Below are 142,368 nucleotides of genomic sequence, written 5' to 3' on the forward strand. Positions count from 1 at the left end.
CTGCAGAGGGGACAGTTTCAGTTTTTGGTGGGTTTTTTTGTTTTTTTGTTTTTTTGTTTTTTTTTTGTGGAGCGTGAGAACAGCTCTCATCTCAGGATCCTGAATTGTCCCTAATATCCAATTAACAGTTCACCATTCATTAGGATGCTTGATTTAATCAAGTTTTTTAATGAAATAATATAATGTTAGCCAGCATAAGCAACAACTTTTGAAATTTGACTCTTTAATCACCCCAATACAGGAGAAAAAATTAAAGTGTAAGGATGAGAAAGGCTGGAAAATGTTCCTCTCCACATGCACTCACATCCTGTGCCCAATCCTGCCTTCACTTCTCAGGCACCATCAAGACATGCAGCAGGCAACCCAGTGATCCAAACAAACAAACCACAAAGCATCTTATCTCTCCAGCAAACCTTGAAACGAGAGATAAACTAGATGTATGTGCAGCAGTTTTCACAGCAAGGACATTTGTGTGTTTGCCTGACACTGACCTTTCTCCTTGCCAGAAACTCAGAGCACAGCAAGCGACAGGTCAATGCCACCAGATGGAAGAAAGGAGAGAACAGAGAGGGGAGAAGTCAGGTCTGAGATCATCACACCCAACCCTGCAGGGAGGCAAGCAGCAGTTTTCTCATGAAAACAGAAGTAGCCATGCTAGGGTGGGATGGAACCACATCCTAAACTGGGTTCAGATATCCCGTACTAAGGCATTTGTAACAGGGAGAAAAAAAGCCTGTTGGTATCAGGGTTTTTTTGGCGATTGTTGGTGTTTTTCATTGTTTGTTTGTTTGTTTTTATTCCCTTACTTCTTCCTTCCAATTCTATCTAGCAGCATGCCTAGAAGTAAATCCAGCATTTCCAGAGCAAAACTTCTCAACTTCTCTCATTTAGTCCAGGAAACAAATAGAAAGCTGTTCAAATAACTACTTATCCATGGAAAGAGAAAAAAAAAGAGGAGATTTAAAAATCCCCACTTTGAAAAAAAAAAAAAAAGCCCTTCAAAATGTTGCTTTCTTTGGAAGTCAGCACACTGAATGCTGGAATGCTTGGAATGACAGGCACAGCTGAAGTGAATCTTTAACTCTGTTTCATAGAAATTTGGTAAAAGTCAAGTTTCCACCAGCAAACACACATGCACATGCCTCTTCTTGCTCACCAGCAGATCACACTGCCATCAGTACAGAGGCTGTGCTGACATGTCTAGTAACACCTTAGCACACACTAGAAAGGAAGAGATTTTCTAGCCTGAAATACATTACCCAGTTTCCTCTGCACCACACAGGGGACAATTTTCTTTCCTCCCAGTCTAGGGACCCTCACAAAAAATTTCCAAAATATCTGTGAGATGCAATTATCCCCCTCATCCCTGATTGTTGCAAAAGTAGTAAACAGATTGATATCAGCACAGCACTGGTCCAACAAGACTTCATGCAATAGTGTTGCAGCCCTCCAGAGCCAAAAGCAGAATCCAGGAAGCCTGAGCATATCTCCATCTCCTCCAACCACAGTTGATTTCAGGGCTTCCAAATACATAGACAAGGTTGGCACCAGGCAGACTTGCACTTGTTCCTTTGGGTAGACACACTGTGCAAACCAGAAGAGTTCTTCTGTTAACTTTATAGCTTCCAGGAGACTGCAGTTGGGCAGCATAACATTACAAATCTGCTGCCTCTCTGAAAGCAGATTAAGATGGTGATCTAATCTTGTAGTTATTAATATACATAGGTATGCAGTTCTGGGTTTGAGAGAGCAACTTCACTACCATTGAACGAATATCTGATAAATTAAGGGAGGAATAAGTCCATCCTGAGAGGGAGTGGAAGGAAGAATCAGCAGAGGCAACCTTTTCTGCAGCTGAGTTTCCACAAGGACAGAAGGGGGAATGGATAGAAATTATACACACAGCAGAAACTACCCAGTCCCTGCCCATGAGTGAGCTGCAAGGTGTACAGATGCCAACCAGGTCAGCACATTGTCACCTGCTTTCTCCAGTGAAAAACTGATACTTGATAAAATTCAGATTCCTAACAGTGGAGCTCACAAAGTAAAGTCCAGACAGAAGAAAGGAACTGAGCAAACAGCTCAATGAGTCATGACAAAGTTGAAGTCCAGCATTCTGTCTCAGTACAGAATTGGCTCCATTATTGTTTGGAGGTTTGTGAGAAGGGCAGGTGGTCTGGCCACATGAAGGTAGTGCAAAAAGTCTGAACTGATTTCCATGAAACGAGCCACCAGACAGCCACAACTCCGTTCTACCTTGGAAGAAACACATCACCCTCTGTGCTGTGTTCTATAAGCAAATAAAACAAATTCTTCTGCTTTCTCCAAGCCCACAGGACCAGGCAAAGAGGGCTGCCCCAAAACCGATGCTCTGAACTCAAACCTACAGAGTGCTTACATGTGAAAGTACCTACAAAGTGAGCTCAAGTCTCTGAAAGCACTGACTAGTAGGGGCCAAAGGGTTGGGGGGAAGGTTTTAAACATGCCTCAATCTCTATATCTGTCAAACAAGACTACCATTTTCTTGCTCTGGCCTTTCTTTAGATGTTCAGCAACCTTAGAATTGCTAAAAACAAATAAATCAAGGGACAAATTTTCACCAGTGGAAGCAAGAGGGCAACAGTGCTATCATCAGAGATGAGTTAACGCTGCAACAGGGAAGAAAAATGAATTTTTAACAGAGTTCCTTGACAACAGCCACCTCTGGCAGTGCAGCTGCTGCCTGGCTAGGTGAAGGCCACTACAAGTTACAGTGCCTGGGCAAGGCTTTTATTTGCAGCTACAGTTGCTTCTCCTTTAGTCAGTCAAGGATGCTTCAGAGATGAATGGGAGGGCACTATGTCTGCATGTGGAGCATAGACAAGCTTCTCTGTAACCTTCCAAGTCAAGAGCAGGATATTCCCCATTCCCTTGATCCTCCCTCTTGATTGTCCCTCTTGATCGGAGAGCAACCCTGGCTTGTATTTCCTGAAAAGAGCACAATCAGAAGGAATAACAGTGACAGGGATTTGTAATTTTCCAACTAACTCTGCTCACTAGAAAGCTGTAAGAGTGGTATTAACTTACACAGAGGAAACACCTTCTCAAAAGATGCTCCTGGAAGGAACTCCCAAAACTCCTTTATTCAGACTCACCTTATTCTTTCCTTTCTCCTCCTCATTCTGTTCTGTTCTCTGTAACAGCTTCAACTTGCTATTTGAGAATATAAATCCTAAAATTACTAGTAGCTTTGAGGAAGCTGTCACACTGAACCAGATGTGCATCCAAGCATTGCTTTGTAGCAGCAATCTGCATCATCGCCCACAAACTGCAGACATGCAAGACAAAAGCTAGCCTTAGCCTAACTGAATATGCACTGCAGCCCAGATCCTTTTCTTAGAGATGAGCTGATTGTCCTGCAAGGAAAAGTTTGACATCACACATGGAGTCAACTTGCATGTGGCTATGCAGCAGTTCTGTGTTGACATCAGTCACAGATGAATTACACTGTTCTCTGCCAGTTGCCACATGTTCTGATTATAGGGTGGTATAAGTTAATTACACTGCATGCTCAGGACTGAGTTATACATAGCTGAGAAGCTGCACTCAGCAGAATAGTTACACTGAATGGCACGGAGAAAACTAGTTGTACCTGTTGTTCTGTGCTTCCTCAATAGGACATATTCTGTCTCCATGATTTTCAAGCAGTTGCCACACAACTGTATATGCTTAACATATTGCATTATTGAGCATTGCAAGATGTTGGAACACAGCTAATAGATGCACCTTCTCAATGAAGAGCCACTACAGCAAGATTCATGAAGTCTGAAGCTTCCCAGGTCAGCAGACATGAGAAACATGGGAATAAATTCAGTTTAGTATCTCAGCCTGTCTAAAGATAGATTAGGAGGATCACAGAATCACAGAGCATCTCTGAAGTGACCACAGGGATCGCTGAGTCCAAGCTGAGGCTCCACCCAAAATTCCAAACCTGAATCTGAGAGCAGTGTCTAAATGCACTTTGAGCTCTGGCAGCTTGGGGCCATGAACTCTGCCTTGGGGAGCCTGTTCCATGCCTGAATGCCCTCAGGTAAAGACCCTTTCCTAATACCCAACCCTAGTGCAGCTTCACACTATTTTGGAGTCTCTAGATCCTCCAGAAACATAAGCGTAAGTGAGAAAGTACTGCCAACCTAGCAGCAAGTGCAGTAAATGATAGAAACCCATTTGTGAGAGCTGCATTTACAGATCAGCATGCTTTCTCTTGAAGAATGCACTACAGCAGTGTTCAAGTAGACATTACAGTTCATCCTGTCTTGTGTTCAGGTTTATTTGAATCCTGGAAAGAATGAGGAAGTCTGTCCTACAAAAACTGTATCCATGCCAAAGCCAATAGATTTCAGAAGTTTCCATTGCTCCACACTACACATTTTGTTTCAGACAAGTTCAAGTTTCTCCTACAATAGCAAACCTGAGTCCCAACAGGTTTTTATTAGATCTCTTGCCTTATTTTTACAGTGCAGCAAGCAGGAGACAGAGGTTATGCAAAGACCCTCTTAACAACCACATGAAAAGCAGACACAAACTAAGATCAAACAGTTCATCAGCAGAAAGTTGGCACTGGGCCCTGCCTGGCAAACTTAGGAAACAGAAACAGAAAGAAAGCCAGAGCAAAGTAGCTGTGAAACAAATGAGGTTGAAATCAATGGTAAAGGGCCAGACTCAGACAAACGCAAGTTTGAGACATGCAGCAATGCTAAGGCTGGCTACCCTCTTACAAACTCACCTGTTGCTATATTCCTGGAGGGCCTGGGCACAGCCCTACACAGCAGGTATTCCACTGGCAAATTCCTGAAACAGTTTTCCCTCTTCCTCTTGTTGGGGAAGTTTACAAGTTAAACGTGATACAAATTTACCCTCCATTAAATTAAAACTTACACTCAGGCTGACCTTCTATGGACTGCGTGTCAGACCTCTAACAAGGAAGCACATTGCTAGACTCAAAGCAAACTTCAAGCAATCATCCAGACACCATCTGCTGAATTTCTCTAAACTTTATTGGCACTGTAGGAAGAACAGGGTATGGATTTTAACAACTCCTACAAACAGGAAAAAAAATGCCTTAATATCAAAGGTCTCTTTGCAGGTAACCACATGGATCCATGAATTACTCCATAACCCTAAGAAAATGTGTTTTATTATAATCCAGTAAAAAGGCTGGTCAAAATAATAATAATTTACAGCGACAACAACAACAAAAAAAAAAAAAAGAGAGAGAGATAAATCAAGCCAGGCAAACATTTGATAAGGTATTTCTTCTTCCCTCCCTCCACCCCCATGAGGAGTAGTTATCCATTTGAATTGGGACATGGAAAGGAAGAAAAACAAATCTGAAAAATAAAAATTAAAAAACATGCCTACAAATTTCACTGTAATACTGAAAGCTTCTTACATTAGTTCTCTTGCAAAATATCATTTCTTTATAATACAGTATACATTTCCAAGGGAAGGGGACCATAAACACATCCTCCATCCCACGACTAATATTTTCTAATTGTGCATAGCTAGAAGTATTGAAATCAAATATCATTAGATACCACTGGAATATAATACTGCTTAAGAAGAAGGCATAGCTGAAACAACTACAAAGAGTGAGGTCAGGTCACTGGTACAGACCGTTCTATTCCTATATTGGACCAAGTGAAGCTAGAATGATTTAAGAAAAACAAAACCAAACCCTATAAACAAGATATGCCAGCATTGTAACACGAGTTCAGCAATGTTGTGTGACATCAGAGCAGAAAGGTTCACTGTTTTATTATCTGAACACACATTTCAGGCACTATATATCAGATTGCTAGGAAACTGTTTTAATGTAATAAGGGTTTTATTTCCCTGCAAATGCACCAATAGTTGCCATGGACAGAGCAGAAGTGCTGAGAACCAGCTTTAAAGCACCAGAAGAGAAGTGTAATGGTTGTCTGCTCCACCAGTAATGAGACTCACATAGAGTCAGTGCCAATAACCCTTCAGTACAGAAATATGCAAATCAGTTCTGACAAGTTTAACTACAATCTTTCATTTGTGATTTTCAAAGCACTGGAGTATGTGTTTTTGGTCAGCCAAAAGCTTCCTGTGTTCTCATGTTCTGTCCAGGAGGGTAAAGGGGGCTCCTACATGACTAATCAGGATGTTCAGAAGTAGCACACTAAACTTCTAACCATGGTTTGGTTGATTGGTGTTTCCGTGGATTTACTCACAGACATGTATTGCTTCCAAAAAAATACAACACTGGTGAGGTTGTTTCTAGCAGTCCAAAGAGTTGCTGAGGAAATACTGCAGTTTATTAACACTGATGTAGACATTTCTTTTTTGGCACACTCCTCCTTTGCTTATAATAATAGGAGCTGAAAATACTTCAGCATTCAGATGTGAATCATCACGAGCAGCAATATCATACAGATAAAGAGGGCATCCACAAAACTAAGAAAGATTTAGAATCACATTAGGCAAGAAAATAAATCATAGGGTAGCCCCATGACTTTCTATAGGAACAAGCTGTACCAAGGAGGGCAAAGCAAATGAAGACACAATTTTGAGGGAATCCATCATTAAGAGGCCTCTTCTAAGGGTCTACATTTCCTTCTACGAAGGATCAAGGCTAAATCCAATTCAACCCTGAGCATACATGGCTGGTTCCCTCCCCAGAAGTGACAAGGACGACTCTGGGTAGCCTCAGCACGAGAGGAACAGATAGAAGGTGATTACAACAATTAACACAGGACGAGTCTTCCCACAGCCACCACTGCCCTGCTTCTAAGAGACAGAGCCCTCTGAACTAGAAACTACAAAGAGGCAAAGCATCCTTCTGGAGAAAAACACACACACACACACACACACACACACACACACACTCGAGCCAGGAACCGGCAAAATGCTAGTGAAGATTAAGGCAACAATTGGACAAATCTCACGACCCTCTCCCTACAAATGCTGCTGAAAGCTGCAGTTTTGTTTCTACATGACCCAGATACAAAATAGTTTTGGTCCTTGGCTGTTCTTTACTTTTTATGAATGTATCTATTTTAAACAAAGACATCTGAGCTAAAGTAGATCTATACAGTCATAAGGCACCAGTGACTACATGCTAAAAAGGCCTCATGGAAAAAACTGAAGTCACCCCACCTGACTAGAAATGTACTGGTTCAGCAAAAGAAATACAGTCATGGGAGTTTTCAGTTGTTTACATTTCTGCTTAGCCCTTTCCATTTTCAGTGGTGACCTCAAGATGAAAGGCAGTGTTCTTTAGCTATCTCTGCCTCACTAGTTACATTCAAGTCAGACAAAATAACAGCAAACAAAGCCATTTAAGCCATTTATCCAGAGGAAAACGTATTCTGGAAAGCCTGGAAGTCAAGGCTCCAGTACACCCCACATCAGTGAAAATATTTCAAAGGCCTCCTTGTGATTAGGAAATTTCATGTTTCATCTTTAAACAATAAAAGGTAACACCAGCAGGAATGCCATAGATTCTGTTTGGTCTGCTTACATTTAAAGGTCAAAAGCTTTGGTCTTTTTGAAAGTAAGTCCACATTCTACCTCCAACCCTTCTTCCCAAACTCCAGGTTTTCTATCTCAACTACATGATTCAGACCCTTAATGATATCAGAAATTTAGATGCTGGCCTCAAAGCTTAATACTGAAGCTTGTGCAAGTTAGTAGGAAGGCACAATGTCAAACTGTTAGCACTTTATATAGTTCAGTGAAAGTATCTGCTGGCCTCCCTACTCAATAAGAGAGGACAGCTACACAGCCATTTCAGTAAGCAAAACAAACTAAATGCAGTACGACTTTACCCAAAGTCACAGAATTTCAGATTTGCCCTAATACAAGTTAGCTTTCCCAAGCTACCCCAGAAATATGCAAATGTCTTCTGCTGCCGAACTCCAGCATTTACCAAAAACTCTATAAATAAGACCATGGTCGCTCTTCTGTAGTGGTTCCAGCACAGCACGATTATGAGTGAGTGATGGGAGAGTATGAGAAAGAAGGGAGAAGGGACTGCAGAGCGGCAAGTACAGGGGAGAGTTTACATGGACTCAAACTCATCAATGCGCTGCTTGGTGTTGCCCTGCCGAATCTGACGGAGGGTCTTGTACTTGTCTCGGCCCAGCCTCATGTTTTCAGCGTGGATCATATCATTGGCCGTCTTCTTGGTTTCATCCCGAGCGTTTGCCAACTCTGAGGAAAGAGCCTAGTGAAGGGAACAAAGACAGCAATGGGTTAGCCAAGCCAGAACCTCAGTGCCAGGCAGGGAAGTTCCTTGTTAATCCTCCTACACAGGAAACAGATAAGCTCAACTGTATACCGGCCTGGGCAACCTGCTCCAGCTGAGCCTTCTTGAGCAGAATAGTGAGACTAGATGATCTCAAGAGATCCTTTCCAACCTAAACAATTGTGTGAAAGGTGCAAATATTTTTCCTCTATATTTGAAAATAGTAAACTGCAGGTGCTTCCACCTTACTTATCTTCATCTAGCACAGTAAGAAAGACTATCACTAATTTACTTCAGAGGAAGGAGAAAGTCCAGCGGAGAAATACCTAAAGACTTCAAGATTGCCTTGCAGAAATGAGCAACTACCAGCCTTCTACCACAGAAGAAACGTGTTGTGAACAGAGGACACCCCTGTCACCCTACCTGTGCATGACCAACACAGAATGATGCAAAACAAGCCAAGTCTGTTCCAAGCCATGCATCTAGCACACATTAAAAAGAACACAAAAAAACAAACTACCACCACTTTCTGAGCATCAATACCAGAAGAGTGGAATTCCTTATGAGAAGGAGGTGCAAGATTTCTACCCCCTTCCCTTCCCCCCCCCCCTCGTGCTGAGCTGTAGCAGGCTACTGTCAGCGTTTCACAGTGCAGCCCATTCAGACAGAACAGAACAGTTACAGCCAGTTGTAGGAGAAGAATTCAACCAGGCCCTCCAATTCATTTCAGCTGGACTCTGAACAGCTGTCAGGTAGCTGGCAAGACTCACACAAGCATACTCTATCTCACAGATGCTGCCTCTTGGCATTGCTTGAAAAGACTTCGCTATTTCCAGTGAAATAGAAATGAACTAGAGACAAGTTCCGCCCCTTCTCCTAATGGTAAGCAGCAATCCAATGAAGTCATGATCACCTTCTCCCTCACTCACCATTCACAGCTCCCTTCTTTTTTTCCTTCCTTTTTAAGGAATACCCGTAAAACCTCACAGTCACAACGACAAAAAGAATAGAAGCAATGCCCATGCACACACACTCGGCTGCAAACTTTTACCTTCAAGTGTTTCTGCACTCGTTCGTTTTTCTCTGCTTCAGTGGTACGCTGCTCCTCGCTGCGGTCCTTGATGGTGGCCTCTGATCGAAGCTCAGCACTGGCTTCCGCTGCATTTTCATCCTGCTCATCATCATGCTCATTCTCAGAGTGCATTGGCTCAGTGACATGAGGAGTGCTCATGGCAGTCTTCAGCTCCTCTTTGGTCTTTTCTAGGTCCTCCTGCACCATTTGTGCCTGCAATAAGACAGACCACACTTAGTCTGTGCAACTCAGATCTAACTTCTTGCAGAAGCACACAGAAACAGTACTTAAGAGCCCTACATCTCTTGCACACTGAAGTGGTGTGTTCCAAAACTACTCAGCCACAATCACTCGCAACATTTTCCGCTGGCTTACACATCAGAGATTTAAGGAATGGTTATAACTCGTGGAAAATGACCTATAGGCCTAATCAAACTAGTCCAAGCTAGAGTTAGAATGTAGCACTCATCTTACAAGAAAAACAAAACAAAAAAACCCATGAAGCTGCATATTTGCAACGGCCTCAGCTTGCAGACACCTTGTCTAGTGGCAGTATTCTAGTGTAGTAGTTCAGGTCACAAAACAAAATGAAGATTAACTCCACAGAAATTAATGCAGCTACTTCAGATTCTGCTTTACCTTCTGCTGCCACTCCTGAGCCTCACTCTCTTTCTTCTGCCTGGCCAATTCCAGCTGCGTGATCCTAGCTGTGAGTTCTGCCATTTCAGCAGCCTGCAAAGGAAAGACTTTTAGTGGGAACAAAAGAGAAGTACTTGCTAAATGAAGTGCTAGTCCAAGTTCTGAATAAAAACAATCTCTATCTTTCTTGTAAGGAGGATACTTCAGTCCCACTGATACCTAAATGATGCAAGGGGAAAAAAGGAGAGGGTTTTTGTTGAGGGTTTTTTCCCCCTCCAAACACAGCTACAGTACTCACATCTTTGAACCCAAGCCAAGAAAAGCAATTAATGAGTTCTACATGCTGTTCTCAGCATCAGATACTGTTGCAAGCAAAAAAAAAAAAAAACAGCCTCGATCTACTGCACAAATAGATACAAACACGCATATTTAAATATTAATTCATCTTCTTTAATGTCTACCCTTAGGAACTAAAATATACTTCACTATATTCATAGCTTAATTTGTTCTATGACCTTAGAAAGACCCCCACAGTGTCACTGTTTGCCCCATCCGATTTTCAGCTGACCCACTCACCAGTTGTTCCTGGGTCTTTTGTTGATCATGGGATGCTTTCAGCAGGGCTTCCTTTGCCTCTTCTGCTTCTCTACGTTCTTTAGCCAGTTTTTCTGCTTCCTCCTGAGCTCGCTTTCTTTCCTGTTCCAGCTCCATGGCTCTGCGGGTCTGTTCTTCCAGTTCTGAAGGAATAGCAGAGTACATTTGAAGAGAAATAAAGCAAAAAATGTAATAGGAGGGTGCCCTTATCCCTACCTCCTGAATGAAACCTTTCCTTTAGAAAGAATGGAAAGACTCAAGCAACTACGTCCTTTCCTCCTCTTTACATTGCAAATAGAGATTGGAGATGAAGAGCTAGACTTGTAGCAAGCCAGCAAATTACTTGCCTGACTGATCTGTGGGAAGTACCCACCTCAAAATGACATCCTTAAAGACAGAAAAGCATGCTGCATTTTAATTGGGCACTGCATAGTAATGCTAGCCAAGCAACTAGATTGTAAAAGCCAGGATACTGGCTGATATGACCCTTGCTACTCTTTCTGACTCTTTCCTCTACCGATGTGCTAAGACAAAGCTTCCAGCTGGCATATGGACAAGTGAAAGACACTCTAGCTGCCAGAGAGACAGCTTGGCTGCCACCCATCTCTTTAATACAAGCCATACTTCAGAGTATCTGCATCTGCAGATTTGCATTCAGCTTTAGAAGGCTAAAGTAGGGCCTTAACACATTGGCCAGCACACAATACTAGAATCTGAATGGATTGGAGATGCTCCTAGCTTTACTATTTGAATCCTTCTCATTCAGACTACCCAGACTGTGCATGTAATGGAATACTGGAGTATTTCATATTACCTTGCTGGGCTTTCTTGGTTTGCTCCTCAATTTGCTTGAGTTTTTCCATCAGCTCCTCCTTCTCACGTTCAATCTTCTCCTTCTCTTTTTCTGCCAATTCCCTCTTCTTCTTCTCGTTCTCCAGCAGGGCTCTGGTAATGGAGAAAGTCATAATGCAATTTATAATTTACAGCTGTAGTTTGTAGTGCTTCCTAGTGAAACTACAAGCACACAGGAGAAATGCACTAGATTACTCAGCTGATGATCTTTACTCCATATGTGCTCCTTTTAAAGTGAAGTGAAGAAACAAAAAGTTTGCTCTGCTGGCATTCACCTTAGTGGAATTTCATAATAGTAATGCTACTAACAGAAGATCCTTATATCAAGATCCAGATTAGTCCTTTCAAATAGATGGGCACACATTTAATTCCAAGAAAGTGGTGGTGAACCACACCTGTGATGAGAGCCACTTCCATCATCTCATTAGATAAACTGAAGCAGAAAGAAGTCTGCCCTGTTCTTGGCTCAAGCAGGTTAACAAGCATGCTGCCAGCACTTCTATCTAGCACGTGATGCTACTGTGGAGCGACCAGCCAAGTCCGGGTTACTCAGAACCTTGCACAAACCTCTCCATCTGTTTCTGATGCTTCTCTTCCCGAGCCTGTGCTTTCATCTGCTGCACCTCAATGGTATCTGGTTTACGTCTGCGCATGTAGAGCTCATGGTTTCCCATACAAAGTGCCAAGATTCGTTTGTTAATCCGTAACCGAGGGGCGTAGAATACGAAGTCCTTGGGACAAGAAAAGGCAGCATTAAAATTGTTCCTTCAGCATAGTAAACCCTCTATGTATGCAATACACACCAAAACTCAACTTTCTAATACTGCTAGCCAACATTTCTGATCAGTGTCTAATTCACTGCTGGTAGTAGTCAGACCTCCATCTTTCAGAAGTGAATTTCAAGATGATAAATTGACACAGGGCAGAATTGTCTAACTTCCTGTTACAGTCTCCTTGGTATCATCGTAAAGCATTCTTAGTACACAGAGTACGTAGCAGCCTGGCTCTATTGTTTCATTAGAAATACAATCATGGGTTAGTTTACTAGGAACACTGAGGCTGTGCCTTCCTCCACTTTTATTATGAATTAGTTCTTTAAATCTGGTCATCCACATCACGTGTAAGTTTTTCTCTTATGCCACAGAGTGACAGAGTGTTAAAAATTATGTCCTAAAAAAAAAATAACTTAATTCTGTTAAAACAAGAACAGCAGCAGGAAAACGCTTCCACGCAGCCAAAAAACAAAAATGAGCAGAAGAACAGAAGGTATCAGCTGACACAGGATATTAACAGGCCTTAAAGAGTAAATTAAATAATGTTCATTAAAAAAAATGTGAGGAAAAGATGTTCCCAGTGCATTCTACAAAATGATGTGAAGCTTCAGCTTCAAATAAAGTAAAACATGGTGAAAGATGATTCCATGCTACTAAAGTCAATGGGAGCATACAACAGTTAGCACAGGTGCTTCAGATCCCTAATCGTATCAGAGAATTAGAATGGTTGTAGGAGAATCAGAAACCCTAAGCAAAAAGCCTCTCTCTTGCTGACTTTGGATAGCATAAGGTTACAGTGAACAAATGCCTCTCTTCCCAGCCAGAACCAGTTTCCATCTATCCTCTTATTGCTGTTCAATACATTCTTGGCATAATGACCCCAACAGGTAGTAGAGAACTACTTAAGCAACTGCTGATGTTACTGATAAAAGTATTATTTACAACTAGAAAGTAAAGTCACAGACAACTGATCATTCATTTTACACGATCCAATAGCAATGAGACAAGAGGGAATGGCTTTAAACTAAAAGAGGGAAGATTTGGTTTAGATGCTAGATGGAAATTCTTTTACTCAAAGGCTGGTTAAGCCCTGACACAGACTGTCCAGAAAAGTGTAGGTGCTTCATCCCTGGAGGCCAGGCTGGATGGGACCTGGGCAGCCAGATCTGATGGAAGGGCAACCTTGACCACAGTAGCAGGGGTGGAATTGGATGATCTTTTAGGACCATCCCAAACCAAGCCATTCCACAATTAATCTAAGAAGAGACTGAAAGTTCAAAAGCTTTAATATGGCTGTTGCTTCTTACTGGTGCTTTCTTGTCAATAGGCTTGATTACAAACTTCTTGTCATTGAAAGAAATATTTCTGATCTCACTCCAAGGGAATCCAATTTTTGGTGTTAGCCTGCAGAAACAGAAAACAGAGGAGATAAAAGTCCCAAGTCATTTCAAGTTCCTGAACTACAACATAAAGCTCAAAATTCTGAAAAACCTGCTCTTGTGATATTTCAGTACTCTCAGGTTGACTGGAATAAGCAAGTAGAATTGGCCAGATAAATGAACTAGGGAGCAGTTTTCAATCCTGTTTGATTAAAAGGAGAACAGCTGAAGAATGCTCTTTCCACATCAGGAAGACAAAGGATACAGGTAAAACTAGCTTGGTAAGATTTAAGTGTTTCATGGGTTTTGCTCCTAAGCAGCACATTTTATGATGCACTCCAGCAAAAATACAACCAAGAATGACACATCAGCAGCAGAGTTCAGTATGAGAACAAAATATCAGAGCAGATTAACAGATTACTTTTAACTACCTTTACACTGGAAAGGAGATGAAGTCAGTGATGAGGAGAGTGGATTTATTACCTGTCATTCTGCTCATAAATGTTGAGTCCAAGAGCATCTACGCCTAGCCAGAGTTCAGAGCCCTTTTTGTTTTTAATGCTGAAGTAGTTCACACCATACATTTCCAAATCCTGTGCAATTTTTAGGTACTCCAAGACAGCATCTTCTCTGTATCATGCAAAAAGAAAGCAGATATTCTTTCTCTAGTCAATAAACCATTTGATCAAGAAGGTGCTGACTATCTACACAGATAGAGCAGCAATAGACTAGCCAAAGATTGCAAGAATCATCCTTGAAGATAAGAGTGAACAATTTCCAAAAGTTCAGCTTTGTTTTTACTAACTAATGTCAGCCAGTTACATGGACTAGCAAGGTCAGAGGCACATTGGCCTCGTTACTCTCAATAGAATAACCTGATGAATGCTAACTCATGCTGGAGCAAGCTACAGATTATTGTGTGACTTCATATATGCTAGTGTATAATATATCACTATCTTAAATACACCAGTTTCACATGCATCAGTTACCTAATCATTCCTCGATGTTCTTCATGCCACACCTGGATCCTCTCCTCCCACTGGTCCTTGTTAAGCTTGTGTTGCTCCAGAACTCTAGAAAGAATACATTGGATTTTTGAGACCAGCTACTGCATTTATGCACACGCCACCACATGAGTCCAGAACAACACTTCATTAAATACTCCATGGACATCATAGCTCCCAGAACAAAAAACATTTTCAGAAATATGGATTTCTAAGGCTAGGCAGAGACACATCAGTAGAGTATTCGAGGCTTCTGACAAACAACAAGCTGTATTCAGCTATGTTTCTTATACCATTACATTATCAGGCTTTTTTGGAGCTTCTCCAACTACTTCCAATTACAGTTTCCTCAGCAGCAATAGGATCTTTAAGAGAGGCACAAGGCTGTATTTTATTATGAATTCCCTGGTTAAGACTCCAAAAAAAATCCAAACTTTTCAGCACAGAGATATTCTAAAAGTGAACAAATTCTCATACCTTTGTGGAAGCAGTTTGTCACTAGCAAGGTAACCAGACTTGTGCACTTCTTTATTGAAGTCTCCATACTTGGACTGGACAGCATAGGAAGCCAGCAGGACAGCTGTTTCTGGAGGACAGTAAATGTCATCATTCAGAATTGCCTCCTTCACTTGGAGGAAGAATAGGCGCTGTGTGATGTCCTGGATCAGTTCTTCTGCCACATCTTCTGGGTAGAACTTGGCTCGGAATTTGAAAAGAAGAGGGCTTTCCTTGCGTACATCCTGTGCTGTTACCTGGAGCAACAGAGTTATCAGATTTTATAGCTAACAGTCAAATGAAAGTGAGCAGGGTTAATGGTCAGGAAGAGAAGACAAGCATGCATTAGAAAAAAAACCCTTTGCAACACAAATATGGATGGGCAAGCTGCTCACACGAGCACCACATTAACAGTTACAGGGGCGGTTAACAGATCTTGCAGACTGGGGAAGATTGACTGTATGATGGGAATAGGGATGTGTGACCCGGGAAGAATACGAGGGTGCTGTCCAGACATGCATAGATGAAATCAGGAAAGTCAGGCCACAGACGGAATTGACCTTGGCAAAGGATGTGGAAAAATAATAAAAGAGTCTACAGGTACCCTGGTGAGAAGACAGTGGTCAAGGAGAGTGATAAATGAGAAGGAAGAAATTGCAACAGTTATGAGAAGGCTGAGGTACTCAACAAGTTCTTGGCCTCAATCTTCACAGAATCACAGGGGTTGGAAGGGACCTCAAGAAATCAGAGTCCAATCCCCCTCCCAGCACTGAAGCAAGTTCCCTACAACAGGTCACACAGGTAGGCACCCAGACAGGTCTTGAATATCTCCATAGAAAGAGGCTCCACAGCTTGTCTGGGAAACCTGCTCCAGTGCTCCATCGTCCCTATCGTAAAGTTCTCCTGCATGTTTGTATGAAACTCCCTGTGTCTTCACAGGCTTCCCACATCTCTCACGCCCTTGAAGCTCTAGGTGAGAGTTGGAGGAGTAAAATTCCTCCTGCTGTAGCATAACAGCAAGTTTGAGACTGTCTGATGAGACTAATGTGTACAGGTCTATGGGGCCCAACACCACACATCCCAGGATCCCGATGGAACTGTACATAAAGGCTGAAGGCTGATCATAAGGAAGGAATGCCATCCAAAGTGAGCTGGTCAAGCTTGAAAAGTAGGACCGTGTAAACCTAATGAGGTTCAACAAGGTCGGGTGCACAAAGTCACACTTGCACTGCGACAATCCCATTTATGTGTACAGACTGGGAGAAGAACTTATTGAGAACAGCCCCACGGAGAAGGACTTGGGGCTTCTGGTGGACAAAAAGCTTGACACAAGCCAAGAGTGGGTATTTGCAGCCCAAACGCCAGTGGTATCCTGAGCTGCACCAAAAAGGGCAGGGGCATCAGGGTTAGAGAGAGGATTCGCCCTCTCAGCTCTGTCCTCTTAAGGCCCCGTGTGGAATACTGTGTCCAGGCCCGGGGCCCCCAGCACAATAAAGACATGGAGCTGCTGGAGAAGGTTCAGAAGAGGGCGACAGAGATTATCAGAGGACTGAAGCATTTCTCTTAAGAGGAAAGGTTGAAGATAAGCTTGTTCACCTGAAGAAGAGAAAGCTTTGGAGAGACCTCACTGCAGCCTTCTAGTACTTAAAGGGAGCTTATAAAAAAATCATTCTCGCTCCTGTTTATGTGGTTCAATAGGACAAGGGGAAATGGTTTTAAAATAAAAGATGAGAGATTTATATTATACTAGGAGGTTTTGTTTTAGTTTTTTTTTTTGGTGGTGGTGGTTTGTTCTTTTTTTTTTTTTTTTTTTACTCAGGTTATGGTGAGGCAGTCACTGCCTATAAGAGTTATGGTGCCCCATCCCTGGAGGTGACTGGGGCCAGACTGCATGGGGCCTGGCCAGCATGATCTCGTGAGTGGCAATCTTGTGTTGGAACTAGAGGATTTTTAAGGTCCCTTCTATGCATTTCTATGACTCTAACAATCGAAGGAAGGTGGTATCAAGTCACTAATCTTGCTTCATGTCTGTAGAGAAGCAAGATCCCTGATAGAAGCACAGTCTGCTCCTGTCCTCCAAGAGAAAGGAACCCCAGACAAATGAGTGGTTGAAGCAAACATACCTTTTTATTTAATTTGAGCCACGTTGAGAATCCCTTTGTATCTTGATACTGGAGTCCAAAGAACCAGACTTCTCTTAGACCAATTGTCTTGACAACCTGCAATAAAGATGATTAGCAAGAGCCATAGCCAGACAGGCTGATCTCACTGGTAGCAGAAAACATGTCAGAGGTAAATTCAGATGAGCACAGAGACAAGCAGTGCCCTAGCATTCTGCCATCCCTGACACTGTGCTCATACATAGATGACAGAGCATGAGGAATCCCATGTGGGAAACACATGCATCTCGCTCCCTCATATCCTTAAGATTCACTGTTACTTTAAATCAGATAATATATTTATTAGCCATTTACTAACCAACTTTTATAGCCAAAATACAATGCAATTGATTCATCAGGTGTAGCAGGTAAGAACCTCCACAGGAAATATCTACACTGGTATAGCAGCTCTCTCCTTAGTCATGTCTCTAGCTGGCCACAAGTATTACATTAATAAGAGTTAAGACAGCTTTATGAACATACCATAACAAAAAAAAAAAACACATCATGGTGAAGGGCAAGACTACTGCAATATAACACTGGTAGAAAGGAGAGAGAAGTTTCTCTATAAAGCAAGTTCACCAGCACAAAGCCACTACTTTGTGCTCTGGCAAGTCTGAGACACACCTACTATAGGGTTCATTCAGTCTAAAAACTGAAACTCCTTCACATTCTTCCTGGACACCCTGGAGTTGATCTTATGCTTGCAAACAGGGCAACTGTCTTAACCTCTACTACTAGACAAAGGAGGAGAAAGGACAAAACACTTATCTTTAGGTCTAACACTGTACCTGAAGAACTGCTTTTCAACACTACCCACTCCTGTGCTTGCTTGCAGCTTTCCTCCTGCAGAGGCTAAAGGATTTGACAAATAGTTGAGGTAGATTTAATCCTGCTTTGTCCCATGTTTTACATGATGTCTCTCTAATTCTCTAATTTCTTTTAAAGTTACTTCTTTGCTGATTCCTAAAGATGTGCTCTATTCTCTTTTATGTGGAGTCCAGTTTGTTGAGCCACAAAATTAAGGACACGGGTCCCTGCAAACATATTACTAATTCAGTTATTTAGGACTTCAATCAGACATTTCTGTTAGCTTTACAGAAGTAGCATCATTGCAAAATAAATAAATTAATTAAAATAAATAAAAATCAGAGAGCTTTCAGCAGCTGCATGCTATTAGAAACACACACAAAACCTACACAAGGCCACATAGACTATACACATGATTCTTCAAGCCCATGAAATTATTCAGCCTGTCTTTGCCCGGATATGGAGAACTGGCCTAAATAATCTAAATAACACATTAAACAATGAATGTAGGTCTGATAAGCCTTCACTTGCACATGTCACATAGTGGGATGCATCCAGCTAAGGAGGCTTTCAGAGAAGCATTAGATTTTGCTGTATATATAGAAAACTTTTGGTAGGAAGAGAGGAAGAAAGGCTGTCCTAGAGCCTAAGAAAAGCTTTGTTCTCTGCAATATTAACATTTGAATGGAATGGAGGCTCACCCCCACTGCTGTGTCTGCTTGCCTCACTTTCATTTGTCTGCAGCTTAAGCCTGGGAATTCAATAAGCTGAACTGCCAGCAAGGAACTGAATGGCATCACACTGAGGCCTCGCACAAAAGGACTTTTATTCCACAGCAGAAGTCTGCACAGCAATTGCATTGACAACAATGGTCTGGACGAGGAGAGGGGGAGACAGCATAGCACACACACAAGAACTTCACAGCCCCAGTCGGCTACTAAATCAAACTAAGATGCATTGCAATTCCTACTCTAGAAATTACATGAAATGTAAAGCAAGGTACATGGTGGCTTGTTAGTCTGAGCATGGATCTGTACCATTCAGCCTTCATCCTGAAAGTAAAGGTAGATGATGGTAGCCTCCATCAAGTGACAATCCTTTCCACCTCCGCTTCAACAGGATATTTGGTTCAACCTTGATAGCAAAACTATCATGAACTAAAGTTTTCTACAGGAAAACTCCACTTTTTTCAGGCCTGCATGGCTTTCTCAGCTCCCCCCTCTACAAGTACCAGTCTCCTTCCCAGCTATTGTTCTTGTCATTCAGAGCCGTCCCACAGTAGAAGGGGGGCCGCAAGTAGACCTCATAAACGTAGATTTTAGCGTGAGAATGACTGTTGAAGATCGCTGTAGTTCTCAGCCTAGGAAAATAGGAGAAGAGGAGGCTGAGGGGAGACCTTACAGCTCTCTACCTAAAAGTAGAAAGTACCTGAAAGGAGGCAGTGTCAAGGTGGGGGTCGGCCTCTTGTCTCACATAATTTGCAACAGGACTAGAGAGAATGTCCTCAAGTTGCACCAGGATATTAGGAAAAATTTCTTCTCTAAAAGAGTGGTCAGGCACAGGATCAGGCTGTCCAGGGAGGTGGTTGAGTTACCACCTCTGGAGGTGATCAAGAAACATTTAAATGTTGTTCTAAGAGACATGGTTTAGTAGTGAAATATCAGTGGAAGGTAGACATTTGGACTAGATGATTTTGAAGGAAATACATTACACATGCAAACAAGTGGTTGGGAAGGAATGCCATTCAGAGGGACCTCGAGAGGCTAGAAAGGTGGGCTTGGGTGAACCTGATGAGGTTCAGCACAGCAAAGTGCAGAGTTTTGCACTTGGGCCAGAGGAATCCCAGGCATCCATACAGACTGGAAGGAGCAGGCCTTGAGAGCAGCCCTGTGGAGAAGGACCTGGGGGGTCTTGATAGATGAAAAACTTAACATGAGCCAGCAGTGTGCCCTCGCAGCTCGGAAGGCAAATGGTATCCTGGGCTCCATCAGCAGAGGGGTGGCCAGCAGGGACAGGGAGGTGACTGTTTCCCTCTACTCTGCTCTTGTGAGGCCCCATCTGGAATACTGCGTCCAAGTGTGGAGCCCCCAGTACAAAAAAGACAGGGAGCTGCTGGAGAGGGTCCAGAGGAAAGCCACAGAGATGATCAGGGGACTGGAGCACCTCCCCTATGAAGACAGGCTGAGGGAGCTGGGCTTGTTCAGCATGGAGAAAAGAAGGCTGCAGGGTGACCTCATTGCAGCATTTCCATACCCAAAGGGAGCCTACAGAGGGGAGGGGAATCAACTCTTTGAAAGGGTAGATAACTGCAGGACGAGGGGAAATGGTTTTAAGTTGAGGGAGGGGAGATTTAGGTTGGACATCAGGGGGAAGTTCTTTACAGAGAGAGTACTGAGGTGCTGGAACAGGCTGCCCAGAAAGGCTGTGGATGCCCCAACCATCCCTGAAAGTATTCACGGCCAGGTTGATGGGGCCCTGGGCAGCCTGGTCTAGTATTAACTGGTCTAGTATTAAATGGGAAGGTTGGTGGATCTGCATGTGGCAGGGGGGTTGGAGCTTCATCATCCTTGAGGTCCCTTCCAACCCTGGCCATTCTGCAGTTCTGTGAAGTGCAGATCCAGCATGAAAGCAATATCTACACAAAGACAAAATCAAAGTATTCAAGCAAAAAAGACATTTCAAGTTCCTGCTTCAAAGGACAAAGCATCACAAAGCATCCACAACACTGCATGTCTTGAACATAGCCTGTTGTCCTTTCCAAAGATGAAACGGCCATGAGACGCATGTCAAGTATTTTTGAGAGAAATCTGCTTGCTGGACTAGCTCTGACCTGGCTAATCTGCCACATCTGCAGTTTAATATGCCATAGTTTTTCTATTCAATTAAGTAAAAAAGGCATTTTGCAGATAAATGTCATTTAGTTATCCTGCTTTCACTGCCACTGAAAACCTCTGTGCCACTGCACAAGTGTCCTTCTTTGATTAGGCCATGGATTAGACAATTCAAAAGATATCTATCAGGCCCAGGCATTGTTTGGTTTTATTTCCTGCAATGATCATTACTGGGGAAGCCTTCTCTCAATTACTTTTCAAAATTGAATACAGCATTGGCTCAGCTAGTATTCAGGCTCATTATGTCCAAAATGAAGCATGAGTAGAGAAGAGTAGAAATAAGAGTTCACAAAAGGAAAAAGAAAAAAAAAAGAGAACAAATACCCCTTCTTAGTTCAATTGCAGAACCAGGTTTCTCAGAGTTCAGCACTGTTACATATTCATCTCAGAGGCACTCCCTCCACCTCTTAAAGAGAGATAATACTTCTAAAGTATAAGCTGGCCTTACCAGAACTTTAGATAACATAATCCAAGCAACTCTCTGAAATCTAGGCTAGGCCAAGAGAATGATGCTGTGTGCACTACTGACTCTCTCTTAATAATATGCAAAAAAAAACCCAGCAAATCTGAGAAGGGAAGAGAGCAATGGCATTTTGACCATGATTAACTACAATGCTTCAAGTCACTTACCCTCTAAAGAAGTAAATGGAGCCATTGACATTACGGTTTGCTTCAGGTACTGAACTCATACCTAGGAAAGTGTCTCAGGAAGGCCAACAACTTGCTGTCACAATCTGAAGTAATAGGAAGTTTTTCAAGTGTCACATTCCTCCTTGAGCTGTACTTGAATTCACAGCTCTTAACTGGACAGTTTTGCCTTCAACAAGATGGTGTTTCTACTTACTCTAAAGGCTTATTCTGGCATGACATGCTGAGGTCACTATCTCTTGGATTCTATGATGTTTAAAAGCTAGTAATGAACAGTTTAAAGTTTGTGGTCAACTATAGGCTCAGAGAACACAAAGCAAGTCATTGAGAAGAAAAGCTGTAGTCAGAGAAGTAGAGTTCATTGTAGGATGGAAAAAGAAGCACTGACTAAACAGTTTAGAAACCACTACTCAATTGTTTAAAAAAAAAGAAAACTGATGTGAGGCCTATCAAGTGGGTAGAGATGCCACCCATCTATTGTACTAACCACTCAATAGGTCTAGTACTGCATAAAGCAAAGATGCCTCTACAAGAAGCTAGAAGAAATAAGAGGCTTTCAAGGGGGGAAAAGAACAAGACCTAAAGAATCCAAGGTCAAAAGTATCAGAAAAAAAGCATTTGAGAAGCTGCCGTGTGCAGCTGATTGGGTACATGGAAGAAGGGAGTATGCTTTCATATTACAGATGTGCTCAGAATAGTTGAATTTAATGACTACAGCCAGAGACCATATTCATCCTTCACAGAGCCACTGGCTTTTCTAGTGAGTTGGTAAGCACTGCAGTTCAGCAACTGACACTAAGAGGCACATAAGCAGAGTTGCTAAAGGCAAGCTTGTATAGTCCTCCTGCCTCAGCTAACAGAGTTTTGTCAGCATAAGCTATTTAATGCTACAACTATACAAACATTGGGAACAGGATGATATAGGTAGATCTCTAGTGCAAATCATGATGTTACTATCCTATATATCAATTTATAAGGATTTTTCTGCTCCAAGGTATCTGATTAGAGAAACTAATAGTACATAAGTTTACTTTGGAATTCAGCCAAGCATGAAAGAGTGAGACAGGAGCATCCCTACTTCAAGTCCATTCACCTATTATTAGTGCAGAATGTTCTCTCTAGATTCAAACTGCTCTTCCTCATGAAGATATCATCTAACTTTCAAAAAGTCCTTTTAATCCTAATTCAGAGTAGGTCATCACTACATTGGGATAGATATATTTATTCTACCTTTAGAGACAGCAGGTGGAACAAAATGCTACCTAAATGCTGCTGAACAAAGCCAGCAGTGTGCACTGAGACAGCTGTGTAGCTAAAAACCTTGATAAAACTTCTCAGTTCTGAATTAGGCAAGAAGCAAACAACTCACTCAAAACGAAAGGGCACTCTGGGGCAAAAACATTCAGGATATCTAAAAATTTTTCTGTGAAAGAGTTGAAGCCAGATTTCACACCAGGGGGTCAATGTACTGCAGCAGCAAAAACATAAGGTTGCTTTGTAGAGAAACTCTCTCTACCCTCAAAAAAGCCCTGATGATGGCAGACACTTTTTCACATTCAGCATCATGCACAAAACCTAGATTAGCAATTTCATGAGCACATCATAGCCTAAAGGAGCTAGGAAATTAACACTCACTTTGTTCTTGTAGATCCTAGCATGAGACCAAAGACCACCTCAGGATAGAAATTGAGATAGAGTGAACAGATATTAGTCAGACAGCAATCATTGCTTAGATCCCATTAGTAGCATCAGCAGGGAAAACAGTCCTGGACTAGCCCTTTAGAGGAACTAATCTACATAAAATAGCTCAGCCATTTTGAACTTACCAGATACATGCCAGATGAAAGTATAAAAAAAATTATGAAGAGGACAAGCCAGAATTGGATAAGCTATAAGACTGCACTTCTCCTGAATTCTCTTAAGAGCGAACAAGTATTTGTTTTAAAGAGCAATGAAGGGAGACAATGGGGGTAAAGCAGAGCTCTGAATTAAAGATTAACTAAGTGAAGACGAGAACAATGTTTAACAAAGGAAAGGAAGGCATATGCAACAGTAAGAAGCCTACAGTTACAGCATACAAGCACTTGCTCCCTTATCTCAGCATTTTCAGCCTTGATGTGCAAGTCTGGCTGTGGACAAATTCTCTCTTCCGCACATGCAGCTGTTCACAAAGGAGTGAAATCAATTACTAAGAGATGAAAAGTTCCCATGCAAGAAAAATGATCACAAGCCTCACAAACACGGACAAGCTGTTGAAGTCCAAGTTTTACACCACAATTTCATTTTGTACTAAATGTCCAGTGAGGCAAAAGCTACAGATGGTCTAGAGCAGACTGAAAAATTTATGCACAGACTTAAAGCACTACTAACTTCAGCAGTAACACTTCTTAGTACCTGGCACTTTATTTAGACAATGCCAAAAACTAGATGTTGAAAAATAATTACAGGAAGCATCCAACTGAAGAACTCAAAAAAAATCAGTTCATCTCTTGATGAATTTAGGTTTCATGAACTAACTGGTGGAGTTCCACATCACACACATGCATTCTCGATGGAATCCAGAACTCAACTCCATCTATCAAAAGAACTGTGAGAGTCTCGAGATCATACAGGGCTCAATATACTGGAGCTACTACACAGTATCATGCAAACAGCTGAGCAACTATACTGCAGCACAGAACTTTTTTGAAAGCCTTTTTTCCCTATCCCATCATAAAAGGGCACTCTTTGCTAAGCCATATAATCTCACTCTACTCCGTTCCAGGGCTGGGCTATAGAATACAATATACTATTCAGCTTTGAATCATTCAAGAGAGTATGAGGGAAAGTAGCAGTTTGTGGTTAAACATTTAAAAAAAAACCAACAGACTCCCTGGCCCCACATGAAATGCTGACCCCTATGGGTGGGTCTACTCTTCAGTTTCTCTGTTTATTAAGACAGGCTCACGGTAGAGCTGGCCCCAGAATGCCTAGTACTATCAAGCCATGGCCATACCTGACAAATCTGGTCTGACAGTTCCTTCATCTGGTCATGAATGTGAGATTCATTTTACTTTCCTTCAAGCCATAAACTTATTGCTCAGATTCTTCTCTGATTAGGAAACCCTTGATTTTTTCCTCAGTGTCCTCACAAAGCCTTGACTGTCTACAGGAAGAGACTACATCACTTGCTAGCAGCACAGATGCTTTGAGTGGCTAGACAGTTGCCTAGATATGCCCTTCAGGATTACAGCAGGAACACAGAGTGAAGCCTATCAAAGTTTCAGCTACAGTTAATAGTCTGTCTTCAGCTGTTCCAAATTTGGGACGCATGTCTCCCTTCTTCTGTTTGTACCAAAGTAGAAAGAAGGTTGCCCAGCCAGTGAATGCAGAAGGCGGCTAAAGCACCTAGATGAAGGCTCAATATAACACAGCACATTACTTCTCTTAGTATCGCCCTCAAGCTGTGTTGAGAGCATAGAATATCACTTTGCATGTGCAGTGTTGCAACAATGTTTGAAACCTCAGCTAAGACCCTCCTGTTCAAGATCAGTTTTTCCTTGAAATCAATCACACGATGTTTGCAAGTAAGCCAAGCAACAGTAGCTTACCAGCTGCCCTGTAAAACTGATCTCATGAGTTGTGGCTGCAGATATCTACTGCTATCCAACTCAAATTATGAACTACAGTACCAATACAGTTTAGTGAAAGTAAGAATAGCTCCTAACATATTCTAAAAAAAAAAATAAAAATAAAAATAGAAGTAGTTTTGAAAAAGCGTGTCATTTCATATTTTTCTGAGTTCTCTTAAAGTTGCTATACACACTGTCATTTAGTACTTGAAGCCGTTTAGAAGCTGTTATCAGAATCACAACATCAGCATCAACTTCAGATCTTCTGCAGCTCCATTGCTTACCTGATCAAAGAGTTGTTTCCCTGTAGTGTTGGGCTGGATGGCAAATTCCAGCTCAGCATCCATGGTGGTAACACGCACACTGATCTGGAAAACAGAAGAGACATCATTATAATACATGCACTGACACCACACAATAATGAAAAACATCATCTGCCTCCATCCAGAGACCCATTCCCAGGCTTCCAAGAACTCTTTGCCGGCAATTAGGAAGTCACCTGCCTAGACAGCCCAGTGTTCCCAGCACCCACCACTTCAGCTTGCTCACAGAGCATAGCTTTCAAACGTCCTAGCGTTCATTCTGCCTGATCCAACTTGCATTCAAATCTACATACTGATAACATATGAGAGGGCCATTTACAGCTTATGAGACTGTATTTCTCAGTGTAGAAAATCCTGGAATTGTTCAACAAAGCAAAGATGCCTCAGACCTTGGAACATCCGAAGGATAAATATCAAGAAAGTCCCTGCAAGCAAAAACAACCTCAACCTGCTGCAGAAGAGTAGTAGGCACAGAACAATATTGTTTCAGTCTCCATGGATATCTGGGGAGATTATAAGGCACAATCCCTGATATTGTTCAAGGACTGTGAGTACAAAGCAAACAAGTTAGAATAACATGCGAAGGCAAGAAGAAGGCACGCTGAACTAAGACACTATTACGAGCAGGCACTTCACAAACCAGTAGAATGTTCCCTACATAGTTGCATTCTACCACCTGGTTCTTTCAGGGAGGTTAAAGATCTAGAAACAATGAATAAATGTTTTAGGTGCATCTTACTATGCAGTCAAATTTCTTAAAAACACCTTAAGCAAAAAAGAAATGAGATAATGAATTGTCTTTCAGAAGAAATATATGATGCACTCTAGTGACAAGTGTCTCACCATATTAAATGAAACTGGCAAGGAAACCGCAGCAAGTCTATAATTTCATTTTACAGAAGCAAGAATATACTCGTTTATCTTTCACCAACCAGTTCTCAGGGAACAAGTTAAGAGATATGCAGCAGAAGATTCTTATCTCAAATATTTGAATAAAACATAGTTGATTCCATTTACAACTTCACATTATCAGACTATTTTGTAGATTCTTAGATATAGGAATACTCCCTCCTGGACACACAGATGACTTAACTAACTTCTAACCAGGCCAAATAAAGTCTTCAAGTATACTGAGATTTCTGAAAGCTTATTTCTACTTGCATGTTTATACTCCAAAAAAGAAAAACATACAGAAGCTGCAAAGATTTTAAGAACAAAAACTGTTTTAACACTTCTCCATTAGAGCAAAGGTTGAAAGTGTGAAGGTACATAGACAAGATTCACAGTGCACGAAACCCCAGTGTACAGGCACTACTCTTGCAGTTCTCTTCCCTGCCAACAGCAATTTACTGTATATATCACTAAATCCTCATTTATTTGCTCTCCAGTGTAATCCACCTTCTTAGCCTACCCTACCTACTTCTCAGGGGTTGGAAAGGTATGCTGTGAGCAGCTTTAGCAAGAGCAGCTCAAACTGCCATTTATACTGTAGGTTAACAATGTGACACTAGAGACTAAAAAGATAGAGTGAGCACAGAAATGTTTGATATGCTCGCTAGGACTGAGAGCCCCAAACCAGTTTTGCTACTTGTACTTAGAAGCAGTTTCTTGTACCAGAGGAATGTCAGCTTCTGCATCTGCCTTCCTTAGGATATATACCAGCAAGATGAAAGATATCTATAAACTATGTCTAAAAGGCAGTGGGTAAAACAAGTCATTAAGCAACAGATTGTTGTTTGTTTGCTTTAAAGCCCCTCCTGTTCACCTAATCCACTTATATACCCGCTATCATGAAAGCAATATATAGGATTTCAGCTCTCCTTTTAATGGATAAAAATGCAGTAGCTACCCTTGGCTGACAACACCTGCATAAGTGATTAAATGCAGAAGTATCTGAGCACAGTGGAAGTACCAGAAATCAGAAACATTTATGTCAGTTCTTTGCAACCTGTGCCTGAATTACTTTTAAGCTCTGCTCTATAAGTTTTAAAATAAAGCTACTTCAGTAAGTATCCTCCTCACAGAATTGCCCAGTGAGGTTGCTAATGCCCCCTCCCTGGAAGCACTCCAGCATCCCAGCTGGATGGAACTGTGAGCAATATGGTCTAGCAGGAGGTGTCCCTGCCTATAGCAGGGGGTTGGAGCTAGATGATTAAAGGTCCCTTCCAACCCAAACCATTCTATGATTCTGTGAATTTCATAAACCATTGTTATTTGTAAGACTCACATCTCTGTTAGCACAGTAAAATAAGGTCCCATGGTACAATCAGCAAAATTCCTTCACTGACATTCAGTTAAACATACTTGATGAGTTGTCACCCTTCAATTAGTACATTAAGTAATAAGAAATGGCCTTTTTTCCTAATAGTAGCTCTCCATGCTCAAGAGTAGCAATCAAGGTTTAGGAGAAGTCTTAAACAGGGTATATGCATTTGCAATTTCAGTATACACTTTTTTAGAATATAGCATGAGCAAAGATACCACAGGAAACAGATACGTGTTTTACAGAACCGCACCCCGGTAATTCTAGCTTCCCTGATCTGCTCAAAGTTTTAACAAATAGCATACTGCTCTTAAGGACTGAATGGGGGAAAGCATGTCCTGGGTTGTAACACCACCTCAAAAAAATCCAAAGTTGCTCTTATACTTTCTTCCCCCCCCTCCCCCCAACCCGCATGTGCTTCCAAGCTGTATTTTTAAGCCAGCTGTTGTGAACTGGAAAAACAAAGTGAAGTTTCCACCGTTACAGGCAGTGGGAGGTACTGTTCTCCATTCCCAGTTAACAGATAAGAAGCCTGACAGTACTTCAGAGCAGACACAGCTTCACCGGGGTGTTTTGCTTCTGCTCAGTACTGCTATAGAAACAGATCTGTTCTTAAAGCATGGAGAGAAAAGGAAAAAAAAAAAAAAAAAAAGGAAAAAAGCACCAAGGAGGGAGCTTTGTTCTAAAAGATGCCCCAGGACAATCCAACTCCTGGTCACTTCACCTTACTGGGTTCTGACTGCAGCTCAGACAGAAACCACCAGAAACTGCCTACCTTATCTAAACACTACCTACCTGGCAAGTAAATGCCAGGCACTGCACGATCACCTTCATTCTCCTCATTCATTCAAAATATTCAAAATCTTTAGTTAAACCTCTCTGCTAAGGCATGCACAGCTGAGTACTGTTTAACACAGAAGTAAGACAAGAGGTACACAAAATACTTTATCAGAGGAATGAATAATCTGTCCCAGCATAATTTAGACTTTCATGCTTGCTTTGTCCCTTGAATTACTCCACCAGAGTACTTTTAAACCATTAATGTAATTTAGCATCAATGCTTATTCTAAGCAAGAAAAGACTCAGGATTCATTAGTATTAAGATTTGTATTTCTAAACCATCTAATGAGGTTTTCTGAGATTAAATAACCTAGCACCTACAAAGCAGTACACATTGGTCTGTCTTCCTGTCAACAAATAATTGTAACATATATACAACAGATTTGTTCCCAATAAGAATAAAAGCCTGCCTTCCAAATAACTGTGTAGGAATGGTGTAGTGCTATGCCTGAATTAAGGCACTGCACAGTCCTTTTCCTCTACAGGCATTCAATCTTAGCCCCATAACAAGACAAGTTTTGCCTGAAAAACTTGATTGCTTTTCCCAGGCAGAACATATCAAAACTACTAAACTAGAATACTCTAGAAGACAGCCAATCAGACATGGAGACCGTAATAAGAGTCCAATTCCTCACCAACACCTTCATTTGAAGATAGTCTGCAAACAGAATAAAACATTCCTTCTGAGTGTAACTGACTTGGACTGCTGAGCATACACAGTTCTAGCTCTGTCATACTGGGCAAGCAAGGTACATCCTTCTGCAACACTAGCAACAGGAGAAAATACAGTGAGAAAAAGACATTACCTGCCACTGATTACAAAGTCCAGTGACAGCAATCACCCACATTCCTTTATACAAAAAGGATTTTGTAAATTTCATAAACCGTTATTAATTGTAGGAGTCATGCCTCTGTTAGCACAGTAAAAAAAAAGGTCCCGTGGTACAATCAGCAGAATTCCTTCATTGTCATTGCTCTGCATGTGTTTTTAGAGAACTTGTTTTCAACAGCAGCAGATTTACCAAAAATGCTATCCTAAAACAGTAAGTTACATTGAAATTATATTTAAAGCAACTAATTGCATTTCCATTGTTTATAATGCGTTACATTTATAATTACTGTACCTGAGTGTCTCCAATCCTCAAAATTCTGCGTAGATCTTAAACTAGTAGAATTTTTACCCAGGTAGATGGCCTTTAAGTTAGCTTCTTTTGACTTTCCATTACCATTCAATAGAGTATTTTGCATACTAACAGCTAACAATACTGTATAAAAAGCTTCTAGAAAAGGCCATCTTGCACATTACAAGAAAATTCATCACATTTCAAAAGAAGCACAGAGCACACACATTTCAAAAGGCAACTAACCTAAAAAGTACTCACGAAAAAAAAGCCAAAATTTAACTGATTCATTTCATAATGGCTACAGGAAAGAGCTAGAAACCTAGCAACTCTTCCTCTTCTCTATTTGAAGACTTGCATCGTTTTACCGGTCAAAGCACAACTATAGATTGCCACTACAATCTATCTGCATCTATTTCCAATGTCTTTTCAGAAAGATTGCCCATATACCTTCAAATCTCACTTTTTGCTCCACTCAGATTCCCAGTAAGTTCCACTAGCAGGAAAGATCAGTGCTCTTCTGCAAGTCCGTAAGTGAGCCCAGCTATAATAACCTGCTGCAACTACATGCTAAGATGACAGTTTGTTTCTGTATATGAAAGATTCCTGGTTACCAAATTGGAGAAAAATGGATTTGATGACTGGACCACTCACTGAAGAAGGAATTGGCTGAGTGGTCACACTCAGAGAGTTATGGTCAACAGCTCAAAATCCAAGTGGACATCAGTGAAGGGTGGTATTCCTCAGGAATGGGTGCCGGGACCAGAGCTATTTAACATCTGTGTAGGCAACACGGACAGTGGGATTGAGTGCATCCTCAGCAAGCTTGCAGACTACACCAAGCTGAGCAATGCAGCTTAGATGCTAGAGGGAAGGGATGCCATACAGAGGGACCTGGACAGGCTTGAGAGGTGGGCACATGCCAACCACATGAAATTCAACAAGGCCAAGTGCAAGGTGCTGCACCCAGGTCAGGAAAATCCCAAGAACAGATACAGGTTGGGTGGAAAATACCTCGTGAGCAGTCCTGAGGAGAAGGATTTGGGTGTGTCAGTTGATGAAAGACTCGATATGAGCTGGCAATATGCGCTTGCAGCCTAGAAGGCCAACCATATCCTGGGTTGTATTGAGAGAAGTGTGACTGGCAGGTCAAGAGAATAGATTCCTCCCTTCTACTCCACTCTCATGAGACTGCACTTGGACTACTGCCTTGAGTTCTCCAGCCCCCAAAATAACACAGTATCGGCCTCTACAAAGCCCAGATCCTGAGTTAAATCTTCTTTTCTCCCTGCAATTTCCTGAATGTGAGGCTGTTACACACTGCTGGTTTGCAGGCCACAATCTTTGCATTTCAATGTCTTCCAGGTTTAAGACACCAAGAGGATAATTTCTGGGTAAAACTGCAAAACTATAATTAGGGAGAAGTCATACTTTATTATTTGACTGTTATGAAAAAGATGTAAGTTTATTTTAAAAAAGAAATCCCAGGCCAATTCTTAACCATTAATGTATAGTGCAGGCTTTCTGCACTTCAGAGCATCTTTTCAGCCAGCAGTTACAGTAGGTAAAGGTACTCAATTAGCAATCTGCACTGGTGGCACCAGTTATGACTGGAAAACAATTGTGTACGTAAGTATAATTAGAGTTGAGCCACACTCCCACAAAATACGCAAGTGTTTTTGAGACTACAAACGCTTCCCATGGCTTGTATACTCCACTCCCTGCTACACAGATGAGCTAACATGGGCCCTGCCACCTTATGTGCCTATTGGCCCAGTGCCCTGCTGGAAGGACAGGAGTCATGCAGCAATCCCCAGAGCACACTGAAGCACCTTGCTTTGCCTTGAAAAAGGATCACAGCTAATGCCCCCCACCTGAAGCAACAGCAATACTCACAGACATCTGGCTCTTTTCCGAGTCCCAGCACGCTTCTGAAGGCAAACCTGGGTCCTTTGTGTTAGGGTGGAAGCTGGACTCAGGTCATATGAAAGTGCTTGCAATTTCTAAAGGGATTACATTTAATTAAACCAGCCCCCTTCCAGCCGTCTTAAAGGGCCTTTTCATAACCTTAAGCTCATCAGGAGCAGAACTCCAGCAGAGAGCAGACACACCCCAGGCACCAGCTCTGTCCCTGCCAGGCTGCAATCCCTAGGAAAAGCATTAATCCCAGATGGCTCCCAGAGCTTTGCTGCTCTCCAGCGCTCCTCTCCGTTCAACTGCTGCTCGTTTGACTGGATCCACCAGGAGTCTCACAAGGCTAAGGAAGCCATTCCATAATAAAAATAGCCAGTATTGAGGCAGGGATTGTGGCTGCTGCAGCTCCCCTTCACTACATAGCCCTGTTCTCCCACAAGCGCAGGTGCTAGCAAGCCAGACCAGGGAAATTTGACAGTTAAATCTAAATAGATTTGCACTGAAACAGTCTTGTTCCATCTCTCCCTGTGAAGAAGCATAGCAATAAGTCAGCTCAGAACAAAAGGACCTTATTCACATCTCAGCGAAGCCTCATTACAACTGCAACCCTCTGGAGTTCCTCTTAGTCTCCAGTGAGGCAGGATGGACACTGCAGGCAGCAAGCTGCAGCTTTCACACAGGTTCTGAACCAAGTTACTGAGAACAGCAAGACTAAAAAGACGCCACAGGAAGAGAGCTGCAGTGACAGCAGTCAAGATTGAGAAAGTTCACAGCTTTCAAGAGTATGCTTGCAGAAACTGAACTGAGAAAGGGTGGAGGAGGCAGAGCCCAAGCTGGAGGAAACCAGACATCCCCTGACACAAGTATGCATCTGACATTTTACCTCACTTCTGTAGAGACTCCAAGAGAGCGATACCAGTGCAGAAAACACACTGCCTTTAACCGCCAGCAAAATGCAACTCTGTGGAATTGGTTTAGTACCACTAACAGGACAGAGAGGGAGAGCTGGTTAGAGCATACCGACCTCTAAAACAATACCTATGCTACTGGTTACCCACTCTTCTAGTGCTTGGAGACTAACATAGAAGTCTTTTAGAAGCCCTCTGTCCCATGCAGAGCTTGGAAGAGTAGAAAACTTTTGCTTTATCTGACAAAGGGGTTCAAAGTAAACATATTTTGGGGCCACTCTACCAGCATTTCCTATACATATATTCTCACATGATTTATAGAAAGCAGCATATCCATTAGATGAAAGAACCAATCTCTGTTCTTGAAATGGATAGAGGAAACCAACTGAGGTTGCACTAAAAATCTGGTACATAATGTAACACTAAAGTAGGCAGATTCAAAAAGGAAACTAAATTATTTACCCTAACATAAACCCTGTCATACTGTAGTGTCAGAGCCCTAAATATGTTTGTTTGATTGTTACCACAAAAGACTATTGTTTGAACCCACGATTTAAAAGGCAAGTAATTTAACCACATGAACACAAAAGTAGGATTTAGCAAAGTTTGTTCCCCCCCAAAAAAAGCTTGCAGTCAGGCTTTGCAACTCTACATAATTTACACTTTAATGACAGTATTTACTGTACGTTTAATTTCTTACTTGTCTATTTTGCAAAAACACTTTTTAAGCCCAATTATTAATAAGAATAGTGAAAACTGCATTACTCCTGACAAGAGTGCTGCCCCTTTTATTTCATCTGCCCTTTCAGCAGATTTAGATACCTATCACAATCAGAAGCAATACAGCACGTTGGCAGACATCTCCTCAAGACTTCTCTTGCCCTATTGTGGAATTTTCTAGCTGAAGAGCAAAGCCTCTATGCTTACTGATCTAGCAAGTGTTCCTCTAAATTACACATTCCTGAAAACACTTGTTAGCCATAGTTTAAAAACTCTTATGTTCCCATTACCATAAGTTTCAATGAGCTGTACAGCAGAACTGAGAGCTACAGGATAAAAAAATAAAATAAAAAGCGCCTGAGTTATGTGAAGAGGCATATCAGTGAATGACTCACACTCCTGGCTCTCAGCAGAACAGCCTCTTATTGGAGAAAGTCTGTCTTTGACACAGGACAGTACTGCAGTGCAGCAAGCAAGAGCAACTAGTTCCTGTAACTACCCTCAACAGCAGAGCTACAAGGACTGCAGACTGGCACAAATTTTTGAATCTTTTATCTACCAGTGCATATCTGCGCTAGGGTCACAGCCAAGATATTCCGCCTTTCAATTCCTCTTTCTCACAGGGGATCTCCTCACAGCTCTTCCATTTTCTCCACTATGAGTGGAAGTTGGATACTTCACATCCCAGAGACAATAAAATTCTTTCATACAGTCAAAAATAAACTGGAATGCAGCCGTGAAAAGAACTGCCTCTTTAAAAACACCTTTTGCAATTGAAAAGGTGATGCCTACAGAGCAGAGCAACACAGCAGTACTTTGTTGCTTTTCTGGTTCTTGAGATAAGGTGTGACAAGATAGCTTTTTGCTGAAGCCTCCCTTTACAACTGATCGATACTCCAAGGGGCCTGATTACAGGATAAGACAGTTGAACCTGAGGGGATCCTCAGGACAAGCCCTCAGACAAGAGATTTGGTACTCATTAAGTCAGGGTGTCTACTTCAGGTGTCTTCATATACGCCAAAGCCTCTTTTTCCCAAGTAGCCAACCAAACTTAGAACCTCAAAGGATATCCTGTTTAAAAATTCAGATCTCCCTCAAACCACATCGACAGATCTCACAAAAGAGCTGCAGAAAAGCCTATTCCCTGTTCAAAAGGGCTGACTTTTACATTGCCCGCACTTTAGAGGCTGTCTTCACCCACCCACTCTGCCTCAACTTCTCTGTTTTCTCATAATCAGTGTTTCAAAGGTCTGAGCTTTTTTCAACAGTGCTAGCAAGCACACTCTATAACACAAAGTCATAGAAAACCAGAGCTTTATCAGTGCCTCTTAACGGGATGGGGAATATAGAATTTTAAAATTCTGGGGGCATTGTTTACCTGGTTTAATTAATGATCAGGTTTAGGCTCCCAGACAACTTTTACTCCTGTAGAAGTTCTTTTTCCTAAGACTACTACCAAGTGAGTCATTCAAAATTTAAAAAAAAAAAAAAAAAAGAGAGGGAATTCCCCTACACAGCTCATCCTCTGAAGTCCTCAGTAACATATTTCCCAGTTAAAGTTACTTGAATATAATTCCTTCCTTTACAGCCAAGCAGAGAGCAACCAGGTACATCCTACCAGTGGTATTTCAACACAATGGCTGCTAAGAGCCTAGCAACACTGTCTGAAGCACAAACAAACTCCAGAGGAGCTGCAAGACAAGAGTCTTAAGACAGCAAAAGATGCCATGGTTGAGTCCTCAAATTTACAATTAAGTCCAGATGTTTGTAGGTCATACAACCATTACATACTCACAACTTTGTGAATATGCATTGGGTCAGTTCCTCTATTTTTGCCATTTCCTTTCTCATAAATAGATTCCTTATACACCTCCCTTTGCTTTCCTGTAACTGTTCCAAGACCCAGTATTGCCACTTGCTGTTCCTTTAGGGCTAGTTTGAAGCCAGCCCCTAGAAAACTATTTTTGTACCTGTAATTTGGGCTATCTAGAGGAAAACACTCTTTATTATATTAGTCAAAATCCAGAAGAGATTAAGAAAAAGCAATGATGGGAAAAAAAAAAAACCACCTTTCTCCCCTTCTACAGTTCCTTCTATAGAGGGAAAACAAAGCAAAATTTAGCCATACGAGTCATTTGACCACTACACTACCAGCAAACTTTCTTTTTTGTTTGCTGTTTTTTCTTATTTTTCCTTTTTTCTTTTTTTAATTTGTTTTGTACATGCTGGAAGGTGCCACTCTCTTGAGAAACAATGTATGCCTATTATGGCCTTTCCACCCTAATAGTGGGGTTGGCAGCTGTGTTTCACATGTCTGAGCTTAACCACATTGCTCATTAATGCTCTTCAACTTAACGGCACTCAGCAGAGCAGTGGGCATGTTTGAAATGCCTGTAGCAGTGGGTGTGACATTTCTCACAGCTACTGAGCACACTTCTCAGGCAGTCCCAATTACAGGTTACAAACAAGTGTTTTGGTCCAGCCATCACCACCCTTCCCATTAAAATCAATGTTATGACCCTGGTTGCTACTGTAGTAATTGAACACATAAAACAATTCCAACACGCCACCATCACTGGAAGCATATCGGATTTTCTGAGTAGACTGCCAGACAGCAGCTTTTTGCCCCTTGAACTTGCATTAGTCTAGTCCTTTCCTCCCAAGCTTCATTTCAAAGGCGGGAGATTTCCCAGTACCATTTAGCAGCTAAAATAAATAGTTCAACATGTTAAGAAGACATACGTGGTAGCCAAGATGCATTTTCAAACAATCAATAGGCTTTACAAACCTAACATCCAGTAAGCACCTGCCAAAATTACAACCAGCAATTTTGTTGGCAGGAGCTCAAAACAAGATCAAGACAGGATGCTAACAAACATGACCCACACAGGCACACCACATGTATGTTAAGTACCTAAAGTTTCATAGGCTAATAGACTAAACAACTAATTCCCTGTGTAAAGGTCTTCAAATTCACCTTCAGTTAGGAGCAGTCTTAGCAGTAACTTGAAATGTAGGGCAATAAGACAGACACACTGAGAAGCTGCACTTATCATTCAAGAGAATTCCCACTGGCTAGATGCACAAAGATCACTTCTGTAACTGAGCTCTTACTTCTGCAGGAGGATTCTCGTGTTTGGAAGAACAAGTTAGAAATGTGCTCAGCTGTTTCAGATGCTTCCCTGTTCTTCAACCAAAAGACATGCAGCACTTAGGCTTGCTGATAATAAGCAAGAAGAGCAGCCACATGCAGCAGCTGCCTTTTCCAGACTTTCAAAGCAGTGCTTGGGTGTGGCACATTGCGCTCTTGGCCAGCTCACAGAGCTCAGAGTATCTTGAACAATAGCCAGACTTCTAGGAGTTAGAACACAGCCTTATTGTGGGATTCGACTGCCCAGACTATGAGCCATCCCGCCAAATTTAACTGCAGGCAGAGTCAAATGTGAGGTAAGGCTGTTTCATCATCCTGTGATTTTCAGTTATATCATTTTCAGTGAGCTAGAAAAATCCTGCAATTTCCTTTCAGTACAGGATCTCATGCAGGCTGGCTGCTTCTATGCTTATTTAGGTCACAGTTCTCTAAAATGAAGGATTTCCCTGAAAGAGCTCAGTTCTATAGTACTTTTTAAGTGTAAATTTCCCCACCCACATTTGCTTCCCTCTCCAACCTATTTTAGGTTTCAAATAGCTCTGTTGGGACTGTACATCGCTTATAAAAGACCAGCTTGTGATTGCTGAAGTACCTTCTGTTATTTTAAGCTCTGTGTAGTTCAAGCACTTGAGCTTTCCTAATATAGAGAGTAGCTACAACAGCAGAATACACAGAACCCTGTGTCCCAAAAGGCTCCCACACGGGTGGGCGTAGAGCTGCTGGCAGCAGCCTGGAGAGAGCAGTGCCAGCACACGCAGGGTGTGGTCACACCACCACTGCAAGCCGTCCGAAAGGCCTGTCACCATAACGCAGCCTCTCACTGCCTCCTTTGGAGCAGTATTAGTATCCGGTAACTTTTTGGTAAAGCCTGGTTGTCACTACAGAGAACTGCAAGTGCTACAACTTAAAGAAAAGAACAAAGCTTCAGACTCTCAGTGAACAGCTACTGAAACAAACTATTCTCAGCTTTCTACAGGGCTGCATATCCTGAAACAGTACTGCAAGCATTGCTAAGAAGCACCTATGAAATGCATCATCACTATCTGCACCTCAGGGCTCTGACAGCTTAACATATCTTGTGGCCAAGGATTAGCTTTCTATGGGAAACCATTTTTAGACTACTGCTGGACACAGACACCTTGTACAGCTTAACTGCACCAGCGCACTGAACAGACAAGCTAGGTATATTCAGTAACTTTTAAATAGAATATGTATTTCTTAGGGCGGGAGGAGGGGAGAAAAAGAAAAAGGGGGTTGCTTTTGATAGGGTTTTTTGTTGTTGTTATACTCAAATAGTTCTTCTCCTGTCTCCATTCCTCCACACTCCTGAAGGTAACCTTAAGAACTTCCAGGCATCTATTTAACACTTTGCAAATTCAAGTACTTCCCAATCTGTGTGTGAAGAAGTCAAGAACTATTGCCTCACCACAACCAACACAAGACTCTGAATAATTCAATCCAACTTAGAAAGTGATTTGGCCTTGAAATCAGCCTTCCTCTGAGTATGAAATGGGACCAGATGACCTCTAGAGATCTTTCTCAGCTTAAATTTTGATAACTCTGCAAGACCACAAAAGCTGCTGGAGAGCTAGCTACCCTATACTAATCAGTTAGAACAACAAGTTCTGAATTTTAATAGAGAAAAATATATAACCAGAACCATCCTACCCATCAAGCAGCCAGCCTGAAAGGACATACAGTATATTGAGGAAATATACATGGATCACTATTTTAATCATTATTCCAGAGTAGAATATTTAAAGGATAAAAAAATTCTATCTTATTCTTAAAGGTATTATGAATAAAAAGAGACTAAGAGGGCTAGCAGAGTTGCTGAGAGTTCTAACACTTCACCCTAAAATTTGTCTGTCAGGTCAGTTTTTACAGTGCAACAAAGTAGAGGACTAATACTCAAGAGTGAATTTCAGTATAGCTCAAAAGCTACACTGTGCTTTCTGTGTTACAGAAAAAGAAGTATATTTATTAAATGGTGTGACTAAATGATTGATTGCACTTTTCCACTACTTAGTCACTTCCCCACCTTAACTGTGTAATCCAGAGAAAAAGAAAGTTGAAAGTCATAAGGGCTTAGTAACGGGAAAAGGACAAGCCAGTGATAAACAGACAAGAATGGCTCATGCCTGCAGGAAGACATTCTTTTTGCCTAAAAAAAGAATATCTGGAGAACACAGGAAAGCACACAGCAGCAGAAGCATAGTTCTCCACTACCTGCATGTGAGCTTGTCTAACACTGATTTAATCTCAAAAAAAAAAAAAAAAGCGTTGTATTATTCACACTCCAGTACACTGCTGAAGTTAGCATCCTCTTTTTCTTTCATTCTTCCTTTTTGGGGCACCTCTCTTTTTTGCCCGTAGCTTTTAGTCAACCAACCATGGCCAGCGGTAAGAAAGAACCATGTACAGTGAAAAAAAAACAACAACTCCTTTTCTATACCTGGGAGTGATCATGTTTGGGACGAGAACAGAAAATTATTCCTCCATGCTTCATCTGAGTATTGAGAATATGTTCCTCAGGACAGCTGCAGCTTCAGAGGCATCAAAACTTAATAGAGGTTCAGAAAGTTAATATACATAGGCCAGGAATTTCTGACGGCCTCACTACTCCATTGGAGGACCACACACTCGCAGAAGCAAAGCTAACCTTTCAGAGATGCACAGGAGGGAAGCAGCACTAGATCGCCTGGCCACGTGTCCACATTTAATACAGCTATAATTGCCTCTTGCAAACATAAGGCCCAAACCTCTGCATTTTCAGGTTCTCAACCTCCAAACAGCTGCAGTTGACTCTGTGTCTTTATAATCACTAAGGTGATTTTGTTACTACCTCACTGCCAAGTATTTACTGCACCACCTATTTACAGTAAGTGCCAACAGTTAGCTACTGTAGTCAGAAGGGAGGGTACAACGCCAACAACTTCTAGAAAACTTACATGTGTTTCTCCAGTTCAAGAGCATTCAAGTTGTCACAGAGGTTAACTAAAAATTAGTTTTCCATGAATCTAGAGACTTCAGCCTGCTCTAGAAATTTCTGATAGGATAAAAACAAATTCCTTCGATGCAGCAATATTGGCTGCACTATGCAAATCCCTGCTGTTCTCAAACACTGCCATGAAAAAGAAAGCAATTAACTAGCTGCTCTTCTTTTAAAACAGTTAAATGTCCCCCATTATTCCTAGGCAGAGAAGGATTTCCTCTTTTCCATCATTGTGTCTGCAACAGCAGGGACACTCCTCACAGAGGATGTAGATTTCCACTATCATCACATCCAGAGGGCAGACAAACAAGACACCTGGGGGAGGGGGTCCAGGAGTTAGCACTGAGATCTCGAAATTCTTTTAGAAGCACTCCACTGTAATCCTTAGAATAATGCCTGAGCACAGACAGCAAATTTATTGGGCAAATTCAGGGAAGCCTTCTTGCGACACAGGAGGAAAGAAAAAAAAAAAAGAAGAAGAAGAAAAAGAAAGTCAGCCAAATAAGGCTGTTTGAGCTGCACCAAGCCAGGAAAGAGTGCAGGAGATGACGTAGTTAGAGGAAGCTTTTAGTCAGTTTCCTTTAAAACTGGGAGCAGGGCCAGAGCTACCTCTGCCAGACAAGTTTCCCTGAGAGGTGTCAGTTGATCAGAAAGGATGCAGAGATCCCAGCAACTCAAGGATCTCCCCACAACCCAGTTTCACAAAAAGACAGAAGGTATTTGAAAAGTTTGCCAACTGTCTTTCATGAAGCTACCTAGAGACGTCAACACAAGCTCCGCACAAAGAGGAATTCACTTCAGACCAGATATCACAGCCACTATGCATAAAACAACAGAAGTGAGTTTCCTCTAGAGGCAACAATGACATTTCCTGTCAAAAAAAGGAGTCCATATTAAGACATCTTATAAAGTAGCTGCATGAGAAAAGCAAGAATTGCAATTAACAATCAGGGTTAATTAATCAGATGAGGCAGTTGCCCCAAGGAAAGTGCTGCAACCCCTTGCAGGTCCAAAAAAAGTACTCCTTGTAAATGAGATAGAGTGATATGCAAGAAGCAAGTAATGACCAGTCCCCTGATACTAAGCACTATTTCCCCTGTAGGATTCTTACAGAAGTAGCAAATCTAAAGCTTTCCTGGGGCTTTTATTATATGCACCTTACCAGCCTACTTCTTGCTCAAGAAACAAACTAGAAAGCGAAGAATTAAAAATCAAATCAACTAATATTTAATCCTATTGAACCTCTGATATGATATGCACTCAACCCTAATAATATGCCATTTAGTTTTACGAACTAGGTCACAATTACCAGTTTAGATCAGGCACTCGGGATAAGCCTTCCTTGCTACAGTTTAAAACCGCTGTAACGGATGTTTTCTGCAGTGCATTGACAGTTGGAGGTAGGGCTTTCCATAAGAAAGGGAAGTAAAATGTTAGCATTATGTATAAACAAAGTGAGCACAAAGGTTATTGAAAATACCTGCTTAACTTCAGCATAGGAGGCTCAGAAGTACAAACTGAAGCCTCTGCTCACTATCATCAGCACCAACTGGTTCATCTGCCCAAGAAGCAAAAACCTTGCTACTTCTGCCAAATCCAGGAACATAATGCAAGGTAGGGTATAACCATCCTATGACAGATATAAATCTATAGCTCTGGTAGTTAACCTGGTCCCACAGCACGCTCAGCATGTTTTAGCTATTGTTACTTCCTAAGTACAAACTCATCTGAAATCCACCAACAGGGCAAAATCAGCTTTTATACAAAGCAAGGCCTTTGAGAGCTCTGAGTCACACCTTTTCAGTTCAATTCAATGCACGTGGGTGCTAGAAGAAAGATACAATGGATTGGTTTGCCCAACTAGTTAGCACCAATATCAGACCAAAGCCCAACTTTGATCAGCAGTGCCAAACTTTTTTGAGTTATACTGAAGGATGGAAATAGGGAGATACGACATCACAGGATCAACCCTTGGTAGGCAGAAGGCATCTGGAATGCTTTCAGTGTTCTGTTACAGCACAGTAGGATTCCAACCCAGGGCACCAAAAGTAAGTGCCCATCCATTTCCAGTTATTGTTCCTACCATTGTCTACCCTCTGCCTCCAGCTTTTAAGACCCCTAGAAAAGTCCACAAGAAAAAAAAAATAATCCAATGCTACAAATGTAGCACTCTGCTTACAGCTGCCACTTGGTTGCAGAGTTCAGTAGCAAGCTACCGCACCTCAAGAAACGACCCAGCAGGATCTCCTGACACTTGCTACGCAGTCCCACAACAACCTTTCTCCTAACCAGACCTACTCCAATCCTAAAGGCATCTGTAGTCCAACTGAAGCCCATCAATATCAGCTACAGGCAGGGTCCTTCGTGCATCTTTTGGCAACTGTTATGCTGAATTTTAGAAAATATTAAGGGAAAAGGCAGCAGCAAATAAGATTTGCTTTTAAATCTGAACTATCATAGTAAACTTGAGACCTGCAAATCTCACTGCTCTTTTGTTCTGAGGACTTCATGCTTGTCCAAGCTGATTTTCTCTGCAATAACAGTTTGAAACATAGAAGACTTATGTTCTGTATGTACAAAGAAACAGTTCTGCAAATACAGAAAGGGGAGTCCAAACTCTACAATCCCCACTTTGAATCTGTTAGCTCTGATTGTATCAATTTATCTATGTTACCTAAAAGAGAACCGCTCAGTTCCCAGTGATAGGACAGTCACAAGAGTTGAATACACACTTCACACAAGGTAGATGCTCACACTCTCAAGTTCTCAGTGACAAAGTCATTCACATAGCCACTAAGCCAGTACATTCATGGACAAAATAGCTAAAAATACATTGAAATACATGTGACTGGCACAAAAGAGTTCTTCCCTTCCATTATTTCTTCGCAGCTAAATGTTTCTTGCAGTATTAAAGTTAAAGCAATTAACTATGGGGCTTGGACCAGCTGTCAATGTGACAACTCATTCATTTTTATCAAGATTTGGAACCTAGTGTGACATTCAGCTCTATCAACCCTGAAATGGCTCAAGACCAGAGTACAAGACAGTGAACATGAGATCAGAGCCAATCACAGCCAACTGACTTCTCACAACCAGCAGAGTTTGAAACTGACAATAGTTTGCAAGAGGCATTTTACCAACCAACCACTTCCACCCCTTTGCAATACAAAGCGTAGGGGGAATTGTACGTCCTCTTTTACAAGTGCTTCAGCTGTTTACATCCTGCACATCTTTCAGAAAAAAGTATATATAAATGGAGCTGGCTGCTTAACTATAAGAGCACTCAAGATAAAACAATGAAGCCTTCCTGGGAAGTGTGTGGCAGGATTAGTAAGCAGATCTGTGATGCATTTTCTACACAGTCTACAACAATCAAACCCCATCTTGACTGCAGACATTACACTACACAGCGGCAAATCATGTGCCACTAGTTCGAAGGTTACCTGATTTAATCTTGGACTCCTATTAATAGTGTACTAAAGCATAGTGCCCCTGTGAACGAATCTCGTGTAACAAGCAATTTCTAGCTAGATATGTTAACATTTAGCCTGACTTACCAGAAAGCAGGGCCTCAGAACTCAGCAGGTTTTGCTGCTCAAGCCACAAAGCAGCCACAGCATGTTCTGTATGCTTGGTGAGATGAATGATAAGAGCTACCAAACACTTTAGACACAAATGTTTTTCCTGCCCAGCCAGAACTGTTCCCTGGAACATTTCCTCCATCTGTCTTCTTCACAATGGATTTATTTTTGTGATGAAGCCTACATATAGCTACATCTAGCTGCTCGAGTTTCACCCACATTTGACCTCAATTAAGGAAAGTTACTTTGTTTTATTGTTTTGTTAATTAAGTAGTTATTAACAAATCTTAAGCTAGCATGTTAGTGGTCATGTTTCTTTCACATGAAGAACTGATTACACAGTTATGCCAGTGTTTCCTGTTCCTGTAAACCACAGCACAAGAAATGATGTTTAAAGTATTATTTCAGTTGGGTCTGCAATTGCAGCAGATGGGGCAGGAAACCGAAGCGACTGCTCTAGCAGGAGGCCTGCAGCTTTCTCTCTCAACAAGCACAAACATGTGAACCACTTTCTGCAACGTATAACAAAGTATCTAAACTTCTTTATCTATTCCAGCTCTGACTGTTCTGTCAGAACTAGAAAGCAGCAGATAGCGAACGTGAATCCAGCCTGGGGTGTGTCTCCAGATTGAAAGGAGGCTGTAAGCACCTTGTAATGCAGTGTCAAAACACTTGGATTCATCCTATCAGCAAGGAACCCTGCCTCATAAGCCTTTCCATGACATATTCGGGATTTGTGGTCTGATTCATGATAGAAGAAGTCACTCCACAACTGCAAACCCTCATCAGGCTAAAAAGCCTGAATTGCACTTTACACAGAAGTCCCTTAACCTGAGCTAGTTCTGTTGATCGTACTAAATTTTTTGCCTTTTTTAGGAAGTAACTCTTCACTAATCATTACTATTGTTTGAAGAAAGGCCTTCCAAAACCTTTAGGAAGTGCAGTCTTCTCAATCTTTAAGGGTTGAATTTGATATCCTTTAAGACTCCAACGTTTAAAATTAAAAGCAAAAATAAGCAAACAAACAAACAGGAAAATGCTAAAACACAGTAATCCAGCTCGTCTCAGGGATCTGGCATGCAGGCATTTAATACAGCAAGAAAAGCAGAAGTCAGTTAAATATGTAATTAATATCTATTTTAAAATGATAACATTAAGCTACTTTAAAAAAAAAAAAAATCAGGGTGGATTCTGTTTCAACTTCCCCTTATAGAGGGGTGTGGTTATTTTGTTTGGTTCCCCCCCCTCCCCCCTTCTCTCGATGTAAGAGATACGGTCTTTCAGTTTAAGCACACAAGTCCCTAGGCCGTTTCAGAACATTCTGAGTGAGGAAACATCCAGAGCCTTCCAGTCTGATCCTTCCTGTTTTATCAACCAAGGGTAGGGACCAATTCTTTCTGCGGACAGGATAAATTAAATAAAGGAGAGAAAAAAAAAAAAAAAAAAAAAAAAAAAAAGCTCCTTATTAGTCACTGAACTCCTGCTGTAACAGAGTCAAGTACGGACTTGAACAGACTTTCTGAAGTATCAAGATCTCTCCAGCCAAGAAATACTTGGAGTCAAGCTGGGGCAAACCTCCCCTAGCAACCTAAACTGACTAATTACAAGTTGTGAAAACCCCGAACTTCTCTTCCGCACAAAGCACATGAGAGGTAGCCATAGGTTTAATTAATTCCTCATCGGGCTCTCCAAAGATTCACTCAACGCGCTCCCAACACAGAAGACGCCGGCAAAGCAGAGCAGAGCAAAACGGCGCCTCGTTATTCAGACATTTTACAGAGGAGGACAAGCGGCATCCGGGCGGAGCTGCCTCGCTCGCCGCCGGTCAGTTGGCCGCCCCCCGCCCGGCCCGGCCCCTCCAGGCGCGGGATGCTGCGGCGGGACAGGAAGCGACCGGCGAGGAGCGCGGCACAAGATGGAGGGGCGGGCGGATCCCTCCCCACCCGCCGCATCTCCGCCGCCGGGCCCGCGCCGCGACCCCGAGAAACCCTTCCTCCCGCCCCGGGTCACGGCCGATCGGTGGCCGCCGCCTCCGCCGGTACCTCCAGGACCCAGCCGCCAGGAACGGGGCGAGCCCGGCCACGAAGAGCTCCCGACGCCCGACGGGGCGGGCAGCCGAGGCTCCGCCATCCCAACCCCGCCGTGCCCCGGAGGAAACTCGGGGCCGGACAGCCGGGTGACGCTCCCGGAGCGGCTGCGGGGCACTCACGGTTTTCGGCATTTTCCCGGCGTTCTGGGCACGGCGGGCCGCTCGTCCTGCGCTGCTGGGGCTCTCCGCGCTGCTTCTAACGGGATTCTCTCGCCCGCCCGTCCCGGCGCAAACCCCACCCCGCCGGCGGCCGCCTTCTTTTGGGGCTGTACGGGGGCGCGGCCCGCCCCGTTAGCAGGGCGCGGCGCTTTCCTGCCTCGCGGAAGGCGGGGCCGGGAGACGCCGCCGGCACTGCAGCAGGCCTCGCCCCGCCGGAGGGACCCTCTGCGAGGCGGCCTCGGAAGGGGAGCGGCTGTTGGTGGCGGCGGCCGAGGCCCACCGGGGCAAAAGCTGAGGAGTGAGTGGTCCGTCGTTCCCGAAATCACGTGCCCGAGAAACCGGGAAAGCCCGGGTTCTGAAGTTCATTTGCGTCTCTGATGTCACTGGGACTTCTGGTCCTTATTGAAAGCATTATTTTAAACATTACCCGCGTGTTCTGGGTAATTGCACTTTTCAGAATAAGAGGTCGGCAGTGGTGTGCGATGGATCCTTTTTTATTTAGTCTGAGTCATGCAGACTGGGTGCAGCTCAGAGGTGCTGTGGTAAGCTGATGGTCTTTTGACTCATGAGCACATTCACTGAGCGTGCTGTCATGTACAGTTCTCATAGCTGCCTGTTTCACTATAAAGCACTCCACCAGCTTCAGGTATTTGAAAAGGATAACCAAAGGGGCTGTGGCTTCCAGTAGTTTGGCAGACACACCACTCCTCAGAGACCATCACCATAATGACATGGTATAAATGAACTGTCAAATCCATGAATGAAAATAGTCTGAGGACCACTCCAAAGTTTCCTGTGGTATCTCTGGGAGGGAGCCACTGATGGACAGAATCAAGTTCCAGCATTTTCACAGAGTTTTAAAGAAGGCATTTCATCTCATTTGGGACTTCGAACATAACTGTAAAAAAAAAAAAAAAAAAAAAAGTAATTTTTAAAGTTATCAACTTGTGTCTACAAGAAGAAATTTAAACATTCTCAAGAAATGTAATGATTAATTTTTAAGGAAATTTTTAAGGAAAAAAGTCACTGGTTTCCTAAGGGTCTATTTTACACAGTTGCCTTAGTTGCCTTTTTCCTTTTCTGACTCATTTTTACTCAGACTTTTTCATGACAATGTTCCACTTTTTTTTTTCTTCCCTCCTTCCCCTCCCCACCCCCCGCCCCCCCAGCGGAAAATGATACTGACAGAAGAGCTCCAGAATAACAAAAGGACTTACTTGTGATTTTAACAAATCATAGGGGGCATGCATGATGCCAGGTTTGAATTTTGAATCCAGGATTAAGAGGTTTCCCACTGATTCAAAGTTGCCCTATGAAGACTTCTTTGTTATTAAGCTGACAATATATATGATGGGAAAAGTTGTGTTCCATTTCTGTTGGAACTTCTATTCCTAGGTTCCTTCATAAGACTGAGGTTACTCTCTGGAGGATTTAGTCATTCTTTTTCATAGAGATAATAGAATGCAGATGATAAAAGTCTAGCTATTTTCTTGCTATATTTAAGGAGTTACAGTTTAGCATTCAAGGAACTGATATTTTCATCATAGTGCTTAGGACAGCAGCCATGATGCAAAGGAAGTCCCTTGCTAGTGAAACAATTGGATCCAAAGTAATCATATTTGCACTCATGGTGTGCTGGACATTGCCTGTGTACATAGAAAGTCACTAACTATATGTCAAGCAGTCTGTAAGCAGTCTGAATGGGTGAGACAAAGCAAAAGAAAGTCTTCAGCATGACAGACACTTCTTTCTTACCTCACACCACTTCTCTTGTCCTTCTCTACTGCTAGTAGCAATAGCTAAAACAAAACACTATTCACGCCATTTTGAAAGACAATGGTTCCTTGTGACAGGCAGGAGTCTCCAAGCTTTACTTTCTGTCCTACTTCTTTCTGTCCTCTTCCCTTAGAATGAAACTTCTGAAATGCCTGTGCTGCAGGATGCTCCAGCTACAATATATTCAGAAATCCCTGCTGTGGATGTGCTGCACCAAGATCTGACCTCCATCACAGACCTTTCCTTTGCCAGCTGCTGAGAAAGGATTGCAGTATCAAGTAGTCCATTTGCTAAGCTATCTTTAAAGGCCTAGCCATGTGTGAAAACAAACCAATCCATGGATTCCTTGAGAGCTACAGACAAGAGTTATCTTTCCTACCCAACTGAAGGATGAGATTTTAAGGGGTAAAAGAGTCGGCTGTCAAAAGCTCCTCCTCAGAGGAGTCTGTATAGATAAGTAACATTGCCCAGGGCCTCAAAAATGCCATTATTTCCAGCCCACTCAGGGCCTAGATAATATTTAAGTATTTCAGAATTCTAAGCATTCTTCTGGGAGAAGACCTGGTATTTCTCGGGGGATTTATTATCTTGGTTTTCTTCAGATCATATATTCTTTTAGATAGAAAAAGCACATCAGTGATGTGGTCTGGGGAAAAAAAAAAAAAGAAAGAAAGAAAGAAAAAAGAAATATTTAGCATGAGCTCTTTCTTCAATATACTGGGTAACTTAAAACTTTCCCATAGCTTTGAAAGAATCATAGACTTTGGGTTGGAAGGGGCCTTTAAGATCATCTAGTTCCAACCCCATGCTATAGGCAGGGACATCTCCCACTAGACCAGATTGCTCAAAGCCCCGTCCAGTCTGGCCTTGAATGCTTCCAGGGACGGGGTACTCACAAACTCACTGAGGGCAACTGTCCAGCCAATTCCTTGTTCTTATATGATTGGTCCAGCCATCAAATCCATTTTTCACCAGTTTTGCAAGCAGGATATCATGAAGGACAGTGTCAAATGTCAAGTCCAGGTAGATCACAGAATCACAGAATTACCAGGGTTGAAAAAAACCTTCAAGATCATTCAGTCCAACCATCTACCTATCACCAATAGATGATGTCAGTTTCTCTTCCCTTATACACTGATACTGTAATTCCATCATAACAGGCCACCAAGTTTGTCGGGCATGACTTGCCCTTAGTGAAGCCATTTTGGTTACCACCAATCACCTCTTTATTTTCCATGTGCCATGGTAGGGCCTTCAGGAGGATCTGCTCCATGATCTTGCCAGGCACAGAGGTGAGGCCTGTAGTTCCCTGGATCTTCTTTTTTTCCCTTCTTGAAAATAGGGTTATGTTTCCCCTCATCCTATCAGTGGGAACTTCACCAGACCACCGTGATCTTTGTTATGTTGTTTGCTTTCTACACTTTAAAAATTTTTCAGCAATGGGAAGAACAAGAGGGAATCTAACAGATATTCTGGGACCTGACTCCAAATATTTGCAGCTCAAGTAATAGATAACACAGCTAGCAAGGACGAAACAGTGAGTGGGCATAAATTTTGCCAGTTTGGGTGAAAGGCAGTGTAAAAATGCTCAGAAGGCTAGGTAGGATTGGAACAATGTGAGCTTTAGAGACTGACACTGCCACCTTCTCAGTGCAAGAGGATGAGTAAAAGTACCCCTGGCCCATTTAATCTCAAACTAATCAAGAGAGATTATTCATATGGATGATGGAGGAATTAACTCATACTTTCTGAACAGGACAATTCAAAACTTTGTATGTATAAAACATAGAAAATCTTTTATCTAATAGAGCTCAGCCCAGTAAGTGCTTATATGCGACACTGGCAAACTTTGTTGCAGAAAGGGAGATCATAGAATCATAGAATCACAAGGTTGGAAATGACCTATAAGATCATCTAGTCCAACCGTCTTCACACTACCACTGCTACCACAAGCTACTAAACCAGATCTCCCAGCTCCTCATCCAGACGCCTCTTGAACACTGCCAGGGACGGCGACTCCACCACCTCCCTGGGCAGCCATTCCAGTGCCTGACCACTTTCTGAGGAAAAAAGTTCTTCCTTAAGTCTAACCTAAACCTCCTCTGGTACAACCTGCAGCCATTTCCCTGGGTCCTGTTTGTTGCCTGGGAGAAGAGGTGAAAACCCCTCTTCACCACAACCTCCCTTCAGGAAGTTGTAGAGTGCGATGAGGTCTCCCCTGAGCCTCCTCTTCTCCAGACTGAACAATCCCAGCTCCCTCAGCCACTCCTCATAAGATTTGTGCTCCAGACCCCTCACCAGTTTTGTTGCCCTTCTCTGGACACGCTCCAGGGCCTCAATGTCTTTCCTGTAGTGGGGGGCCCAAAACTGAACAAGCACTCGAGGTGCAGCCTCACCAGAGCTGAGTACAGAGGATGATCACCTCCCTGCTCCTGCTGGCCACACTATTTCTAATGCAGGCCAGGATGGTGCTAGCCCTTTTGGCCACCTGGGCACACTGCTGGCTCATGTTCAGCTGAGCATCAACCAACACCCCCAGGTCCCTTTCCTCTTCACAGTCATCCAGCTACTCGTCCCCAAGCCTATAGCGCTGCATGGGGTTGTTGTGGCCAAAGTGCAGGACCCAGCACTTGGCCTTGTTGAACCTCATCCTATTCACCTCAGCCCAGCGATCCAGCTTATCTAAATCCCTCTGAAGGACCTCCCTACCCTCAGGCAGATCCACACCACCTCCCAGCTTGGTGTCATCTGCAAACTTACTGAGGGTACACTCAATCCCCTCATTTAGGTCATCAATAAAGATTTTAAACAAGACAGGCCCCAGTACCGACCCCTGGGGGGACACCACTTGAAACAGGTCGCTGGCTGGACTTCACTCCATTAACCACTACCAGTTGGGCACGGCCCTCTAGCCAGATGAGTTGGATTCTTAAGAATCACAGAATCGTAGGAGTTGGGAGGGACCTCCAGAGATCATCAAGTCCAACTAAGCTAAGATCTTCAGCTGTGCCCCAGAGCAGCAGGCTCTTCGGGAGTTTTTGTTGGTTTTTTTTCTCTCTCTCTCCTGCTGAGCTCCCTTCTCAGGCATTTGGTATGGGGCTGAGTTAATGGTACTAGTGTGATGACCGTGTAGGACTCCTGCCTTTCTGACTAAGAAATTCCAAAACTACAGTTAAGGACACTAGGCAAGTCCTTTCATGCTCTGGACAGCCTGGTCTGGTGGTTGGTGACCCTGCCTGTGCCAAGGGGGGTTGAAACTAGATGATGTTTGAGGTCCTTTTCAAGCCAGGCTATTCTGTGATTCTATGCCTCTCAGAGAGCCCGAGAGCCCTCAGAGGCTGAGTGCTGGGCTGCAGTTGGCTCTTATACAGGTGACCACTGGATAGGAGTCTATCAGGAATGCATTTACACATTGAGGGTTTCTGAACATTTCGTAATGTAATAATCAGGAGTAAATGTATACAGACGCAGTTCAAGAGAATGAAAAAGGGCCAAGAAGGACTGCCATTACTGAACAGGAACCAGGGAGAAGCCAGTTCTGAGTGGATTATTCAAGTCAGTACATTCTGGCTGTTTAAAACAAAATCATGCCTGAGAGCACGTGGATCACCAGCACCCACAATGAAATATCACAGCTAAACTCTAGCTGCAAAGAGAGCCTGATCATAACAGGAAACAGTGGAGGCAGGACCGTGGTGCTGTGATACATTGGGTAGGGCGTGGTGATTGCTAATATTCAACCACAAAGGCTTTTAGTCCATGCACAACCATGGAGAACAGCCGGGGCTTTTTCTATTTAGTTCACGGGATGACAAAGGAGGAGGTCTATGGTCAGGAGGGAAGGAGGCTTTGAAAGGTATATTAATCTCATGCAGAATCAGCAGAATTATACCAGGGCTGAATTTGAGATAAATGAAGTGAGAGCAAGTTATTGTGGCAATTCTCGCCTAGTTTATTAGAAATATCAGAGTTCTGTGCACAAGTGTCAGTAGTTTGCCTGCCCTGGTTCATACTGAGTATGACAGAGACTGATGGTCTTCGTTGATCTTTCATAAGATGCACAACAATTCCTGTGACAAGAAGTCAGTGACATTTATAGTTCTAATTAATTAATCTCTTATCATCCAGGGAAGCTGTCACAGATACTTCTTCCCTCTTTACCCCACTATTCTGCTGATCTATAAAGTCATTTCTTAAAAAACAGAAGGCAATTGATTTATTTCAAAGTTGTCATAATCAGTCGAGGAATCTCAAAGAGGCAGTATTTATTGAAATATTTCATTCTCCCCCTCCACACACATCATACCTCTCCTTCATTCCCCATGCTTTATTTTCTGGGCAATCATTCAAAGAATATCCTTGCACTGCTGATTTTGTACTCCTCAGAGCTCACAACAGAAGTTCAGCCCTCCAAAACTCTACTGATTGCCTCCACATCGGGATCAACTCTTCACTAAGTGGTTATCAATTTCTTATTTTTTGCAAGGGCTTGAGGAAATCCTGTATCCACTTCCATTTTAGTGACAGGTGAAACAATAAGCTGTCATTTTTATTGGTTACAAGGGCTTTAAACTTGGATTTAGAGAAACCTGTGGGAAGACAAGTATTTCACTTTTTTTTTGTAAATTCTTTTTCTTGCCTATCCTCTTCTTACAGAGATACACACAGACGTGTTTTCCTATATGGAGTAATTTATGAGATTAAACTGGATCTAGCTTGAGCACCAGCCAGGAACCTGATATGCAGAGATTAACAATCAATTCATCCAATATCTTCCCCATAAGAGGCTCCTGGAGGAGCTAAAATACATCTGAGTACAAATGCACGTTTGATGTTGATGCAGGGAAGAAAAGATGAATTAATTCAGCATGGTTCTGATTGTCACTTCCACTGTCTTCACATCAGAGCAGTTATTAAAAGTTACTTGCAATTGACTCTGAATCACAGAGACTGTTAATAATCCTTTAGTTAGAAAAGCAAGTATATTGAGATGGCAGTAAAATGGGCCCTATCTTGAGGTTGATATCTATTCCAAAAAAACATTATGAAGGAAGAGTTAATTTAAACTATTCATTCATATTTCTCTTCCACGTTCTCATTCATATTCTTCCCCTCTTCTCCCTCCCCCCCCCCCCCCCCCACACACACAAAATCACATAAGCTGATTCATTAAAGATGTCAGCACCCATGGAAAAATCTTCAAAAAGCATATGAAGAATCTCTGACCACTCAGTAATTCTTCGTTGTTGTAGAAAATAAAGAAGGAAAGAATGTGTGGAAGAGGAAATGAAGAGCTTGTTTTATGGGAGTACAAAGCATTGAACAGGAAAGAGAGCTCTGCAGGGACAGCAATAAGTCTCATCTCTTCAGAAGTCCTGTGGCTGCCATCTACACGGGATCTGCCTACGCTGTTCAAAGATGACAGGTTTCTTTTTCATATAAAAATGACCAATTTGCTTCTCTCTGAGCAAAGTAAAAGTACCTAAGACACTACAAATTCACAAACCCCATCCTAAGGAAAATCAGATTGTTGAAACACTGTCCTTTTTGTTTTCTGTTTTTTTTTTTTTAAAGGGACAGAGACTGGAAGATAGCTTTCTTCAGTCCTGTAAGCTGCACCAGTGGCTGACTGGGTGGTTTTTCATTCTTTATTAGCCCAGCTATAAAATTAATGTAATAATCACAGAATTGTAGGGGTTGGAAGGGACCTCCAGAGATCATTGAGTCCAACCCCCCTGCCAAAGCAGGTTCCCTACACCAGGTTGCACAACTAGGTGTCCAGGCGGGTCTTGAATACCTCCAGAGAAGGAGACTCCACCACCTCCCTGGGCAGCCTGTTCCAGTGTTCCATCACCTCACCTAAAGAAGTTCTTGCGCACATTTGTGCAGAACTTCCTATGTTCCAGTTTCTGACTGTTTCCCCTTGTCCTGTCTCCACAATAATATTGGCTCTCTTAGAGGTACAGATAAAATTTCCATGTTCAGGTTTCAGGCAACAGTGCAGATGCTGTATTTTGTGTTAATTATTTGTTAGTAAACATTTATACACAGTGTCTGAACTCCTAATTGAAAAATAATTGTTTCCCGATTTTTTATTTTATTTTTGAGACTGTCAGCACAAAGAGTGCATCCAGCCTGGCCTTGAGCATCTCCAGGAATGGGACACCCACACTTCTCTGGACAGCCTATGTCAGGGCCTCACTGCCCTCTGTGCAAAGAATTTCCTCCTCACATCTAGCTTAAGACTCCCCACTTTAGGTCTATAACCATTTCCTCTTGTTCTATCACTATAAGATCATGTTGAAATACCACCAACTGAAATTTGCATAATAGACGTAGATAATCAAGGAATCTAACTCTCCTCATCTTAGTATCATCATGCACAGCAAAAGATTTAAGTTTCTTCACTTGAAAAAAGTTTCTTTACTCATGTTGCATAGTTGCCAAGAACAGCTGGAAAGTTAGTCAGATACCTACCCGATCCACTTGCACTGCAGATGCACAAATACTGCTGCACGGTTAGATATGAACTTCTCAATATTACAGCATATCCATTTGTGCACTCTGTTCTTTATAGGAAGTGGTGGTTCAGCCTGCTAACCTGAGAATTTCCCTGCTTACACGAGAGATTCAAACTGAGAGTGAGAGAATAATAGACCTTGACATTGGTCTTGACTAAGGGTATCGGTAATCTCAGGGGCAGCAGGACACAACCCCAATCCTATGCGAGCATGTGCATGCAGGAGTGAGCAAGCTGGAGAGCAGTGCTAGAGGAGGAGAGCTTTTGTCACCAACTCAGCAAAAGCTGCATTTTACCAAAGTCTGGGGCTCTCAAGAACACTTAAAAGCAGCCCTTGGTCTCTTGTGCAGTTCTCCTTGCCCACTTTTCCCCTTTAGGTCCAGTTGAGACAGCAGAACATAAGACCTCTTACACACAGTCTGCTTCAGGATCCTGTTTCATGAACTTGTGACTCCAGGAAGCCGCTCACTGCCTTCTTCAATGCACAGGAAGGCCCAAGCAAGTGACTTTTAATGTTCCCAGCCTAAGACCATCTCCTCTTTGCAGTCACATAATGCTATGATGTGATGGAAAGTACAGCAATAATAGCAGGGTAGCAAAATCCTAGACTGCAGCAAATGAAAAAAAGCCCAAATGCAGCAGCTGTGAATGCAGACACAAAGGAAGAAAACTTTACTTACCTTTGGAAGGCCTCAGGTATGCAGGGATCTCCAGCAGGATACCCTCACCTCCACTGCCAGCCCTTAAGTGAGGTCTGCATTTGCATGCACCTGAGCTCCCACCAGGTGCTCAATCACTGTTTCAAGACACAACTTAGCACCTCCTCTACAACTCACAGACCATTTAATAGGGCCATGTGGGAAAGGGAACACAGTTATTCCGCCAGTCATCTATCACAAGTAGGAGTTATCTGTCCTGAAGCAGTAGCCAGTAAATAAGCTATGTGTCAACCCTCAGGCAGCCCTGCCTCTGATGTTGTCAGTTTGGGTTGTAGTGCATTCAGCTGCGGGCCAGTACAGGCTGTAACTGAGCTGGATTAAGAAGTTTCCACCCCTCCTGTCATTTCTACAGATAATTCTCATGGGAATCACCAGTTACTCAGCCACTAGACTGTATTAGCAAGCTGCATCTACACTAACTTTTTAGTTCAGATCAGGAGTTGGTTTTTGAAGTGGATTTCCTGTTCACTGCACTTCATTTCCTGTCGTGCTGTAGCCTCATAATTGGTGGACTAAATTCTGTTTGGATGAAAATAGGCCAGAAGATGTGCTCCAAGAATATACCTAATGAGCTCCAGCAATAATTTGGTTAACAAGAATAGAGCATCTCCACTATAGGCTCCCTCTGAAACACATTTTATGTCAATGTTAGATATTTAACAGCAGCTGTTTTGTTTTCCAGATCTGCCTCTATTACACCACACTACTTAATGTAAACACACTTACCTGTCAAAGTAATCCAGGCTTGCCTGTGTGTCTATTGAACCTTTTTAAGCATTTTTACTAGGAAAGATTTTAAACTATGTCAGAGCTGGTAGAACTAAACTGGGGAGCAAGGAGAAATGCAGATTTACTGTGGGGACAGTAAAGCCAAAAGCAGTCTCCAATGCAGACAGAATCGTGACCTCAGCCTCAGGAAACCCAGAGCACATCTGGGGGCCAGGCTGGCCAACGCTACACAGATCATCAAACTGTAGTTCTGGAGTTAGCTCTTAAACTTTCCTCCCCTCTGCAAAATGCCATGGCCTCATCCATGGACTCAGTCTTCACTGACGGAAGTCAAACTCATCCTTGAATGTGTGTGCTTCCCCAGAGATCTTAACCACAAGTTAGCACTCACACACAGAATTGCTGGCATTGCTGCTTATAAATCTAACTTCTCCCTACTATTCCAGGGCTCTTCATCGGCTCCATGATCCCGTTCACACAGAGCAGAGCAGGAGAGAACTCTCAGTTTCCACATAAGCATTAAGTCAGTACTCCCCATTGTACTGAAACTTCATCAAAAGTGATGCACTTCAGTCTTAGCAACAAAGAGGAGAGAGAAAATTGGCTCATGTTTCCAGCTAGTGACATATAATATGGAAGATGATCTCAGCACTGTTACAGACAAATCACCCTTTACCACTTCTTTCCGTGGCATCATTCATTTTTTCCTGAGATTTAGATCTATTTTTGGAGGTTATAAAAATACACAGGGAGTTGCCAGTCATTTTTATTCCAGTACAGGAACATTATATACAGAAGATACTTTTTTTTTCCAGGTGAGAACCAAACCCTGACAGAAGACAATGTTGTCTAGATAAGTATTACAGCTGCTTCTGTGCGAGGATGTGGAGCAGCCTCAAAACAAATAATTAATTGTAAAAAAAAAATCTAGAGCACCATTGTGCAGGAGATGCCTGGGGCTGGAGTATAATCTGAAGTGCTCATGATACTTCTTCCACCCAGCTCCCTTCAGTGAAGGGAGCTCTCCCCCACCTTGTTAACACTACAAGGTGTGATCTGAAGTCAGGATTACGTGACCGTGAGAGGCAGACACCCCCGGGCAATACCAATCCCCCCCACCACTCTGTACACAGGACTTTTTTATTCACATCTGAACACAATGGTATACCACACAGCACACAGAGCCTCTGTTTAACTCAGACTTGGCAGATAGCATAATTTGCATTTCCTAGGTTTTTACAAAGTACTCCCTTGCCATTCTATCTCTGTTCTTAAAATGCAGAGTGTTACTGTAGGTCACTAAAAACAGGGATAGGTGGCTAAATAGATTGATAGATATGTAGATAACAGATGGATAAATAGATGCATACGTGCATCAATGCATACATACATATATACAGTGTTCTTAGAAATTTTGTCCTAAAAGTGACTGCTATTCAGCAATAGACACAGAGAAGCAAGTACTCCACCCCAGTAATGCCTGTTCTGTTTCAAGAGGATTCTTCTATCTTCATAGGGACGACAAGCTGATATTTTCAGAACAGCCATAAAGTTTTTCCTTTGTCTCACTATTTTCTCTCACTCAACTAATTTCTGGTTTTTAAATTTCTTGTCCTGTTTCGCTTGTTTTTAAGAAAATTCCCTGAGTTAAAACTTCAAAAAAGCCCTCAACATCAAAACCAGCCTTTCAAGCCTAAACATATTTTGAGACAATCTCCAAGCCTCGGTGATTTCTCCCTTCACGAACAGAAACATCCATACTCAGCAATCCTGGGGGCAGGGAGGATTTGTTCACTCCTGCAGATGTTTCTGTTCACTGCAGGGGAGTTGATGACCCTTAAGGGTTTCTTCCAACCCAACTGATTATATGAAGTTCGTACAGTGCTTTGAAAATACAGAAGTCTTCTATACCATTCTATTTTAAAAACCATACAGCCATCAGCATGCCAAAGTCCCTCTCAGTGAACGATTCCTTCTCAGCTAATTATTAAGTAGAAAAGATGGATCCTCAAGAGCACAGAAAATATCAGAAGTCCTCACTGAAGCCAGCAAGTTAGATGGTCTTCTGACACTCCCAGGGCTGAGACACAACATACCAAACTTTTGTTTGTGAATGGATCTTTGGGATTTCTGTGCTGAGAGAGAAGCAACAGGGCACGGGTCAAGCTGTATCTTCCCTGAATCACAGCACAAGGCTTCACTAACCTGTCAGCAAGCCTCCCTGGACTCACAGTGCTCCATCTTTTCAAGAGGGATTGTGCGGATAAACAGCATGCAGCAATTTCTTACAGCACCAATTACCAGCCGTATGAGTGGAGCCTCGTAGTTTAGGGTGCTAAAGTCTGTCTCTGCAGGGAAAAGCAAATTGCCTCGCACAGAACTCTAAGACTACCACAGAACCATATTTTAGTACTCCAAGTCATACTCTGACATTATGTGTTTCATAATCCATGAGGTTTGGCTTCTTAATCATTTTGTCATTTACTCATTGGCTTTTTCATCTCCCTATGAGATGTGAATCAACATTACAGAGATAAAAAGACATCTGGTTAAGATTTTTGCATTTGATAAAAGCAGCAAAAAAAAAAAAGTAACTTACCTCCGACTCTCCAAGTCATTACTCAGAAGTTTTCCATTGTGTTCTCTAGGAGTTGAGTAATGACACAGCAGTAATGTGTTGTGTTGATCCTCCTCCACTGTGACATCTTTCTGCCTTCTGCTTGAGTTGATACACAAAAAGCTAGGAAACATGATAGGTCTTTTTTTGCTTTTGGCAGCTGTAATGATAGGGTTTCCCTCATCTCACACCCATACTGCATGTTTCCTCAGGATTCACACCAGCAAGGTTAAAACTGCACAGCAGAGCCATTTTTCCCTTGTTTGTTTATGAAAAGAAAAAAAAAAAACAATAAGGAGAGCAGCAAACACAACCTATTAGCCTTTTATTTGTCTACTGGCATCCACAGAATCACAATTGGAAGGGACCTCAAGAGATCTATTCCAACATCCTCTGCTAAAGCAGTTCGTATTTGCTGTAGATTATTCCTCAAGGAGAGCTGCTGACAACACCAGCATAAGCACAGTGGGAGAAAACAACAGAGGATTAGCCATGCACCCAGATGAGATTTACAGAGTTGCCTGCTTTGATTGCTAATGCATGGAAGAACTGTGTATTACAGAAGTAAATAACCTCCTTTTACCTCCATACCTGCAGGAAGCTTTCTTGTTTCCTCTTGTAGAATCATGAGAAGGGAAAACAGGATTACAAAGGGCTTCAAGATGTCAGCCAGCATTAACACATCTCTATTTTGTGAGCACCCAGTGGGCTGCAGAACATTAGATATGTAGACATTGCTTCACAAAAGACCAGACAAAATACAAGTAATAAATGAAGATTCACATTTGAGCCAAAATGGTACTTTGCTTTTGACAGGAAAAAAGATGTGGCAGCATAGCAGGGAAGGATAAAGGATTCTCTAATCCTCAGATGAAAAGAATTGAGAAAAAACTAAATCAAATCAATTTCTCCACACAGAACAGAATTAGATTGCAGTGAATACACAACATGAAGAGCAGCATTGTATAAGCAAGTCATTCTAGTGCTGTGGGAAGAGGGGATACACTGACATGGCATGATCTTTTTCTTGCATGAGAAGGGATCAATATCCTAGAAATACACAACATGGCATCTTAGATGAATATTCACACCAGAGACTTATCAGCTATCCATAAATACCAAACTGAAAAATTTGTCATCAGGTACTCATCCCTGCTGCTGGCTGCTCTGCTATTTGGCAGGCAACATCTTTTTACACATCTCAGCAAAAATCCCAAAGCCAGAATAATTGCACACTAGATCTGGTAAATTTAGTGCTCAGAAGCAGCTCCTCTCCTTACCTCCACTGCCAAAAACACACGATAACTTCCACCCTCAGATGAGATACAGAATAGTAGAAATAAATTCAGGGCCTTAAAACTCCCAAGCCATCCCAACGAAATACAAGTAATTTGCTTTCCTGGTACCTTACTTCAAGGTTCCTAGATCTTGATTTCAGTGGATGCAGAGTTCTGCCACAGCTGTGCATAAACTTAAATTCCCAGCACTGCAAATGGGCGGCACTGGCAACGAAGAGTAAACTACTTAATGAGTGATAATCATCTTATATAAATAGCTTTGAAAGGGACTCAGCATGGCAAAGAACTGAATGGCTTGGTCCTCCTACCCAAAAATAGCAGAAATGGGACAACTCCCTTCTGTATTCCAGTAAATCCAAGGTAGAGTAATAATAGCAAAATTTACACGTGGCTGTTACATTTGTCCAGTAAACTGCAAGACCATTCTGTTTATTTTAATGTCAAATCCCAAGCATGTTTTATTCATTAGACTTTTATCATTTTTCTCTTGACTAACTTTCTTCAGACTTTTAAAATCTACTTTGTGGTAAAACAAATCTAATTTGCTGACAGTGTTTAGATGTATGGGATTAGTATAAAATCGTATGAAGAGAACAAGTTCTGTTTTAAAAGGTAGTATTTCATTCAATATCAGTGCCTCAGTTTGTCTACATATCAAGTGAAAATAGTAATTTCCCCTGTTTTGGGAATAAAATGTTTTCCTGTATTCATGTTTGCAAAGCATTTGGAAGATGTGATGGTATGAATCCAAATGATTACAGTTACAGTACCATACTTCTGAAGTTTATTACCCTGATTATGAAGAGAAAAACCGCAGATATCCAACTGAGGTCTGCCCAAATGGTTGGCCACAAGCTGAAGGGTGCGGTGTGTATTCGGCCAACTTCTATCCCTCACAGAAAAGCTATGAGAACCCATTTCTGTGAACCTGAATCTATTCTTGCTTAGAGTGGTACAGACAAAACAGTGAATCAGGATTAACTGTAACTGAGACACAAATCTGACCGATTGAGTCAAATTCCAGGACAGTTCATGTATCCGGGCTCAGAATAGCTCGGCTCTTCATTTTCCAGACAAATGTCTTCTGATGTAGTACACAGGAAAGGAGGAAGAACATTTCACTGGCAGTCTCTGCTATGTTTGGGACTAGCCACACTTTTCAGAATTATCAATTTAATTCCATATTGGACCGTTCTATATTATCTACAGCTTTTTGACTTAATTACTCTGTTCGCAGAGTGGAAGTAGAAGCAAGTACCATAAGAAGTGGATGTCTGGAACAAATAGCTGGCATGATTAGGGGAGAGCTTACCTCTGCTTGTCCTCTGCTAAGAGCATTTCTTACATTTCCGCTCTACTTTAAAGCAAGCCCAGTTCCAGGCATCAATGCATCATGAGGCATAAAAGGTTCCTCTTTAGGAAAAGTAAAAGCAGTTTTTCCTGTTTGTGAAATCCCCAAGTCGTCAAGAACAAGAAAACTTTCAAAACTCTATCTTTGCTGCTCACAGAGCTTCACTGCCTTATAGGGTCTGAATCTCCTGGAATCACTCTGGGGGCGGGCTGGGAATGCTGACTTTTCCTCCTTCTGGGTGATTCTGGGAGGTCTGCAAGTGATGTCATGGTACATTTTAGGCTACAAAAACAGGAAATCATCAAGTGTTTATACTGGCAAACTGGGCTGTGATGTGATTTTCCTCTTGTTTCCCCCTCCCTGCTTCACCCTTACCATTGACTTCCTTGGTATATCTGCTTCCTCTGATTAAAATACTACAAGGTGACAACACTGAAGGAGGAAAAAGGCAAGCGGGGGGAGATATAAAGGCATATTTTGAAGGAATGTCTCTCCCAGTATCACTCACAAATAGCGTATCCTCAGCCCCCACTCCCTGCTGCACACATGGTGTGTTAGTACAGCTGCCCAGGCAGAAATCAGAAACTTAGCCTGATGAGGCACTAGGATATACTCCTCCAGGCTGCAGATATGAAGAATCACCTCTCCTCTCCCCAGCAGATGTGAATCACAGAACAGATCTCAGAAAAGCTTAGCTTCTGAATTTCTCTGGCTGCAGAAACTGTGCCACACAGACAGGATTGAAAGTATATTGAACAGGCTGATGGACTCCAAGGAAAAGGAGGCCACGCTTCCAGGTTTGGGTCAGAGGAAGGATGCAACTTACCTATGCCCAGAGTCCATTCCACAGTGTGACACCCACACTGAGTCTCAGTAAAAGGTCCTTGGGAGTGCTTGGTTTGGGCAGAATTTACATTATTGCTTGGACCAGGGATGTACAGCACAAATCTTAGATATTCTGTCCTTGCCAGCTTGCTAAAGCTGGTTGAAAAGCTAGGAATTTACAAGGAAGTTCTCTGAACACTAGGATTCTCTATAACAAAAACCAGTATCACTGCTAGGCTTACCAGCTTTTGAGCAGCTTGTGTTTCCCTGAAGGATATAACATGAATGTATTCTTCTGGCTCATTGCCACTGCACCGAACTAGCAGAGCTCTAAAAGCAGTTCTGAGCTGTGGGACACCAAGGAGACGCTCAGGGTGGACACCTCTAGAGTGTGTACCAGGATGATTGGAGCTGAAGGAGGATATACAAAGAGATACAGGAGATTGGTCATTTACAGCAATGCGAAAGAAATTGTGAGGTGAAAAAGGCAGCAAATATTAGAGAAGTTCACTGAAGAGGAAGAAGCATAAAAGGTATACCTCAATATAAGCTGGAGTATCCTTTCTATACTCTCTGACAAGATTAATCATCATATGCCTTGGGTTGAAAGGAACCTCAAAGGTCATTTAGTGTCAGATCAAGCACTCGATCAGATTGCCCAGAGCCCCATCCAACCTGGCCTTGATCACCTCCAGAGATGTGGCACCCACAGCCTCCGTAGGCAGCCTGTTCCAGCACCTCACCACCCTCAAAGTGAAAAACTTTTCCCTGATATCTAATACAACTTTTCTCCTCCTTCATTTTAAAATCATTGTCCCTTGCCTTATCACAATCTTTTATACTACCACGCAAAAAGTTTCCCTCCTGTTTGCAATCTCATCTTAAATACCGGAAGCCTGCAATGAAGTCTCCTCAGAACCTTCTCCCCTCCAAGTGAACAACCCTAACTCCCTCAGCTGTCTTCATAGGAGAGGGGCTCCCAGCCCTCTGAGCATCTTTACAGCCCTCCAGAGGACCTCCTCTGGACCCTCTCCAAAAGCTCCACATCTTTCCTGTGCTGGGGGCCTCAGACTTTATTGCAGTACTCTGCGTGGTGCCTCACAAGAGCAAAGAAGAGGGGGGGGGCAATCCCCTCCCTCACCCTGCTGTCACCTCTCTATTGCCACAGTCCAGGTTACTGTTGGCCTTCCAGGCTGCAGAAGCACATTACTGGCTCATGTTAAGTCTTTCCTCTACCAGTACCCCCCCCCCAAGTCCTTCTCAGCAGGACTACTTTCAAGTTCTTCTCCCAGTCTATATACATATCTGAAATACCTTACGAAACTGAAAAGGCAATCCACAATAAAGATTTGTTTATTTTTAGCACACAATGCATTTAGCCTGCAATAGGATATCACTGAGCATGCAGAATTTGTGCTGATTCAGAAGAGGACTGGATTCTTTACTGATAACAGGTCTGTGGTGTTTTTAACAAAGAGAAACAAAGACTAGAGCAGCAGAGCACACAAATTTCTAACCAGTCTTTTAGTAGACTGTATGCACTCACTCTGCTCCAAGGAAGTGGCACAGGAACCCTGTCTCTTATTTCTTCTTCTTGTCTCTCAGTTTTCCATGACACAAGAATTTAATGGCTCAAACTATGTGAAGATTCTGATATGAGCCTTACATTTAGCCACTCTTGCAGATAAATATCTTCTCTGACATCTTCAGCAGCTGTCACAGATTTACAGAATTGCTTTTTGCTCTAAATTCTTTATTTTCTGTGTATGCCTTTTTAGTGTGTTGGCTGTGAATTCCTATGTCTACAGCCACAAAGCAGCAGAAAGGACATCCTCTGACCCCACATAAGCGTCCTCTCTATGAAACCCTTCAGTAGATCATAACCATTTACTTCTTAGAAACAGGCCTAAGTAAGGAGACAATTGCTTCCTTTGAAAATAGAACGTTGTGTTCAGAATGAAGAGTGCATAACACCAGAATGAGAGACATCCATCTCCCAGTCACTGTCCTGTGGTAGGATTTGCTGTGTAACATGAATTGTCCTAAGTCCAAATGGTATTTCTTTGGAGCGCTCTGGATCATAAGTGGTATATCTGTTTATCCCTACTGAGACTCTAAGTGGTTAGCCAGGCCTCAAGCATAGCCAGTAGAAATGAAGACAGAAAATGAACAGCTTACACAGCTTACCTGAGGCCACAGTTGTCCCAGCTGATAGAAGTCATGGAATCTTAGCAGGTGCAACAGTGTTCTTTCTCCTTCCTCAGCACTTGCCCTCTCCTTGTGTCTCATTACATAAGAACTAGATGAACAAAGCAGGAAGGGAAAAAGAGGAAAAGGTAGAGCAAATAATTTCATTTCTATCATCTTTCTCTCCATTCATACAACATCAGCAACACAGGTAGCTTTGAATAAGGCCAAGAAATCTCCCAAATGGAAAAGCACGGAGGCTGAGACAGCCACCCAGCAAAATCAGCCTAGATTATAGCATCTGTCTTAGAGCACCATGGCTGTGTTTTGTGCGTTTCAAAATTGTAGATCATTGATCAAAAAACTCAAAAGCAGATAGACAGGAACGTATTTAGAAAAAAAAATACAGTCAGAGGCATCCACATTTTGTTACTATGTTGCCACCATATTTGCAATTGAAAGAAGTCAGTGGAGGGAACAGGCACCACGAAAAAGTGACTTCACCATTTTAATTTTCTCAAATACCTATCTTTGCGCAGAAGTGGGATGATGCAAACAATAGTAAAGCTGCCCAAATTCAGGATGTCTGGGACCTGAATCTAATGGCAGTGTCCCGGTTTTGACAGCTAGGTGAGTTTCATAGAGGTCAGCGAAACCAGCCTCTCCTCACTGCTGGAGTTGAATTAGTCCTCCATTTATTCAATATGCTCAGGAGGTCTATGGCTTGTACTTGTACCTGGTTCAAGGTGAAGAAACATAACTGAAGGTATTACACTTTGAAAACAATACGATAAGAAATTGCTTCCTGTTTGTATTCAAAGTGATCCAGCTAACTTTGTGACAATGGGCCAGGCACAAAACAGGACCATCTACCTTGGCAACTGATCCATCCTTTAGAAATTTCTCTTTGCTTTGTGGCACAGCTGAAGAATACTCTATGGATTAGGGCAGCCCTAAAGACTTCTGAGTCTCCTGCATGACAGTCACAAGTTGCCTTCTTTCCCCCCCCCCCCCACAAATGACAATTATTACTTAAATGAGTTTTTAATAATCACTTACTCTCATCCCTAAGTAGTCAGTTCTCCAAACCTTCAAATTCTTAGCCCTGGAGCTGAGACAGCTTTATGATTTATATATTACTAACATGCAGAATGCTGTTTATCCAAAGTATCTTCTTCTGACTGAACAAACTTCAAAAAAAGTCAATTCCAGCATGCAGATTTCTGACTTTGGCACTTAGAAAATTAGCTGGATGTCCATTTTCTGAATGGAATTGTTATTCACTGGTCTATTCTCTAAGCTAATTGTGTTTTTAAAGTCATTATTCTCCTCGTATATATAGCATTTTAGCTTACATGAAACGAGAGTATTTCCTCACCTACACTGCCCAGACCACACGCAAGATGCTGACACCTAACTCCATGCAGTTTTTTTGAGCTGGTCTTCAGATATACATTCAACCCAACCATTAAGCCCAGTGCCAAGTTCTCAGCAAGAGTAGATCCAGCAGAATTACAATGATCTCTATGCATTATCACACTGGCTTTGACTTAACGCTCCAGCTGTAAATACTAGTTTTTATGACAAATAAGAGCAGACATTAACTGATGTGACAGGAGGTACATTAGGACCTACATGGAGTTACGTTGCATAGAAATGCCCCATTCTGACGTTCACAGTGAGCTTCCCATGCAGAAATGAGTCTGCAGTACACACTTAGAGAGCACCCTCTCCTGGGGGCAGCAGTGAAAGCCGATCTCAAACGCAGAAAACCTCTCCTACGGAACATCTACTGAAAGCTGGATGCACCAGAGGAGCTGGCTGAACACAGAGATAAGCACTGCAGACAACAGACACTGAAGCACCTCCTAAATTTGCAGCCAGTAACACGTAAACCTCCCTCCCCCCTCCCCCCAGAGGATTTGACATGGATTCTCAAAATGGGATTATGGCCTATGATTAATACTACAGATCATTCCCTAAAATGGGGAAAGCAGCCCATATATTATTACCTTAACCCTGAAAGAGTGAAAAGTTTTTTTCAAAGATAAGCCAGATATTTAACTACCACTTAACTCCCCAGTTGAAATGTCTTCTTATGCCTGGGCTATGAGGCACTGATTATCAGTCGGTTCATTTCTACCCCAAAAGTTCAATTTCTCTGGCTATGCTGTTATTCAGCTTCAGCCAATAGCAAGATACTAGCTGTGCCTCCTGAATTTCCCAAAATCCCAGATTTTCTTCTTCTAAGACTGCCCTACAGGTATTTACAGGGCAGTGGAAGTGTTTGGTCCTACAGTAGTTCAATACATAATTAAGCATCTCAGCACTCCTATCGAAAAAGAACTTTGGCAATCAGATTACAGCTGTAGATGCTTTGAGGCACATGGTTCTGCAAAGCCACACAGCTTAGTTCCTGAAAAAGCATAAAGGATGCTACTGTATGTCTCACTGCTTTCCATTCGCACAGATTTTCTGACTGCTCAGAATCTGTGTGTGCATATCTGCAAGAACAAAGCAACATCCGCACCCTGTACTCGTTGTGCTTAATCCTGCACTCAGCGAAGTTACCAGGCGTTTTACACTGACTGCAGGGGAACTGAGCCACGCCTCACTCAGGCAGCGGGACTGTCCATATAGCCGACAGGCAGTAGTTCTTCACTGTAACGAGCACGCAACCAAGTCGCAGCTCCCAGCCTTTTCTGATGATGCCGAATGAGATGTTGCTGTAGTTCCTCAATTTCAGAAGTCATCCTCGTGGCAAGGCTTGTCTCTCTTCCGATCCTGGGTGGAAGTTGGTTGCAGAAATGACGACTCTAGCGCTCACCACTTTCCTCCGAAAGGAAAGAAAGAAGGGCCAGCTGAAGGCTGGTCGCGCGCGGTCCCGACGCTCTCATGCCGGTCAGCCCAGCAGGACGCGCCCGCACCTCCGCAGCCCCGCCGCGCCGCCCGCCCGGAAGCGCCGCCCTCAGGAGCGGAAGCTCAGCGCGGAGGACGGGCGGCAGCCGCGCCATGTCGGGCAGCGCCGGGCCGGTGTGGCGCCGCGTCCGGCGGTCCTTTTCCCCCACCCGTAAACGGCTGAAGCCGCTGCGAACCGTGGTGGCGTGGAGGGGAAGGGCGGAATGGGACCAGGTGATGGTGGGGCTGTACTGCGGAGACAGCCGGCTGCAGCAGGAGGCGCTGGATCGGGTGTCGGCCTGGAAGAGCCGGTACGGGCCGCGTTCCGGCGGAGAGCTGCTTGCTGTGAGCCCGGAGCCGCCGGGCCGGCTCCGCGCCTGCCTGGTCCCGGCGTCGTGCGCTGTGTCCGTAGGGGAGGCTGCGGTTGCGGGCACATCGCAAGGGCTGCGTCCTGCAGGGCGCCTTCTTGGTGCTGGAGCTCCAGACACTCGTGGGTTGTACTGTGATATTCGGTCCGCGGTTGCCAAGGAAGGCGGAAGCCCTGCGTGCCCTCCGCTTCATAGACTCGTTTCTGTTGAGACTGTGCTGCTCTGAGCACGTCCCAGGACCCAGCATCGTCTCATTCCATTTGTGTTCCCCCCATGCGTCCATAAAGGAGTCCAGTCCAGTCATTGCAATTTCATACTGTGAGAATACGTACCTGGTATATAAGAGCTCATTTAATGCATGTGTAGGAGTAGTTACATAAGCACCACTAACAGCAGAAGTGTTCAGGAAGGAGCCTTGCTGTCTTTCTGGATGCATACCTTCAGGCTTCCTAGCATTATAAAACATGAAGTGTACTACCAAAAAAGAAATCCTTTTTTGAGGGGGTGGGGACAGTGGTATAGTCTTATGAGACTGCTCATTTTTTTCTTCTCTAGATATGGCCCTAAAATGCCTCTTGCAGTGGATTGCACAGCTGAACTGATTCGTTGCAAGGCCCTGGACTCATCTGGCAAACTGAGATCACATGAGCTCATTCTCTCATATGGTCTGGCTCTTGTAAGGTAGGACTCTGAAAGCCTCTGCCCTGTAAGAAAAAGACTAGGACAAACTGCATTATTCACTTGTCTAGTTTGACTTGAGATCTCTGGGTCTCTAGCTTTATACAGTTTGTGGAGGATTTGTATGATGGATTCCAAGCTTCTCTACTGCTCGTCATGAACTTATTATTTTTTCTGCAACCTACATGCAGGTTTGTCAACTTGATCACAGAAAGAAAACAGAAAATGGTCAGTGTTCCTCTGAGAAAACTAGCCATAGAGGTAAATATTTAAAGAAAGTTACTCAGTAACTGATGCATAGAGAAAGCATATACATGTTTTGTATTAATAATAACAAATTTTTTTTCTTAAAGATATAGAGTCCAATTCATTTTAACAACAAAGTAGTAATACAGCGAAAAAGTACAGCAATAATAGCAGCTATAAATACAGATACAAAGAAGGAAAAAAACACAAACAAAAAAAACATAGCTACTTACCTTTAAAAAAAAAAACCTCAGGTAGATAAGGATACCTACTGAGATGTCTTTACCTCCTCTGCTAATCCTTAAATGAGGCCTGAGAAGGAGTGGATCCTGGCTCTATCCCTTCCTTTTATTCAAGTACCTTGCATACACCTGGGCTGGCCCTGCCTTCCCATCACATGCTCCATTACTGCTTTCAGCTGTGACTTAGTGTTTCTGCTATAAAAGCCTTGAAGAAAGTTGAAATTTTATTGAAAGTCTTGATTTTGATGCAAGTAATGCTACTCTACAGGTATGTTATTTGGTTTTATTATTGCAGTAATGAAAAAGTGTTATGTCTATGGTTTATAAATTCAGTTAGTGAGAATCAAGATTATGTTAAAAGTGCTTAGTTGTATTTTTAGGTGTTTTATTTTAATGTTGTTATTCTCAGTTGCTTCTGGTGAGTTTGTCCAGTTCATTACGAAGAAGGAAAAATATGTAATTGTAGTAGCAACTTGAGTCCTTTTAATGCTTGCTGTACTGAGCATCATTTCTGAGTTTGAACAGAAAGCTTTGAATGTGAAGAACAAACAGTATTTGAGACTTAACTATCAATGTAACCTTGTTAGGTACTCCTATGTGGGAGTAAATAAATGTGGGTTTTTCTTTTTTTTTTTTTTTCTTCTCTTAAGGAAGATGCTTTTACTAGTGATCAGACTTACTAATAGTTGTCTTTAATAGTTAAATATCTATAGGAAAAACTTAAGCAGCATAGTTGTGTTTTATATACAAATACTATCCAATATGTTTAATCAATTTAAATAAAAATTGACTTCTTGGTATATGTAGTGGAAATACTAATTTACAGCCTGAAACAGTGATGGAGTACTTGGTGGGATGGCAAGGCTAACCTAGGGGAGCTCAGGTGTATGCAGTACAGCTGAGTGACTGGAAGGGGTGGAGCTGGGATCTACTCCTTCCCTGTTCTCATTTAAGAATTGGCCCTGGAGGTGAGGGGTACTTCTTGCTGAAGATCCCTGCCCACCTGAGTCCTTTTAAAGTTAAGTAGCCCTCTTTCTTCATTTCTGTGGCTGCTGTATGTGGGTTCATTCTCATTTGCTGTAGCTAAAGACTTTACCACCCTGGTATTGTTATGCTATTATGGTATTATAGCACGTTGTACAGCTCTACGCAGTACTTATGTCTAAAGAAGCAGCTGTTTTCCTGGGAAAAGTGGGAGAACTTAAACTGTAAGATCACATCTGTAAAGTTTCTAGGTTAAAGGAGGGAGGTGAGTCAGAGGAGGGATCACTTCCCACTGTTGAAGGGGGAAGCTGGGAAGCACTGTACTGAGGTGGCTCAGAGGCATTATTCCCATCTAGGAAAAGGTTATCTGTGGCTTTGTAGGGTGTGATGGATTTAGCATTATTCCTTGCAGTTGTGTGGTGATGTCTGTGGCTGCTCTTGCAGGTGGGTATCCCTACCTGGGTTGTGGATCTCCGTCATGAGCTGACTCATGGGAAGCTGCCCCGCTTGGCTCTGTGCCGCAAGGGTAAGTACTGCCAATGGGCATTATGGATAGGCCTTGCCAGTGATATCCAGTGACATCTGTCACATGGTGCCCTCACCAGCAGGCAAGTGGAGAGCTCTGAGGGGGACAACCATCTCTACTGGGACTCTGCCTAGCAGGCTATGGGCTTAACCTGGAAGGGAAAACTGTAATGTGAAACAGCTAGGAGAGTGTAGTTTGTGAGGGTAGCTGAAGTATGCTTGGTAGAGAACAGGCAGAAGAGGAGGAAAACTATGAAGGGAATATTGCTCTTCACTCTCCATTGTCTTCTCCTGCTGGCATTGCTGATGCAGAGTCCCAGTTCTTGGGAGGTAGTCAGTGTTAGGCTTTCAGAAAGGGCTGGAAGTTGTCATTCCTTTCCATATGAGGAAGAAGTGCCATTTCATGAAAATGGAAAGCAGGCTGTGCCACTGGAGTTGTTTTTCAGCTTTGCTGGTTCCAGGCGGAGATGCATCATAGGGCAGGTATCCTGAGATAACTGAAAAAAATACTGGAAATGATAGTTAGGTGTTATTGTTTCTAACAGCACATAAAGTCTATGTCAGGGAAGGAGGTATATGCTTTTCCTAAGGGTTTGGATGTACGTGAGATTGTTAAATGAATTTAGGGGAAATGCAGAAGGTATTGTAAGTGTGAGTAAATTACCAGCTGGTAGTTCTTGAAGCAATTCCTGGGAATTTGGAGTTAAACACTGAGGAACCAGATTAATCATATTCAATGTGGTCTTTAAGTTGAGTTGACCAGTGAAATAGTGATGGGATAAAAGAATTTTTATCTTTGTTCTATTTAATGTATGTTTACTGTAATATCTATACAAAAAAGTATGTGCTGCTATAGATACTGTGTTGATCATTGAGATATTGAAGAATTGACTCATCTTCTCACCAGAATGTTGCTATGTGAACTTATTTTCCACTTAGATTTGGCATTGCTTGACTGAAATGCAGTGTTGTAGGTGGGTAGGTGTTATGAGGATTTATGGGGCTTGAAGCTTTTGTTTTGTGTTTTTTTTTAATCGTTCATATTTTTATTATTGGAGTTGTATGTGATTTCAGATTCATAACTTGTTAGCAGTATTTCTACTCACAATGCAAGTTAGCAATGTCCCACTTGTATTTTTTTTAAAGAGAAAAGTAAACCTCACTGAGAAGAGAATGTTTTATGTTCTCCTGTAGGTTGTGATGTTGTGCTGGACTGGCTACGAAAGACTTATTGGAGCCGTCAGTTGGGCAATAATTTGTGTGAGGAAAGTGAAGAGGAGGATGAGGAAGAGGAACAGGAAGAGATGGAGACAAACACAGAGTTGGGCAGTGAGACATGGGAGATTCAAACCCCACAGCATGAGGTCTGTCAGAAACATAAGGAATTCCATGGTAGGTGTCCATGAAACAATGTCATATAGAAAAATATTTGATTTTTAACCTGTGCAAGCAGAGCATTTTAAAGAGTCATCTTCTAGTCCATTCAGTGGCTAAAGTTGTACCTTTAGCTCATATTTTGGAATTACTGTTTGGGCCTTAGTGGATTCTAGGGTGATTTGAGTTCTATGATATTGAGTAAGCAATGTTGTAAGCAGTAGCAGCAGTTAAAATATGGTGGTTTAAGACTGAATACTGTGAAAATTAGTTCTAGTGTCATAATAGCCACAGTTTTGTTTGGATGAGATGCAAGCTTGTGGTGTTCTTTCCTCTGTCTACTCTAGGCAAGAAAAAGAAGCACTCTGATCAAAGTGCTGAGTAAGAGAAACACAATGTTATAGTAGACCCACTGGTCTATAAGTTTAAAAGATCATTGCCATTCTATTATGTCAGTCTAACAGTTAAAATGCATCTGAAGTTTAATCTAGTTGATATCATGTGGTTGGCATCCTGATAGCAGGTGCCAGTGATACCTGATTATTGATGCATTTTGAAAGACAGTGCTAATTCAGGGATAGTCAGTGGTCCCAGAGATTGGAGGAGGGACTTCATTGAGATGGTGCAGGATGTTAATACATCAGTCTGTGGTAATGCATGGGAACTGCTGACTCATGGCCTGAACCTCTTGTTGATCACCTGAGGTGAGCAGTGAGTCAGCCACAGTAGCGTAGCACAGGTGAAGGCTCCACCTCTCCTAGACCCATTTAAGTGCTGACTACCAGTGGGGAAGGATCTCTTCTGGAGATCCACTCCGCTGGAGTTTCATAAGTGAGCCCAGGTGATGGGTAAGCATCCTATCTATTCTCTTTTTGTTATTATAACCTGCTTTGCCTCACTCTCTTGTTTGTTTCATAATTATAACATCTTAATGCTCATTGGTTATACAGGTAGGTTTGTGAGTAACCACAATTCTGTCTTGGTAGATTTGAAGTGACTAATGTTCCCATAGGCAGTTCATGTTCTGATGCATGTTTTTTTCCTAGACTGATTTATTTAAGGAATTTTTGAAGCTGTCTGTTCATCTATTTCTCCTTGGCCACTGCTAATGATAAAATACTGAACTCCTAGATCAACACCATCTGATAAAATTTACTGTACTAGGGAAGTCTGGAAACTGTAGGAAGTTGGAAGTTGTTTGGAAGCCTTCAGTATTTTCTGTCACAGGATTTATGATTTCATTCCACTGATGTCTTCCTTGAGCATGTGTTTGTAGAGCTAAGCAGCTTGCCTATGCTTAACAAAGCTCTGTATTGTTGACCCATTCCCTGTTTTAAGTGTGCGTGTATATATATGTTTATTTCTAGAGAAAGTCAGAGATGTGTTGATATCCTACAAAAATGAGCTGTTTCAGGTAAGTATAGCCAGTCTGCTTCTCCCTTTGTTTGGATGGAGACATGTTTTAGAGGTGCTCTTTCTCACCTGCTTTTTGAATACCTCAGTATAGGATTCTGATGGGATCCTAGTGGTTGTTGATTATTCATCCCCTCTGTCTGTTATTTGATCTTCAAATATTTCATCTTCAACTATGAGATCAGAATGGAGAATATTATGTTTACTTGCAGTTAGAGCATGCTTTAAAGCAATTTTTTTGTAGTCAAACTGCTGCTGGATGCTTACTCCTTTTCCTTTATGTAACTTTTTTTGTTGTAGTAGGCTCATGTTTTTCTTCATACATCTCACTTCAAAGACATTTAATAAAGTATATTTGTAATATAGCTTAGTTAACAGCAAAATGATAAGTGTGTATTGGGCCTCTCCTGTCATTCTTAATGAAAAAGAGAGAACTTCCTTTCTGTTACTGGGCAGAGAAACAAAAAACTGTTTTCCCAAATTCAGAGGTATTTTGGTTTTAGGTTTTTAGATAATTTTCCCAGGATTGCTTTGTTTTATGGTTAATGTGAGGTAGGGGAGTAGAAGAGAGATGGTGTAGAAGAAGGAAACCTGTGTTCTGCTTTATTCTTGAAACCCCGAATTATAAAACTGTCCGCATTCTTCTTTCTAGCTTTTTTTTCCCACACTTTCCCCAGCTCTAGGTAGGTTAGGGCATTTAGAAGAAAAAACAGTTGCAATCAGAATTGTACTTAGAGGTATTTGATTTCAGTCTCTGACAAGTCAGTGCTCACAGGAGTGTTTAATGACTAAAGCTTTGTGAAGCAAATTCCAGCTGTAATCTATGGGCTTAGATAATGTCAGTTTCTCTCTATCCCATTTACAACTGTTAAGAAAACACAAAGGCAACACAAATTACGACAAGCAGTATTAAGTTCCAAGCCCTTGCTTTAATCTCTAATACATGTTAATTTATTAATTCACTCCAGATAAGCTTATTTCTGTACTGCTACTGCGTTGTATTCATGGATGTGATATATTGCTTATTTTTAGAGTGGATCTGTATTTTAATAAAATATTTGCTAAAGCCATACCAGTTAGCTGTTCTGATACTGTGTGTGCTGTTCGACAACCTTATTTCTTGCCTTATTTTTTGTATGTGAGTCCTTCTGGCTGGAAGGAAGAGAAGAATGTGTAGTGAGCAAAGGTAATAGTTAGTAATTTCGTATTAGTTGTTTTCTTGGAAATGAAATGGAGGCAACAGTAAGATCCAAAAATAGGACTGTTTCAGAGGCCACAACTAGTGTGAATCCACCTCACTGAGCTGTTAAGACAAAGGAATGGGACTGCTTTTGGAATTAGGGTCAGTGCAGGCTCCCATTAATGCTTGGACTTTTCCTTCACTCAGGTTATGCAGGCAGTCCAGTCTGTTTCAAAATCTCGAGAACTGTGGTCTAATTCTTCTTCAGAAGTGGACTGGATTCTGGCTCAGATCAAAGACTTAATGCAGGAGAACAGGTATGTCTCTGAAAATTAACTGAGATGAAAGAGTGTGAAGCTGCACCTGTAGACCTTTTGTACTACCTGTTTACTGTGGTGTTCAGCTGTTCCTTAAAAAAGCAATTTGTTAATTGCCTCAAAGCCTTTGAGCACTGAGTTATTAATCTCTCATAATGAATGTTTCCTGTGCCATGTGGTCTTAAAGGCATGTGGTGTGTTCTGTGTCTTAGCTGTTCTGACCCTGGGGTATGTCAGCATCTTCATTATTCAAAAGCTCTCCTAAGAACCTTACATAAACTTTAATATCACAGTAACCTTCAGAATTTTTCAAAATTGCACAGTAGTATTTGCTTCTTCTATACTTTATAGTCTTCTACCACTACGAGGCCTCTGGGACCCAGGATGTTGACACTTTATTATTGCTGTATAAAATTGCATGAAGTTTCTGTCCCAGTCTGAGAAACACAATCAGTGTATCTTTAGAGGGGAGAGACAATCAAGTTAGAAACTCCTAGTGCTTTTAATGTAAACATGTATGTCATACAAGCTGATGGTTAATTTAAGAAGCTATCAGATGTTGTGCTTGAAGTTGTCACAGCTTGTGATAACTAGCTTCTCTGCTGATAAGGCTGGTTCCTCACTTCTGAAGGAATTAGCAAATAGCAAATACTTTTGAAAGTAGTGTGGTGGGACGAATCTGTGTTGGCCTGCTTGTGGTGTTATCGGGCCAGTCCGCAAGCAAGCTTGCTTCTCTGCGATTAGTTTTGCACCTCTGTAATGATTTAACAGGCTTGAATTTAGATGTGTCTTTAAGCTGCTTGAATCTACTCCTGTGGAATGTTGTTCTGTTCAGGGTGGTGTAACTAGAATTTGGCAGGCTTTTATGCATGACTGTTTGTACAGAAGCTTTAGTCTGGCAGATGTACAGAACAGTTGAAAAGTAACATCCCAACCTCAACTCCACTTTTAGCTTGGAAGAAATCTGTGTGTTGTAATGTGTTGACAAATGGCTTCTGTTTATATCATCAAAAAACACCTGCATGTAGGATCTTTTATTTTGGAAAACTGTTATTGGGGCTGAGTAGTTAAGGTACTTCAGTGTTGGTTTTGCAGTGTGTATGCCTGTGTCCTTCCAAGCTGGTAATTCAGTTCAAAGGATTTGATTTTTCGTGTATTTCCGAAAGACCTACTTACCAAAATATTTTGGGATAGCTGTAAATTACAAATTTCCTATTGAAGCCCTCTGCTGCTTAAAGACTTGCGCTGTGCTTCTCACAGAGTGGTAGCAGTTCAAATGGCATGTTACATCTGAACAAAGCATTTAAGTGCTTCATGTAAGCTAGTGTAGTGCATGTTGTTACTGACAAATGCTAAATTCCAATGAGTAATTTGAGCTGGCTGAGTATGACATACAGTCAGGAAAATCGGAAGCATACTCTCTCATATGGAGGGAGATATAAAAGCTGTTTAAAAGCCTCAGGCTGCTAGAGCAAGCCATAAGATTTCTCCTGCTCCCATACTTCATCCTTGAGCACCTACTTAAGCTATTTTTTTTATTCCAGCATCCAGGTGCTGGACTTTTAAAGAACACAAGCTGATCTGTTTATAGTCAGTGGAAAGCTGTGCCTGTGTTCAAGTTTTTTTGTAACCATGTACGCATTTTCTTTCAGACCTCAGAATGATTAAAAGCAGCTACCAGAAAGGTTCCTATATTTACCACTTCTATTTGTTAGTAACATCATATCAGCTGTATTGAAATTGAGACTGTCATATGAGATTTCGCTGATATTTATATGGCAACATAAATACACTGATGGTATGAGGGAGAGAATCAGAAAAAAAGACAAAGTAAAGCTTGAGTGTTGAGATAAGAACTATTTACTAAGATAGTTAAAAAAGAGGGGGGAGAAGGATAGTAGTTACAGTAAATTATGTATACAAATAATTATTGCACAAGGAATTGCTTACCACCCACCAACTGTTGCTCAGCTAGTCCTCAAGTAGCAGCAGGCTGCTTGATCAACTTCCCCCCCCATCTTCAAGTGTAGGGTTTTTTTTTGCATGCTGTGATATGGAATGGAATATCCCTTTGATCATTTTAGGTCATTTGTCCTGGTCTGTACCCTCACAAATTGTGCCTCTTTGGCCCTCATAGGTGCAACAGTACAAGAAGTTGAGTAACTGAAATCTCATTAGCTCTGTACAGCACTGCTCAACAACAATTAGAAACACTGGTGTGTTATCAATATTATTTTTCCTCTAGAGCCAAAATATCCTAGCTGAAACCAGGACATCTTTCCAAGTCTCATTGGGGCATATCCAACACAAAACCAGCAGGTTGTAATGCCTTAAAACAAGCTACTCCACTGTAGTCATAGTTGGCTTATGAACATGTTCCAGAACTGGTGCAAGTGGTGTTTTGATATGTGAAGGACTAAATGGCATCAATTAGACTCTGTGGTTGTTCTAGGGAGACAGTGGCTGAAGTTCTTCTCAGTGATGGCTTTCTCATTCCAACAATGGATTGTCTGAAGATGTTAAATATAAAGTATGAAGGTGAGTTCTTTTTGGGAACCACATAACTTGTGTAAAAAGTGCATAGCCAGTATTACAGCCAGTTCTGTTCTTTTTCATCATTATCTTGAAATCTGTAATTCTCTGCATAATTTTTTTTGTCTGTGTCCTTAAACATCTTTGAGCTGTTCTGTAGACTCCTTTATGGACATGCTTAGCTATTTCTTTTACATAATCTTTGTTAGGGAAGCATAACTCTTCAGCACTGAATACTGCTTGCTTCTCTGCCCATATCCACAAGAGTTACTTATTTAATCAGCTCTCTCTAGTCACTTTTCTACACTGAAGATATGAAACTGATATATGTATATATATTTTTTGAGTGTCACTTTAAGTGCATTGTAGTTACATGCTACTATCCACTTGGATGGAGTTGCGTGGGTTTTCTGCAAAAGAATTAAGGCGCAATGAAAATTAACCAATTGTTTATCTTCCTGAAGACATACCTCAACACCAGCCAAAATACTTTCCAAGAATGATCTCAAACTTCTGTGGCTATGTTACAGTAGCAAACTTCTAGGAGTTTCTTGATTCTGTGTTGGTTTGCTAAGTTATTCTGAGACAAAGTAGTTCTTTGTTATGTGTGAAATAGACTTAAACTGGCAAGAAATCAGTAAAGCAGAGGTAGATGTTCCTGTGGTTTACCATTGTATTTTTTGCTGTTGTTGGAGTATCCTGTTTGTTGTTGGTTTGCTTACCTTAGTTTACTAACAAAAGAAAATAATAGCTGTGCATTCAGTGATGATCCCAGAAAAAAAAGAAACAAAATGGTAATATGAGTGTAAACTACTTTATTTTGAGACAAAGTCGCACCAACAGCTCACAAAAAAAAACAAAACAGTGATTTTTGGCTTCTTTTTTTTTTTCCCCATGTATTATTGCAGCAAATAAAGAGGTATGGCAGTTCAAAATTCCTCAGACATTTTACTGCTTTTGGCAGCCCTTGCTGACAAGCATTCTTTCCCGAAGTTTTACACAGACCCTAATAGACAAAATGTTTATGAAGTTGAAGGAATGTTCTGACTCTTCAGATCTCCAGTCTCAATTCCTGATCAACTGGATTTCTGAGATGCTGACTAGCATTGCTAGAGTTAACAGTGGTGAGTATGTCTGCAATTTCAAAACAAAGTAGGCATCTCTTCTGTGCCACTATAGGAATAAAGAGAGTGATATGAGTCCTTTAAATTGTAAATGTAATAACATAATTACATTTTTCATATTAACCGCTTTCATCATTGCATTTCTGATACTTTTTTTAACCTGCAGCATAATGTCTGTCATGCGTTTCTTAGCAATAGTTTGAAACTATTATTTTTCTTGCAATATAACTGTGGCTTCCTCAAGATGTGAAAATACAGTCTCTCCTATGAAAGATCAGTCCAGTACTTGCAGGAGTGAACAGTAAGAGATAACAGTGCTGTACTAACACAGGTCTGTAGCTTGCCTGTTTGGGATATAGGGTAGCAAAGCTGGTGCAAAGTCTGGAGCACAGGCCTTATGAGGAGCTGGGATTGTGCAGTCTGGAGAAGAGGAGGCTCAGGGAAGACCTTATTGCTCTCTATAACTACCTGAAGGGAGGTTATAGTGAGCTGGGGATCGGCCTCTTCTTGTGTAACTGGTGACAGGACTAGAGGGAATGGCTTCAAGCTGCACCAGGGGAGATTTAGGCTGGATGGTAGAAAATACTACTTTTCTGAAAGAGTGGTCAGGCACTGGAATGGGCTGCTCAGGGAGGTGTTCAAGGAATGTTTGGATTTCGTGTTGAGGGACATGGTTTAGTGAGTACTATTGGTGATAGGTGGATGGTTGGACTTGGATGATCTTGTAGGTCTTTTCTAGCTTTGGTGTTTCTGTGATTATGTGGGATGGTATATGCAGAATAAGCTTGGGAAACTCTTCCCCTCCATTGTTGCCACATATTGTGAAGCTAATTTAGCTGTTAGTGTATTGGCAAGTCCCTTATAATGGTCTTGACGTCCTTGGTCAGCATATCTGGTCTTGGTCTTTAATTAGAGTGCCAGCTTCTTTGAGGATAAGAGCTCCAGTAATCATCCAGTAAAAAGGCATGGGGATGATGTGTGTGTTTTTATGAAATTTGACAGCATTGTATTTCTCTTTGAAGGGAAGAAAAGACGTCGCTGTAACAAACAAGCATACATGAAGGAATTGTTCCTTCGAAAAGTTCCTTTGCAGTGGGTAAGACTGACTGATAACTGCTTGGAAGCTCCCTGCTGGGCAACCCCACACCTCCTTCAGCTGTAAGTTTGATTCTGTGATCTAGAAAAGGGACAGCAAACAGCACTTTGTAACAGCTTTGGTCAGATCTCCTGTGTTATGATGAGTTATGGCTGTGTTCCTTTCCCTGCCTTTGCATCTAGCAGAATCATGGCAGATGTGAAACCCCACTTGTTGCTGCTCATCTCCCCTGGAGATTCTGCAAAGAGATGGAGGACAAGTTAAAAGAACTGTGCCTTCAAAATGAAAGTGAAAATTGCCTTGGGAGATCATAAATAGCCTAGCTAGATGAAAAGTGGTAGCAGCAGAGAGGTGATTGCTTATGTGGATGGTATGGATTTTAGCATGTGGCAGCTTGTTCACGTGAGAACAGCAAAGCAAAAATTCAGTTAAAAGTATCCTAAGTCCTTAATTTTAATCACAGAGGGTGTATTCCAGCATCCTGTAGGAATAATCAGATTTGCCTCTTAGTGGAGATAAGAATCTCTGTCTTAGAGGAAGCTTAAAAGGCTGCTCTGCTTGATAGACTTATCTGGAATCTTTTTTGATTTTAAGACTTATATTGCTCCTTTTCTTTCTAGGATCCTCACAAGCATGAGACCTCGTTTGCCACGTTCTTCACGAAAGAATCTTCTTTATCTTACATCCATTTACACGGAAGAAGGTGGCCCTTTGTCCACTCCAGGCCTCTCTTCGGACTGTGGCAAACAGCCAGTTTACACTATAGAGAGCCTACAGTGGGCTAGGCTAGAAAATCAGATCAAAAATGAAGGGCAGACTATAGAGAAACAAGATGATGTACAAGAAAGAGATGATGGTGTAGAGGAAGTAGAGGAGGAGGAAGAAGAGATAACTGAAACAAATCATTTGGGAGGACTTGCTCATTCTAATATCATGGTGGCTATTGCTGAGAAAAAGGCAAAGCTGCAAGGGTCTGCCTGGCAGATTGTTGCAGGTAAAAAATGATTTCATAAGACTTGATATTCCAAATCCCTGATAATTGCTTTATCCAGTCTATCTTTTATGTGCAAATACCATCTCTCCCTAAAAGCTCTTAAAATACTGTTTTTTTTCCAAAGGCGCGTTGTTACTACTTTTAAGTTGGTATGTGGAAATCAGTATGTCAGTTTCAAACAAAAGTATCTTTAAAGGATAGAGGAAATAGTATCACAGAATCACAACCTGGCCAGGGTTGGCAGGGACCTCAAGGATCATGAATCTCCAACCCCCCTGCCACATGCGAGGCCACCAACCTCCCTATTTAATGCTAGACCAGGCTGCCCAGGGCCCCATCAACCTGGCCGTGAATACTTTCAGGGATGGATGGGGCATCCACAGCCTTTCTGGGCAGCCTGTTCCAGCACCTCAGTACTCTCTCTGTAAAGAACTTCCCCCTGATGTCCAACCTAAATCTTCCCTCCCTCAACTTAAAACCATTTCCCCTTGTCCTGCAGTTATCTACCCTTTCAAAGAGTTGTAGGCTCCCTTTGGGTATGGAAATGCTGCAATGAGGTCACCCCGCAGCCTTCTTTTCTCCATGCTGAACAAGCCCAGCTCCCTCAGCCTGTCTTCATAGGGGAGGTGCTCCAGTCCCCTGATCATCTCTGTGGCTCTCCTCTGGACCCTCTCCAGCAGCTCCCTGTCTTTTTTTGTACTGGGGGCTCCACACTTGGATGCAGTACTCCAGATGGGGCCTCACAAGAGCAGAGTAGAGGGAAACAGTCACCTCCCTGTCCCTGCTGGCCACCCCTCTGCTGATGGAGGCCAGGATAGCATTTGCCTTCCGAGCCGCGAGGGCACACTGCTGGCTCATGTTAAGTTTTTCATCTATCAAGACCCCCAGGTCCTTCTCCACAGGGCTGCTCTCAAGGACCGCTCCTTCCAGTCTGTATGGATGCCTGGGATTCCTCTGGCCCAAGTGCAAAACTCTGCACTTTGCTGTGCTGAACCTCATCAGGTTCACCCAAGCCCACCTTTCTAGCCTCTCGAGGTCCCTCTGAATGGCATTCCTTCCTTCAACTGTGTCGATTGCACCACTCAGCTTGGTGTTGTCAGCAAACTTGCTGAGGGTGCACTCGATTCCGCCATCGATGTCATTGATAAAGATGTTACAGAGCCCCAGTCCCAAGACAGACTCCTGGTGGCTGCTGCTCGTTACTGGCCTCCACCTGGACATGGAGCCATTGATGACCACCCTCTGTCTGCGGCCTTTCAACCAGTTTCTTATCCATCGAGTGGTCCACCCATCAAATCCACATCCCTCCAGTATGGTTTGCTCTGGAATAATCTGAGGATTCTTTTAATGGACGTTGTCTCACAGTTGTTTGGATAAGAAGTGCTGCATGAATGTGTGATATTACCTGACTCCAGATGCGTTCCTAATGTGTCACATGCTACAGTGACTTTCTTTGAAAGAGATAAGTTTATAAAGGAAATCAATTAGAACTGTAGTTCAGATTTACTATTTTTCTGAGTACCTGAGATTATTCATTTTTGCTGAGTTGCATGAGGCAATACTGTCAGATTTGAAGTGAGTCTTGCTTTTTGAAAGTCTATCTGGTTAGCTTTGACTTCTACTTTATGTACTGTGTTTTTACTCAGATGAAGTGCAATGGAAGGATTTTCCTCTTGGGAAACTCCCAGGTCAGACAGATGACCCTGATGGTCTCATGTTGGATAATTACTCCATGATGTCTCTGCTTGATCAGCCAATGAAAGATGAGTGGAAGTCTTCCACTACAAAGTGAGTAATGGTGTGGGCAGAACTCTGTCCCTTAACTGTGAAATGTATTTATTTATCTATGCCTTTTACTACAGTGTGTAAAATCAGGACTAGTTTTCAGACTGTTACTTCTATAATAGTTTGACAAAAATACTTATCAGTATTCCTAATATCTGACTGCTCTTCTGTGCATCTTTCAAGTAATGTGTTAGGAAGGATCCTTTTAGTGCCAATGTAATGGCATAGTAGTCTATTTACTGTAGGTATGTACACATAAAAGCAAAGAATGTTGCTATTAGGAGAACTGTCAGCCTTTTGATGATTTCTAAAAGGTTCCTGTGCTTAAGTGAAATGTATGAATTTCAACCTGACCTTGGCCTTTACCTTGAGTTGGAGAATACTCTTCCAGTAACCAGATCAGAAATGCTTCTAAGGCACACAGCTCTTCTGTTCTTGGAAGAGGCAAACTTTTGTTCACATGTGCCAAAGCACTTCTTTTAGGATCTACAAATGGATAGTTGGATGGACGTGTTCTGTTTTTTTTCTAGTTTCTTATAGGCAATGCTTAATTTTTTGGTGTGTATATGGAGAAACAGGTTGGTGACATTAAGAAACTTGTGACAGTGGTTGGTGTAGTTTATATTTTTATGATTAGGAGATCGTGCCTTTTTATTTTATAGTGCAAAGTAGTAGATTGCTGTGGAGAACGTGAGCCCTTTCTGTCCAGCTAAGGAGGGTGGGATTAGTATGGTGATGCTTTGCTAAGAGCTTTTGCTGATGTTGCCATGGAACTAGCCACTGGTGAAACTGATTACACAAGCTGTTTTATAAACCTTACTTTAGGGGGAAGAAAAAGCCTGAGCCAGCACTAAGCATCTTGCAATAAAAAGTGAGGGTGTCATTTATTTTTTTTTTACATATGGTGTTCTGTTCTCCCTGCATTCCACATAAATAAAGCAGGAAGAGGGAGAGTTAGATGCAGAACGCAGTAGACTTCCAGAAGAAATGACATAAGAGCTGATTTGTGCTGCAGTGCAGTGCTTTGATTGTTACAGAAGCAGAATGAGCCCCCACTAATTGCTGCATTGCAGACTTGCAGAAAGTGTGTTGCCTGGCCCATGTAGCATAAAATTTCTTTTTGAATTCTTACTGCAGAGAAATATAAAGCAATTTATAAAGTAGGTATATAAGGAATTGTCTTGCTAACCTGAGAGTTCTACTGGTAGCAGCAAGACAAGCAAATCAAAAGTACTGTGAAGGTGTTAACCTGGACACTTAAAGTAGTAGAAGTCATAATTTCTTCTTGCTGTGGGCTCTTTTTATATTATCTTGAAAATAGTCTTACGCATAGATTACTAGATGCTTTTTCTTCGTACTTAAATATGAAACAAAATGGATGATGAAATGGCTACAGAGGGAAAAAAACTTCACTGCTGAAATTTAAGGGGCATCTAGCAAGTTCTGTTCTAAGCAATGTCTTAAATGTTACTGCATGTGATTATTTTTCCCCTTCCCTTAAGAGCAAACCATTGGTTGACAGTAATCAGTGAATAAGTGTACTTTAATGCAGTGTTGAGCATGATTTAAGCTCATGCTCATAGGCATGGGCTGACTCTCAGCTGAAACCACTGAAGATCATTAACGGTAGTTATGCACAGAACTTCACAGTAGAACTCCCCAATGGAAGAAAGAAGAGCCTCAATTTGTTCATTTGAAGATTTCCTTTAAAAACAATAGAAATATAATAGCATTAGAAGTATGCAGTGACCTGGTTTAGCATACTATTTTTTTCTAGAAACTGAATCTCAGCACAGTCATAGGGTTAAGTCCTTTGAAAAGCCTGGAACAAATTTGAATCATAAAAAAGAGTCCTCTAAGAGTGGGAGAGAGGGCATGAAGATGACATTTCCTGTCCTTAAAAAGAAGTGTACGCTAGTTTAGTTGCCAGTAAATTGTTTCAGCTGGGTCATTCTGAATTTTAAGGGTATTTAATGCTGGAATAATTTATCTAGATAACTTCTGGGGTCTCCATCTTTGGAGTTATTTAAAATCCACTTGGATGTTGTCTTGGGACAGTGTGTTTTAGATGACCCAACCAAAGTGATTGCCTTTAGAGACTCTTGAGGTTCCTTTCAACCTCAGTGGTTCTTTGAGAAGATCTGTGCCTGCTTTTCTTCCTGCTTTCTCAGTGAAAAGTGAGAATAGGAATAAACTGCCAAAGCAGTTTCAGTAATAACGTATGACCTGAGAAATGTCTCTGCATTTTAACCATTTTTGTCCAAAAAAGTTTGAGGCATCTGTATGAACAGTTAACACTGTCTTTTGGAATGTTATTAGTACTGCTTTTCAGTAGTATGTTTGAGGATGTACAAATTAACCACAAAGGGCATGGGATTAGGAGAAAAAAACAAATTTTTCAATGCTTACATTTTATTGTTTCTTACTGGTTTTGTGCTGTTTCCTCAGTCATCTAGTTCTGTCTACTTGGAGAGCAAACATGGAAGCATTCAAGTTGTGGGGATCATTATTTTCAGTAAGTGGTAGAGTTCACATGATTTATCAACTGTCATGTTGTCCTTTCCCTCCTGTGGCTGAGGTTTTTCTACACCTGACAGCAGACAAGTGGATCAAAAGCAGAAATGCTCTATCAAAGTAGAATTCTGTCTCTGATGTTGGCTGATCAGACCCTGCAACTGTCTAGATCTCGTGCTTTGAAATTATCTGTAAAATGCTGGGAAAAAACATCTGCAACATAAGCAACAGGACGTGCACTTCCTAAAAGTCAGGGCCATCTATATCTTTGGCTCCACAGACTTGCAGCAAATCAAGGTAATGAAGTGCATTCAGAGTTTCCTAGAAAATCTGAAAAAAGGGTTTGAAAAAAGGACAAATTATGTAAATTATGTAGCAGAAGCAACTTTTTTCTGCAGCCCTAACTCACCAAGTCCACAGATGAGAATGGAGCATTTTAGTAATCTTACGATGTGTTTAACCTATGTTACATCTGCTGAATTCTGCTTGCCCTTGTTTGAGGTTTGTACTTCTTACTGTATAATTCCTATGAATCCTGTGAAAATAGGCTTCAGCTGGTGTCATCAGAAATCCAGCAAAAAAACTGTCTTAATTCCATTGTGGTGTTAGAAAGTGGTGTTCCTTAATCGTCACCATACCTACTGGGCAACTTGACAGGCAAGTGCACCCCCTCAGAGTTCAGGTTCTGTGTTTGAGCAGCTCAGACATACATATGCAGTTCATTAGTGTACATATTCATTCTTTTTCAAGGACTGGCAGATGTGTGCTAATGTCCCTTTGGGCATGCTCAATGGTATCTAGGGTGGCCAAGAGCCCACCTACTTCTTCCCTTTTTTTCACCATCCACTTCATCACTGAAACATTTAACCCACTTCCATCCTCTCTTCCCCATTTTGGAAGACTTCCATTGCTTATTAGGCCATAGTGAGCCACTTCTTTAAAAACAATGTATGTGGAACTGGAGGAAAATGGCCCTGCGTGTTTTGAGGCAAAAGATAAAAGTATTGTGACTCCAGTACTTCTCATGAGGCAAAATCATTGAGGCAGAAGACAAAAGTTATGTCCTCAGTGCAAAATTATTGGGGAAAAACAAGACTGTTTAACCACTAGAGCTGAAATGGGAAGCTTTAGAACTGTCGCTTGTGGATTTCTTTTGCTAAGCTCATGGTTCTTAAACTAATGTTCTAATCCCTGTTGCTAAACAAATCAACCTATATTACTGGCAACCTCTCTTACCTTTTAAAGATGAACCCAATATTGAGAGACAGTCAAAAGCCTGTCTCAACTCGTGCGTTTCACTTCTGTTTTTACTGTTGTTCTGGAGGTTCAAGGAAGGCACATTTTTCTATTTTCTGAGATTAAAGAAAGAGCCTCAGCATCCACAAGCCTTTCTTATTTTCCACAAGGGTGTCAGATATGTCATGACTTGTTCTTACCCTGCTCCTTTTTGCTTGTTCTTTGTTGCAGTTTGGCCTCTGGTAGATTTGTGCAGTTTCTCTGGTTTGCCATCAGATCTTGCAAAAGACTGATACAAGATGTTTGTGACTGATATGTGAGTCTGTGTAGTTTGTTTAGGTAATGGGAAGGGTCACTGTCTTCGTACTGAGCAGGCAAGGGAGATTCTGCCAGGCTTTGTATCTGAATAGATGAGGCTTCAGGAGTCTCTGGATGAAATATGTATGTACTCTGAGAAGACTTCTGCCTGTAGATGAACTAAAGACCTTTTTGTGCGAGGTATGTGTAATAGGAGGACAGTATGCCTCACACATCCAGCACTGCTATTAAAGAATGCTCAAGTTATAACACTCCAGCTAGAGTCTTAAGTAGTATCTAGATCAGCCACTTTACAGAAATAAGATAAGCTTGCTGTTTCCAAAACAGAATAGCTTGATTCTCAAAAAAAGCAAAATAACTTTCAACCTATCTCAGTCCAGCCAAACCCAGTGAATTTTGATGCTGTCTTTGCAGATATATCCTTCGAGGAAAAAAGTGTGGTTTTTTTGTCCATGGAGGACAAAGTAGCACTGATTATGGAAAAAGCACTTTCTCCATTGCAAGAAAGAAATTTGTTACCCTCTTTGGCAGCAGCCTAATTTCATCATTCCTGAAAAGCAGTTGCTCTGCTGTGATGAGCTTGTTCTTGGCTACTTTCATGCAGTACATTTTAGAGGCAGGGAATTATGTCAGTGTCCCGAGTCTCTGCCCTAGGAATGACATGGGTGAAGTCAAGAGTAATGAGGATTAGGAGTCACAAGGGAGGAAAAACTATCCCATTAGCAGGCTGAATGCTGGGTAGCTTCCAGCAGCCTGACAACATCAAGTCTTTATTTCTGGGTGTGACATCTGTGATGTTTCTGTGCTCAATTTTTTTTTAACAAGGCTCTTGGCAATGTTTCATTTGAGCAAATGGTGTCTAGGAGGTATTTTGACCCTGAAGGAGAAACTGTCTGTGCATCTCTGAGCAGCAGCTTCTGCTGTATTGCCGTTATTCCAGTACTGATCATTTGGAAAAGGCATTGAGTTTTTTACTGTATAGCCTTAAATTATTTTGTAAATAAAACTTTCCGAAGAACTCAGTCTTGTTTGCAGAAATATCATGTAATTTTGTGATTTGATTTTGGTTTAACATGAAACAAATTCCTGTGATGCTTTGATACTTTGGAAAAACTTGCAGGTCCTTCTTTTCTGGATACAAAAGATTGTGTTCTTTCATGGTTTTTCTGGTGTTCAGAGTTTGTGCTCAGGGTTCCTATAGGGTTGGTTACTGCAGCAATGTCTGAAGCTTTGAATAGCTGCTGTCATTCTCATGTGGATTTTTTTTTTGTGGTAAGCTCTTGTGCCCTTTTACTCCAAGTGTCAGTGCTACTTGATGGTAGGGACAAAGTTGCTGTTGGAAATGACTGTTTTCTAAGGGTAGAGACTGGTGACAAGCAATGGCTTCAGGGATTGAATTGAGAGGTTTTTACTGATGTTTCAGAAATTGCATTAATCATTCAATGGTCATGGGTAATGGCTGGATTTTTTTGTCCTTAAAATGAGATGTGTAAGTGGGTAGATGAAAGGGGTAATATGTGCTGAAGGGTAAAGATGAGTGGAAAGGGAATATAATCATATCCTGGAGAATGCTAGGCTGTAGCAAGGGCAGCATGAGCTCTCCTTGGGTGTATATGAAAAGTATGGAGAGGATGAGAAGATTTTTCCCTTTTTTCTTCCTCCTTGGCAGACATCAGGTTTGAAGTAAATCCTTTAAAAAATACTTTATTGTTAAATTTTAGCTTTCATTTTCTCCATTCTCATAAGACAAAAATAATAAAGCAAACCCTTATCTGACCCATGTAACAACCAAGTCATGGTTTAAGTTGCTGTGCATAGAAAAGCTTTGGGTAGGGAATGGCTTACCTTTTGTTCTTCACCTGCTCTTTGCATTTTGTGCTTAAGAGTGCCTTGTGCCTGGGAATGCTGTGGAAAAATAATTGTTCCTTTGTGTGGTGGTGTTAGTGAGTCATTGGCATCTGTGAAACCCAATCCTAACTGGTAACTCTTGCAAGGAAGAGATTTTATGCCTGTTTAAGGATGAACGACCTTCTAAAACTGGAAATGACTTCGCATGCTGGGTGTAACACCAAACTATAACTGCCCTTAGGCTCTGGTTTCTGTGACTTCTTTGTTAAGCTACAGGAATGGCTAATTTCTTGACGAAATGTAAGAGCATTATAACATTTGTAGTTCATGACAGGCTATTTCTATGTTGCCTAATTGCTGTGTTAGCATGCTTTCTCCTGATTATTCCTACATGGCAGATGACAGTTCAGATGAAAATTGATGTGTGGTTATTTCTGGAATCATGGCTCCCTCACATTAGTTAGCAAGTGGTAGTCTTTCATTTGGTTTGTGCATTGGTATCTGTGTTACCTTAGATTGTGCCTTCTCATGAATGAGCTGCTTAAAAACTAAAGATGTTCCAGTAGGTAGATGTTCAGAGCTAAAAATGAAAAATGACATTTTGTAAGTTAAACATGCTATCAAAATTACTTGGCTGATAGAGCTCAGTGCTTGTTTGTTTTTCTCTTTTTCTCACAGCTCTGCTGAATTGAATGTTCCTGTGACAGGAGGATTATTGTGGACCCAGAACGACTTGAACAAAATAAAAAGTGGCCTTCAACTTTTCTAAGACTGAAAATTGCTCTGCAGCTTTCAGTGTTGTGCAAGATAAGTGACAGAGGAACTTGTAATGGTGGTTGGGAAGTAGCCACTCCCAGGATTTTTTTTCCATGAGGATTTATTACTTTTTACTGTATAAAATCACAATTTTGCAAGCATGTTGTTCTGTTTGTAGTGGCTATTGTCTGCTTAACCACTGTCAAGAACTTTGAGCTCTAGCTGATGTTTGTGAAATACAGCCAATACTCTTTGGAATCCCTTTAATTTTTTCTATGGTTAATAAATATCACTAACTGAAGGCAAACATTCTTTCTGGATTCTGTTTTTCTTTTGGATATTCTGGAAGAGGTCTGCTGGTTCCCATTGGTCATAATACTGGGAGCCCTTCCCTTTCAGTGACACTGGTATTGTCATTTATGAGTTTGATTATTTAGCCAGCATAAGGTCGTGCTACAGTTTTCATCTAGCTAGGATTTCAAATGAAGGTAAGTTTTCTGTCTGATGTTATTTCTTCTCATGACTTTCCTGAGGTTGAAGAGTCTCTCTTTGCTGCAAAGCTAGCATAATTAGCTAGCATGTGGAAATTGACTTGGTTGCCATTTGAGATAATTGATGAGAAGAAGCATTTTCAGCTTTTTTTCCCTGAATTCAGTTTTTTTTACTTGTATTAAATGTTCTTGTAACTTAGCAACTTCTACAATTACTTGTCAAAAAATTAGGAGTTGAAGCACTTTTATTTCAAGACTTCTCTAGTGATTTGTTGGAGTGTATCTTCCAGGAGTTTAAGACAGAACTTTTCTCTGAGTCAGTCTAATAACTTGCAATAGTTAAAAAACTAAACAGAAATAAGAAAGTGTCAGTGCAGCGTTGTGAAATGGCATCTTTTTAATTCCTTATAGTTAACGTTCTCATTAGATGCTAACATTGTTATTTATACTTTTGTTTGCATGTTTTTTGTATCTCTTTAAGAGTTCAAAAAAGGAAAGCATGCTAACAAATACCATGCTATATGCAACTTTTCCTCCCTTGATAAAGGCACTCTCAGTAAAATTTCTTTTTCAGCATGCTAATTAGTTTGCTTACTAGAAATGTGTTCTGAGAGGGGACTAAGAAAGGCAGTGTTGATGTATTCTTTCAGTGCTTAACTTTTCCCTTTGCTTTGGGCAGAACTGCTCGAGTCTGCCTTCTCCCCTCTGTAAATTTACCTTTCCAGACAGGTTTCTACTGTCTGCAATACCACCTCCAAGTGGAAGCTCTAGGAGGGACTGGAGATAAAAATTTTGAAGCTTTACATAGGATCGCAAGGATAAATAATGCAAATGAGAATCACTGAGGAAGCTAGGCCTTGGGACCACCACTTTCACAGAATGCAATAGTGAAATCATTAGGATAACTTATTCCTGCCTGTTCAAGTCTTAAATATTTTGTTTTCTGGATGATGAGAGCAGTCACTCTCCAATGGACCTCCTGGCTAAGAAAAGGTTACAGTTCTGGGGAGGAAACTGGAACAGAAGGAGTATCTGTGGAATCTAATACTTGTTCTCAGTAGAAGTGTATGTGAGGGCTGTTCTGACTAACCATAAAGGTCTGAGATGTGGAAGAAACTTTGTAATATGTGTATTTTAATGTTTTTGAATAGTTTTGTCTTTTGAAGTACCTGGATCCACAATAACAGTACCTGGATTTCACAATAACCTCCTGGTTATTGTGAAAGCAAACATGATAGTGGTGAGAAGTTTGAGTAACTTGAGATACAGATAAAGGTGATCTTTATTATATCTTTTTCCTTCCCCTGTTTTGTTTCCCCCAAAAAGTTGAAGTAATTTTGAATCCTCCTCCTGAAAAGTGAAATGATGAGGTGTTGAAATAGACGAAGAAAACTGATTTAATAGAAAGACTGATGGGAAGTGGGACCTAACTAACACAGTTTCTCCTCTGCTTTTTTCAAGTAAAATGGAGCATTCTTATTCTCATCCTTTTCCTATGCAGCACAGAAGCTGAGCATTATGTATGACTTCACAGTTTGGGTATTCTTCCTGTAAATCAACAAGGAATATTGAGATATAGCCTGGATGTGTTGTGACAGTTGTTTTGGACAAAAAGCTCTTCTGAGGCTCTCTTAAGAGGGTTGGCAAAAAAAAAAAAGGCTAGAAACAAAGTATCCAGTGGCTCTCAGTTTTATTAAATAAGCAGGTTTTATATAGGTAAATATAAAGTATACATTTCATGTGTATTCAGTAGCTGTGCAAAACCTACACAGAGCAGGGAGGCTACAGGTAATAGACTATATTAATTTTAGATTCTTCTCAATTTTAGTATGTTTACAAACTGCAAAATACCGAAGATCAAAATCATAGAGACTGCATAATGGATCTTCAAAGGCTAAGCAAACACTGGTATGAGAATAATTTAAGTAACAGCAAACTTGTGTTTTTTCCTGTTTAAGTATTGCAAGGAACACCATTATTATGGCTCTGTCACACAGCCTGCTATGGGGGTGCATAAAAGGGGCATTGATGCTGAATGCTGAACCGTAGTGATGATAATGACAGATCTCATGATCTGGCTAATAGGAGTCCTGTGTTACGAACGTTTCGTGTTAACTTTTGGCAAGTCAAGAAAAAGCAGTATTTCTGTGGGGCAAATGGGTACAGAAATGAAGCTCATACCTTCTTTTTTAGCATGGAATTTTTAGAATGACTGCAGTCACAATGTGTTCCCTGAAGTGGTGGATGTCACAGGTATGCATGCACACCACCAACCAACCAAGTTTTAAACAGGCTTATCAGCTCACATTTATTCTTTGTGTGTTCTGGCTTTATCAGTAAGAATTCCAGAATGCCAAAAAACAGAGTTTGAGGCAAACTGGCATTAAAGTGTATATGGAGAACCTACCTAAAGAGAGACTTTGTTTTTTGTTATTTCTTTAATGAGGATTCTTCTGTAACCATATGCCCACTTTCTATTTTTAAGAGTTTAAATTTAAAAGACTTTTACAAAAAGCTAAACAGATTCATGCTAGTGAATGATATCCATGCAGCTGCATCTAGAGCATTTGCACACTTACTACAGTGTTTTATAAATACCACATATTGGCTTAACATCCATTTTTCACTCATTTTGTCATTGAGACTTACATTATATTTGGGTCAACCAAAACAACCCAAAGAGATTTATAAAATTTTACAACAATTAAACAGTAATGTTTAATTCTACAAATGAATAAAGCCCACTACTGTAGCTCAATAAGACAACAACAGGACTAACAGTAGTCAAATCTTCTATATGTGCAACTTAATATATTACTAACATGTAATTCTTACAAAAACACATAAAATTAGGCTGACTTCCAATAAAGCATTTGAGTTTTGAATCAAGAATTTAATATTATGCACTCTTAAGTGATAAATTATGTGAAAGTAATACAGCTGAAGACTAAAGATCAGTAATTCAGAATGCCTAGAGTAAGCACTGGCTCTGCTAATGTACACTGTTTTCTTGCAAGATTCCATCTTAGCACTTTTTTCTTTTTGCAGTTCCTCAGCTAGAATCTTTTGGATTTTATTAAAATATAGTTTCTAGAACTGCTTACTTACAGTTTTAAAAACATCTAAATACCATGCTCTCAGAAAGAGCATTTATACAAAGTTTTATATTTACAATATAGACAGCTATGATCATGTGTTAATAAGATCAACTCTTCCATGTAAGAAGAAATCTAAGCTTTTGCGCTGAAGATTAATTCATGTGTCAGTGTTTTGAATTGGCTTGTAAACGTATCTGAGAACAGATGCAGATATCTGAATTGTCACTTAACTATGGATTAGGAAAGACTACATCACGTATAAAAGTTTCATTTCCTCTAAGGTGGACTAAACAAGCACAACATTTGCAAATTATTTCCACAAGGCTACACTGCCCATTCAGTAACTCCACATAGGATGGATGCAATAGCTTTTTACAAAAAGACAATTCTCTTTCAAAGTGCCTTACAGAAATGGTATGCTGTGTTTGCAGTACCATAGCTTTTCCATTTAGAATAATTCCTTTTTTATCAGTAAGACAATAGTTTGTGAACATGAAAACAACTAGACAAGTCCTACAAAAATGACTATCTCCATAAATCACGCACAGCTTCGTACAGTAACTTCTGCTCAGGCTTCCACACATTAAAATATCAAAAACACCCACCAAGCCCTCTTAAGATAGCTTACCTTTATAATGGGAGAAAAACAAACGTTTTTACATACAAATATTCGATTCCATGCAAGATGGAAAATGTGAGTGCAAAATAAACTTCATTTTAAGCCTAAATAAATTATAAATTAATGTGTTTAGAATAAAGCAGGGTCTACAGTAATTATAGTTACTTCTTAAACACTTGCAGATGAGTTAACAGCAACACTTGTACATTAGGGTTAGTGCGAGGATGAATCTGCTCAATAGACTAAAGATAACCATGTATTTGAGGTGTACACACAGTATCTGTGCACATAATAAACCAGTTCTGACAAGTTGACTTGCTCATCTATAAACTATAAGTGCCCATTTTAAATAACAAAATCATAATTACTCATGGGCTACTTCCGTGTGACACATGGTGTCACAAACATTGTGGTGAACATGTAATACTGAAGTTAATCTAGAGGTTTATGGGTTGTTAGGTTTTTTGTGTTTTTTTTTTTTGTTTTTTTAAACAGTTTTTATACAATCAAGAAAAAGAGATACAATTTGTATCAACAAACAAAAGGTCATTTCTGGTTATTTGAGGCATTGCTCTCAGCTGCTTGATACCATGCAAGAGAAGAGAATAAGAATTAATTGCAAATTAAAAATCTAAAATGTTGGTTAGTAAGAAATGTTTCTGGATATTGGTCAAGTTTAAATCTGTTTCCTCCAGCTACTCTAGGTATCCAAAGATTTACTATAAACAGTGACAATAGCCAACTAATTAAAACATAGCTGTTTTTAAATACTGAGTGTAAACACAAATCACCTTCAAGTTAACTCAAATATGTAATGGCATGGTCATTATATTATGTTTCCTGTACCAACAGAAGAATATTTGTCATGTGTGAAATGATATGGTTATTGATTATCAGTACATTAATTGTCATTGCACCTATAATGGTTTTCTTGCTTTTGACCTGTAGGAATACATTTTGCCCATGATAAAAAGCCTGAACAATATTGTGAATCAAACCAATCATTTACACAGTAAAGCAAATGTGGAAATGATGTTGTTTTGTTCCTTAGACAAACAGAGAGTGAGAAAGCAGCATGCAAGCCGTTATCAAAACACCAGAAACAACCCTGACTGCAGCCTCACGTTCCGTGTGTTTCACAGTAAGAAACATTTAGGCAGTGTCACACCTTCTCATGAAGAAACAAAAGGCCATAAACTAGGCCTTCTCAGCTTTCATGAAAAAAACTACAGTAGAAGTCATTAAGTCCTAGCTCGAGACTATCGAGTTAGTAATGGTTCAAAATGTTGAAATATACAATGGAGTCAAAAAAGGGCGTTCAGTCAGTGCAGCTTAAAAAACAAGAAACGCCTCTTTTGGAGACATTTAGCTACAAAGGTTCCCACCCTGAGCAAAATACCAGTTGAGCAAACAATGCCACACAAAATCATCTCACTTGTTGAAACAGAAATTTTAGAAACGTTCATGAGGCAAATGCACACCTCTGCGTGGATCTGAAGAGCAAAACCAAGCAAGCTTAGCCACAAACCTGAACTGTAGCATCTCTTTTCACGAAACAGCCACTCCCACTCCTTTCATAGATTGATCTTCTATGGCCATTTTGCATGTTAAATGCCATCCTTGCCCACGTAAAGGCTGTAGTTACTGATGAGTTTCTGCATTAACTTTCAGTTCCTGCTATTTGAGTCTGAGTAATCCAATTTATACACGACTGACAATTTTCTTTCATCTTCTCTAATCACCTGGAGCAGCAGCTGCTTACTGCACAGCTGACAGGCAATTCTGAAGAGGGAAGCTACAGTTAAAACATATTTTAGTTTTAGCACGCCTTCGTATTCCTTAATGTTTTGGTCCTAATTTAATGAAGTATTTGGCTTCTGTTGGATTGAAATAACAGCAATAAACTCATGGGGAACAGTTTTGAAATTTAAGAAATACCAACAATATTAACATCCAAAAGCTGAAAGAGATTCAACATTTTGCAAATTGAATAATTTTTGTCAAGTTATTTTTCTTCAATATTTGAGGTACCAATAGGCAGTGTCAAGTGGCAAAGCTGAAACCCTAGAAGTCATCTGGGATTGTATACAGCATGCTTTGACAGGCCAGTTAGGTATTTATAATCAAATTGAAAGTGTACATTAATACATGCAATATAACTGCTAATAATAATTTTGTATTAAAAGCTTTGAGACACTGAATGTGACATTGTAGTTCTTCATGAACTATCCATGCAGCAAGGTATGCATTTCCTGTAAAATACTATTAAAAATCTCTATTTTTAAAATCTTAAAATTTACAATACAATCAACTCTTAAATAGTGCCTCAATACATATACAACAACTACTGTGTACAGAAGTTTATCCTACCTTATTAGAAAATATTTACAATAGATTTGCCTACTTCCTTCTTTATATAATTTTTCTACCAGTTCCTATGTGCTGTATAGTTTCATTTATACAAAAGAGGTTATAATATTTCAACGCCCTGTTCTTAATTTGGCAACAATCATAGCTGCCAGCTGCTGTGCATCTGTCACGTGGGGATTCTTTTCCATCACAGAAAGGACAATGCTTGGCGGGAAGATATTGCAGAGATTCTTGTATGTTTGATACTGATGTTCTGGGATAATATGTGGTTCCCGTGGCTCACCACATATCCCAATCCATGGATTCCTCCACAGTTGCTCCATCTTCTCAGGCATGCTTCTTACCATTACAGGTTCATAACATGGCTGCATAAGGTTGTTACTCAGTGGATATGAATGATAAGTATAAGAGTCAGTTGCACATGGTAACGGATCCCAACTAGCGTGCTGTTCTCGACACAGAGGTGGTCTTCTCTGCCTTGTAGGATTACTTTCATAAAGCCGTGAGTCAGAAATACTGTCCATTCTTGTCATGACCAAGGCACGGCTTGATTGTGCAGTTGATGGATGAATATTTTGAGGCACAGGGTATTCTCCTGGACAACTGGACCGTGCTCCAACAACTGGATGCTGGGCATGCAGGCCTAAGTGGGAAACAGACTGTTTGCGAAGGGACTGTTTAGGCTCTTCAGTTCCAAAACTCTGAACTCTATTTAAGGCTTCATGGTAACCATGGGGAAAAGGCTGAAGACGATTTTGCGATGTCAGTCTGTGGATCTTCACATTATCTTCTGGACTGGCATCTGCTACACCCAGATACAAGTCATTGTAAGAGGAATAAGAATCATTACTTGTATGGCTTAAGCAATTGTCAGGACAGGGGCTTGAGTTTCTAGAATACATCCCCTGGTCCATATCAGCCCCATAATAATCTGTATTATGCATACTACTTATGCTCAAGTTGGAGAAATCACTGAGTAAGGAATAATAGCCATGGTCCCCTAATGATTCATATTTGGGATACTGGTCAGTGTAACTAACTGAGGTGCCATGGCTATTGGTGACTAATATTGGAGGATATTGCACACTGGACATGTGTTCCAGTGAGGATTTCTGATGCGTGAACTGTGAGGAACCTGGCACTGGACTGCTTGCAGAACGAGTATTTAATGCACCAGCTGCATGGCTTTTTGGTGGAGGGAGCGTTGGTACACTTAATGCAGAAACCAGAGATGGGACAGAGTTGGCCTCGGACTTCCGGGCTACTGTCAACTTTTCCTCAGGCTCCACAGCTACTGATCTAATGCTTGGATCTGACTGACGCTTTGGGGCAATGCGTTTCACTTCAGAACTGATCTCTCCTTTGGAGCTGGAGGGCCCTGTGCCACATTTAGCCAAGGCTCCCTCACTCATTGTTTTCACAGCAGATAATTTGGCACTTATTCGAAGCTCATCCGCTACTGACCTTTGAGGCTGGTTTGCCCGTTCTGGGTGGTAATATTTACATTTGTGCCCATAGGTGCACTTTTTACCTGTAAGAAAAGTGATTTCAAGTTAAATAAACCAAAAATTTATACTACCACCTGCTACTTTTTTCTTCATACCTTTCACTTTTTCTTAATTGTAATGTTTCTGTATTATCATTGTTAAGAATAATTATATGTGCAGGCAGTCACAGACTGCTACTACCTGTAACCAGGTATATCACTGCATAAAGGGCAAGACACATCACTTTTCTTCCTACCATTCATGAGTTCAATACTGACAACATACTCAATGCTATATAAAACAAAACATTCCTAACACAGTTTGTGTAGTTGTAAATCTCTTTCATTGAATACAAACAAGAAAAAATAGCAAAAAGCTGTGACAGCCTTAATTTTTTGCTATATTATTTTTATTAATATGTGTGTGATGGACATAAAAAAAAGATATGGTGCTTGGATGGCTACTAATGACAAAATGTTAATTAATTGCTCGCTTCACCTACCTTTGAATAGAGCACATCTATATGGCTTAAGCACTTACCATAAGGACACGGTTGTTTTTTATGTTCGGGAATAACTGGCCTTTTCCTTAAGAAATTTTCGAGGCTTGGACCATGGCGTCCTAGAGGATCATCAGGAGGCATAAATCTAATGGGAAAGAAATGAAATTAGAATTTCAGCTTTTACTGAGGGTTCAGAATTGGCAAATTCTCTTAATTTTTGAAGGAAAAAACATACTTATCATTCACAAAAGAATACATTAATAGCCGCTCCTCTATGAACTTCTTCCATTCTGGTTTTTCATTTTGAAGATCTCTATAGTTGTCATTTGATACAATTATGCCATCTGAGTCAAAAGCAAGCTTTACTATGAATCGATCATCGTAGCAAACTACTCTTCTTCCCTGAACTCTTCGAGATGGGGTGAAAACCAGAATTTTTTCTTTCTCCAATTTCCGTAAGATTTCTTGATCTGTAAAATAAGTTTACTTAAGCAACTTCTTTAAACGTTTGTAAAGAAATACAGCCCTTGAAATATTAAAAACTTTTCCTCTTTTCTGAGAAATAATTTTGTTATTATGTGCATATATAATCCTCATTTAAAACAACAACAAACAAAAACCTAGAAGGAGAATGACATTTCTGAGCTTTCAAAGCAGTAAGTATCCTGTATTTAAGCTTCATAACCACTGTACTCCTCTGTAAATTGCCATGTTCAGGAACAGTTAGAAAAAGCACATGTCAAGAACTGAGCTTGTTTAGGTTGGAGAAGAGAAGGCTCCAGGGAAATCTCATTGTGGCCTTCCAGTACTTGAAGGGAGCATATAAAAAGGAGGAGGAACTGTGGCTGTTTATGAGGGTAGGTAGTGACAGGACAAGAGGGAAGGGTTTTAAAATGAGACAGGGGAGGTTTGGCTTAGATATTAGGAGGAAGTTTTTCACACAGAGGGTGGTGAGGCACTGGAACAGGTTGCCCAAGGTGGTTGTGGATGCCCCATCCCTGCAGGCATCAAGGCCAGGCTGGATGTGGCTCTGGGCAGCCTGGTCTGCTGGTTGGCGACCTGCACATAGCAGGGGGTTGAAACTACATGATCTTTGAGATCCTTTTCAACCCAGGCCATTCTATGATAACTCAATTATTACTGCCTTCTTGTTAGCTTGGAGTAAAATATAAGTACTGCAAATGGGGTCAAAATATATTCTGCTTCTTCAGTGTTCAAGATAGTAAAAGAGTCCCTGGTCAGATACTACTTATTTTCTACTAGTCCAGCAACTAAGAATTATTTTCTCTCAGCTTAACAACATTTGCTAAAATTGTATCTCCACTCAAGAGCATTGACATGATCCAGTTATATTTCAAAAAAGATTTTTTTTTTTTTCAGATACAAATACTTAACTGTTCCTCACCAGTGAAACTGTTTTGTTCTCAGTTGAGTGCAAGCAACGCTATGGCCACAGCTTAGCACAAAGCTCTCATTAGATAAATGACACAGTTCTGTCTTAATGTAACACATTTATTTATTTGAAACAAAAAGTCAAAGAAAATCTTGACCTGTTACCTGTAATCGGTGCATCTGGTCTAGACTGTTCTTTTCTCCATGCAGGTACAAACACAGTGATATCTTTATGTCCTTTTTCCAGAAACCAATCAACAGCTAGTTGAATTCCCCGACAGGAAAATCCTTCTTTATTTCCATGGCTGAAGAAAAAAAAAAAAAGAACAACAACAAAAAAAAAATCAAACAACAAAAAACAAACAAACAAACAAAACAACAACAACAACAACAAAAAAAAAAACAACCAGAAGACTTAGAAACAGCAAATATAAAACTTTTGGCTTTAGGTTTTATTGTTGTTTTTTCTTTTAAAGCTATCATGATGTAGGTAAATCAAGGAATTAGAATTTATAGAGACCGGGCAAATACAAAACAGTTATAGAAAAATCCTAATGCAAAAGTGCAGTAGAAATGCAAAATAATGGCCTGAAGCAGTGATTGAGCACCTGGTGGGAAGGAAGAGTCAGCCCAGGGGAGCTCAGGTGTATGCAATGTACCTGGGTGACCAGAAGGGGTGGATCCAGGATCCACCTCTTCCAGACTTCATTTAAGAGCTGGCAGTGGAGGTGGAGTACCTCTTTGGAAGTCTTTGTGTATCTGAGGTAGTTTTGTTGTTGTGCTAACAGCTGTTGTGTTTAAGTGAATCCTCCCTTGCTGCAGCCTGGAATTCTGCTGCTCTGCTGTCATTCTTGCACTTCCTGTCACACTGCAAAAATTTTCTTTCTATGTTTTCATTTTATTAGCTGATCTATTGAAAAAATCTCACCTTCTGCAAAAAATTGAGCTCATCTATAAAAAAGTTAGCAATAATAAAAATAAATGAACTAGTGATGCTGACTGTTATGAGGAACAGATGCTTTCAAAACATCTAGATTAAAAAATACTTTCTTTTAGAGAGAAATAACTGTAAAAGTTCTTCAAGCTCCTTCTTCCCTTCTCCAACTAATCAAAAAGTTGTTTTCTGCAACATGCTTGAGTCTCTACAATTGTACAGAATTGAGAGTGTTTGAAGCAGCTGTATAATACCATTCCCATTTATAAATGGCATTAAAAGTTTTTGCAAAGAAAAAATAGATACTTGATAGTATCTATACTAATTAGAATCTTAATTATAAATCTTATTCAGTCTACCTTACAGGTTGATTTGTTAAACATGAAACACAATTCTTCAAGTTTATTGTAAATTTTCTCAGAAAACAGTTAAGAAGTGCCTGAATAATGTATGAGGACTGTAATGAGAACTGTTGAGTCACAGCCTGAACCACTGATTGATCACCTGAGGCAACGACTGAGTCAGCCATGAGAACACAGGTGAAGGCAATTCAGCAGTGTGACCAGAAAGGGTGGAGCCTGGCTGCACCTCTCCTGAACCCCATTTAAGGGCTGACTGCCACTGGGGAAGAATCTCTTTCTGGAGATCTCTTCTGTTTGGAGCTTTCCATTGCAAGCCTAGATCCTTCGATATGGGTGAGCATTTCTTCTTTGATTGTCTCTTTTCCACCACAATAATCTTTCCAATCTGTAATATCTGTGAAGTGCCATCCTAACCGTGCTACTTTTCCAACTGTACATCTGTTAATTGTAGAGAGGACATATTAAATATTATGTTCTTAGTATTTATTCTACATATCTAAGATACATAGATTGCATTATGGATGGATTTCATATTTAGATTCAAGCTAACACTTTCTTTGTCTGAAAAAGAGTGTATATATTGTTTCTATATGGTGATATTGAGGAAGAAAAAATACTTAGGGAAAAAAATAAGTTTGACTCTCTTACTGAAGAAAAAATAATAATGTCCCCTTTGTCACTCTTTAGTTAGCAAGGTGAATTACTTTTAAAATTGCATTTGAAAAGAGCAGACTGGTAAGCCAATGTTATGCTCTTTGACATACTTTTCTTAAAACGTTTTCATTCAAAATTGTCTATTTCCTCAAGACAGCCGCAGTTTTTCATCAACTATGACACAGCACTGGAGCTGCCCCGCTGTTCAATATTCTTGCCAGGATTTCTATATTAATTTATTCAGATCATTCCATTTGCTGCAAAAGGCGTTAACTCAATCAGATCGGCGATGCTGTATTGAGGAACGGTGTCCTTGCTTTCAAAGAGTGGTTGAGCAGGCTCCTCAGGGAGCATTCCAGAATGCTATCAAAGCCACATGACACTTCTTACCAGAAATAACTGAGAGAACCAGCCAGCAGTGAGAAATACAGGAGAGGACTTTCCTATAGATGCCCTAACCGTGTGGGAGTAGTCCAAGCAATTGGCTGTAATTAAGGAGACTCTTGTAGCTCTACTAAATGCTAGGAATGCCTCCCACAGATTAAAGCAACTGGCATTTGTTTGTAGCAGTATCCAGTTGCCATACTATCCAGATACAAGCTGTCAGTTCTGTGCAGCATCCCCCAAAAACGTTCAAGAAAAATGAATTTTCTACACTGAAAATGAAAGTGTTCTTACATACGCACTATTAGTTATGGTCTTTTTTTTTTTTTTTTTACTTTAAAGGCTGCAATTTGCATCCTCAATGCAGCTAGCTTTTTTGAAGGCAAAAACTTTATTATTCTTTCACTTTTCTGGTATTCTCAGCCTATACAAGAATGCTGAATTATTAAGAGATTAGCATCTTACTGAAGAGGTCTCAAGTATTATTTTATGGATTGTAAGTCAAAATTTCAGTTATTGGAGAAAAACATCGCAGATTACTGGAGTACAGTGGAATACATGCTCTTCTTGGGCTCAAAACATTGGAGCAGGTAATGCTGAAACAGGTTAAGGCAGTCAGGTATCTAATACTAGAAGTATAACTAAGGCCTATGGAAAACCAGCATATTCTAAATTCTTGCAACTTAAATTATTAATGCAAAAGCATTGCTAAAGTGATTTTCTATACCCTTTTCAGATTTCACAGAATGTAATATTCTTTTATATTTTCAAATGCATATACAATTTATTTCATAAACAGAGTATTCACAGGTAGGCAGTAATAAGAGTATACAATTTTTGCCAGCTGCTGTCACACTGCTCGGGAGTTATTCAGGCAGTACAGAGACTGAAAATACAATAAACAGTAAAAAAAAAAAAAATTAAAAAAAATAGTAAAATCAATATTGGTGATGTTGCTTTACAGAAATATCTTTTTGGTTTGTGGTGTAGCTTAATGCTAATAGGCAGGCAAGTACCGCAGTTGTTCTCCCACTCACCCTACTAAGAGGTGGGAGAAAATGAGATGGAGGAAAAAAATAAAAGAAATCCTAGTGGGTCTGAGACAGGAGTTCAATGAAATAAAAGCAAAGGCTGCACAGAAGCAAATGCTTCTCATCTCTTCTCATCAGCATGCAATGTTCTTCCACTTATTAGGAAGCAGGACCTAAATACATATAGTGATTGCTTGGGAAGATAAATGTGTACATAATGAGAATCAGAATCATAGAATGGTTTATGTTGGAAGGGACCTTTAAAGATCATCTAGTCTAACTGTGCTGCCATGAGCAGGGATGTCTCTCATTATATCAGGCTGCATAGAGGCCCATTCAACCTTACCTTGAATGCTTTCAGGAATGGGTCATCTGGGAAGCCTGTGCCAGTTTTTCACCAACCTCACAGTACAGAATTTCTTCTTAATGCCTAGTCTAAATCTACTCTATTTCAGTATAAAAACCATTAACCCATGTCCTATCACTACATATACTTGTAAAAAAAAAAAAAAAAAAAAAAGTCTATCTTCCTTATAAACCCACTTTATGTATTGAAAGATCTTCTTGGAGCCTTCTCCAAGCTCTGTCAGTCTTTCTTTGTAGAACTGGTGTTCTAGGCCTGCCATTTTGTGGCCCTCCTGTAGAATCACTTTAAAGCCCACATCTTTCTCATGCTGGGGAACTCAGAGCTGAATGCAATGCTCTAGGTGGGCTTCCACAAGGGAGAATCACCTCCCTTGACCTGTTGGACATGCTGCTTATTATGCAGCCCAGGATACAGTTGGCTTTCTCCTTCTTCCCCAGAGCTTTAGTTGCTGAGCATGATATCATAGTCTGTAATATCTGCTTGGTCTATTTATGTCAGCTGTAATGGTGATGTCCCTTCCCCACCTTTTGCCCACCCTCAGGCTGCTGGCCAAGGGAGTTGGGGGGTTGGAGAAATGGCCTTGCTGTGCCAGCACTGCTCTGCAACAGTCAAAACACCGGTGTGATATCAATGCTGTTCTAGTTATAAGTGCAAATCACAACACTGCACGGGCTGCTGTGGGGAAAGTTAACTCCATCCCTTACAAGATCCAGTACAGATCCATCTTAACCACAGCTTGAGTTGTGAAGACTCAAGTAGCCTTGCGCTTACGCACATCTGAATTCACAGGTACCACAGCTGTGTGAATCAGCAGGTTAAGCTCCTGCATAGCCCTGTACTGACATTGCTAAACTGCTTTTACTTCTGAATAGGCTCGATCAGCAATAGTTCAACTTTTCTCAAGCCCAGCACATACCATCAGCATATATTAATGTCATTTTAAACTATTTTTAACTCCCCTGTTCGATCGCCTCTGGACATTAATGTTTTTCAGTATTGTTTAAGGACTTAAAACAAAACACAGCATAGTACAGTTAAATTCCCCAGCATCAATATAGTTTTTTCACATCAATATTTTTTGTCATTTTCTTCTTTTCATATGTTGCAAGAGGGAGACCCACCTCATAGCCACATTGCTTCCATCAATGACAATTGGCCTCAAGTTATCACTGTTATCCACAACTTCATCTTCAAGTGACAATTCAGGGCTTGCTATTTCCTTTGGGCAAGGACCTCTTGGCACCAGAGTATTAGTGGTACTGCTGTTCTGTCCCTCTGATTCACTTTTGTTACCGAGTCTCACAAGTTCTGCCAGAACATCATTGATGAGCGCATCTGCTCCCAGTTTATTCAGTACAGCCTGGATCTGATCTCCTGCATACCCAAGCTTTAAAGCAAAATCCATTTTAGCTTGGTATTCCTTGTCCAAGTTTGTTTTGCATTCCTCTTGTTTCAAGTCTTGTGTGATACTGCTCTGTGAAAAACTTGGGCGATCCAAGCACGGGGAGCGACAGAGTGGCCGATGTGGTTTAGTGGAAACCTCTTTTTCTCTCCATGGAATACTGCTACAGCTGCTTCGGAAGTACGGTTGCTCAGGTTCACTTTCTGAGCTCGTCCATTCCTCAGATTCAGCACTGCATTCCCCAGCATCTTGTTCCACATTTCTGTCTTCTCTGGAGTGCCTCTTCTCCATTTTCAGTTTCCCTACCATAGACCAGGCCGTCATCACGTTCAGCTTCCAGTCAGAGAGCTCAGAACTTTTCCTTCATTTCCAAAGTCACCTGAATTTCATACTCAATTGCATTGTGTTTGCTAGTTACATGAAGTTTACACAAGACTGGAGCTAATTTGCCTTGCTTATTATGTTCTGGCATAAACAACACCAACATGAAGTTCCTTTAAAAAAAAAAAAAAAATTGTAAAATTCTGCAAAATACTTGACTACAATAATTTTGTTTACAAGTAAATAGAGTTCTCTAGTCAGTTCAATTTCCATGTTAAGATTGATAATGATAAAGCATGTAACTTTGTTGAATCTTTAGTCACAAATTAAATTATTTTTCCTTCCACAATATCTCTACACATGAAAAATTTACTTCCCATACCATACACTTGCAGCAGTAATTAATAGAATATCTTACTAATATTTAGATGGGATTTAAAAAATAAAAGAGCGATCCAAAACTTTCACTAGAAAGCTGTTTTTTGTAGCTTTCTACAGCACGAACAGCCTGTCTGCTACAAGAACTCCACACTGTGTTGTTGAATGTACAAAATCTAATACAAACCATTTTAGTCTGTTTCAGAAACATTTTACTACCAGAGTTGATAAGTGAAACCTCCTTAGGCTTAGTGCAAACTGGCAGCTAAACATGAAATAAAGGTCAGTACAAACATGCAGGTTCTATGCGATGATCGTTTTGTGCTTCTCGTTTACTATATCTACTGCACTGAAAATTCTAAAATCAAGGATGGATTCTACTGCATTTTGTCAGAAAGTCAGGATACACGCTCACAGTTCCTATCTTATACCAAAGGTGTTCAAGGAATCTTACTGAGAGGTCTGACAAAGTAAGCATCAAGGTGACCTATGAAAGGATGAACTAACATAACGGAGCCTTGGAAAAAAGAGTTTTTAAAAGCAATAGCAGTGCATGTTTTAGAGAAAATTGTCAATTTGGACCTTTAGTTTAAATATAGGTAACTAAATAAAATTCATTGAGAAATATGGAGAATAGAAGGGATTTATAAGTCAGCATTTAAGGCAGAATAGGAGTTCAGCTGTTTGACAGAAGAGTTGACAAGCTAACCAAAGTAATTAACAAGAGGCCTACTTTCAGAAAGTTTCAAGTCCTGCTTTCCTTTATAAAACAGCAGACTGAGAATGTAGCATCCAATGAGAATAACAAAAAACAACGTAATTGTCATGATGAAGCTATTTATTTCAAATCCACTCTCTCTTTTTAACAAATTTTGCTTTTGTTAAAGTCAACTCCTTTAGATGCGGCTACAGACAAAAACAAGAGAGTGAAAGAGATAAAAAGGCAAGCATATCTAATTCTCAAAGAGAACCGTTTTAAAGTTACATCTGTATGAGGAACACAATCCTGGATTTAAACAGCAATCATAACAGAAGCCCTGGTACTGGCACCAGTTCTCAAATACACTTCTGCTTGTTACCTTTGTGTTCTGAAGAATGCTGCAGATTGGTATAAGCTCTGGATGTACGAAAAGCTCTCTTGCAAGACTGCTATGAGAATTTTTGTGACACAAAATAGGCAGGACTTTGGCACCAGAATGAAGATAGCCAAATATGCCTTTTCCTAATAGGCTCCCTCACACACCTCACTTGTGTAATCGCTTAGTGTAACAAATAATAAATTTACATCTCTTTCAAGCACCTTTTTCATTTCTTCTCAGGTCTCTTCTACTACTTCAGGCTACAAGCAAGAACAGAAAGTTCACAAAGTTTTTCTCAAAAAATCAACTAAGTATTTGGACTGATTATATATGGAGCTTTATCAAATAGGCTGTATTCAAGCGTGTATGGAAACTGTTGAGTCATGGCCTGAACCACTGATTGATCACTTGAGGCAAGGACTGAGTCAGCTGTGGGAGCACAGGTGAAAGCAATTCAGCAGTGTGACAGCAAGGGTTGGAGCCTGGCTGCACATCTCCTGGACCCCATTTAAGGGCTAACTGCCATTAGGGAAGAATCTGCAGATTTCTTCCTTTGGAGTTTCTACTGAGAGCCTAGTACATGGGTGAGCATTTTGTTTATTTTTGATTGTCTCTTTCTACCACAATTATCTTTCTAACTATAAACCTGTAAAATATCATCGTAACCACACTACTCTTCTAACTGTACATTTGTTAACTATACAAAGTGTTTTTAAAATCTTATTACTAGCTTCCCAAGAAACCACAATGGCTCTTACTTAGTTACTGCCAAACTAGAAAACAATAGGAGAAATACTCTGTTAATGTGCACTGAGGGGTTACTCTACTGTGCAGCATTGCTAAATCCAGGGTCTGGGAATAATTATTGGACTTTCTTGAGGGGGAAGGGAAAGGTGTATCTAGTATAGCTAGAGGGCACCTCTAACCCTGTGGTTGTTGTCCTTTAACTAAAAATTTCACCTAGTAATAAAACAATCTTTCAGAAATCTGAAAACAAAGGTTTTCCAGTTTCTAAAGTTCTCAATGTATTGACTGAACCCTTATGTGCATGCTATGCTATCCACCAAGTGGGAGGATAAACTCAGCATGTAGGACTTACGCTTTCTGATGCACAATCAACCACTTCAGAAGCTACTAAACAAAGAGTTAGAAGCAGAAAAAGACAATCCATTGAGTTAGTATCAAGCATTATTTTAAAAAGAAATAAATAAGAAGGCTTTAATGGTGTCTTGTAACTGGAGGTTTTCAGGTCTGTTGTTATTGTAAAAACAACGTCAAGTCACTAATTCATCTGCTTTAAGCAGCAAGTTGGATTAGATGACCTTCCATTCCAATCTAAATTATTCTTTGATCTCAGATTCTTTCATTGCTGTGGTGATGGCAGTGTTCATCTCCAAGGAAAATAAATTTTTGCTTTCAAAAATGAAATAGTAAATCCCTATGCTGTAGCATATATTTCATTCTTTAAAGACAGATGACCTACATATGGACCAGGACAAAGTATCAATTAGAAAAGACTTTGCAAAGAACCTTAAAGGAGGGAGAAGGGGAGAATTAGGGTTACGGTTTCATGTGGTTCATGGTTAAAAACGCTAAGAAAATCATTTTTATATGATTTGGCTATGTCTGTGGGCTTGTTAAAGGAATAAATACATTACATTTCTTATGGATGCTCTTACTAAAAAAATAACTCAAGTTTAAACTTTGTCATAACATAAGGTTGATATTCTGACCCACTTATTAGCATTCCATGTCTATATCTTTCCTGTACTGAGGACTCCACATCTGAATGCAGTACTCCAAGTGAGGCCTCACCAGTGCAGAGTAGAGGAGCAGGATCATCTGTCTCAACCTGCCAACCGTGCTTCTTTTTATGCAGCTCAGGATATGGTTGGCTCTCTAGGCTGTGAGGGTACACTGCTGATTCATGTCCAGCTTACCATCCACCACTACCCCCAAGTCCTTTTTGGCAAGGCTGTGCTAAATTTTTTTTGACCCCCAGCTTGTTTTGATAGTGGGGGTTGCCATGATCAAGCTGCAAGACTTTGTACCTAGCTTTGTTGAACCTCACAAGGTTCTCCTGTGCTCACTGCTCAGCCTGTCTAGGTCTCTCTGAGTGGCATCCCATCACTCAGGCACATCAACCACATCAGGCATGCTGTCATCCAGAAACTTTCTGAGTGTGCAATTCAATACCACTGTCGATGTCGTTGATGAAGACATAAAAGAGTATCAGCCCCAGCACAACCCCCTGAGGGATGCCACTCATCACTGATCTCCATCTGGACATTAAGCCATTGACCACTATATCCTCATGAAATTCTAAAGGAGTCACACAGCAAACAATGTAAAGACTAGATTTTCTTTTGACACGATGATTCAACCTAGTATGCTAGCAAACAAAGTCAAAAGCAAGTCATTTAAGAAAGTTAAATAGAGGTGTAGTGTAGCAGGAATGATAAGTCATGGCCTGAAGCAGTGATGGAGCACCTGGTGGGAAGGCGGGGCCAACCCAGGGGAGCTCAGGTGCAAGCACTGTACCGAGTGATGGAAGGGATGGAGCCAGGATCCACTCCTGCATGGACCCCATTTAAGGGCTGGCAGAGGAGGTGAGGGAAGCTCTCTGGAGATCCCTGTGTATCTCATACCTTCCAAAGGTAAGCAGTTTTTTTTTTTTTCCCCTTCTGCATTCACGGCTGCTGCGTTTGAGCTTGTCCTCATTTGCTTCAGCCAAAGAAAGACTATGCCACCCCACTATTATTGCTGTACCTTCCATCACATTATAGCATTACAAGCAGCTATCCTTAAAACAAAAAGACATGTAGCTGAAGACTTTAAATACAGAAAGAATATATGTATTTGAGTGGAGACTGATAGCAAATAAAGTTTTTGTTATGACTAATCTCATGAACAAACTGCTCATCTCAGAACAATAAAGCTAAATCTTAAGAGATCCTATAGTGCTTAGCTTCACACTTCCCCGTTTCTTCCCTAAATCTGAATTATATCAAACTATACTAAGTGTCATGGTGTCAGAAATCCTAGATTTGTAAGGGTGGTTCTTCTTATTTCCAGATGAATCTCCTGCATTGTCATAACATCAAATATAGCTTATCAAACAACAAAAAAAAAAAAGCCCAAACAAACAAAACACAGTAGCAGGTGTAAAATATTATTATTCAAATATACTTCTCATTTGTAATGCCTGGAAAAATAGTATTTTAAACTAAACTTACAAAAAAAGCATACATACAACATACAGACACACGCATTCTTGTCCCGTCATGTATACGTGGCTCTTCAAAGTCCTTTATGTCTAACAGCTTCCATAATCAAAAGCAGTGAGTAGTCTCAGCATTGTTTGTGAGCTCAAGGTATCAGCCTATTTTTTTTTATAATATGAGAATAGATGAAATCAATATATTAAACCAGTTTATGATCTTGCAACACCCAGAAACTTTTCCTGAGTTAATAAATTATTTTTCTTCACTTTTCCAAGCCTAGCTTCTATAACTGAACTTCCGTCCTGCTGCCTTCATTGTTCCAAAGAGCTCCAGTGCTTTTGCTCTCGAAGTAAACGGTAATAAAGTGCAAGCAATGGAAGCAATTTGTTTTATGATTACTACTCACAGATCTATAGTACAACTATAAACGTTTAACAAAATGACAGCTCAGTTGGCTAGGAAAAGTTGGAAGTAATAGATGTCTACAGTGGAACAATTTTGCATTGGAAAAATGCATCCTAAAAGATCAAAAAGCAGAAAGGCCAAAGTTATTCACTGCAGTTGACAGTAAGGTTTGATTCTTACTAGTTCATCTGCACATAAAGTGTCATTGGTTCATTCATTCATCCTCTTAACATCTTTTGTTTCTAATCTTTTCCATTAGTGATTTCAGTTGCTGTTAGTTTTTTTTTTTTAATTTAAAATACATTTTTAAAGAGGTTTTTAAAATGAAATTGACTTGGGAAGTTTTACGGAGGGCTTCCATCAAAACTCAGGAAGCGTCATTTTAGAAGACCATCTGAACACAGGTCCAGAAAACATCAGCAGTTACAAGATCAACATACAGAAAACATGACTGTAAAAAAGAAATAACACATTCCAACAGCAGTTAAATTGTTTTGTTTGAGAATTACCTCCACACCCCTACTAACGTAGTTTTCCAGCTAGACTCAAAGATTATTTTGCAACGCTTGTAAAATTTACCTTTCAACTCTACGTACTGTAGCACCGTTTATAGTATGTGGCAATTAAAAGATGTATTTCTATAATTAAAGGTACTTCCTGTACAAAAGCAACAACTTCAGATATCCACATCAATGAACACACTAAGCATATAAAATCAGATGGATCTCGCATGCTAATGCTGCATACTCCCATGCACACAGAACAACCCATCTGCTGAACATACATTCATGAACAAGCAGAATTTTCATCTTTTTTCTATTCTTCCTTTCCATTCATGATAGTACATATCACTAAAACACACTAGAAGATTGAAAAACAAAAAAGATAATGCATGTATTAAACAGAATTAATTTAGATCCACATTTATCAACTTATAAAGACACAATATAGCTTTTGCATTCCATTTTATTGTTTAGTGACTTGGGAAAGAATTACACAAGTCTTGTGAAATACAGTCTCCGAAGGTTTAAGTGATAATTAGAAAAGAGCTATGCAAAATAATGTTTTCAAATGAACTGATTAGAAATATGACTGTAAACGTCCTCTGTATTGTAGTAAATGATCAGTTTCTGATCATTCACATTTGCTGTATAAAGCAAAATGGAAGGATGTGAGCAGTGATCATCAGGTACCCTCTGCAAAAGTAATTTCCCTATTTAAGCGCGATGCTTCTATTAACACAAATTTCTTGCTACCCTTCATATGCTCACAGACGGAACACTTTCTTAAGCAGCGTGCTACCGCAGCCTTCACAATCCCTACTTTGCCCTCATTAAATTAAACCAGGCAAATTCCCCGATTCTGCGCCCAGCTGGCGAACGGCGGCAGAAAAGGCCTAGAGGAGAGACTCCCCGGATCCAAACCCCCGCTGGGACGGCCACGTCAGCTCCCCGCACGGCCCCGCGCCGGTCTGCTCCGCAAAGCACCCGCGGAGCGGCTCGGAGCACGCGGAATCGGCGGCGCCGTCGGGAAGAGGCGGCAGAAGGCCAAGCGACCGCCCGCAGCCCGCAGCGCGGCCGGAACAGCGGCTCACCCGGCTCGGGCCGGACGTGCGGGCGGCGGAAGGCCGCGCCTCAACCGCGGCCCAGCGCGGAGACTGCCGGCGGGCAGCAGGGGGCGCCCCGCCGTCCTCTCGCGACACGCAGAGCCCCCGCGCCGCGCCGGGAAAGGGCGTTCGCCACCGCCGGGGCGCCGCCGCTCCTCCGGCCGCCCCGCGGCTTCCCTCGCCACCCCTTTCCTCAGCCGGGGCCTCACCCGCTGTTGTCGCTGCAGACGCCGCCCGTGGCTCCTTGCGGAATCTGGCGGCGGAAAAGCGAGGGACGGCGGGGCTCGGCGCGGCCGCGGCACGGGCCCCACGCCGACCGATCCCGCCGCATGGAGGGGGAAGGACGGACTGGAGCGAGGGGAGAGGGAAGAGGGTTGGAGGGAGGGGGCGGCAAAGCCCGGGCGGGACGGGATGGGGAAGACGGGGGAAGGTGCGGGAGTGGGGCTCAGCGCCGGCGGGAGCGCGGAGGCCGCTGCCTCCGCCTCATCTCTGCCGGGCCGACGCCGCTGCCCGGGCGCCGTCGCCTAGCAACCACGCCCAGCCCCCGCTGCTGCAGGCGCCCGACTCCTCGCGGCGCCCGCGCGCTCCCGGAGGCAGCGCACGCGCCGCCCGCCCGCGGGAGCGCGCACAGCCTTCCGCTCCGGCCAGGCGCGAGGGCGGTGCGGCCGCCTATCCCGCCCCACTCGGCGGGGCGAGCGGCGGGCGCGCGCGGCCCCGGTCAGGCGCGGCGCTACGAGGTGTGCTGAGCGCTTCTCGGGCGCGTTTCGGCAAGAAAGGCCGCCATTAAGTTATTCTCTTGCTCGTGACCAACGTCTTACAGCTCAGGAGTCCCTCGGAAATAAGTCCTCGAGCGACTGATGTGCTCGAGTTACACAAAAGAATGGGAAAAAGGCTATCTAGTGCCCTTACTGAGATCAGTACGGTTGGGGGAAGGATGACGTGCAGTACCAGAGGCACTTTCCCGGTTTTGCAGATTAATGGGATGGAAAATGAAAGAAAAGACCTGACTGAATTCTGGAAGTGTGACTGAATACTAAGAGTGTGGCCAGCAGATCGAGGGAAGTGATCCTCCCCATCTACTCTGCTGAGCTGAGGGTGCATTTGGACTGTTGTGTCCAGTTCTGGGCTCGCTAGTGCAAAAAAGACAGGGATCTCCTCCCCCAGCAGAGGGCTACAAAGATGGCGAAGGGCCTGGAGCATCTCCCACGTGAGGAAAGGCTGAGTAACCTGGATCTGTTCAGCCTGGGGAAAAGAAGACAGAGGGGGGATCTGATGTTTATAAATACCTGAAGGGAGGTTGGAGGCAAATGGATGAGGCCAGTCTCTTCTTTATGGAGCATAGTGATAGGACAAGGACTAATGGACTAAAACTTCAACACAAGAGGTTCTGTACTAACATGTGGAAGAACTCCTTTAGGAGAGGGATGATGGAGCACTGGAACAAGGGGGTTGTGGAGTCTCCTTCAATGGAGATATTTAAGACCCAGCTGGATGCCTACTTGTGCCACGTATTGTAGAGTACCTGCTTTAGCAGAGGGGTTGGACTCTATGATCTCTTGAGGTCCCTTCCAATCCCTGCAGCTCTGTGGTTCTGTGAAATTTAGGTATATTTGGGCCTACCTTTGAAATGTGCCAAGAGTAGCATAATGCAGGAGTGTGAACTGCCAGATCTAAGCTATTGATGGATGTTCTTACAGCGTACTTTGAAGGATTAACCAAGGAAATCACTGATGCTTCAAGAGCTGATAAAATGATCTTAAGATCTCAGAGCTGGCATGCTGTTTGCACTTGTCAGTGTTGCTTGTGACTGCCTCTGGCTTCCCAAATCATCCTGAAAACAACATTTCACTTTGTCAAATCACAAAACCATGACACACTTATAATATTTCTCCTCTACGTGCGTGGAAGAAGTCCAGCAGATGTGATGATGAGTATAAGCTTTCTGTAATGAGGAAAGAACACAGAATGTAATAGCATTTTTTAAAGAAAATAGTGAATAAGTAAAAAGATATGCAGTAACATGTTAAATCCAGAACATACTGGGAAAAAAGTCACCATTACATCCAGCATTGTAGAATTAATTAGTGTAGTGAGGATGATTACAAAAGTGGTGTAGCGGAAATACTGAGTCACAGCCTGAAGCAGTGATGGAGCACATGGTGGGAAGACAAGGCCAGCCCAGAGGAGCTCAGGTGCATGCAATGTATCTGGGTGACGGAAAGGGTGGAGCCAGGATCCACCCTTTCCCAGCCCTCATTTAAGGGTTGGCAGTGGAAGTGAGGGTATTTTGCTGGAGGTCTCTGTGTAACAGGCCTTTTGAAGGTAAGTTCTTTCCTTTATTTCTGTGCTGTTATATTTGTGCAAGTTGTTGCTTGCTGTAGCATAAGATTTTGCTGCTCTGTTGTTACTGCTGCCGTTTCCACTGTGTTAGAGTGTTAAATGTGGGGGAGAAAAGTCGTTCTTGCAGTTCTGTGCTACTTGTTACAGTGATAACAGTATATGGACTGAAGAAGTAGTTAATTTTTTAAATGCAGTGAAGTTCAAACTTGTGCTCAGTATGTAGAGTAGTATGGTGGTACTGATTTTTGCCTGTAGTGAATGTCTCCTAGTTCCTGGTTTTAAAGGTTCAAATAGGAGGAAGGTTGAAGTGTTCAGGATCAGAAAATCAAAAGGTTTCTTTTTGAATAGCAGTTTTAAGTGTGTAAGTCCTTCAGCTTCTGTTGGAAAAAAAAAAACCAATAATAACTGTATGTTGGAAGAGAACAATTATTTTTATTTCCCCATATCTAAGTTTGTAGATAGCACCAGAATCGGCATGATACAACAGTGCTGTGATTTCAGAGCACATGAAGGACTATCTGTTTTATATACAAGGAAATGTGAAACACAGACATATGAAGATACTTGTCCCAATCCATGAAACAAAAGCTGCGTGCCACCAGTGAATGGTTGAGAGTTAACATCAGAGCTGAAAGAGTAATCTGGTTGTACAGATCCTTGACCCTCTGCTCTGCCCTTAGAGTAATATGCCTCATGACATCCAGATTTTACTTTGCAATCTCAGAGTGTACAAACACCAGAATACTGGTAAATCTCTCTGGGCTTTTCCTCACCTGGTCACCTACACTGACAGGAATGGTGTAAGTACATCCTTCTCTCTTTCTTCTGTCACTTTGCTAAAAGTTACACTGAAAAAGTATTCATAAATTTGACTGTAATAGAATAGCAATAGCAGTAGAAGCCACATACGAAAGTCCATATTATTCATTGATGAGGACAGGGAGAAAAAAAAAAAGCCCCATTTCCTGAACCAGCATGAGTTGAAAGAATATGCAAAGCAAATTCACTGTACTTTATAGGAAGCATAAGGTAGAGGGCCCAGGAAGACAGATGTGATGATTTCACAACTGAGAGAACAGTAGGATATGTTTGTTACCACAGCAGGCCCTGATTTCATGTGGATGTATGTAGAGCTCAAGCTAATTGCATGCTCCTAAAGATTGCTGTTTATCTAGAGACTGATTTAAAGCCTGCTGTAAGCAATGGCTATCTACTCTTATGAAATAGACTGCCTTAAGCCTTAATTCATTTTGAATCTTTCTAAGGATTGTTTCTGCCTTTTGTTATTCTAAAGCTAATGTTTTGTAGTTTTGCACAAATGTTAACACTTGAAGATGAGTAAATATATTTTTTCAGTGGAAAAAATAAGCAGGCAGCTGCATTGTACTGGTTCTAATGTCATACAGAAGTGTTAGAGTTTTCATGAATGACCTGATGCCAACCTGTCACCTTTCCTTCTGCAAACCTGAATCCCTTTTGTTACATAGAATATTTTACAGTTTTCTCATTTGCTTTAATTTTTGTGCCTGGTTTCTCAGTAGGTTCTTTGTGTTTGTTTTGAACTATGTATGTCATTTCCAAAGGAAACAAGTGGTACTTCTTTCATAGTTTTCATCTTAGCTCAGCTGAGTGTGTAAGAGAAAACTGTATGATTCCTCAACTACACTCAGTACATGACAAAGTTCTTGACAGTATTTGATATAAATACACAAGAAATTGAATGGTAATGCAGCTCATTTTCTTCAAATTAAATGAATGGGTGTATAAATATTTACAGATAAATGGGAGTACTCCTCTGAAGCCCCAAACAAACAAAAATCCCAGATGAGGTGTTTTTTCAGATCTGTTTTCCAGCCCTCCAAGCAACCATACGAATCTAGCACCTCATCCCTTTTCCAGACAAACTTTCTGGCTGCTCACCCTATCTCATTCTCAGTAATTCTTGGTGATGGGTTTTCCTCCTCTCTGACACATTCTTTCATTTTCTGGCCTTTGAGTGCTTTCTCTGGCATGAAAACCTATTGTGGACACTTGAATTCATGTTCGTGTACGATAGCTCATCCAGACCACAGGAGGGAATGTCTGAGAGGACACTGAAGAAGGTGACAAGAAGCAGGTTGCTGTAGCAGAAGGCCATAATCCACATAACTCATCGCTAATCATTGCAAAACCCCTGCCTCAAAGCAGGGATCTGCAGTACCTGGGTTAATGTGGACAATGTTATGTAAATAGTTAAGAATGATACGGAGAATCCTTTACTGTCCAGATGTCCTTTCCTACTGAAACACTCTGTAGTCAGAAACTTTACTGAAATCTGTCCAAACCTTTCTGTTTGGCTTATTTAATAAAATAATTTGTAGACTTTTCTCATCTGACTGGTGGATTATTTGCTATGAAAACTTTTTTTAACAGCTTTTACAGAGAGGATGACTCTTGTTATTACGAGCTCTATCTATTCCATCCAGAGTTGCTCAGAGCTGGAGTCAGAGCATGACCCTCCTGTGGCTCGCACTCTGCTTATTACCTCATAGTCTAGTCTCCTAGTATTCCAGGCACAGTCACATGTGAGGGGGATCAGTTTTCCTTTAGTCTGCAACTGTGTATGCAACGGACTCAAGACATTTAGTTCTGTGACCACAAATCTTGACTCAAGCAGATCAACCAAGTGCCATGTTACTTTGGCCACGCTGTCACGTTCAGATGCCTTTCATGTCCCCCAGAGCTCTTACCAATCTTGCTGCTTTCCTCTGTGTTATGTCCATTTTTACTTGCCTTCCATATATAACAGTTGGGTAATATATCCCACTTAATTGCCCTGTGCTCATTGACCTCATGCTACTGACTGATGGGTGGTCCATTGTATTCATTAGACTATGATACTGATGCTTGTATATGTAAACATACTTAAGTTGAAGATTTTATGATCCAGTTTCCCTGCTGTGTAGGCCTTGAGCTTTCATTTGTTGTAATGTACTGATCTTTCAACCCAGCATGACCATAAAAACTAGGGAACTGCTAAGTAATTGCTTAGGTATACTGGTGAAGAATCAGGAATTTTCTTCCTGAGGGATCCACAGAGTAATCTTTCAAAGTGCTGAGGTGTAAAACCACTGTCTTCAAAAAATAAACTGATGCTTTGTTCACAACAGAAACTGAAGGAAAATAATTACCTGTGTGAGGAATGGCTGGAAGTCTATTCAACAGTCCTTGTAAGTGCTCTGATATGCATGGCTGGAATGTCCTCAGAAATGCAAATGGTCTCTCTTCTCAACCTGGCGTTCACATACTGTTTTCAAAACTAAAAATGCTACGAATAATGGCAGAAATACAGAAGAAAATCCCAAAGAATAAGATATGTCTCTACTGGACTCCAGATGCACTCCTAAGTCAGAACACCTGGGAGAAAACAGCACAGTAGTAATAATGGCTATTGCATGCGTTGGTTTGGGGGGGAAGGGGAAAATACCTCAAAATCGCCAGCACATCAAATGATCACTTAGTGCTTATTCCGTGATTTTAATGAAATGTTAAATATTGCACAGACTTCAGGAGGGCACCTCGTTCCCTCTTTGCACTCCTAACAGCCTCTGACATAATAAGGCGTGACAAGCTGACTTTAAAATGTACTTGCAGGAAGAAGGGTGTGGGGGGGCGGCCCTGCTTTGCATTGTGGGTGTTGTAGTCTTTCTGCCGACTGTCTGCCTAGGCAGTTTGAGGAAGCTGGACTCTAAGTCCCATAGCTCCCACTAGAGCCTACCGCACAGGCTCAGAGACCGTATGCTAGGAGGGGGTGACTACGTTGTATCTATTGTATGTTTTCTTTTTTTTCCCTCTGGCATTTTGTACGTTTCACTGTAGATTTAAATCGGGAGTGAAAAGCATGGCAGATGAGCAAGAGATCATGTGCAAACTGGAGAGCATCAAGGAGATCAGGTATGTTTGCTTTGTGCTGCATCAGTTGCGTGAAGCAGCTTTCTCCTCGGGGAAGTAGAGTAGTTGCATCGATCTGAAAGTAGCTATTGTGCTACTGAGGGAAAGAAAACCATCCCAAGCTTTATGATAGGAGCTAAAAATACATATTTCTAGTTAGAAAAGGCACATCTGAAGCTGGGAAACGCCAGCGGAACGTGCAGCAAACAGCAGCGATGATCGTAGGTTTCCAGAGAATTAACTCAGTAATACCGTAACGAGAAGGAAAAACGTGTGGGTGGGGAAGTCAGATTCAGCCCCGCGCAGCTGGGGGAGAGGTGTTCGTCCGCGCGTGCTTTCTCTTAAGCTCTTTGGACTATAATTTCTCATCCCTAAATCTCTCTGTTGTAAATTTACTATTATGCCTCATGCAGTTGCACCATTCTCCCCCCGCCGGCAGGAGCCCTAACAGGCTGGGAAAGGAAGGGGTTGTCACGGAAAGCTGAGGATGGGTGTGCCCCAAAGAACGGCATGGAGTGTGTGTCTGAGCAGGACTGGGACGGCTGAGTGCAGCTGGGCAGAAACTCGTGGGTGGTCGTGGGGCCGCTCAGCTGCCAGGGCGGAGGAGTCTCTACTGCTCCGAGATTGCGGCCTGCGGGGAAGCGTGGGGTATATGTCTCTGCTGGAAGAGGGAAGCATCTGAGCCTATGAAGCAATCAGTGCCTAAGATTGGCAGGGAAAGATAGCAGAAACCTTTCTACCTGCTCTGACTAGCGCTCTGAAGAGATGATCAGGGCTGTGTGCCGGGGTGGCCGTGTGGTGGTGGTGATGGATAGGGAAACAACGACACTAGGCTTTTTCTGTCGTCATCTGGAGGATCTGCCACAAAGGCAGGCAACTGTCTTGCTCTGCTGTTCTGTGCAATGTGATACAACAGGAATTTGTATATAGTGCTCTCCATACAGCATATCTGACAGGATGCATTAAAAGAGGAAGGGATCATAGACACTAGTGCATGGCATCATTTGTTCAGAGGTGTGTTTTTCTAAGCTTTAGGTATGACATGCTCATTCTTGGACTTCGGACACTGATATTCAGGTAAGGCCTAAACTGTCGATATTTAGCAGAAATTAGTGTATCCAAAGCCAGAACAAGTGTGGGAAGTGATCTGAAATGAAGCTGAGAGTTGAAGGGTGAGCTGGTGATGGATAACCGTGCAAGTGGCAAGAAGTGGTACGTTCCTGGCTGAAGGGAGGCTATCAGTGGGTATGTTTGCAGTACAGGCAATGGACAAAGGAGCTGCTGCCTGGCTCTGCACGGAAGTTGCTGCAGAGGTGTCTTTCTGCCTGGTACTAGCACCTTTAATAAGCACTCTGTACCCATTTAATAAGGTGAAGAAGTCAACAGTGTATGGGCCTTTGCCTTTTTCATGCTATACCATGAAGATGAACAAAGATCAGGCAAAAATATTCTAGCATTCCAAGACTACATGTAGAAAAAGATGGGATAGTACATGCTTTGCAGAGTAAGAACAGTACTTTTCTACTCATATATTAGGCATGCTCTTTTAAAACATAGGTGTAGATATGACCTATTTGATGTCCAATTATTGTAACACTGAATTTAAATATCTAATTAAATGGCGCATTCTGTTTTCTGATAATGTATTTAACTAGTATGTTAACACTGCAGTTAAGATATTTTTTAGATTAGTTTATGGTATAAAATGCTGAATGTGACATGAATAGCTTTACTAGATGATGGTGTATTAATAAATTTGCTTGAAAATAAATTAAAACAAACAAAAATCCTGCTTGAGGCACTGATGTCAATTTTGAGTTTCCTTTCACAAAATGTGGCAAAAAACTACCTATTTAAAATATCCTTTCATTCTGTGAAGAAATTCATTCAAAATTACTATGAGACTTTCTTATGCTTACAAAGAAAATACACCTTTGATAGATTTGGCAGGCTTTAATTTGCATTCAGGGTACTATTCTACAGGCAGAGAAAAAAAACCTTGCTGAAATAAAAAATTGCTTATTTCTGATGGTGCTCTCTGTCACATATTAAAGGCAGCTCAGGTGGGTTTTTAATGGGATTCTAGAATCTGATTCTGAAAACCTACTTTCCTAGATGTGTACAAATATACACAGTTAGTAAGGAATTACTGCTGTCAGTAGACTATAAACCCCCAGTCCAGACATATCTGCACATACTTGTTGATATGCATTATGTAAATTAACTTAATCTTAGCTGTAAAATTAAGCAAATGTGTAAAGACTGGAACTCATTGTTCTGACCAGAAGATCAGAGGGTGTGTGTGAACTTATCCAGAGCAGATGCCTGCTTCACTGCTAAATGGCATAGTGGGACACAATTAGTTACTTCTGTTATCGTTGCAGTCTAAGAACTTAGAAGGGTAAAGAACAAGAGAGCAGATTTCATTAGGCAGTATAGAAATCACAATATTGTTTTTTTGTTTCAAAGCATCATTGCCTGTGGCCTGATGTTAATATAAAGGGCTTTAATTGTGTGCACTTTTATTTCCTAATACCAAAAGCTAATCATTTGAACTGAAATAATCCCCTGCAACTCATTTAGTGTAGCAGTTTGGTAGAAGATAGCTGTCAGTTCCTAATAACAGTGTGGAAGGTAATCTTTTTCCATCCTGTTAGGTGAATGCATGTGATAAACACAAGAGTGGATACTTGGAACAAATCCTCCTAGTTTCAGTGTTCAAAGCTGCCACTACTAAATGAATGCTTTAAATAAATGATGTCTGGTGAAAACAAGCATAAATGTTTGGATTATACTTTTCACAGGGTATTTACATGTATAAAATAGAGGACAGCAATGATCTCTTGCTAATATAACTCCAGTATTTATATGGCTAGTAAGTATTGCTGTATAGCAAATGGGGGGGGGGGGAAAAAACTTGCCAAATAAATGTTTGTCCATAAATCCCATTTCAAAATTGATTTATTCATCTATAAAAATTCGGTAAGTGTAAGTGCAATTCATTTTTGTTCAAAGGCTTTTTTTTAAAGTCGTACAGTGTATATTTTAAGAAACTTTGCTTATTTAGGTAATCTCCTCCTCTAGCTATGTGATGTGTTATCTTCACCTTACTTTTGATTTGTACTCAAGTTTCTGAGGTTGGAAAAGACCTCTAAGATCATCTAGTCCAACTGTCTACCCCAGCAATATTGCCCACTGAACCATGTCCTTAAGTACTGCATCTACCCTTTTCTTGAGCACCTCCAGGGTGGGTGACCTACATCACTTCCTTGGGCTATCTTTTCCAATGCCTAACCATTCTATCTGAGAAGAAATTCTTCCTGATATCCATCATACTGGTGAAATTATTTATGATACTATTTTTATCTATTGCAGCTTCATAAGCTCCTGAAGTGAGAGAGGGAACAACTGAAGCTGTAATTCTTGGAATAGATGGCCGCAGTTGGTTGTCCCAGGGACTGAGCCAGCTTTCTGTCATGGTCTTCAGCAATTGGTGAAAGCCTGTTGTGCCAATTCCCTCTACCAGTGATGTCTCAGGCAGTCAATAAAAGGATTACAAAAACTTGGGGCATAAGCATATGTTGCACTCATTGAGGCTAATTTGGAAAACAGGAACAAGGGGACAGAGAGGATTCACAGTCACAGTGTGAGCATCCCCAAGAAGGAGGGGGATCGAGGGTGAGCTCCTGTCAAAGTATAGAATCTAATATAGACACCTATCATGTACTTTAAAGAATAGTCCTCAGGCTAGCTCTAAAATTTTGTTGGAATGAGAGAAAACAGGAATTCTGTTAAAGCCAAAGATAACAAGGAAGACCTGAGATGATACTGTGCCATTAGTGTAACGGTGGGATCTTGCTATTAAGCAAACAGAATAGAGGGAGGATTTCTACTTGTACTTCTGATGTGCCCCTGCAGATAAGTAGAATATGCTTCTAACTGCAATTTGATGCAAAAAGAGCAAGAAAGGATGCTCTTCTTAAAACAGTGCCTTCTCAAAGTCTAGGCACTGTGGGAAAGGAAGTCATGCACCCTTTTCTAGGATTGGTGTGAAATCCATGTTCTTAGAATTTACTATTCATCTGATAGTCAGCTTCCTGTAATCTACAGAGTACATTCCAGTCAGCCTTACTGCTTATATTGAAATTGAATCAAACTTGCTCCACTTTGCGCGAGGGCAAGGAAGCTTAAATACAAACACGAACTCCCTTTTCCCCTGCCCTTTTTTACATTGTGTTTGTAGGAAGTCTACTGTGTAATGAACTTGGAAATAAATCTGGAGATAGTTGTAGTAGGTGTTACGTGGCTAAAAAGGAATTCTGCATTCTTGTTTGTTTCACAGAAGGTGAAGCAATCCTAGAACTCTTTTTATGTGCTTGAAAAGTGACATTGTAGGCTATTCTTATAAACACTTGAGTGTTGTTGGCTTATTGTTTATGGCATGTCATATTCTGACTTCCGGCACAGAGAAAATAACTAACATGTCACAAATGTGACCAAGAGCAAGAACGTGCTGTTTGCTCTGCTCAGCAAATTGGACAACTGCTGGATCACGACAGCAGTATGCTGTTCTGCTTCTTAAAGATGTCTGATGACTGAAACTCACACCCTCTAATTACTAGCTTTGAAGACAGATATGAACTGGGTTTCTAAATGTTTTTATTACAGATTGGCAAAAAATTAAAATAAAAAGAACCGGAATGCAGGATGTGTGCAGAAACACAAATATGTGAAAGGTACTAGATAAGTCTTATTTTTCACCCATGTCTATTACTGATGCCTGCTTCATGCATTTATTCACCTACAATGTGATGCCTCACAAAAATATTTTGCAATTACTTACTGTTGTTCCTTTGTATTTGTAATTTTTATTGGGATCCAGAAATAAGACTTTGCAGATGGAAAAAATAAAGGCACGTCTAAAAGCAGAGTTTGAAGCCCTGGAGTCTGAGGAGAGGCACCTGAAAGAATACAAGCAAGAAATGGACCTGCTGCTGCAAGAGAAGATGGCACATGTGGAGGAGCTGCGTCTGATCCATGCCGATATTAATGTGGTATGCAACAGTCCTGATGCAGACAGTCTGTGACAGTTGTATGTGAATAAGGCCGCCAGTTGTGGAATTGCACGTGTCAGTGTATGATTACTGGTTCAATTATTTGGACTTTACCACGCAACATCATTCTAGGATCCTACAAAGTAAATTTAATGTAGGAAATGTTTTTTTTTTTTTTTCCCGTCTGCTTTGACTGAGGTATTTTATGATGTTAGCATGGAAAGCATTTGGATTAAGGGGCTAGATGACCAAGTCCATTGTAGAACTTCACCAGTAGTCATAGTAACTTCATTCTGGCAGTCCCATAGAAAATGATTCTCTTAGTCTTTTCTGATTTAGCAGCTAGAGGCAGTTAGTTGGAATTTTTGACTGTTTTTTGTTTTGGAAGAAAAAGTATTTTAGGAAAATGTGTGATATTTGTGAAGCTGTTAGAAAGAGCTGATCTTCATCTTTTAGTGGAACCACTAGACATTACCTCAGTACAGTAAGAAACACCAGCCTGAAGGAAATAAGAGAAAAACAGCTTATAAAGGGGGAATATTAGTCAATTAGAAGGGCTAAGTGGAGAGTTCATTACGTTAGGGCACTGATGTGACTGTACAGTGATTCTTAGCTCTGAAGGTATCTGTGCTTTGCACCAGAGATAAAGCATTCTCACATTACAAGCAAGTACAAGCTATGCTTTGGATGAACAGACTGCAAATATTTTTCACTTGAAGTTTCTGTTCCTCTACCCAGTTGCATAACTTTTCTCAGTAAGTTTCATTCTCTCTCTCTTTTCTCTAACCTAGTCTTTTTCTGCCTCTTTTTCCATTTACTGCAGTAAGAGAAACAGGAACCTTTTCTTAGCTTGCTAATTCTAACCAAAACTCTTTGCTTGACTATTGTGTTGTTTCCAGTCTCTTCTAACTTGGGTGAGAAAAAGCTTTTCTTTTTGACAGTTTCTTTGCTCAGAGAGCTTTTGAAAGAATAGTCCCTGACTATTTAAAAAAAAAACATATTCATTCATCTGTTTCAGATGGAGAATACTATCAAGCAGTCTGAGAATGATCTCAATAAACTCTTGGAATCTACTCGTCGCCTGCATGAGGAGTACAAACCCCTAAAGGAGCATGTAGATGCTCTGCGAATGACACTGGGCTTGCAGAGGCTGCCAGACCTGTGTGAGGAAGAAGAGAAACTGTCCCTTGAGTAAGTCTCCAAAGCAAACGCTGTCTGGCTTTACACCATTTTTTGATTCTACTGATTATTTTGCCATTTTATTTTTATTAGTAGATGGAAGAAAGGATTTAAGAGCCATTGGATTTTTTCAGAAATACAGTTTTCTATTGAAAGCAGCCTGAAACTACAAAGAATATATAAATCTTTTGCATTAAAATATTAACTTTAACAGAATAAAATACAAAACTAGATTTTCATAAGTGAATCTAACACTATTAAAGCTTAAGTATGTACACTATATATTTTATAGCCTATTAGATTTATATTCAGTTATAAATCAAGATGTATTAGAAACTGGAAGTTGTTGCGATTCTTCTGAAATCTATCTGATGTGTACAAATAGAAAGGAAAATAGTAAGAGTTATATTTACAGACTAAATGTGTCTAAACATAGGCAATTTTACTCTAATGGAGGAACATAACATGGAAATATAAATCATATACTTTAACACAAAATATTCCATAAAATAATGGCGTAGTCCAGAAGGTGCTTATTTTTAATTATTTATTTATTTATTGGTCTAGCTACTTTGAAAAGCAGAAAGCTGAATGGCAGACAGAACCACAGGAGCCTCCCATCCCAGAGTCTCTGGCTGCAGCTGCAGCAGCAGCCCAACAGCTGCAAGTGGCTAGGAAGCAAGATACCAGACAGACAGCAACATTCAGACAACAACCACCTCCAATGAAGGTTAGGAAATTGAATGTGCTATTTTTTCTTTCGTGTCATTGGAATGTACAGTGCTTATAAACTTGGTCAGTATTTACAAAAAGGAAAAACATGTCCTGATGCTGATCTTTTCTGTAGGGGTTCATATCAGTAACAAGTAACAACTCCAGTAGACTTAAACTGGTAGCACCAGTCATCAGGGATTAAGGACAAGGCTCTGCTTTACTTGACTTTTATGACTCGGGACTCTCCATAGCAGTGCAAGACTAATGTGTGGATTAATTCAGCCTAACCATAAGCACTTAAGAGAGGTGTACTACATCCCATCAACAGTTACGCTCAGCTCTTTCTGTAGTCGGTACAAAAAATATAAATGTAATTCTGTAGGGGTATCTATCCCACTCAGGTTCTAAACATTCACTGACTAGGGGGTTAAACTGAGGTAAGTATACTTCATAGTTATGTACTTCATGTTTAGGATTAGGTCAGCAAACACCTTTCTGAGAGCAGTATGCTTCATTCAAATGGAAGTTAAAGGGCTTAGTATGAAACAGAACAGTAGAGTGCTGTGTCTTGTGTTAAATATGTAGACTTCATCTAATCACCCTCTCTGCCTTGAATTCTGTGAAACTGCAATCAGTTTTCACTGTAACGTGCGACTCAGTGTGATGTTACTCATGTAGACATCTTTAGAACATGTGGAAAGCTTAAACAAAAATTTCATGCTGAAATTATTAAAAAACAAAAACAAACAAACAAAAAAAAAAGAGAGAAAAAAACAGGCCTAAATCATGTGCTTGCTGAGATGTAGTTTCACTTCAGTGTGAAACAATGTGGTCTTGTTTTTCAGTTGGCCTTGTTTTTCAGAGACCTGGAAATAAAAATTGGCATTGGTTTGCCTTTGAAAGTAAGAAGCCTTTGTTATTCTGTACTATATCTTAGAATATGATACCCAATAACTAATGCATCAGTGCCGCTTTAAATGTTTATAACAGAAGACTGCAATGTTGCATTTCAGGCCTGTTTATCCTGTCACCAACAAATTCATCGGAATGCACCAATATGTCCACTCTGCAAAGCAAAAAGCCGATCTCGGAATCCCAAAAAGCCCAAAAGGAAACAGGATGAATGAAACTCAGAAAACTGCTGAGCAAAGTGTGACCTTTTCCAATACCATTCCAGTAGAACTGTAAATGTGGCCAGACTTTACTGAAGTACAGACACAAGTATGACCAACTCATTGTTTTCTATCAATGCAATGTAAGCACAATGTTTCTGTTCTGTTTTGATTTTGTTCTGGTCCTTAGGATGTTTTAGGAAAATAAGTATTAATGGTGCTACAGTTTAATGTTTCAATCATTCCATTTTTTGGATTCCTAAGCAATATAGAATTCTTATGTGAGTGTCCTAGACATCAGGCTATGATTATTGGCCAAATGCAATATCACAGATACTTCTATGTCCTGTTTTTCATAGAGTCATAGGATGGCTTGGATTGGAAGGCACTTCAAGGATCGTGAAGCTCCAACCCCCCCGCCACATGCAGGGCCACCAACCTCCAAATTTAATACTAGACCAGGCTGCCCAGGGCCCCATCCAACCTGGCCTTGTACACTTCCAGGGATGGACAGGGCAACCACAGACTCTCTGGGCAGCTGTTCCAGCACCTCACCACTTCATAGGAAAGAACTTCCGCCTGGATCCAATCTAAATCTTCCCTCCCTCAACTTAAAACCATTTCCCCTAGTCCTGCTATTATCTACCCTTTCAAAGAGTTGACTTTTAAAAGTAGATGTTATCGAAAAATTACTCAGTTTTCTCCTGATAACAAGAGATCATTTGAAATGCAGAAAAAATGGTTGGTTTGTTTTACTAAAGAACAAACTGTTTTCCAAGCTAGTAAGATTGTATAGCCTTAGGTATCAAATATTGTAGGTTTTTTTCCCTTTTCTTTTTTAATTCAGGGGAAAAAATGTTTACGCGAGAAATCAGTTCATTAAGAACACAAGTGAATTTTCATTTACTGAGTTTGACTGTACTTTCAATCAAATTTGGCTTAAAGTTTGGAAGAGGGATCCAGTTATAGGCTGTGTATGAATTACTAAAAATGACAAGATGTTGAAGCATTGCACATGATAAGATGGTATTACTTTTAGCAATACCAATTGACTGAAACAAATACAGTAGTGGTCCTTCTAGATTCTAAGGTAAATCCAATATGTTCACAGACTGCAACAGTAGCCATTCTGCACAGCTCCTCTTTCCAGATTCTACAGCAAAAATCTCCTTTGGCAGACATCCTTGACTCGATTACAGGGAAGTTCAATAACATGTACTGGGAACAGTGTCAACTTAAAAATCAAGCAGTTCATCAGAACTGTTGTGTTTTCGTGGTTTTTTTTTTTTTCCCCTAACCAAAACTTCATATCGTTGTATCTTTTAATAAGCCATTTTGAAATTAGTTTTATTTCAGTCCATGTTTTCTTCTTTCTCTGCATATGTACCAGAAGAATCCTGACTGCAGGATTCTGCAGTCCCTGTATCTGTTTCAGCTCATGTAACTGTTTGTCATGTAACAGTACATGTCATGTAACTGAGCATGGTAGTAACCCAAGTATGGAGCTGGGACTTCTGACTTACCTATTTCTAATTCTAGTTTTGTCACCAACATGGTTGATCTTTGGTACTGAATATTATTTTCACTGACTTCAGGAGATTTTTTTTTTTTTTTTTTGTAGCCCAAGTTTTCTTCTACTACTGTCTTAGTATGGTGATACTGGGAAATTTGCTTGTTAAAGAAGAACAGTGAAGCCTTGTAGTCACTGGTCAGAACTGTGCCATATGGTGGGGACTGTATAAATTCACACAAAATGATTTTGCTGGCCAAGTCACATATATTGCCATTAATTTCCAAACTCTGCCAAAAAGTACACAAGTATTTTATTGAATATAGTTCTATAATTTATGCCGAGTTCAGTCAGTTCTCTCTCATTTTAATGTTTCATAACCAAATAAACATCTGTAAGCAGGGCAGACAGAGTGTGGACTATATGCCACTGAAAAGATGTAAAGAATGAATTCTGTAAGCTCTATTACCTAGAGTTGTTCTCTGGGAATTAGTGATAATGGAGGATGGCATGACCCCATGCTATCTTTACCACATGGCAGTAATGCCCCAACTCTCTATCTTCATGCATATTTCCTAACACAAACTGTGTTCTGGTTTTAAATGTCAGAGAGACTGTATGCTGTGTACCCTGCTCAGAGCAATTCCTGCTGAGTTTAAAGGAAGATATACACAGGGCTAAAGACTAGCATACGGACTCCTTCAATCTGCATGCATTAAAGCAGCATACCTTTTGTAATAGATATTGTTAAATTTAAGAACTAGTGACATTGGAGAATGAGTGAATGGCTTGCAATGAAGTAGTGTGTATAGAAGTGTAGACTTTTAGAACTGATTTACAGTCCTGAAATAGATGGAGGTTAGTCCTAGCTGTTCTTATTTCACTATTGCTATGCCAGGTTCTTTATTTCTTGGGCATCTCTAGAGTTCTAGACTGAAGCATGCTTAAGGATGCACCATTTCCTAATTTTGTATGACGGTTTTGTACTATTGCTTTTGTTTTAAACTAGTCTCTTGTGCCCTTGTGTTTGACAAGGTTTTGTTATTTTAAAAAAGAAAAATGTGTATGACATACTGTATTTCTATTAATCACATATTACTGTTTACAAATCTGTTGCACATCCTTTCTGAAGTTCAGTCATATGAGTAGTGAGTTTTTGTTGAGAAAGTCAAACTCTTCCAATGAGATAAAAATCCATATAATATATTAAAGGGTCTTGAGGGCGGAGGGTTGGAGAGAAGCATTATCTTTCTTAGGGAACTGGTAATCTGTCATCTGACAGGCAGTTCTAATTAAGGAAAACTGAAGAGCTCTTCTGGTGACAGCCTTCCTCCCAGGCGTCTTTCTTGAGAGACAATTACGAAATACTGATTCCTTGATCTGTCAGAGGAGGCAGCTATCTGATGAACAGTTTTTATTACAGAACTATGATATTTCTGCTTTCTGAAGCAAAAATGGCCTCTTCATTTGTACCTAAAGTTCTTTCAGGATGTTTCTTCACTTCACTTAAATTCATTCTTATTTAGGTTAAATTATCTTAATAGCCACAAAGAAACCCTTGCCACATATGCTGAGGGGCTGTTTAAGCCTTGAATCCCTTAGGAGACTTTTATATTTCTAACCTGTGGTTTGACCCCGGTCGTTCCCTTTTCCAGGTATATGTATACAGGATTTGCTATGGTTGGTTCCTGGGGTCCTTCCTCAGTTTTTCATCTGCCTTGAATGGTATAGTCCTGTTCTTCTGCAGCCAAATGGCAAGGAGTTCACAAGCATCTCCCTATTCCCACCATCCAATTTAAGCTCATGCTAAAAGGATGAAAGCATTTTACTGTGTAAAATGGCTTTACTATAAAAAATACACATAGCGAGCCTGGGGTTGGTCAATTACTGAAACTTTACTGCTAAGGACTCCATGATGTATAAAGAAAATGTAAGTCAAATTCTAATAATTGCACTTAATGAATTTATCTTTGGCTTTCTAAACAGTGCACGTGGCTTTAAGTTACATTACCTACTTTTGAAAGAATAGCCATTGGTGTGCTATTTTAAGTATCAGACTATTTAAGAAGTCAGGACTATACTAGCAGTTTAAATAAATGAAAGTGCTTTCCCTTATTTTACAGTTTGCTAAGTCCCTTGAATTAGATTTTCATTTTAGCTTTTAGGCATTTTAACAATACCTGGAGTGTTTCAATGGTTTCTGATGTTTCTGTGTTAATGTATTTCGTTCCTCTGACCGGGATTGACCTGTTAACTTCTCTGTACAATGCTTTTTAATAAAATTTTGTTTCATGTCATGCTTTCTCCTCTCCTCCCACCCCCCCACATCCCCTCCCTGCTCTGCTCACTGCGGCACTGAGCCAAGTGGCAGCCACGGGAATAGAGAAAAGCATCTCTGCAGTAACCAGTGTGTGGCGTAAGTCTGCTGATCGTGATGGTATTTAAGCCTCCGAGCAGTGATGCATGGAAAAGTGGAGGTAAGTGCTGAAAACCCAGAGCTTTTCAGTGTGCCCTAGAATGCTCTGGTGTGGCCCGGTGAGCTCTGGGAGCAGTCTAGTGTAGCTGTAGGAACAGCTCTGAGATTGGTACCCTCATTGCAATGTTCTCTGAAAGCAGCAAATGCCACAGTTACCTTTGAGTCAAATGAGCTGAGCAGCAGTGCGCTGCCATCGCAAATGCTGTTGTGATCCAGAGACAAGTTTGAATCAGACCACCTGCAGCTACTTTTGTTACACAGACTTAATTTGTCATGATATGATTTATGATGGCTAATATAATATTAAATTGCATTTAATTTGGTAAGCTGCTGTAGTTCATAAAACTTGCATAGTGAGTAGGAAGATGCTAAGCACCCCAAAAGTACACCTTTTACATGTAAATGTCATTTGATGTTTACTGTCTTTGGTTTTCTGAGTATGTTCTCTTCTAATATATTTTGTTTTGAAAGGAACAGTCACAGATTTTTTTGTGTGTGTGTTCTGAATTACACTACAACTCAAGGTAGAATTCAAAGATTCAGATCCAATGCGCTGGAGCAATTTCTGATGCTGAATCCATGAAAGCAAGTTCAGGTGGTATTCAGGAGTTACTCCAGGATGATGATCTGCTATTGGTTTTCAAGCAGATAGGAGTTTATTAATAATACATAATACTATATTCCTTTTTCAGTTGTTTTTTTCTAATCTGTGTTTTTCTAATATAATAGTATGCAATCTGTGCTTGGAAAGTATTTTTTTTAATAACTGTCAGGTGGCAATAGCAGCAGAACACTGGGCTATTGCAGGGGGAAGGCCAGAGGAACAGAGGACAGAAGGATTTCTGAGCTTCTGCAGAGCAAAGAGCTCAAGGAACTGGTGCAGTCCATGCAGGCCTTTAGGATTGGAGAGTGTTTGGTAAGGACAATCCCCCAGGCCTCAGCTGGATAAGCTTTCTCTGTGTGCCCAGATTGTAGGCTGTGCAGCTGTGCCTGGCTGCGCTGCTCCAGCCCAGAGCCCACTGCCTGTAGCTGTAATCCTTGCTTCCTTCCCTCCTGCACAAAGCTCCAGGGGTTGTCCTGCAGATCTCTGTCTGCCCCCAGGATGCTAGAGGAGACTTTGGCAATGGGACAGAGGAGTGCTAACATCCTCGTTTCCCTCTGCCTGGGAAGCAGTGGGTGCTCTCATTGGATGAGACACAGAGCCACACTCTGATTGGTTGGGCTGAAAAGGAGGAAGTAGCACCACGTTCTGATTGGATGGAAAGCACCTATGCCTTCTGTTTAATTGGGCTGAAAAGACTTGGAAGCAGAGCCATGATCTGATTGGTTGGGTTGTAAAGGCTGGGAAGTTATGCCAGGCTCTGACTGGCTGGGCTGAAAAGGGTGTCATGATTTGCTGTGCTCTGATTGGTTGGGCTCAAAAGGGCAGCATGCAGCAATTTCTCTGATTTGTTGGCCTAAAAAAGGGTGGGAAGCTGTTCTGTTCTCTGATTGGTTTGCCTGAAGTGTTGAAAGTTCTGCGATGCTCTGATTGTTTGGGGGTGTAGTGGGTGGGAGGTTGTGCTGTTGTCTGGTGGACTGGTCTGGAAAGGCCCAGAAGCAATGTCATGCTCTGATTATTTGGGCTGAAAATGGCAGGATGCAGCAATGTGCTTTGATTGGTGGGGCTGAAAAGGGGAGGGAACTAGAGTTGTGCTCTGATTTGTTGTGCTGAAATGAGCAGAAAGCTGTGCTGCACTCTGGTTGGTTGGTCGGAAAAGAGCGATATGTTGCTGTGCACTCTGGGCTGAAAATGGTGGGATGTGGTAAAGTGCTATGATTGGTGGATCTGAAAAAGCCAGAATGAAATGCTGTGTGCTCTTATTGACTGGGCTAGAAAGGGAAAGAAGTCTTGCTGTCCTTTGGTTGGGCTGAAAGGGGGTGAGATCTGATAACGCGCTTTGATTAGCAGGGATGAAAAGAGGTGGGATGTAGCACTGTACTCTGAGCTGAAGGGGGGGCTGGGTGGGATACAGCAGTGCTCTCTGGTAGAGCTGAAAAGGGCAGAAAGCTATTCTGCACAATGATTAGTTGGGCTGAAGGTGGGGGTAGGATCTGCAATGCTGAGTGGCTGAACTGAAAGGGGTGGGATGTGGCACTGTGATCTGATTGAGTTGAAATGGGCTGAATGTAGTGCTGTGCTCTTATTGGTTGGGTTGAAAAGGGGTGGGAAGTAGTGTTATGCTCTGATTGGTTGAGCAGAAAAAGCCGGGAAGCTCTGCTATTTTCAGACTGGTGGTGGAGAAAAAGGCAGGGGGTAGATGAAAAGTTTTGTATTCAGTCAGTTACCCGCTGTGATTGGACAAACTCTTTGACAGGGTGGAGCTGAGATAGTTGAAAAAGATCATGTTCTGTATGGAGAAGCTGTTGAAAAATCAGCAACATAGTATTACTAAGAGTACAAAAAGTGTGTGTGTGTGAGACACCATTCCATATACAGATAGACATGCAATACTAAAAACATTTACACACAACAAGTTGTCTTCCCCTTCCCCCACCCAGTACTTTGTATTTAATATATAGATACATTAAAGTCATTGTGTACTTTTGTGCCAGAGAAGACATTTGGCAGTGGGAGTCCCAGCACCCTGTTTTCCCTCTGCTTGCAGCTCTCACCTCCTCAGCCCTACAGGGCTCCCGCCTGAGCAATGGGAATGGTCTGGGGAAAAGGGTGTACTGGCAGGAGGGACTGCTGTAGCTGGGGAGGGTTGTGATCTTTCCACAGATGCAGCAGGACTGGAGAAAGGCAAACGAAAAGCTGCAGCAGAGCCTGATGGACCTGCACAACTCTATCTCAATTTGGGCTCCATCAGCAGAGGGGTGGCCAGCAGGGACAGGGAGGTGATTATCCCCCTCTACTCTGCTCTTGTGAGGCCCCATCTGGAGTACTGCATCCAAGTGTGGAGCCCCCAGTACAAAAAAGACAGGGAGCTGTTGAAGAGGGTCCAGAGAAGGGCCACAAAGATGATCAGGGGACTGGAGCACCTCCCCTATGAAGACAGGCTGAGGGAGCTGGGCTTGTTCAGCATGGAGAAAAGAAGGCTGCAGGGTGACCTCATTGCAGCATTTCCATACCCAAAGGGAGCCTACAGAGAGGAGGGGAATCAACTCTTTGAGAGGGTAGATAACTGCAGGACGAGGGGAAATGGTTTTAAATTGAGGGGGGGGAGATTAAGGTTGGATGTCAGGGGGAAATTCTTTACAGAGAGAGTGGTGAGGTGATGGAACAGCTGCCCAGAGAGGCTGTGGATGCCCCGTCCATCCCTGGAGGTGTTCAAGGCCAGGTTGATGGGGCCCTGGGCAGCCTGGTTTAGTATTAAATGGGGAGGTTGGTGGCTCTGCATGTGGCAGGGGGGTTGGAGATTCATGATCCTTGAGGTCCCTTCCAACCCTGGCCATTCTGTGATTCTGTGAACTCTTGTGACATCTTGCAAGAGGTAGCTGCGAGGCATCAATTTTTTCTATGCAGGATAATTAATATTTTCCATCTGTAAATTTAGGTGGAGAACTGCAGTTTTCATTAGTGTTTGTGGAAACAATGTAATCATCTACTCAAAACTGTAGCTTTGTGCAGTGCCTGCCTGTAGATTTGTTAGGGTTTAAAACTACCTGTTTTATTGCATTAAAAACAAACAAACAAACAAAAAATAAACTGTGGAGTGCAAGAAAGACATTTGTAAACAAGTACATTAAAATACAAACAAGACAGAGGCTGAGAGAACATTAATATGGCCCTACTCTTTTGGCTAACATAAGGACAGCTCTCAGCACCAGGCCTTAGCCTGAATAAGATCTTCAGACACCCTTATCTATCCATATGTGAGCAGGTATTTTTTCAGTCTTACCTAGTGCTGGAAATGACAGTATCTCATGTTTGCTTCATCAATGTGGTTCCTGTGGTCTATTTCCCATGATGTTTGCAACACAGTTCTAGAGTAGCCCTGGATTAGCACTTTTCCCAACTTTGTCTTGTTTGCAAACTCTTCCATATTTGAGTTGCTATTGTTTTTGTAAGGAATGGTATATTAGTGACTGAAAAAGTGCTTTTTGAGCCAGTTATGCTCCGTGATTGGGTTCTGCTGGAAGAAGCTGCTTCTAAAACTTTGTCAGGGTGGAGCTGAGTTGGTTGAAAAATATCACATGTTGTAGAGAAATCTTGCTGATAAACTAGCACCATGGTAAGACTACGAGTGTAAAAAGGATGTGCTGTCACTGTACTGTATACAGATGAACACTCCATACTAAAAAGTATGTGTATCTGTACAGAAAGTTGTCTTTTTTTTTTAATCCGTATTTTCTATTTTATGTATAGATACAATGAAGTGTTTGTGTACACCCACACGTTGCCTTGCTCTCTCTTTTACATTTGTTGTGAGTCACTAAACCCCTGACTGCCTCCTTGTGTTGTCAAATTTTCCTTAGGAATTCTTGCCATTACCAAAGCAGTAGATGGCAGAGTTACTGGCCATACCCTGAGTGCCTTGTGTTTGCCAGATGTTGGGCTGTATGGATTCACTCCAGAATGTGTGGAGACATAGTAGCAAGAGCTGGCAGAAGTCAAGAGAAGAAAAATGGAAGCAGGTGAACCTCAAATAGCTAACTGTTAGTGCAATAAATTTAAGATTATTGCATGTAGAATGGAAGCCAGAGGGGGGGGGGGGAGCCTTTGGGGAGAAGACTTTTGCATTATGAATGTCTTGTTATTAGAATCTTGCATTATTGGAAATTGAGGCTGCATTGTAATCTGAAGAAGTCTTTATTTAAAAAAAAAATAGAGGAAAATAAAAAGTTAACAGCAAAATATTCTCCACTTGTAGAATGTGTTGTGCTTAGGTAGTTCTTATAATAGTTCACTGGGATCTCAGACATTTCTGGTTTGAAGGAAGCCACTCTGTGTACATATTTCCTTGCTGTAATATTTGTATATGGGAAAGGTAGACGTGTCTGCTTTCAACACACTGCTGTTTCTGCTTTGAGAAGGCAGTGGCAGTGAATGGGTGAAACACTGGGTGAGAGGAGGCTATCATTATTATCATAACCAGCAGACCAAAGAGGGAGGATGGGATGAACTGGCTGAATTTGTACAGAATGACACAGCTGTCATGGGGAGGACACCTGAGTACATGCTCTTTTTCTCATAAATTGAAGTTGCCACCTATAGCAGAAATACAAAGTCTTGAAACAGTGGCTGAGTACCTCGTGGGAAGGCAGGGCCAACCCATGGGAGCTCAGATGCATGCAATTCTGCTGAGTGACTGGAAGGGCTGGGGCTATGATCCAGCCCTTTTCAACCTCATTTAAGAGTCGGCAGTGGAGGTAAGGCGATCTTGCTGGATATTCCTCACTACCTGAGGCCTTCCAAGAGTAAGCAGCTTTGTCTTTTGTTTCTGTGTCCACGCCTGCTGCTTTTGGGCTTGTCCTCGCTTGCTGCAGCCTAGGACTTTGCCACCCTGCTATTATTGCTGTGTTTTCCCTCATGTTACTGTATTGCACCACCATTTCACTCCTTATTCCAACTTTAAGAGATGATGTTTCACTGCAATAGTAATGTTAACAAGCTTTGTAGCTTATTTTGCTACCTTTGCACATCAAAATCTATATGTCTTGCTGCAGAAAACTTGTTCTGTTGGTAAAGGGGTACAGGAATGTGTTGTTGCTGTTTACAAGTAAGGCAACTTGTAAGTTTCTCTTGAGAACAATAGAGAAGCCACTGTAACATCCCTGATTTTGAAGCTTCAGACTTGCTCTCTAGGCTGTCATTTGTCAGGAATTCAACTCCAGAATGAGTTTTTTGAGGAAACAAGTGCCAGCAATCACTCACATCCAGGTCTGAAATCCCTACTGTTCTGTTTGAAACTCATACTTGTCAGTTGCTCTCTATACGTGTGCTTACTGACTAGTTTTGTTCAACACAAATTAGATATGTTATTAGATATGTGCCACACAATTAGATATGTTCTCTTCATTTTGCAAATTATTGAAAGATATTTCCTTCTCCCAAATGATCTCTGTATATAATTTGCTTCTCTTTGTCATTATATGTGCAATAAACCCTCTTCAAGCAGAATTGCAGAGAGAAAAAAATGTTTGAAAAACCTTCTCATATTGTTTCATCATCTGATTAGGTGTTTTGGAGATAGACTTACGACATACTTTGTATTGTCCTTTATGTTAGCAATTTATCATCACATGGTATTAGTGCTGTGATTCCTCAAGTGCTGAAGAGAGGCAACATGACTTTCAGCATGCCTGGGTAAAAGTCTCTCTTCTCATTTGTCCAGGGATTTGGAGAATTGACAACATTAAAATGGATGGTGTGGTTATTCAGCGTAAGGTTGGGCACATTTACAGGAGAGTAATGGGAAAAAAAATCTTTCTCCAGTGTTGTAACTGAAATGTTTGCAAGTGAAGTATATCCTTTGCACTCTGTTCCCACTTTACTTTGGCCTGTGGACCCCTGTTTGTTCCTGTCTAGAACCTCAGAATTGTAATTACGTCTCTTTAATTTGAGAATTGAAGCAAGTGCTTGTTTTCTGGTTTTGGTCCCAGTGGCATGGCTATAAACAGAGAAAGGCATATCAAATGCATTTGGATTACCTGTGAGCACACAAGGACAGGGTAGTGAAAGCAGAAAAGGCTCCCTGATGGTTTTCTGGGGGTATTTCTTGGTAAACATTTTGGGTAGCACTGTGGGAATCAAATGTTGTTTCTGCATTAGAATTGGATAATATTTTATTTCATGGTCTCCGCTGCCATAGTTCTTTTTGGGAGTCTTTCTACTTTACTTGGGGGGGGAGGGAGAGGGTCTCTGATAGTTTACATCGCTTATCCTCTAGACGAACCTTCCCCAGGAATGCACGCTCGGTACATAGGTGCATATATGTATATTTTGTCATACACATTGCAAGAATATCCTGCATGAGATTGATCAAACCAGAACTAGTCATAGCATGCCAAGGAAGCGCCTGAAGAGACATGGGAAGGCCTGGGATCATCATCCTCCCCCCCCGGTGCTCTTTGTTTAACGAATACTTTTGAAGAAAATCACCATCATAGTACAACAAGAAGAGCACTGAGACAGCTTGGAAACAACAGGATGGCTACTGACTGACACCAGATATTGTAAACTTTGATAAGATTGTGAACCTGGAGTACCCAGCCAATGGGGAAACAAGGGAGTGGGACAGGCAAAGGGGGAAACAAGGTCCAAAAGCTGTCACTGTGTCCTTAGGGGTGCTCCTGCTTGCCGGACGCCCGCCACTGCAATTGTGAATAAAATCTGCTTTTATCAGAGATATTGTCCTGACAAAAAATATTTGGGTATTTCCAACAAGCACGATCTGTGGAAAAGTCTTTTATCTGACCTATTGTTGGATTCTTTCCTGTAACATCCATAACCAGGGTGCATCGAGCCAGAAGGCATTACAGAGATCGCCTGCAGTATTTCAGAGACTATGTAAAAGGCTGTTAAATTTATTCAGTATCTGACTTTTTACTCCTCTCTAAATGAGTTTAAGTGGTTGTTTTTGTTGTCGTTGCTGTTCTTCAGTCCTAGATAAATGACATAGTAAGAATTCAAGCCTTAATCCAATCAAACAATGCATGAGAAGACTACAAAACCCTCAGTAAGTACAGCCAAATTAATAATGCTAATATGCCTTGAATCTGTATTTGCAAGAGATAATGCCAGTTTGAGGTAAAACATCAAGTTTGTTAGGAAGATTGCTTAGTATGATGTTTCTAAAGTGGTGCCAAGAGTAAATAGTTACTGAGGCAGTAAAGTTCAGTTCCAAAGGAGGCTCCAACTCTTGGGCTGATGCTGGCAGCAAAACGTGCCATCATTCTCAGAGTATGTATAGGCAGTGAGGCAGCAAAATAGAAAATGGATTGTGGCTTGAAGCCCAGTTTAGAAAGAAAAATGTTTTCAAGCATCTTCAGCTACCAGATCTGATAGTAATTACTGCTCAGAGTGATTACTCCTTCCAGGGTTCTCAACAAACTCAGGAATTTGGGGGCAGAATGAAGAATTCTCTGCTCTAACAAATGATGTTCCCTTTCATCAGCCCCAGACATACCTTGCCTCTGACTTTTCTACATGCAAGAAAGCAGCCTCTCAGGTGCAACTTTTTCCAGTGTTGCTTGTTTTGGAATATTTAAGTGTGGAATCTGTCCTTCTCTGTTCTTTGCAGGATGTCATTTCTCACAGCGTAAAGCTTTATAAGGAGAACAAGAAGCAGCTCTCTGACACGACGATACTGAGCAAGCCAAAGGGAGGTTTGAAAGCTTTGAGCAAAGAGAAGAGGGGAAAAAAAGCAGCATCTTTTCTCCTTCCCTCAGTATGCAGCTTCTCATGCAGCTCCTAGAGCACTCCTCTTGATATAGAGGCTTCCATGTGTCGGTGTGGTCTTTGTGATGCGCTGCAGTGTTGGGGCATTGTAGTCCTTCCCTCCACTTCCCTTTCCTCCCCCTTTTTTCCATGGAGCAGTAGTTGAGGGAAATGTAGATACTTTCTTCTCTGCTGCTTTGTTTCCCATAGTGGTATGCCAGGAATGCCTTCTTTGCTGATTGCTTGCTTACTTATTTAAAATTACTGAAAGAAACATACCATTCTTGTTCTTCTGCCTATGTAGGTCTCCCTTTGTTTTCTTTGTAGTTTTGAGTTGTACTCTGGAACAGAATGTACAGCTGGATCTAGAACAGTTGCCAAAGAGGAGTCTACAGGCAAACGGTGCTGGATTTCCTAGACAGGGGTCGTAAAGTTCCTTGCCTCCTCGCAAAGTGTTCTTGTATTATTCCTATATAGCATTGTATGTTACTGCTGTACTGAGACTTTTATGACAAATCCTTTATCTGTTTCCCAAAGGTGATGCTGAGAAGCATGCCTCATGATGACTTACGCGTACCTTATGTTTTGTATTAACTCTTCCTTTGGGTCAGAAGTAGACCAAATCCTTGAAAACACGCCTGGGAATCCCGCTGTTAATAAAACAGTTCAGCCGCGGTGCCCGTGGTCAGAATGCCCTGCGGCAGATCCTGGCATTGGTTGTGAATGGAAGAACAGATGACAAATGGCTCGATATCAAAACTGATCCAGTGAATACTTACGAGCCTCGGGATCCCCAGATGGGATCTCAGAGTGGTGTGGCCAGGTATGGAAGTTGTTACTACGGCGTTTTTTTTTTCTTGAAGTTGAATGGCTGTTTTGCATTGCGATTGTTTTGCAATGTAACAATTGTTAATAGTTCCTAGCCATCTTTGGCTTCACTGTGCACACATGTCCAATTGATACCAGCTTTTTCATCAGCTCAGACGCTTGCAAAAAAAAAAAAAAAAAGCATGACAAAATCAATTTGATTACTTACTTATTTATTTACAGATATTCTTAAGCACTTAGCAGAGGTTTGCTGGGTGTAGAGAAGTTTTCCTTGGTTTTCTTCGTCTTTTTCCAATTGACGTAATTTTCTCCTCCTTCCACCCCCACCTAACTGCGTTTTTCCTCTGCCCTCCCGAGAAAGAGAGAACGGAGCGCCAGAAGCTGTGGCGCAGCTCCACGTCCATCCAGTCCTCGTTGTTGTTTCAGCGGTCTCTAGTGCCCCCTCGTGGCCAATCGGTGGAATTGCGGCCGTGAACGTTTGGTGCCGCAGGACGCATGCGCGCAGGCACGCGGAAGTGGTATATGTACGTTCTCGTCGCTCTGCGCAGCAAATCCGCCGAGCTTTCTTATGGTTAGTCCTCCAGGCGATAGCACGCATGCGCCAAAATACCAATCGATCGATCGATCGATCGATCTATATATAGCACTCATATCTACAAAGCCTTAGGGTGCAGGCGAGCAGTCGATTCCTGGACCTCTGGCTCAGCAATGGTTTTCTCTCTTGCAATCGGCTGTGCGCCTTGTCTATTTCCTCGGACGGTTTGGCACTCGAGCATGCCTCGGGAACAGACAATTCCGGCCCCCAGCGACCCCTGCGCCCGTCGTATGCGTAATGAGGAGTCGAAAACAACGGACGCGTAGGTACCTACTCCAAAATGCTCCTGTGAAATGATCTGTGCGCGTTGCCACGCGGGCAGTGCAGTGTCACGCGAGGCGCATTGCAGTCACGGGGGCCGGCGCATGCGTAGCACCTACTCGAGACCGGCACGTGAGCAGCGCCGTGACGATCGTGGCGCGTGCGCAGTGCAGTGTAGAAGCTGGGACATGCGCACTGCAGTTCCGAGACTTGCACATGCGCAGTGCGATGCCGAGAGTAGCGCTTGCGCAGTGCGATGCCGAGAGTAGCGCTTGCGCAGTGCGGTGCTGATGTTCGCACATGCGTAGTGCTGTGCCGATACATGTGCATGCGCCATGCATGCCGAGAGTGGCCCATGCGGACTGCTTCTACGAGGCTCGCGCGTGCGCAATACGGTGCGCGAGTGGCAGGTGTAGTGTGGGGCGGAGGGTAGCGCCTGCGCTGTGCAGTGTATGGGCCTGGGCATGCACAGTGCTCTGCCGAGAGTGGCGCATGCGTAGCGCTCAGCCGATACCGGCACATGCGCACTGCAGCGCCAGTACTGACGCTTGAGTAATGCAGTGCCCAGAATCGCGCCTGCATATCGTTTTCCCGAGACTTGCCGGTCCCGGTTTGCTGCCATGTTGGTGCTGAAGCACGCCAGCACCGCGACCGTGAATCTCCGAGCTGCTCGCGTTCCAGAGCCGCTGAGAGGGCTTTTAAACGGCTGGGGAACGGTGCAGGGCTGGGGGTGGAAGGGGACGTCTGCTGGTTCATCGGAGCGGCAAGCACGTTGGGTGCCACGAGGCGTTGAGGGGCAGCTGTGAGCCGACCCGGTCCGTTCCCGGGTGGGCTCGGGCAAAAATAGGCGGAAAGAGACGGGGGGCATCCTGGATTAGAAGGGGAAATTATCGCTGAGCCGGCGGCCCGAGAATCGGCTGCTTGCCCGTCCCCGTAGTGGTTTGTCGAATCAATTGCTATCTTTCAATTGACGGGCGCATGTTTGCTATTACGTGGAGGACCGATTACCATAGAGAGCGGCGGATTAGCTGCGCAGAGCGGTTAAAACGCCACTTCCGCGTTTCTGCGCGCATGCGTTATACCGCTTGCCGGCCTGAGCAGCAGGCAGCGGCAGTTCCGCGCATTGGCCACGAGGTGGCAGCAGAGACCGCGGGAAGAACTTTTCTGACGGATTGACGGAGACCCGCGGCGCAGTCCCTGGCGTTCCGTTCTGTGTCTTGTGGTGACGGGGGAAGAACGCGAAGTTAGAAGTGGAGGCGTTGTGGGGGGAAAGACGAAGAAAAAAGAGGGAAACTACTCGAAACCCAGGAGAGCTGTGCTAAATGCTTATAAATAGCTGTAAAAAAAAAAAAAAAAAAAGAGTTTTTTTTAATTTTTCTCTTTGCCAACATCTGTTGCATTGTTTCTAAATCTTCACATACCAGAATGCATCTGTCCAGCAAATTTAATGATAATGAAATTAAAGCCCATTGGCAGAAAGCGCAGGGCCATATTAATGTTCACTCAGCCTCTGCCTTGTTTATACTTTAATGTATTTTTTTCCAAGGGCCTTTCTTCAACTCCAAGTTTCATTTTTGGCTTTTTATTCTTTTTTATGCCATAAAATGCGTAGTTTTAGGCCCTAGCAGGTGTACACAGGCAGTCACAGCACAAAGTTGCAGTTTTGAGATTAGTGTGGACTGTTACAGTGTTTCCACAAAGATTAACAAAAACTGCAGTTCTCCACCTTAGTTTACAGATGGAAAACATGAATTCAGCTGCATGGAAAGAATCGATGTGTCACAGCTGCCATCAGCAAGATGGCCAGAGTTGTGCAGGTCCATCTGGCTCAACTGCAGCTTTTCATCTGCCCTTCTCTGGTCCTCCTGCAGCTGGACAGATAGCCCACAAGGGCACGGGGGACGCAGACCCTCCCCAGCCAACCGCAGCAGTCGCTCCTGCCAGCGCTCCCTTTCCTCCCAACCATTCCCATTTTGCAGGCTGGTGCCCTGTGTGGCAGAGGAGGAGAGAGCTGCGGGCAGAAGGAAAACAGGGTGCTGGGATTCCTCCAGCCCGCTGCCAGATGTCTTCTCTGGTATTTTGGGGGTGGGCAGGGGACTGTGGGAGCACCCTTGAGGCTCTGGGCAGGAGGGAAGGAAGTAAAGATGCAGTTGCAGGCAGCGGGCTTTGAGCTGGAGCAGTGCAGCCAGCTGAGGGCTGCAGGCTGTCCTTATCAAGCACTCTCCCATCCTACAGGTCTGCATCGATGGCACCGGTTGCTCGAGCTCTTCCCACTGCAGGAGCTCAGAAGCAAAACAACCCCGACCCCAAACCAGGCAGGTAATGACAACATACACACACAGATACACACCCGGTACAGAATCTGGCACTCTGCAGTCCTCCCAGAGCTTGCTGCTGCTTTTTAGGCTGCTCTACAGTTATTCTGTCCTTTTCCTTCATTCCCCTACGTCTTGCCCCCTTCCTTCGCCCTGTGCCTTCCCCATTCCTTTTTCAAGCTTTCTCCTTTCTTTCCTCACTTCCTTCCCCATGCCTTCCCCCTGCAGCAGCCTCATGTGCTGCTGTTGTTCTCAGGTGACGATCCACACTTTTCGAAGACATTGCATCAGACCAAATACTATCACTGATTTAAAACAAAACAACAAACAACAAGTACAGTGTTATGTATGGATAACAAACTCCTACCTGCTTGAAGACCAACAGCAGCTCCTCATCCTGGAGTGTCACCATCACCCCCAGGTTGGGCTGGCACTGCTCATCTGCCCTGCAGCGCTGCTCAAATGGCACCGGCACCTCCTGGCACAGCCTGCCACTTCCTGTGTCACCTCTACATGTCACCTCCTCTCACCTCTGTAGTTGTGACCCCACACATCAGCCCCATGTCCCCTCATGTTTCTTCAAGTCCCTCTGTGCCCCCTGCCCCACTTTGCTCCATGCTGATGTCACCGTGGGGTTGAGGACAGGGACAGGAATGCCTGTGGGGTGCATGGAGTCCTGGGAGAAGTTGCTGGCCATGCACAGTGGGGTGATGGTGTCCTTGGTTCACGGCTGTGATAGTGGGGGAAGGCGGGAGGGGGTAGTGCCCCACAAGTGGGGGTCATTGCCCCCAAAATGGGGCTTGTGCCCTACGCATGTGGGCAACTTGTATGGGGACAAACTCCTACCTGCTTGAAAAACAGTAGCAGCTCCTCATCCTGGAGTGTCACCATCACCCCCACGTTGGGCTGGCACTGCTCATCTGCCCCGCAGTGCTGCTCAAACTCCTGGCACAGCCTGCCACCTCCTTGTGTCACCTCCACGTGCCACCTCCTCTTGCCTCTGTAGTTCTGACCCCACGCGTCAACCCCATGTCCCTCCGTGTCCCCCCATGTCCCTGTGTCCCCATGTGCCCTCTCATGTCCCCTCAAGTCCTCCCACGCCCCCTGCCCCGCTTTGCTCCATGCCGATGTTGTCGGCTTGAGGACAAGGACGGGGATGCCTGTGGGAGTGGAGTCCGGGGAGACGTTGCTGGCCATGCGCAGTGGGGTGATGGTGTCCTCGGGGCATGGCTGTGACAGTGGGGTGAGGGTAGCACCCCACAAGTGGGGATCATTGCCCCCAAAATGGGGCTTGTGCCCCCTGCATGTGGGCAAGTTGTACGGGGAGTGCGTTCTGGAGATGCTTTGTCTGTTCTCCAGATCTGCAGTGACTTCAGCAATCCCACGTCGTGCCGCAGCAGAAATGGGTCCTGCGGTACGTCAGTGATCTGTGACTCGAGGAGCGCAGGGGCTGCACGAAGTACGCACGCTGCAGCCTCCCTACTTCTTTGGGGTTTGGGATTGATGTTGGAGCCCAATGGCTACACGGTGCCTTACAGGCAGGTGCCAGCTTCACCCACTGAGGACACCAAATCGTAAAATATTTTCACGATGGTCTTTAATCGCTGCGTGAGTAGGTAATGCACATTTCTCACTGGGGAGCCATAAGCTGACCCTGACAGTTTGGCAAACAGCACTCGCTCCACTCACACCGTAATCGCAGCCTTTTCGCTGCACATGCGGCTTCTCAGCATCTTGCTGCATCAGTATGAAAATCTGTGCTCTCCTACCTAGGAGAAATTTTATCAGTTGCCTTTGAGGACATCTGACTGGAATCAAAATATGTGGGCCATCCTTGCTCATTCAGTGATAAACTTCCCCTTGCCAGACAGGCAGACATAATTCACTT

At 41.7% G+C, this 142,368-nt stretch overlaps 5 protein-coding genes and 1 long non-coding RNA gene across 18 annotated transcripts in view; 3 read left to right on the top strand and 3 right to left on the bottom strand.

Moving 5' to 3' along the window:
- Positions 1–5,018: 5,018 nt before the first annotated feature.
- Positions 5,019–45,364, bottom strand: MSN (moesin). Of its 2 annotated transcripts, none has more exons than XM_031593951.2 (13): positions 45,207–45,364; positions 25,466–25,549; positions 17,186–17,281; positions 15,045–15,319; positions 14,553–14,636; positions 14,047–14,193; positions 13,492–13,588; positions 11,979–12,142; positions 11,374–11,504; positions 10,542–10,702; positions 9,966–10,058; positions 9,306–9,539; positions 5,019–8,233 (listed from the first exon to the last, which is right to left on the bottom strand). In XM_031593951.2, the coding sequence occupies exons 1-13, from the start codon at positions 45,216–45,218 to the stop codon at positions 8,069–8,071; spliced, it is 1,743 nt and encodes a 580-aa protein (XP_031449811.1). In that variant the 5' UTR covers positions 45,219–45,364; the 3' UTR covers positions 5,019–8,068. The 2 variants fall into 2 exon arrangements, with proteins under 2 accessions (XP_031449811.1, XP_031449812.1); XM_031593952.2 differs by lacking the exon at positions 45,207–45,364 and adding an exon at positions 41,213–41,458.
- A 6,810-nt stretch (positions 45,365–52,174) lies between these two features.
- Positions 52,175–66,222, bottom strand: LOC116229472 (uncharacterized). Its single transcript, XR_016471208.1, has 5 exons — positions 65,798–66,222; positions 63,268–63,379; positions 61,323–61,491; positions 60,217–60,537; positions 52,175–57,864 (listed from the first exon to the last, which is right to left on the bottom strand). It is a non-coding gene; the product is annotated as an uncharacterized LOC116229472 (long non-coding RNA).
- Positions 66,223–66,279: 57 nt separating this feature from the next.
- LAS1L (LAS1 like ribosome biogenesis factor) lies at positions 66,280–88,020 on the top strand. 3 transcript variants are annotated; one of them, XM_031593949.2, is made up of 14 exons: positions 66,280–66,476; positions 67,089–67,214; positions 67,403–67,472; positions 69,128–69,209; positions 70,403–70,600; positions 71,950–71,996; positions 73,383–73,492; positions 75,945–76,030; positions 76,933–77,148; positions 78,171–78,306; positions 78,865–79,238; positions 80,885–81,026; positions 83,472–83,538; positions 87,618–87,709. In XM_031593949.2, exons 1-14 carry the CDS (start codon positions 66,280–66,282, stop codon positions 87,624–87,626), a joined length of 1,860 nt encoding a protein of 619 aa, XP_031449809.1. In that variant the 3' UTR covers positions 87,627–87,709. The 3 variants fall into 3 exon arrangements, with proteins under 3 accessions (XP_031449809.1, XP_031449808.1, XP_031449810.1); XM_031593948.2 differs by lacking the exon at positions 83,472–83,538 and having other exon boundaries at positions 87,618–88,020; XM_031593950.2 differs by lacking the exons at positions 76,933–77,148; positions 83,472–83,538 and having other exon boundaries at positions 87,618–88,020.
- Positions 88,021–89,859: 1,839 nt separating this feature from the next.
- ZC3H12B (zinc finger CCCH-type containing 12B) lies at positions 89,860–110,385 on the bottom strand. Of its 3 annotated transcripts, none has more exons than XM_090150562.1 (7): positions 110,011–110,385; positions 102,508–103,282; positions 97,820–97,959; positions 96,498–96,732; positions 96,301–96,407; positions 95,738–95,804; positions 94,949–95,078 (listed from the first exon to the last, which is right to left on the bottom strand). In XM_090150562.1, the coding sequence occupies exons 2-7, from the start codon at positions 103,110–103,112 to the stop codon at positions 95,057–95,059; spliced, it is 1,176 nt and encodes a 391-aa protein (XP_090006688.1). In that variant the 5' UTR covers positions 103,113–103,282; positions 110,011–110,385; the 3' UTR covers positions 94,949–95,056. The 3 variants fall into 3 exon arrangements, with proteins under 3 accessions (XP_031449806.1, XP_090006688.1, XP_090006689.1); XM_090150563.1 differs by having other exon boundaries at positions 94,989–95,075; XM_031593946.2 differs by having other exon boundaries at positions 89,860–95,804.
- A 167-nt stretch (positions 110,386–110,552) lies between these two features.
- On the top strand, positions 110,553–133,614 carry ZC4H2 (zinc finger C4H2-type containing). Of its 7 annotated transcripts, XM_090150565.1 has the most exons (9): positions 110,553–112,123; positions 115,291–115,350; positions 116,000–116,074; positions 117,101–117,148; positions 120,954–121,125; positions 122,144–122,316; positions 122,872–123,034; positions 124,032–128,117; positions 132,578–133,614. In XM_090150565.1, the coding sequence occupies exons 3-8, from the start codon at positions 116,022–116,024 to the stop codon at positions 124,143–124,145; spliced, it is 723 nt and encodes a 240-aa protein (XP_090006691.1). In that variant the 5' UTR covers positions 110,553–112,123; positions 115,291–115,350; positions 116,000–116,021; the 3' UTR covers positions 124,146–128,117; positions 132,578–133,614. The 7 variants fall into 7 exon arrangements, with proteins under 7 accessions (XP_090006691.1, XP_090006690.1, XP_090006694.1 ...); XM_090150564.1 differs by lacking the exon at positions 110,553–112,123 and having other exon boundaries at positions 115,281–115,350; XM_090150566.1 differs by lacking the exons at positions 110,553–112,123; positions 115,291–115,350 and having other exon boundaries at positions 115,584–116,074; positions 124,032–124,273; positions 124,490–128,117.
- A 4,279-nt stretch (positions 133,615–137,893) lies between these two features.
- Positions 137,894–142,368, top strand: part of LOC149916065 (uncharacterized) — an 11,420-nt gene continuing 6,945 nt past the window's right edge. Inside the window, exons 1-3 of one of the 2 annotated variants that reach the window (XR_016471211.1) lie at positions 137,894–138,170; positions 140,401–140,484; positions 141,840–141,986. The gene's annotated coding sequence lies outside the window, so the exon portion shown is untranslated. Of the gene's footprint in view, positions 138,171–140,400; positions 140,485–140,736; positions 141,790–141,839 lie in introns of those variants that run through there. The other variant, XR_016471210.1, reaches the window with a different exon arrangement.

The sequence above is a fragment of the Phasianus colchicus genome, chromosome 14 (assembly GCF_987193195.1).
Source record: "Phasianus colchicus chromosome 14, bPhaCol1.hap1.1, whole genome shotgun sequence".
NCBI lineage: Eukaryota > Metazoa > Chordata > Aves > Galliformes > Phasianidae > Phasianus > Phasianus colchicus.

What these genes read in the sequence shown, in the direction of transcription:
- MSN (XM_031593951.2), bottom strand. An exon ending in GGAAACAACTCTTTGATCAG is followed by an intron (nt 17,282 to 25,465) that starts GTAAGCAATGGA and finishes TCTTTATTGCAG; the next exon opens with GTTGTCAAGACAATTGGTCT. An exon ending in GAGTGCAGAAACACTTGAAG is followed by an intron (nt 8,234 to 9,305) that starts GTAAAAGTTTGC and finishes TCCCTTCACTAG; the next exon opens with GCTCTTTCCTCAGAGTTGGC.
- LAS1L (XM_031593948.2), top strand. Translation starts at nt 66,280, where the DNA reads ATGTCGGGCAGCGCCGGGCCGGTGTGGCGCCGCGTCCGGCGGTCCTTT. An exon ending in GTTAAATATAAAGTATGAAG is followed by an intron (nt 76,031 to 76,932) that starts GTGAGTTCTTTT and finishes GTATTATTGCAG; the next exon opens with CAAATAAAGAGGTATGGCAG. An exon ending in TGCCTGGCAGATTGTTGCAG is followed by an intron (nt 79,239 to 80,884) that starts GTAAAAAATGAT and finishes GTTTTTACTCAG; the next exon opens with ATGAAGTGCAATGGAAGGAT.
- ZC3H12B (XM_031593946.2), bottom strand. Translation starts at nt 103,112, where the DNA reads ATGACGGCCTGGTCTATGGTAGGGAAACTGAAAATGGAGAAGAGGCAC. An exon ending in GGAAGCAATGTGGCTATGAG is followed by an intron (nt 97,960 to 102,507) that starts GTGGGTCTCCCT and finishes TTTTTTCTTCAG; the next exon opens with CCATGGAAATAAAGAAGGAT. An exon ending in ACCAGATGCACCGATTACAG is followed by an intron (nt 96,733 to 97,819) that starts GTAACAGGTCAA and finishes CTTATTTTACAG; the next exon opens with ATCAAGAAATCTTACGGAAA.
- ZC4H2 (XM_090150565.1), top strand. Translation starts at nt 116,022, where the DNA reads ATGGCAGATGAGCAAGAGATCATGTGCAAACTGGAGAGCATCAAGGAG. An exon ending in TCCATGCCGATATTAATGTG is followed by an intron (nt 121,126 to 122,143) that starts GTATGCAACAGT and finishes CATCTGTTTCAG; the next exon opens with ATGGAGAATACTATCAAGCA. An exon ending in GAAGAGAAACTGTCCCTTGA is followed by an intron (nt 122,317 to 122,871) that starts GTAAGTCTCCAA and finishes TTATTGGTCTAG; the next exon opens with CTACTTTGAAAAGCAGAAAG.